The 144,179-nt window shown below is 33.0% G+C and overlaps 9 protein-coding genes, 3 long non-coding RNA genes and 6 pseudogenes across 21 annotated transcripts in view; 10 read left to right on the forward strand and 8 right to left on the reverse strand.

Moving 5' to 3' along the window:
- Window positions 1-1,666: 1,666 nt before the first annotated feature.
- Window positions 1,667-8,114, forward strand: ARC5 (P-loop containing nucleoside triphosphate hydrolases superfamily protein). The gene is made up of 15 exons (XM_085704437.1): window positions 1,667-2,072; window positions 2,284-2,796; window positions 3,495-3,628; window positions 3,736-3,828; window positions 3,971-4,034; window positions 4,299-4,347; window positions 4,499-4,581; window positions 4,844-5,001; window positions 5,089-5,149; window positions 5,419-5,481; window positions 5,884-5,984; window positions 6,212-6,269; window positions 6,449-6,781; window positions 7,573-7,737; window positions 7,841-8,114. Exons 1-15 carry the CDS (start codon window positions 1,722-1,724, stop codon window positions 7,904-7,906), a joined length of 2,292 nt encoding a protein of 763 aa, XP_085560563.1. The 5' UTR covers window positions 1,667-1,721; the 3' UTR covers window positions 7,907-8,114.
- Window positions 8,115-11,982: 3,868 nt separating this feature from the next.
- LOC146932708 (uncharacterized) lies at window positions 11,983-12,614 on the forward strand. The gene is made up of 2 exons (XR_015007218.1): window positions 11,983-12,126; window positions 12,234-12,614. It is a non-coding gene; the product is annotated as an uncharacterized LOC146932708 (long non-coding RNA).
- Window positions 12,615-19,238: 6,624 nt separating this feature from the next.
- XND1 (xylem NAC domain 1) lies at window positions 19,239-20,885 on the forward strand. Its single transcript, XM_085704438.1, has 3 exons — window positions 19,239-19,821; window positions 19,940-20,217; window positions 20,444-20,885. Exons 1-3 carry the CDS (start codon window positions 19,647-19,649, stop codon window positions 20,567-20,569), a joined length of 579 nt encoding a protein of 192 aa, XP_085560564.1. The 5' UTR covers window positions 19,239-19,646; the 3' UTR covers window positions 20,570-20,885.
- Window positions 20,886-28,555: 7,670 nt separating this feature from the next.
- LOC146932710 (Mitochondrial substrate carrier family protein) lies at window positions 28,556-33,824 on the reverse strand. The gene is made up of 7 exons (XM_085704439.1): window positions 33,667-33,824; window positions 33,405-33,532; window positions 33,244-33,319; window positions 32,408-32,503; window positions 31,774-32,290; window positions 30,884-31,019; window positions 28,556-29,108 (listed from the first exon to the last, which is right to left on the reverse strand). Exons 2-7 carry the CDS (start codon window positions 33,522-33,524, stop codon window positions 28,908-28,910), a joined length of 1,146 nt encoding a protein of 381 aa, XP_085560565.1. The 5' UTR covers window positions 33,525-33,532; window positions 33,667-33,824; the 3' UTR covers window positions 28,556-28,907.
- A 2,590-nt stretch (window positions 33,825-36,414) lies between these two features.
- LOC146932711 (large ribosomal subunit protein eL42) lies at window positions 36,415-37,215 on the forward strand. Its single transcript, XM_085704440.1, has 4 exons — window positions 36,415-36,455; window positions 36,568-36,747; window positions 36,851-36,925; window positions 37,015-37,215. Exons 1-4 carry the CDS (start codon window positions 36,453-36,455, stop codon window positions 37,072-37,074), a joined length of 318 nt encoding a protein of 105 aa, XP_085560566.1. The 5' UTR covers window positions 36,415-36,452; the 3' UTR covers window positions 37,075-37,215.
- A 2,017-nt stretch (window positions 37,216-39,232) lies between these two features.
- Window positions 39,233-43,439, forward strand: LOC146932712 (uncharacterized). The gene is made up of 2 exons (XR_015007219.1): window positions 39,233-39,328; window positions 43,122-43,439. It is a non-coding gene; the product is annotated as an uncharacterized LOC146932712 (long non-coding RNA).
- Window positions 43,440-49,099: 5,660 nt separating this feature from the next.
- Window positions 49,100-53,387, reverse strand: TRM11 (tRNA modification 11 protein). The gene is made up of 6 exons (XM_085704441.1): window positions 53,057-53,387; window positions 52,580-52,791; window positions 51,220-51,537; window positions 50,981-51,055; window positions 50,735-50,809; window positions 49,100-49,822 (listed from the first exon to the last, which is right to left on the reverse strand). Exons 1-6 carry the CDS (start codon window positions 53,271-53,273, stop codon window positions 49,271-49,273), a joined length of 1,449 nt encoding a protein of 482 aa, XP_085560567.1. The 5' UTR covers window positions 53,274-53,387; the 3' UTR covers window positions 49,100-49,270.
- A 3,599-nt stretch (window positions 53,388-56,986) lies between these two features.
- Window positions 56,987-59,052, forward strand: LOC146932714 (glycine-rich RNA-binding protein RZ1A-like). The gene is made up of 4 exons (XM_085704429.1): window positions 56,987-57,056; window positions 57,725-57,841; window positions 58,136-58,684; window positions 58,804-59,052. Exons 2-3 carry the CDS (start codon window positions 57,731-57,733, stop codon window positions 58,664-58,666), a joined length of 642 nt encoding a protein of 213 aa, XP_085560555.1. The 5' UTR covers window positions 56,987-57,056; window positions 57,725-57,730; the 3' UTR covers window positions 58,667-58,684; window positions 58,804-59,052.
- A 1,837-nt stretch (window positions 59,053-60,889) lies between these two features.
- LOC146932715 (uncharacterized) lies at window positions 60,890-61,768 on the reverse strand. The gene is made up of 2 exons (XR_015008399.1): window positions 61,579-61,768; window positions 60,890-61,338 (listed from the first exon to the last, which is right to left on the reverse strand). It is a non-coding gene; the product is annotated as an uncharacterized LOC146932715 (long non-coding RNA).
- A 3,241-nt stretch (window positions 61,769-65,009) lies between these two features.
- On the forward strand, window positions 65,010-65,729 carry LOC146932716 (NDR1/HIN1-like protein 3 pseudogene; annotated as a pseudogene).
- Window positions 65,730-67,252: 1,523 nt separating this feature from the next.
- LOC146932717 (vacuolar iron transporter homolog 4 pseudogene) lies at window positions 67,253-68,323 on the reverse strand (annotated as a pseudogene).
- Window positions 68,324-94,208: 25,885 nt separating this feature from the next.
- LOC146932718 (vacuolar iron transporter homolog 4 pseudogene) lies at window positions 94,209-95,219 on the forward strand (annotated as a pseudogene). Its single transcript, XR_015007217.1, has one exon. The product of XR_015007217.1 is annotated as a vacuolar iron transporter homolog 4 pseudogene (transcript).
- A 3,244-nt stretch (window positions 95,220-98,463) lies between these two features.
- On the forward strand, window positions 98,464-99,393 carry LOC146932719 (vacuolar iron transporter homolog 4 pseudogene; annotated as a pseudogene). Its single transcript, XR_015008400.1, has one exon. The product of XR_015008400.1 is annotated as a vacuolar iron transporter homolog 4 pseudogene (transcript).
- Window positions 99,394-101,311: 1,918 nt separating this feature from the next.
- LOC146932720 (vacuolar iron transporter homolog 4 pseudogene) lies at window positions 101,312-102,098 on the reverse strand (annotated as a pseudogene).
- An 11,143-nt stretch (window positions 102,099-113,241) lies between these two features.
- Window positions 113,242-114,584, reverse strand: LOC146932721 (VIT-like transporter 1b pseudogene; annotated as a pseudogene). The gene has a single exon (XR_015007220.1). The product of XR_015007220.1 is annotated as a VIT-like transporter 1b pseudogene (transcript).
- Window positions 114,585-121,160: 6,576 nt separating this feature from the next.
- On the reverse strand, window positions 121,161-124,504 carry LOC146932722 (uncharacterized). The gene is made up of 2 exons (XM_085704457.1): window positions 124,143-124,504; window positions 121,161-121,521 (listed from the first exon to the last, which is right to left on the reverse strand). Exons 1-2 carry the CDS (start codon window positions 124,299-124,301, stop codon window positions 121,375-121,377), a joined length of 306 nt encoding a protein of 101 aa, XP_085560583.1. The 5' UTR covers window positions 124,302-124,504; the 3' UTR covers window positions 121,161-121,374.
- A 3,698-nt stretch (window positions 124,505-128,202) lies between these two features.
- LOC146932723 (WAT1-related protein At1g25270-like) lies at window positions 128,203-133,135 on the reverse strand. 4 transcript variants are annotated; one of them, XM_085704453.1, is made up of 8 exons: window positions 132,465-133,135; window positions 130,276-130,473; window positions 129,984-130,043; window positions 129,752-129,868; window positions 129,396-129,645; window positions 129,150-129,308; window positions 128,882-129,033; window positions 128,203-128,668 (listed from the first exon to the last, which is right to left on the reverse strand). In XM_085704453.1, exons 2-8 carry the CDS (start codon window positions 130,458-130,460, stop codon window positions 128,524-128,526), a joined length of 1,068 nt encoding a protein of 355 aa, XP_085560579.1. In that variant the 5' UTR covers window positions 130,461-130,473; window positions 132,465-133,135; the 3' UTR covers window positions 128,203-128,523. The 4 variants fall into 4 exon arrangements, with proteins under 4 accessions (XP_085560579.1, XP_085560578.1, XP_085560581.1 ...); XM_085704452.1 differs by having other exon boundaries at window positions 130,276-130,569; window positions 132,465-132,872; XM_085704455.1 differs by lacking the exon at window positions 129,984-130,043 and having other exon boundaries at window positions 132,465-132,901.
- Window positions 133,136-142,611: 9,476 nt separating this feature from the next.
- The window catches only part of LOC146932724 (WAT1-related protein At1g25270-like), a 28,934-nt gene continuing 27,366 nt past the window's right edge, over window positions 142,612-144,179 (forward strand). Inside the window, exons 1-2 of one of the 4 annotated variants that reach the window (XM_085704447.1) lie at window positions 142,612-142,763; window positions 142,920-143,050. In XM_085704447.1, coding sequence (XP_085560573.1) covers window positions 142,662-142,763; window positions 142,920-143,050 — 233 coding nt within the window. In that variant the 5' untranslated portion in view covers window positions 142,612-142,661. The other 3 variants (XM_085704449.1, XM_085704448.1, XM_085704450.1) reach the window with 3 other exon arrangements.

A 144,179-nucleotide genomic window follows, 5' to 3' on the forward strand; every position in this document is an offset into this window, starting at 1 on the left:
TTTAGAGTCAATCAAACGCAAAACAATGATATCTGCACTCTCATGTGCTTAGGGTCCAAGTCCAACTTATTGATGTTTCCTCGTATTGTTTCTGTTTCTGTTTCTGGGTTTATAACCCATATCTTCTTTGATTTCTTTTTTCTTTTTATTTCATTTGTCTGCTTGTGGTTGTTATTTGTCACGTACATGATCATTGGAATGCAATGCAAGAGTGTACTTCCACACTTGTTGGAAATATTACTTTTTTTACTTTTAAATAACAAAAGTCGTATATTTTTGTTATTTCTCTCTTTATTATTTTGTTCTAAATAGTTCTAACTTCTAAATAGTTTATGTGTAGCACTATCTAAGTGGGATCAGGTTTGTATGCAATAAAGAACATAGAGTAACTGCATTTGCAATGACATCTAAAATCTAAATCGCAAGAATAAAGGCTTGGTGCATTAGGTTTTAAGCTCAAATTTTAAATTTAAACATAATTAAAATTTGAGTTTGAAATCTAAATCATCTAGATCGATCTTCGATTATGAAATGTTATTGCAGTGCAATCAACTGCACTCAATCCAAATATCTCTAAGTATCATCTCTTTTCAGAACGGGTTTATGAAAATTTATACAAAAATATAAAAATAATATCAGTAAACAAAAGAAAATATTGATTTGAATTTATATTTTCATCAGAAAAAATAAAGAAAAAGGAAGATATGGATGATGGATCCCGACTTGCGACTTGGATGTCTCCTGGAATTGACGAACAACCTATAATAGTACTCCCTCCGTTTTAAAATGAGTGTCGTTTTAGGTGTTTACACACATATTAAGAAATGGAATGATTAAAAGAAAGAGAATGGTTATTTTACCAAATTATCCTTAGTAACTATTGGTTAGTTTTAAAAGTAATACTTTGAAAGTAGTGTGCAGAGTATTAATTGGAGAGTACAATTGAAAAGAAAATGTTATTATTGCATTGGAAACTGAAAGTGACATTCATTTTGAAACAAATATTTTTGGCTAAAGCAACACTCATTTTGAAACGGAGAGAGTATTTATTAGTGTCGAATCCAAAATGGGGCGTGGCCAAGCGGTAAGGCAACGGGTTTTGGTCCCGATTTTGGAGGTTCGAATCCTTCTGTCCTATCTAGGTGTGGTTGTATCTTTCCATGGAATGGGACGGGACAGTCTCATTTGGTCTCTTTATCAGCACACCTGTCTGTTGATGACATGTCAGAATCAGGTGATAGGCAGTTTTGCAATTTAAGGTGATCGCTGCTGCACCTAGATTGCTAACCATTGATTTTTCATTAAAGACAAGCATGTCAATGGCCACACAAATCACAATATACACAAGGAATAAAATTAGTAAATCAGTGTATAATTAAAGACTAAAAACATTGAAATCCACAAAGACTTGGCCATTTCCTTTAGTTACACCCAAAATAGAACAAAAGTAAAATAATTATATGATTTTCTTTTTTGTTACCTAATGCATTGTTTAATTCTCACACAAATAAATAATTTATATTCAACTCGCATAAACTTTTATTTATAAAATAAAATAAACTTATTAAATGAAATTAAGCTAAACATACAATAGTTTTGTTTTGTGGTCACCAGCCAGCACAAGAATAATTGACATAATAAAGTGAGTGAGTGTGAGACAGAGAGTAACCAAAGTCCTTTCCTTATCTAAAATTCAAAAAACAGTAACACACCACACAACAATGGAGGAAGAAACAGAGCACCACCAACTCCAACTCCAACTCCAAGACAAAGAAGAAAACGAGTGGCGTCTCTACGAAGCTTACAATGAACTTCACGCGCTTGCTCAAGAACTTCACACGCCTTTCGACGCGCCAGCCGTGCTGGTTGTGGGCCACCAAACAGACGGGAAGAGCGCCTTAGTTGAGGCTCTTATGGGCTTCCAGTTCAACCACGTCGGTGGTGGCACCAAAACCCGCCGGCCCATTACTCTTCATATGAAATATGGCCCACATTGCGAGTCTCCTTCTTGCTATCTCCTCTCTGATGATGACCCTTCTCTTTCTCACCATATGTCCCTTTCCCAAATCCAGGTCCCTCTTTTATTATCAATTTCTTGTTACAATATTACTGCATATGTTTGGATTTGCAGTAGTGACTTTGACTGAATTATCATGAGTGATTGTGAATGTAAATGTAAATGTGAGGTACCAAATTGGGTTGCGAGAAAATTGTGAGGACTAAAATGGGTCTTTAATCCTTTTTTTTTAGAGGCTAACAAACTGATTAATTTTGACTAAACAGGGTTATATTGAAGCTGAGAATGCGAGGTTGGAGCGTGATTCATGTTGTCAATTTTCAGCTAAGGAAATAATAATAAAAGTGGAATACAAATACTGTCCTAATCTCACCATAATAGACACACCAGGACTAGTTGCTCCTGCACCTGGTCGTAAAAATAGGGCCATACAGGCACAGGCACGGGCGGTAGAGTCACTCGTTCGTGCAAAAATGCAGCACAAGGAGTTCATTATACTCTGTCTTGAAGATTGTAGTGATTGGAGCAACGCAACTACCAGGCGCGTTGTAATGCAAATTGATCCTGAATTGTCAAGGACTGTGATTGTTTCGACTAAGTTGGATACTAGGATACCACAATTTTCACGTCCTTCTGATGTTGAAGTTTTCCTTTCGCCACCTGCGTCTACACTTGATGGATGCATTCTTGGTGATTCTCCATTCTTTACTTCGGTGCCTTCTGGAAGAGTTGGTTCTGGAACTCATTGTTTATACTCCTCCAATGATGATTTCAAACAGGTTCATTACTTAAACCCTTTCATTTCATTTCAGATTCAAAGCTTCGTGCTTAGATAGTAGATACTAGAGATAATTATTCAATGGTTAAAAGTAAAACATCAGACCGTGTGATTGGCAAAGATAGACAAACAAAACAATTACGCGTGCCATTGCCAATACACGTTGTCTTGTTTTATTTTATGCTATAAATGAATTATTATGCTTTTTTAGTATATAGTATAGTTTAATTCAATTCTATCGGTTACTGCTGGTGGCATGCAAGGAATCCTAGAAAAGCAGAAAAAACTTTCTATGTGCTGCACTCAACTTGTTAGAGATTCTATTTTTTTTTTTTTTATTATTGCAAAATGTTAGTGGTTAATTTATCAAGGGTAGGGGCGAATGTTATTAGTAGAGGTTGAACCTCAAACCTCCTACACACAACTCCTTTAGTGTCTTAACCCATGCCACTGGGCTACTCCTTCGGTATCTTAGATATTCTATTTTTTTACTTATCCAATTCACCAATCAACGCTATGTGCTGAAAAGCTTTCATCCGTGAAAGAAAGCGACATAACTAGCCCTGGATCCTTGTGAGTTTAGGATTTATTGCAGTAGCAGTTGTATTCAGGGGGCTGGCAATTTTAATTTGTAGAATGTGAAATAACCAGAGTTTTTATTCTTCTTCTTGATCTATTTAGCTGTACGTATGGATGCAGGCAGTAAGCTTCAGAGAGATAGAAGATGTTGCATCCTTGGAGGAGAAATTGGGAAGGCCATTGTCAAAGCAAGAAAGAAGTAGGATAGGTGTGAGCAAACTTAGGTTGTTTCTTGAAGAAATACTACAAAAGAGGTTTACCTACAGTAGAATTTGTTGTTGTTTCTTGACAATAATTAGTAAATCCATCATTATTATTTTTTATATATTCTATAGCTAAATCCTAAGAATGAACTTGCTAGGTATATAAATAATGTACCGTTGATCATTCCACTTCTTGAGAAGGAGCATCGGAGCGTGACAAGGAAATTGAGTGATATAAATCAAGAATTGAGGTTTGTATTAAGTTAGAAATATTTTGTTATCTTCATAGGAAAGGGCAGGGTTGATACTTGATAATTTTATGTATTGATATTATTGTTATCTTTGAATGTATTTGTTTCATCACTTGTATATTCTTCTTCAAATTATATTCAGCACACTGGATGAAGCCAAGTTGAAGGAGAAAGGAAGAGCTTTTCATGATATGTTCTTGACCAAGGTTTTAATATCACAAATTCAATTTTCTTCTCAGTATCCGATTATGCTTTATTGGGTGAATTTCTTCTATTGATGGATATTAGAACTCCTACCAAGGAAGGGCTATTTAATCTGGTTGTTTAACGTGTGCCACTAGTATGCTTTTTTTTAAGAAAGTGCCACTAGTTTACTTATCTGTCCAATATTTGATTTGAACCCGCATATGTGTGCTTTTATACTTTATTATGTGTCTTCCTCCCTGACTCAAATATTTTCTATCTTTCAGCTGTCATTGCTGCTTAAAGGGACAGTTGTCGCGCCTCCTGATAAGTTTGGTAAGTTTCCTAGGCTCTCATTTGTGGATAAGCCTAACGAATAGTAGATAATGCTCAATGAAAAAAGAAATCTCACTGTCTCAGGATATCTCCTTTCTCTTGGTAAATGGTAACTGTTATATTCCTTAATATTCTGTTTGTTTCATTTCAGGTGAAACATTACCAGATGAGCGAATAAATGGAGGTGCATTTGTTGGTGCCGATGGTGTTCAGTTCCCTCACAAGCTAATACCTGTAAGTTATACAATTGTTTTCGGCTTGTTTTTCTCAGTACTTACATTCTACTCATTTTATTATATTGTCTCCCCTTTTAAAAAATTATTTATAATTTTTTTTTCTTTTCTTTTGGTTGATGACTCATTTAACTTATGCTTGTAATTACCACTTTCGTGTGGATTTTATATTTGTACGGAGGTTCATGCACTGAAAGCTTTTGAAGTATTTTCAGAATCTCATTAAGCAAATATTTGATAGGCTGGTTTATCCTTCTCTGTAGAATGCAGGGATGCGTCTTTATGGGGGTGCACAATATCATCGAGCAATGGCTGAATTTCGTTTTGTAGTTGGAGGAATCAAGTGCCCTCCAATTACCCGGGAAGAAATTGTAAATGCTTGTGGAGTTGAAGACATTCATGATGGAACAAACTACTCTAGGTAATTCTGTGTGCTCTACTTATTCATTCTTGTAATAATATTTACTCATTTTTTAACATTAAAATATTTTTAATTTTGACCAACCAGGACTGCTTGTGTAATTGCTGTTGCAAAGGCTCATGATACATTTGAACCTTTTCTTCATCAGGTGATTAATACCATAGAAGTGAAAATATTCCTTTCAATTAGTAATTTGTTAGGACTTAGGATTACAAGTCAACTTACACAATTACGTTAGGAGCTGATTAAGAATAAAGGGAATTTTGAGTAGTTAGGGTTGAATAGGTTAGGTAAATAGGTTAGCTGGTTAGTTAAAAGGAGTTACATGCATAGATAGGAAGGCACTATGTTTCATTTTTTTGAAGGTTTAATGTTTTGCTTCCCTAACTAATATATAATTCTTTGTTTTTGATACAGTTGGGGTCTAGATTGTTGCACATACTTAAGAGATTGCTCCCAATCTCTTTTTATCTTCTTCAGGTATTCTCGTTGTATTCTTTTGTGAGATATAAAACTATTTTTTATTTTTTACATCAGATAGTTTAAGATTTTGAGATAATTGGTTCTTGACATGCATCGAGATTCGAGAGAGCCTTTATGAACCAGTGGTTTAGGGTTTGATTCTTGTCCGTTGCCAATCTATTCTTCAAAATTAAAGTTGAATTTCTTTACAAATTAGTATGAACATGTGCGTTGTCTACCCTTCAAGCTCTTGTGTGAAGATTTGTACAATACAGTATTAGTAAAATAATTTCGTAGTTTGGCAGCTTAAGCTTTTAGAATAATTGTTTCTTGTAATTTTTTTTTTTTGCCAATGGTTTATTATGCATTTTTGTGGAAATCTTCTGACACTCCTGTATTTATGCATTTTGTTTCTGACAGAAAGATTGTGAGTATCTAAGTGGCCATCAGGTGTTCCTCAGGCGTGTTGCCTCTGCCTTCGACAACTTTGCAGAATCCACTGAAAAATCATGCCGTGAAAAGTTAATCATCACTTGCCCCCAATTGCTTGGTTTCCTTCCACACGTCGAATGAAATCATGAGTCTTTTGTTCTAAAAAAAACTGAAACTGAAATAACAAACAAAAACATCACAAGCTTCATTTTAGTTTTGGGCGAATTGTATTGACTTCGCTGTTAACAATATTAGTACTCCTGGTTGTCTGCTTACTATTTTCTAAATGCCATTTTTCCATGCTGCTTTGCTGCAGATGCATGGAGGACTTGGTAAGCACCACACGATATGTCTCATGGTCTCTACACAATAAGGTAATCTTTGAAATGCTGCATTTTAAATGATCTAACTTCCTAATTTGAATTTAACCTAGACTTGTATGACAGTCTGTTTATACTATAAGAACCTCTAGGTAAAATATTATTTGCAAAGCTACGTCTTTCTTTGCTCGTTTCTTTTCTTATATCTGATTCTGCCACTGCCAACTTTTTAGAGTCGGGCAGGATTACGCCAGTTCTTAGATTCATTTGGTGGAACAGAACATTCCAATGCTTGTAATGATCCCACTGCAACTGTTCTATCACAAACAAATGTGCAAGAGAAGGAAGACACAAAGCCACAACTAGAAGTAAAGCTCAGTCACGTGGCCTCTGGAACTGATTCAAGCACATCCACCCAGACAGCTGAAACAAAGCTTGCGGACCTTCTAGATAGTACACTTTGGAATCGGAGGCTTGCACCCTCTTCTGAAAGGATTGTTTATGGTTTGGTACAACAAATATTTCATGGCATACGAGAATATTTCTTGGTTTCTACAGAATTAAAGGTTTGAAATGTTTATTGTTTGTTTATGTATATGCATCTTTATGTGTTTGGTGACTCTGGTCTGCAAATTACCTCCTTTCTTGCCTGAAATTGAAGCTTGTTTGGGTTTAAGTACAGTATACAACCTAGAGTATATGGTGAAGTTTGATGGCTATTTAAAGAAGAATTTTTGTCCAAGAGGCTCTTTCTGCTTATGCGTTATGACAATGTCAATGATATCATAAGAGAAAAATATCTTCAAAATTAAAGCCATTGTAAATTTCAGACCTACTGTGAAATATCTTCAAGAGGCTCTCTACTTTTTTCTGTTCAATTCCTCAATCAAATCCAAAATTTATGAGAAAAAAATATAATTTGGTAGAAACATCAGAGCCTGGAAAACCTATGTTTTTTGTTCTATTTGAGAAAACTATGATATATTAACATAATAATTGATTTAAGGACGAGCAGTATGTGCTACATGCTAAAAGTTTCATGTACCACACATGCAACATAGCTTCAGGTTCAGCACAAGGTTTCAAGTTTATTAGCCCTTCTAGAGATTATTATCTATTAGATATCATACACTATCCTTGTATTATTATTATTATTATTATTATTATCATTCTTTTGAATTTTATGTTTATTGTTCAGTCTGATTACAGCTGCAACACTAGAAGACAATAAGTCAAAACACCGATAATTGATTGATTTGGGGTTATTATGATAAAGCCATGTCAATAATTGTGAATTATCACCCCTATTATTTTCCTTTCTATCTTTTATGCACTGCTTATACCTAATATTTTGCAGTTCAACTGTTTCCTCTTGATGCCCATTGTGGATAAGTTGCCTGCACGCCTTCGGGAGGACCTAGAATCTGCTTTTGAAGATGACCTGGAAAATGTTTTTGACATGACCAATCTGCAACTTTCACTGGGGCAACAGAAAAGAGATACAGAAATTGAACTGAAAAGGGTATTGCATAATTTATATGTCTTGGTTTCCCTTGTGAACAATTTACAAAGATGGTAATTTTCTCTTGTTTTCCATGATGTCTAACTCTTTGGTGGTTTTGCAGATCAAGAGGCTCAAAGATAAATTCAGAATGATACATGAGCAGCTAATTCTACGTCAAGCCGCTTGAATATATGAACCACTGCTGGATCTTCTGAGTGTAACATTACATGTAACTTGAAGGGGAGATGTACTATGATTTTTTCGTTTCTTTCCTAATTTAGTGCTTTCCCTATGGTTTATCATAGAAAGATTATTAGATGTTCATTATATCTGCAGTTACCTATAAATCTTCCTCTTTACCTCTATCTAAGCTTTGAGTATATTCATGTTCGAAACTTATAACATGTTTCTGTTCCTGTACCTGAGACATAATAGCAGACTAGTAGAGTTCACTGATTCAAATGACCGCTGAATCTTCACCTAACTTTCTCCTCATTTAAGAAGGCATTAATATACTATCTAGCAACAGTCGACTCAATAACAGTGGACTCGTTTGGTGCGCATGATATGATAGAGAAATGATATGATTAAAAAATGGATAAAGATAGGATATGATAGTGACATGATAGACATTTATTTTGCCATGCGTTTGGTGCACACATGATAAGAAAGATGATAAAATTATTTTATCATATCATGTGTTTGGTGCACACTGTTATTAGCATGATAAAAAAATTAACAACTCTTCATCATACTCACATCTGTCGTCTGTATCCTTCGTCATTCCATCAGACCAGATTCATTGTCTTTGAGCATGGAGCCTCATTCCCTTAAACTCCTGACTTCACCAACTACGAAGCCACTGTCGACGCTTGCATAACAATAAATAAGATGGAGAAATCGTTGGAGTATATAGATTGGAATTTGAATACAAATAAACTAAATCTGAAAGGAATTTAAGTACAAATAAACTTACTATTCAATTTAAACATTGATTGAAATTTGAACTGGAATATATAGCTAACATTCCATGCCTCGTATTGATTGGAATTGCTATAGATTGAAGAAACAAGAAGCGGAATATAATTGATTGCAGTGGGAGTTGAAGGAGGTTTGGGAAGAAACAGAGGTACGAGTTTGATAGCTATTCTATCAGGTTGCTAACCTACTAAAAACTAAGCATAAAAATAACAAAGGGTGAGCAGCATAGGATTAGATATAAGTTTAAGTTATCATTTTCTCTTGGTGCATCAAACAACGGATTGAATCGAGATATGATAATTTTATCATATCATGTCTTCCTATCATGTGCACCAAATAGACCCGTGAAAGTTGCCTAAGTTATTCTCTCTTTTAAATCTTAACAAATGCTTTAAAGACACTCTTTAACGTTTTTCATTTTTTATATGCATCCAATCGAACAATATGACTAAAAAAAGTCCAATCTAATTTAGTTGATGTTTCTATTACTTAGATCACCAAGTTTAATTAGAGAAAAATGCTAATAAATGTCCTTAGACTATTTAGTGCACTTGTTAAGAAGTTTAGAGATAAAATTATGTTTTGGAAATGATGCATTGCATGCAAGCGTCGTCTTCATACAATGGTGGTCTTCTGCTTAAAGATATGTCTCGTTTTACTTTTAGGGTTTGAAATTTGTTTGGAGTTTTAAGTATTGTGCTTTTGTGTTTGGAAAACATATCATCTTGTAAAATACTCACTCCGTTGATAATTATAAGCAAATTTGACTTTTTAAACCACACACATCATAATTGAATGAACCTAAAAAGTCAAATTTGTTTATAATTGGGAACAGAGGGAGTAGTGTATTTTGCTCTTCTGTCATGAAGGGAACCCAAAAGATCGTTCATATTGGATCAAGAGCAACTATACAAGTGAGTTGAACATCACAACTTAAATCAAAAACCCTTGTCCTATTTTTCCTCAATTTTTTGGCTTGGCTCACTACATGCTCACTTCTTACTTGCTGAGTGAATTAACTGCCACTCATATGCCTTTTTATTTGGTAATCCAAGCATTTCTTGATCTTTAAACCTACAAATCTAATAGAAACAAGTCATAGTAGCTCTGATGATACTCATAACCTAACTATATAATATACACAATGAATTCAGGGAATTTCATGAGATTTCTTGTTAAACAAGTTAATAAGTTCCTAAGTAATATAGGGGAATTCAGGTAAATTTGAAACTTATCAACTATCAATTCTAGGTGATACATCTTGCTTGTGCATAATCAACATGGCATGCCTAGCGCCATAACGCTAGGCCAGGTGGTGCAATTTCTTCTAGAATGCCCAGTTAAGCTAAAATTTCAGATTTTACAAGGGGTATGAAATTTGGGAGATAGATAAACACCTTTTTGTAATCTTGGGAGCTCAAGACTTGGTGATTCAATCTAGGAAACCAGAGTTGGATTCTACAATTTTTGTTCTTTATGTGTGATTCTTAACACTCTTATTTTGCTTTGTCAAACATTATGAGCATATCATTTTTCTTGATGTTAGGGACGAGTAGATCTGTATGACAATTCTTGTGGGATTTGAATTTTGTCTATTGAATGAGTTTGATGAATTATTTTTCATATTTGTGCTTAATTCTCTTTATCCGTTGATCACCTTTAAATTGATTTATGATTCATATTTTGAAATGGAAGTTGACTTTATGAATGCTTGACATAAGAAAGGCATGCCTTTGCAATCTAGGAATAGATAGATGAAGACACATGAAACCAACTTAGAAGTCTTAATCAATCATGCTTAGTCCTATTCTTATATTCACTAAGGAATTAGGTGTTACTTTAGGATTAATGGTTTTATCATTGTGGAATTATTTAGGATAAGAAGATTGTAGATAATTCGGTAATAATTCAATAGAGGATTTCAATAGCTCACTAAAAATAAGTACTCTTTTCATCCAGTTGAGTTAGTATGATGGTTTTGGCTTGAGGCCTTTGAGTCTGCTTCTTTTAAGCTCTCATATTCGATTCTCTCTAGTGTCAATTTTGATAAGTTAGTTTTTTTTTTAAAAAAAAAAGCACTCGTTTGTTCAATAAAGTAGTAATAATATAATTTAATGATTCAATACACTCGTGTTCGACACTCAGTCTTACCATTTTATGATTATTTCCAATGATTCAGTACACTTTTTGACATCACTGTCATATGTATCTCATAAGAATTGTGTATCTTGTGGTGAAAAAAAAAAGAATTGTGTATATCTTGACTATCTTCTGGATAAAATTTTGAAGAAAATTAAAATGCACTTATTGTAATTTATTGTGTAAATCATTCACCAGACAACTATTAGTCGGACTGCGATTGACTGCAGTTGGTGAAAGTACGCAGTCACCGCAGTTAAAAAGATGGTCTTTCAAACTAGTTAAAAAGAGAAATATATATTTGATTTGAATATCTTCTAAACGATAAAAAAATTTAAGAAAATTATACAGTTATTATTATAATTTACTATACAAACAATACAATGGAACAAAAGTTTTTACTTCTATCTTGGTTTTTGTTTTTTTTTTTAGAATACTTCTATCTTAAGATTGTATTTTGCAAATCATTTAGTATACTATTCATTCTCATATTGTGAAGCAAGAAACAATTGATTCATTCTATTTCAACACAACAATTCATTCTCTTATCGTGAAAACATGAATTTTTTTGTTTTGTTTTGATTTGAATGAGAGACTGATTTGTCCATTTAAATAATTCTTTTAATTATACGTTTGCACTTAATTGACACCGTTAACGCCGCATAGTTAAGCTAACGGTACACGTTATAGGTTCAATGATAAAAACTGATTCATGACTAAATCGTCTCGGTTTAATTTTATAAGGGACTAGATGGAGTCTTTTTATTTGTTGATGACTAGTTTGACCCCTATAGAATTTGTCAGAGATCAAAATGGGTCTTTACTCTAAATTCTAATGTCTATTTCTTAATAAAAAAAAAAAATTAATGCTACATATCTACTTTAAAACAACACGAAACCAGTGGAAATACACGGATATTTTTCTAGTTTTTAGAATATTATTTTATGAGAAAAAGACAAGTCAAATTCTTTTACTTGTTTTTTCATTTTTTTTTACCCCTGTGAACCATAAAAGGCTAGAAAAGAAAAGAATATAATTAATGGAAGTTTGCCCTTACTTATTGAGCAAGCCAAAAGGCAAACATGATAAATTGATTACATATGATACATTAAATAAAGACTCCAATTCTAACAAGTTTTCTTGAAGAACCATAAGTGAGAAAAAATAATTATTGAAAAACAATACATTTCTATATGTTGCAAGTTTAAGAGAAAAAGATATGACTGAAATTATTAAGTTTATTTACGTAATGATCATTTTTATTTCCTTATTTCATAATGTAACCGGCAAGTAAACCATTTTTGTATCCTTTTGAATTTTTGTGTATATCTTCTACAAAATATTTCATCCCTTTTAGTAATATTTGTTTTTTTTTTTCTTTCTTATATCACAGGAGGAGGGGGTAAAAAGTGCAGAGATAATTCAGATTGTTTACTATATTTTTTTTATCTCCTTATGTTCCAAAGTGCGATGGTTTTAAGTGTAGATGTCGTCCATTAAGCCTATCTTTAGATTGATGAGATATGATGGAATGAAATGACATATAATAAGATTCTATTGTATGCATTGATAAAATGTAAATGAAATGGAATGAAATACAATGGAACCAATTCCATTCAATATCACTCCATCTTTTAATTTCTCGTTCCATCCAATTTAAGGTGTATCCAATAGAATAAAACTTAAGTCTTGAAATATTACTATTCTACACTTATTTTATTTGTTTCTACACTTACTATTCTACTAAATACTTATCTCTCACGTTCTTTCTCCACTATCTTCCTACCGATTGCTCATTTCACTTTCTTGTTCTTCACACTCACAGTAGATCTTCCTTGCTTCTCCGGCCTTTGTTCTCATCGATTTGCAGTAGAGAATTACACTATTCTACCTCACCTCTGTTTGTTTGTAGCTTTCAATATCAATGCACAATAATTTTGATAAACTGCAACACGCATGCTTCTTTAGTTTTGTTGAATTACACTACTATTATTAATTATAAATGAAGAGAACTATTGTTGTTTTACACGTATAGAAAATATTTTTAAAAAAATTAATTTCAATTCAATTTTGATAAGGATTAATAAATTGTAATCTACCAAGTAAAAATGTAATTTATATATATTTGTGGTTACATTCATGTCATTTTTTTTTTAAGAAAGTTACATTTGTGTCATAATTATGTCTTAGAAAATAAAAAAATGTCATATTTGCTACTTGTCAAGCGGTTTGACTTGATTCATTGATGAAAGAATTGAAGTGTGAAGTAGAAAAAACCACTAAAACTGAAGATTGATAACAAACTAGACTTTTGACCCGTGCGTCGCACGGGTTTTCTCGACTATAATAGAGATCAATAAATAATCTTTAACCCGCAAGATCATTGATATGGTAGAAAATATTTTCTTCAAAGAAAAAAAGGCAAGCGGATAGGAATGAAATTGGTGTGCAATGCATTTTTTTAGATGGAATTTGTTAGGTTAAATAATTGCAAACCTAATAAAGCAAATGAGCGGGAAAAATTAGGTTAAGTTGCTGCAGACGTAACAAAATTAATAAATAAGGATTAGCTATCAATCCTATTGCACATTGTAAGAATCAAGCATATAGAGACAAGGTTCCACTTCATCATAGAGAAAGTGATCAAAGGAATGCTTGAAATCATTTATTATCCCACTAAATTCCAACTTGTTGATGGTTTCACAAAGACACTGAAGCTGGACAGATTCACTTACTTGAGGAACAAGCTTGGTCTCATAAGCTTGTAAGATTAAGGATTAAAGAGGGGTGTATTAGATGATTAATCTATAATTATAAGTGTAGTTAGTTACATTAGTTTGTTTTAAACTTTGATAGTTACTTACTAATTAACTAGCACTCCAAGTTATGTGTATATGAGTAGATGTATTGTTCTATTTTCATCGATCAATGAATAACAAACTTAAAACAAACATCCTCATCCTTCTTTAACCTCCTTATCATTCATTCATTCATTCATTCATGTGATTTCTTGAGAAAAAATAAATCACAAAATTGCGCTAATAAACTGTAAAAATGACTATTTACACATCAGATAACACATCAACAATAGCTCAAGTTGTCTATGTCATTGTGGATAAAAATGACTAATTTGCCCTAACTTGCATAAACTAAAGACCAAAATTATTAACACCGATATTATCTTATGAGACAAAAAAGTTAATTAAGACAAGAAGATAATGTTAACATGATCTTAGAAAAAAATTAGGGAAAATGATCATGCATGTCCCATCACCTTGAAGTGTTAGTGTCAATGGCATTGGATTGAAAGCGAAATGGAAGTATTATGTTTAGTTGATGATTAACTCCCCAATTCCATGATTGATGTATTCTTATCTCTTACCTATGTATGTATGCTACTGCTGAAACAATTGACTTGTTTTGACCGAGAATCATTCAATCAAAATTTATGATTGAATCCGCTCCCGATATATCTCTTGCTCATAGATGAGAATATGCCAAACCGGAAACGACCTACGACATAGCATATGACAGACCATGTCAGACCATTAAAAAACCTCTTAAGTTTGATAGGTCAGCCTACTTCAGTAAATACGAATAATAATATTTATTATTAAATTATATTTTGTACGTTAAATTAAAATATAAATTTGTTAATCTTTTCAGTAATTTAAGTTTACCAGTATACATTAATTTTTTGTATATTTAAATGCATGATTTTAAACTAGAATTAAAGTATGATATAATATATAGTCAAGTTTCCTAAAATCTCATGCTAAATATCAAATGAGAGTTTAATCTAATCGATCTATTAGTTCGCTATTCTATTTAAACTTAAATCACACGACTTATGTAAATATGTTCATATAAAATAGACTTTTAAACATGCCAACAAACCATATCAGACTTTCAGAATGTCAGACTCAGACCAAAATGGTAAGTCTATGACAGGCCGTAAATCAAGTTTCGGTCTTAAAAGATTTGACAGACCAAACTTAGGTCTTGCAAAGCCTAGCTCCACATGGTCTATTCCCCCTCCCTACTTGCTCACCGTAGTAAAAGTGTTTTACAAATTAATATAACACACTATTGATATAGTGCACATTGTATTATTGATTTATTTCATAAAAAATTGGAGGAAAAAAAAGTTATATTAATTAAAATGACATGAATGATACTTCACAACCGTCTTTTAGAAATTTTTTTTTTTTTTGACACAAGAAAATTTGAATTTTGTACCTTAAATGTTGTTATTGTTGATTTAAATTTGAAAGATCTCTATAAAACTGAGGATCCTTACTCCAAAAACAAATAGAGGTCACATTAGTGACATTACATTATTGCTATGTTATAAATAATTTAACTGATTGAAATTTTCTCAATACTGTTATGATGCCGATCAATAATAAGAAAAGGATAAATGAATAAGAAAATTTTAGGCCTAACATAAACATGGCTTACCCAGACCCACCACTCAATTACCGTAACATCATCATCTAAGTCAGGTAAACTTCCATGCTCATTCAATTAGGAGCATATTATAATTATGCTCTTTTAGTACACCTCCACTATTAAGCTTATTGACCTTTAATATATTATATTATATAAAGGTAAAAGGAAAAAAGAGGATACATATTTAGTATAAATATAATGGAGATTTTTTTGAATGTCTCGATCAGCTTAAAAGTGATTAATTACTTGAGAATATGGCAATGAAGTGGAAATATACCAAAATTTAAAACTATGAAAGAATCTGACTGTAACTCTTGATTGCCCCTGCACCTGCAACCATCCATTAATTTTGATGTGTACACCTCTATATAGTGACTCTATTTGGTTAAAACAAACGAATAAATGATAAACTAGTTGATGACACATAAACTCATAGGGAATGATGGATAAGCTAACAAATTGAATTTGAAGTGTTTAATAAAATTAGTAGATAAACTAAGTGATAAATATTAAATGAAAAGATATTTTTAACTAATATATAATTTTTCTTATAAGGGTAAGAAAATATTTAACATGGTAAACTTGAGGAAATAAAAGATAAATTATAAGTTTAAAACGTTAGTTGATGATATTTTTTTTTTTTTTGTTATCATGCTATTTGTGTGAAATTTTTACTGTCATTTAATAGTGACTAATTTTTTTTGGAGAACATATGAGACACACAAGGTGAATTCTCCTCTTATAACCGTGATGATGAGTGTTTGATCATATTTTTTTTAACTTAAAATTTTTTTTACTAGTATTAAATATTTACTCCACTTCCATAGATAAGGTTCAAAAAGACAATTAATAGTGCGCACGAGTAGAACCTTTGTGGAATATGCATTGGCAACTAATCTGATGACAAGGGTAGTACATAGTACTAGAGAAAAACGGGGATGAAGTACTTTCAAAAAGTTAGGAATGTTGTTCTCCGGGCTTGCTGAACGAAATTTTCCTTAGAAGTTGAAGTATGTTTGTTATCTATGGGTCCATTAGAGTCTAGAGTCCGGAATAGGGACCATAAATTTTAAGGTACAAAAGAAATGATATAGTACTCTCTCCGATCCTGTTTATAAGAGACATTTACATCGACAAAAGTTAATATTTCTAGTCCAAATTTTAAACTAATACATCAAGTTTTGTTTACCTAAATATCTTGTATAAATAAGATCAATGGAAGTACAACACTGCGTACATGTGACATATGTTGAGAACTCTCAAGTTAGATGAGACAAATGTTTAACAGGGTAACATGTTTATAAGTAGTAAACACTTCTAATTTTACTAACTAAATTGTAGAATTAAGCTAGGCTCAAATAGAATCAAATCCCTCTTCTTTTCTTTTTAGGCCTCTAGGAGGTGGGTGTATCATAAACAGTGCTCAAAATTGGTGGAAGTAAAGTTCTTAATTCAGGACCAAACGTTGAATCTACATGTGAAATTAAGTTAGATAAAATTAAGTTGTGTAAAGTCTGATCTCATTAAAAAATTCAAACCCGAGTTTGGCATATTACATGCTATAGGTTTATTTTCAAACATGAATCTGGCATTTTTTAATGTTTGATTTGGCCTATAAACCCGGTTAAATGTATATTTCATATAACATCTTTAAATAAGTCTATCACGCATTTAATTAAATAAACTAGGGAGCTAATAGGTTAATTAAATTAAGCGTTGTTTTGTGATTTAACGTGATAAGTAGAGAATAAGACTTTACATGACCACCTATTTTAATTGTATTTTATAATAATACATTTGAACATGTGAAAAATTAATTTAATGTAAGTTAATATAATAAGTACACTTGTAAAATAAATTATTCATATTTATTTAATTAGCTCGGTCTAGTAAGTCTAAACAAAATTCTTTTTCACTTGAAATTTGGCATTTTTTTTAAGTCTAAAAGGCTTTTTCGACTTATTTTCACCTTTACTTGGGACTTAGAAGTAATTATCACGACATGTCTTTTGAAACTGTTGCTTAATGTTTGTTTCTATTGTTGATGACTCTTTACTTATTTCGAGTTCTTGGGAGTTAGTTGGTACCAACTCAAAGGCAGACAATGATTTAAGAAAGACACCGTAAAAACCTTGTACTTCAAATAGTAACTCTTGTATATATACTAATTTATAATTACTCACTCTCGATATGGTTATAATTGGACATGAGATGGTACTATATAGAGTAACATATACAAATTTCGATTAGTCATCAGAAACAGAATAATGTTGTCTACTTCAATGGAAGAATTATATAATTGCTTACCTCGTAAAACCAAAGAGCTGCAAAATGTTATTCATGGTTGGAAAAGTTATAAGCAAAGTAGTTGATTCGAAGTGTGATTTTTTTAAGTTATTTTTTTCTTATGCAAGATTTAATAATTGATTAATTATATAAATAATGTGGGGGCTTCTTTGGACCCAATCAAATCAGTTAAACTCATGGGTCATTCCAAAAAATATATAGTTGATTCACTTGATTGCTTGGTTCCATGTGGAATGTATGTGCAGTTCCCACTGTGGTACTCCTACTAATCTGTTGATTACAAAGCAAGGCAAAAGCATATGGGTAGAGAGAAAACAAAAAGTTCTTGTATTTAAATCTAAAAATCCTATGATAATTGCTTATAATTATGATGAAGCATATGTAGGTATACTCCAAGAGGACGGTCACCACATTTTAATTGGCCTAAGACCAAAAATGCACTCTCTTGCCACGTGGATATTGTACCTGGATGATATCAGCATGAAGTGTGATGATGACCTAAAAGAAACAATATTGTTTTTTTTTATTACTTGTTTTTACGGTATATATTAGCTTATGCCAATACAAATGGTAAAATCCAAACATAAACAACCAAGATAGTATTTGTTTCGTCAACATAAATAAATAGTGGTATTTGTACAACATTAAACTCTTTATGGGTAGAGTATTACACTTGTGCAATTTTGGTATTTTATTAACGATGAGAGTTTATGTAACGCTTATTAATTACTTGCCCAACGCATGACCTAAGAAGAATTTATGTATAACCTATAAGTTGATTACATTACAACATTGATATTTGAATATTACTCCATATTTCCTAACTTTCATTTTACTTCTCATATATATCTCTCTTCCTAATTCCTGTCACATCAAAAATCTATCATATTTATCATATTATTTTCTTATACAGTTAATAGGGTGTCCACCAAACATTTTCTTTAAAATAATCATGACTGATTCAAGACAATGAAAACAATTTGTTCCTCTCACAGAATAGTTAGGAAGTATATCTCCAATGCAATTGATTGAAAGAAAAACATCGATATGGTGGTCATTTTTGGATTTTAACCATCTCGTTCTCAAGGAAGGAAATATGTCTTAGTAATTTGGAGTTCAAACAAAATACAGATAGAATTTGATGGGTTGAATTCATACACTTCTGAGCAATTTAATGTTTATTAAAACTATTTTTTTTTCCGACAAAGTTTATTAAAACTAATTAACCACTTGATTATCTATACCGCCCAATTTATACAATTGAAACTTGATCGAAATTGCACATCATAATACTACTTGATAGACTTAAAGTGTCAAATGAAAGATATGTAGCACAAAATAATGTATGTAAGTGTTCAATTAGCATCGTTTAATTTAAATGAATTTTAGAGTTGGTCAAAGGTCAAACAACTCAAGTTAAAGTTATAGACTTCAAAATTTTTAGCCAAAAAAACACCTCAGAGAAATTAAATTTAATTATAAATATGTTTTAGACCTCTAAACATATTGAACTGACATTAAAGAAATTGATTGCATATTCAAGTTACTACTATATATCTATAAATAATGAATTTGTTAGAATCCAAAATAAATAAATGAAGAATAAAAGAATGATGATATGGATCAATGTCTCTCTCACAAGCCCTCCTCCCACTAAGACGATTTTGGTTATCCCGTTTTATGCCCAAAGTATCTATCCATCACGTTCCGTTATCCGCCGCCTTACCCTTATTTGCTTGGTGGACTTCTGAAAGTGCCACTTATCAAAATTCAATTTCAAAACTATAGTATATTTCATGAAAATTAATATTCAAAATGCAATAATTTTATATATATGTGATGTGATGTGATAAACAACACCTTCAGTTTCACGTCACTCCTTTCACTACTCGATCCCTCCCAATATAATTCATTGATCAATTTCTATAAATACCAAACCTTGACACCCACCACACCTTCATCATATCATATCCATTCTACCTAGCTCCATTTCTCTTTCATTTAATTTCTTCTTATTACTCTATCTATCTATATTCTCTAAATAATAATGGTAGATAATAATACTAATAACAATGTTAATCTTCCACCCGGGTTTAGATTTTATCCGACAGATGAAGAGCTTGTGGTCCATTTTCTTCATAGAAAGGCTTCCCTTTTACCTTGTCATCCAGATGTTATCCCTGATCTTGACCTCTATCCATTTGATCCATGGCAACTTCAAGGTATCTTATTTTTTATTTTTATTTTACCAATTCATACTATGTTACATTAAATTTTAAATTTGGTGTGTCCATTATCTTATGTGTGTGAATAATTAATTAATTAATTAAATGTTTGTAGGTAGAGCTTTGGAAGAGGGAAATCAATGGTACTATTATAGTAGAAGGACACAAAATAGAATGACTAACAGTGGTTATTGGATGCCAATGGGAATGGAAGAACAAGTTGTAACAAGCTCAAGCAATAAGAGAGTTGGTATGAAGAAATATTATGTGTTCCATATTGGAGAAGCACCTAATGGTAACCAAACCAATTGGATAATGCAAGAATATCGTCTATCAGATTCTGCTTCTTCCTCTAGCAGATCATCATCCAAAAGAAAATCACAACCAAAATCAGTTAGTATATTCTTAATATATTATTTAGTACATGAAATTTTTTATGTCAAATAGTCCAATGACAAAACTCAGCACATTAAGTGCCGAGAAGAGGGGTATTGCAAGTTTGAACTTACGTCCCGACATTTTAAATATCTCTGTAAATGTTTATCATCTGAGTTGCGTATACATGATTAATTTTTTTTTTTTATTTAATATTGATTTTATTATTTTTCCTTTGATTTAGTGGGTGATATGTCGAGTTTATGAGCGTGATGAAGATGATCAAGATGGAGATGGGACAGAGCTATCTTGTTTGGATGAAGTTTTCTTGTCATTAGATGATCTTGATGAAGTAAGCTTGCCAAATTAGATGATGCAAATGCAAATGCAATGCAAGTGATCATAATATATAGTATATCTAGAGAGTTAAATTAGCTACATTTTCCAAATGGGAGATAAATATCTAAGCTAATTGTTGTCATTATCAATATCATTTACTACTTGTTTTTGTTGTAGTTATTTAAATTAAATTAAATCCATTAGCTACTTTAGCTTCCATTGTAATCAGTGAAGTTGCTATAGCTATAGATTTCTATGTAGCAGCCCTGCAAGTGGGGCACTTAGATATGAAATGAAATTCATGACCAAACAATATGCAATATGACGTTATGCTTTCAAAGATCCCATATTCTCTTCCACACCTCTCTTTGTAAATTTTGTGCTCTTTTTAGTTTATTAGTCTTTATGCTGACACGTGGATAATCACACACCCTGTATTTATCTTTTGCCACTAATAATAATATCACAGATACAATAACCCTGCAAATCCAGACAATTTAGGCAAAAAGTTCCATATCTCTTTTGGATTAGAAGTAGCGTATGGGACTTGTGCTTAGTAGGAATGCAAGAAAATCATCAACTCATATGATAGTTACTTTATAACATATTTCTAAATATTTTGATATAATAATCAATGTTGTGTGACCCGTGCGAATGTATGTGTATTTTACTGATAAATAAAAGATAGAACATGTACAAGCGTTGCAAGCTATGTATAATTAATAGTACAATATCGCCTATAAAAATTAATAGTACAATATGATTACGAAAAGTCAATAAAATCATATAAATTTGACAATTCGATGGCGAAAATAGAAAAATTCTAAAATAATCTCATGAATTAGAAATTCTTATCACATTAGTCTTCGATGACATATTCAGAAACTATAATGAGTAATTTTAAATGATTAATATACTAGAAGATTTTAAATTTAAATGACTATTTACTTAAACTATAAGCAACGTCACGCGATCCGTGTTAATGTACAAGTGTTTTATTATTAGTTTCATATACAAAATTATGTGACATACAATTTAATTTACGAAAAGAATGATTCTCTTCTTCATATGTAACACACACACACACATATATATATATATATATATATATATATATATATATATATAACCTACATATATATAAAAATCTGCACTCCACCAGTGTTGCATGAAAGTCTGGTGCACTTAAAGGAATGTTCTTAGCACAAGAAAAGGAAAAGATAGTGAAATTTCAGTGGGTTATACTAAGAGCAAGAGCAAGGATGATGAATAAAAGCCATATGTTTGAGTTGAGTTGGGAGTCTCACGTGCAAAGGAGTGTTGTTGAGAAAAATTATAAGATTTACATATTTATCAAACTTGAGGATTGTGGGGTCCATTATAATTGAGCACTGTATGAGGGAATGCTTGCAACTGAACATTTGGAGGCAATAGAGTCCTATTAGGCTTTTATAGCATTTGCTGCCTACTTTGATGGTATTTGTTAGCTAGTTGTCTTGTATCACAACAACAAGGGACAATTATTTATTTTTATATTTTTGGTATTTTCTTGCATATATAATAATAATAATAATAATAATGTTATGTGGGTTCCTGCTTAGGGAAGCATCAAGTCATGTGTGATGAAAGCATTCGCATGCTTTAAAGCACCAACACGAGCACTATATATTATATCCCAATATTGTCATCACAAAAGAGTGACAGACCAGTCCATGATGTTTACCTTATTCATTTGGTTCTTTCTCTTCTCATATGTACTCATATCCACTAGAACAGACAAGATAATTCTCAATCTTTGCAAAACAATTAATACACCTGCAATTATTATGAGTTAAAATGTATTTATCAAATCGATTTAGAAGAATCCAATAAGAACAGATGATGTTTATCTCGGTTATCTTTTGATTAATTTTGGCATCTACTATCTCAATAATAACACAGGATACTTTAATCAGTGATAGCTGAAGCTTGCGCAATATATACGTCATTGTCAATGGTACAAATATTTGGGACACCAGCCGAAATAACATCATATTGACTTTAAAGAGTTGACCAAATAAATTAATAATTGTGGTAATATTTTTGATAGAGTTTGAACTTTTTGACAATTCATAAAATTTACTTAGTTTATAGTTGTCAAAGAAAACCTTCAACTATTGATTAAAAGTAAAACATTGTTTATTGCAATGAGAATACCCAAACCTCCAGTTTTTTTGTCTCATAGGTTGCTTCTACCAGAAATCATCTTATTTGAGATGCAATAATGTACTATCAACTAAATGTGAATAGATTTTTCAACTAGGATCTAATATCATGTTATTCTGCTGGATCCAACTCTCATTAATCAATCAAACCTCAAGTTATTATGTACTACTATTTTGCATTTTTCAAGTTTGGTTACAAACTCTTATCTGTTGAATTTAATTGTGACTGGAACAATGTTGACTCGATGTTTATTTATCTTTTGATCGAACTCCGGATTATCATACCCCTCCAATTAAAATCGGATCGGGTGGTTAAGGATAAAAAACTTTGTAATGGCATTGCAGTTTTTTTTTTTTTTTTGTAGATGCTATCAGCTACGATGCATATAGTTATGAATGATTTTATTTGTGACATCAGACAACATCTATATAAGAATAACTTATAAAAATAATGTATCTTATTTTTGTAAGAAAATCATTTACATTGTCAATAGTGACTCTTAAACTCTTATTTATTACTATTTTCTTTCGGTGAATGAATAAAAAGTTAGTCAAAATAGTCATTGACATTAAAATACTTCGTTAATATTGTCATATTAGTCCTTCAATATATTTATTGTCATTTCAATCCCTATATGAAAAAAGTTATTGTGAGTATTGAGAGATTATTTCAGCGTTAGAGACTATTTCGACTAACAAAGTGTACAATCAAAAACTATTTTAGAATTTTGATACAGTGAGAAACTATTATGACTACTTCTTACACATTTAAGAACCAAAATAATTATTACCTCAATATTAATATACACTAGTGTGGTGTTGGTCAAGTGGAAAATACCGTGTCCCCATAAAAAAGAGAAGCTAGAGAATCAGGTTCAAATTCTTGTGGAGTTATCCATTGAGAGATTGAAAACCAACTAAAATAACTTAATCAATCAAATCAGTGATTAGTCACATAGTTGGTCCAAGGGGTCGGAGTTTTTTTTACTAGAATGATCCAAGGGGTCGGAGTTGTGGAGATATCTTGATGGATTCATTGGGGTGTCAAAAGACTCTAATTATATTGAGTTTTAAAATAAAACTAGTTACAAACCCGTGCTTCGCACGGGGTTCAGTAACATATTTGACAAAATATTATATTGGAAGGATAGATTGCAAAATGACAGATAATTATAAACCATAATATAATATTTAGAGTACTCTTGCATTACGGATTACAAAATTAAATCTTCAAAATGGCTTGATCACGAGTAACAAATGAAAACATATTTAGTCAGCGGTAGAAACACTTTTCCAGTAATAATTGATATCTATCTATAAACCAATGAAAACCCTATTACCAAAGCTACCTGATTATATCATTTTGACTTTCAGCTTCAACATATATAAATCCTTTCACATGATCTACAACAAAGGTAGATATTAACTGCAATTTAGTATCCAGTTCTTTCAGGTGAACAAACTTCTGCATCAGACAGATAGCTGAAAGTCTCTCTACCTACTTTATATCATTTTGTGTTTTAGCTTCAACGTATATAAATCTTTTCACATGATCTACAACAAATGTCAATTGATACCCATGGGTACGGATAATATGATACATGTCCCCGCCCCGTTGGATAAATATGATACTCGTACCCGCCCCGTATCCTCGTGGGTACCCACTATACGGATACCCGTGGGTATTGAGGTATCCATGGGTACCCATGGAGTTTTGAATTTATTTATTTTTTGGTACAAATAATAACTTTTTTAATTACCAAAAAACTTCAACTTTTAAACATCCATACATAATCCACTCAAAATTTCATAAATCATACATAATTCATAGAAAATTCATGATTCTTATATAATCTATATGTTTTATGATGTGAATGAAGTGGAAACGGTGAACTTAATAAGATGAATTAAAAAAAATTAAAATAAAAATAGGTTATTATTGAGGATTTTTAGGTGGGCGGTAAAATTTTCTTCAATAAGGTACCAACTTTAAGTAATTAGATATGATATATATTAGTAATTTACTTAATCTATTATCGGGTATGGGTACCCGTGGGTATGGATACAATCCAATCCGTGTCTGTGTCCATATAATAATGGGTAGTCAAATACCCATTTATTATACCCGTGGATACCTGTTTAGCTACCCGCTTCATGCCTGTGACGGATTTTACCCACGGGTACCCATGGGCATGAGTATTTTTGCCACCCCTAGCAAAGGCAGATATTAACTGCAATTTAGTACCACGTATATAAATCCTTTCACATGATCTACAACAAATGTAGATATTAACTGCAATTTAGTATTCAGTCCTTTCAGGTGAACAAACTTCTGAATCAGATAGATAGTTGAATGCCTCTCTACTTGATTTATATCATTTTGCCTTTCAGTTTCAACGTATATAAATCATTTCACATGATCTATAGCAAAGGCAGATAGTAACTGCAATTTAGTATCGAGTCCTTTCATGTGAATTATAGGCACTTTTAAAAAACTTATTTTAAAGGAGAGATGTTCAAATTACGGAATATTACCATTCTTCGTAAATTTGAGAATGAAGGTCGCATAATCCAAATATTTGTGATGCATGGTCTAAGGCATGGGGTTCAGTAACGTATTTTGTAAAAAAATTGTTCCGAAGGAAAAATGAACAATTAATGAATATTGCACACAAATTATAAATCTTTATTAAAATATTTATTAAAGCTTTATCAAGAGCGGGAAAACATCATAAATTACATATTAGTTAAAATTTTAAAAGTGAGCGCTACTGTCATAGAGTTAGTAAAAGGGGATTAACACCAATATTTACATGATACAAAATGAACGAAAGAAACACATTAAACTCTTTAGCGTCTTGTGTAGGAATTTGGTTATTAATAATTTGACCGTTAAAAAATAAAAAATCTATTTGACGTCAAAAAAGTAATATCAGCTGAGCAATATTCAGTCTCTTCACATATGCTTAGTAATATTCAGTCTGGAAGATTACATTGAAAGGATAGATGGTAAAAATATAAACCTTAAAAACTATGAACCATCAACTTAGTTTTAAATAGTTAAAAATAAAAAATTGTAAAATAGTTAAAAGTTTTTAAAAATATAAAAATTGGAAAATAGTTAAAAAAATTGGTGAGGTAGCACTCAACCAAGCAACACTAAAAAAATTATATGCATTAGCGTAACAAAAAAACAGACAGACGGACATAAAATATTACTCTAAATGTTAATGTGTGTATATATTCACGAGGTTGAAGAAAGGAGATAAAAATATTTGGGATCATTAAATGACAGCGTGAATAAAAATATTTGTGAGATTGTGATGATTAAACGATATTGAAATTAAATATATAAGTGATAAAAAGATAATAAAATTCCTTTAAAAAAATGTAATAAAATTAAATGGAACCTCCTTAAAAAATTAATGGAACGGTTAAAAAAAATAAAGTTAAATGAAAGAAAAAAAACATATTGAAATATAATATTAAAAAATAAAGAAAAGGTTCCCATCGTGAGTTGAAAAGAGGTGCTTGTGAAATAAATTATCGAGAAGTAGTTTTTTAAAGTAACATTCAACAACTTCTGGTCAAAGCTCATTCCATTCAATTTTATGCGTTCAAAAAAAGTACTTTTTTTGGTAAGTACTTAATTGATATTGTATTCGGCCTAACTTCTCCTTAAAAATGTAGAGAAGTTTGAAAAAAGTCGGGTCAAACGATACCTTAATCTCCCACAACGGCAATGTAGAAGCAACTGAATTTGGGAGGAAAAATTGAAAAATAGTTAAAAATATAAAAATTGGAAAATAATTAAAAGTTATTAAAAATATAAAAATTAGAAAATAATTAAAAAAATTTGGTTAGGGGCAAAAATGGAAATTCAAATGCCAACCCTAAAAAAAACCTTCCAATAATTAATTTACCAAAATGCCCCTCCTGGGGTAAAATGGTAAATTCAATGGACATTTATTTTCATATTAGTTATAGATAAAGTTAATACAGACATAGCCCTAAAGATTTCCTCTGCTTGACGAGATAAATAATGTTTTCCCTTTAGTATATTTATACAATCCAAACAAAGAAATATAAGGCAATAAATTTTATAATGCGTAGAATTTTCTCTATAATCGTGTTGCAATGATACTTTTGGAGTTTTGGTAAAGACCCTTCCCCTAATGTCTAAAGTTTACGCTTTCAAAATGCAAGAATTTTAAAAATAAAAAAAAATTAAGGGGAAGTTTTGTGTCTTAATGTGACCCTGCCCATTAGTCAAAAAAAAAAAAAAAATACTACTCAAATAAGAGTGGTTGCTCACTTGCCGCCATTTTTTATGAAAAAATGTTAAATGTGAAAGTGGGTAGTTTGACGAATACAAAATGAAAACTAGGTAATAACCATTTACAAAATGAGAATAAAAAGCTAGCAGTAAACAACGATGTTCATTAATAATTTGATTTTGATTAGAAAACGTTGTGGAAATTAAATTTCAAGATTCTAATAAAATGGATTCAAGCTTTTACCGTATAGTCTTAGTATTTTGCTTTATGCTAATTGATTAAAGAAGCATGATAATTGACATCTTGCCGTTATAAATTAAGAGTATGAAAATATCCTTACCTGTGTTTTATATCCACTAACAAGTGGAAATCAAAGACATATAGACATATCATCATTTTCATCCACTCTTCAATATAAAACTTTTCTACTTCCATCTTTATTACAAAACTTTACAATGAGCATAATAACACTCACAAGTCAAAACTCAAAAGCTGCAATTGAAGTAAACCTTGACTTCCAAGCCATTTCACAGAAGTGAGGTTTCAATTAAAATGGTAATTTCCTCTTTTTAATTAGTTTATAGTCACATGGCTCTTCTAGGATTGTAGTTTGAAACCTTAAGATAGAATCCAACTTCTGAAACTTCGTACACAATTGAATAAAAATAATATAAAATACAACATAGGTTTTGTCCTGTCTAAGTATGTTGCTCTTTGATCTTTGTGTCCACGAGTTCATCGCTTAACGAAACTACTACTGCATCCTTCATTGTTCTTATAAATTTATAATATACTATTTCATTGCTTAATCAGCTCGTAACCACTGAACTTCATAATCATCTCACAAGTGCATGCTTAATAACATACCACATGTGACTTGAGTGAGTGAATAAGTAGAGAGGTTGGTGTGATTTTCGGTGGCAACTTCAAAGAGACCAAAAACCCATTACTTAAAACACAAAATTATACTTTGTGGTGGCTCTCAATGTCACACAAAACAAAAGGACTCAGAAAGTCGAAAATGCCAAATCATATTGGAAGTCATTATGATTGTCTATGATGAAAACCATTCAAATGGGCCTCAAGTTTTTTTCATCTTATATACAAAGCTTTGGTTGTTTCCAACAAAATTTGTGTGTATGTAAAGACATAAAGGGGAAGGGGGAAGGCAAAGATGTTTGACATGTACCAATCTATCCTAACCCTCTTGGCCTTTTGCTTGCTTGGTTTTTAGGTATGATTATTATTCTTTTTATGGCAACGAGTGGAATTTGAGAGAATGATTGTGAGGCCAGGCCAATACCTAGGTAGCTTTTGAGTGAAGTTAATTTATACCAATCCATCCATGCAAGTGCAACCAACAAAGGTCAACAGAAAAGTTCAAAATAAGTCAACCCCACACAAAGGGATAATCCAATAGGAAAAAGGCGATCAAAGGACATGTCACCTAAGGGACAAGGTCTTAATATACAAATACAAAGAAAACAAAAGGACACACTTTTGGTGGTTTCACACCGTGGGGGGTTCAAGAGCCCATTAATCCAAACGGGTTAAAAGTTTGAAATTTACAACCAAATGGCATGTATAATAACAATTAATTCCTTTATTATTCAAACTAAAAAAGGGGGTCCACCAGTGTAGGTACCCCAACTCAGAAGGATGTCTTGAACAAATGCAGTCTTCTCTCTGTCTCTCTATACGTTACAATCTGAATATTGATTTCACCACAGTATGTAATTAAACTATGGTAAGAATCAAGTATTATCTCCTTTCTATATTTTCGTTACTGACTAGTACAAAGCAGCAAGCCAAAATTATGTGCTCTTCTCTAAGAGAAAATATAGTAAACACTAACGACTAACAAAAACTGTGTATCAACTTATGCCAATTAAGTCAAACTAGAGGCAAGATGATCAACAACAAATAAATAACTTCCTACAATCATGAATGATGCGATACCAGAACGAGCCATCCGTAATCCGAGACCACGGGACAAGACATTCCTATCAGAAGGATGGATCCCAGTAAATCTTTCAAACTTGTTTCCTGGTCGTTTCCATTGCAGTAACTTTCTCTCCATTGAGACATACTGGGAACCAGAGAATGTATAAATTACTATCAGATATTGGTCGGAATTTGGAAACACGTGAAATTAAAAAATTGTATTTTACTTAATTGAGATAATATTCAATATAAGAGATGACATCATTAAGAACTAAGCATCTAAAGTCTAAACTTTAAAAATGAATAATCCCTGGTCCTTTGTAAGTCTAAGCAGAAAGGGGAAAAAAACAGATAATCTAAATTAAGGGTTGATTATGGGAATATGAAGACACACTTTTGCCAAATTAGAAATGCTTCGCCTTTTGCTAAAATTGCATTCCATATATGTTGTCATGCTTCTACCCAGGCGAAATTCATACATGCGCTCTGCCCTCTCTCTCATCTAAGCCATTCATATTCGTTTCACCCCATTATTAATATTAACCGTTTGAACTACCCATTTTATTTATTATTTAGTAATAATGTGTTAAAAATTGTGATTTTTTTGTCCCTCTGAGTATAGCTCAGTTAGTAGGGACGTCACGGTATGCAAGGGCTGGGGTTTGAACCCCAGATTCCCCACTTATTCACCTTAAGGGGTGAATTTCTAGCCACTAGGCTACTTGATAAAAATCAATAAAAATGTGTTAAAAATTGTGTACAAAGCTTGGTTTTTGGTAGACAATGACTAGCAATTTTTATTCTATATTTATTAATGTTTAAGAGCTGTGTTTTTATTTTAATTTTCTTAAACTACAATAATACATTTATTATATTTTGTATTTTAATGTACATATCTTAAATGTATCATACCCTATATTTTTCAATGAACGACATATCACAGTATTGGACATGTATCTTATCTGATGTGCTTCATAGCTGGGCAGCAAAGAAATGATATCCTATAACTGTTTGTTGGGACTGCAGAGTATGATGGAGCCAATATGCAAGTATAAAGAAAAAAATCGGGGTGGAGGGAGCTGGAGGAATAGGAGAGATTAAATGGGCCCAAAAGACAAGCCTGCTGGTTTATAACAGGAAGAAATGTGGAAAAGCAGCTGAAGTTGAAGTAAAGGAGAGAAAAGGAAAGGCGTAACTCAATGGACAGCTGGCAGAAGGAGGATCGGGAGGAGAATACAGGAGTCACGGAGCAAGAGGAGAGAGAGAGAGAGAGAGAGAGAGAGAGAGAGAGAGAGAGAGAGAGTAGTGTATTGGAGGAATCGGTTCTTCCTCGGTAAAAGGGTGATTCTGTAGTCTATATTTAGGGAATGGATTCCCTCGTGTGTTCAATTTGGTCATCTTAAATCTCAACCTTGATGTAATATCTTGAATGAGAGAGTATGTTGAGAAATAGAGATGGAGGATTGGATGGTTGAGATTATATACGTGACCCCCTCATGTGTTGAGAAATAGAGATAGAGGATTGGATGGTTGAGGTTATATACGTGACCCCACTCCCCTATAACTTATTTTCTCCATTTCTACTAGGTGCATGTTCCATCATAGTCTAGTTTCTATTACAGCCATTATACTAGCTTGTAATAGGGATTTATCCCTCTGTCTACTCGTTGTTCAAATGCAAACCAGCATTTCTATTGGTAACTTTGGGTGCTATTAGAGTAGAAAGAAACATCTCTGGAAATAGAAAACGACTCCATCCTATTGGGTTAAACAGAATTTTTCTTTTTTATTTGGAGGTAAATAACATGCTTAGTTCTTGGAATTTAAATATTGAATTTAAATAACATGCTTTTTTTTAATTAAATATTGAAGTTATGGCACAAGGTTTTCAAACTTTTCATCAAGTAGCAAGGTTCATACCTTTGGCACCACGGTACATTGTGATCTACTTCTAGCAGTATCAAAACCATGAGAAGCAGCGGCAGCAACGGCACCAGAAAATCCAGCAGCAAGACTAACGGCCAAAGGAGACAACGGGCCAACTTCATCATTTAACCTGAATCAAGTCAAGCACTCTTAAACAAAAGAGAACAACTAAACTCACATGCAATTGAAGTAATTAGTCTGAAAGCACTACTACCTGACAAAATATATCATTGAATGCATCAAGTATAGTGAGAATCACATGAAACCCCGACTAATCAAATAATTTAGCTCATTTAAATCAGTATCAGAAGATTAATTTAATTGGAAGTGCAAGGTCGGAGGATACCTATCCACTTAAAAGATATCAAACGCAATTGAAAAAAAATAAAAGAGAGAAGCACGTCAACCTTATTCATAGTTTACTGAACAGGGCCTAAAAATAAACAACACGCATCATACTTTTAAGGCTCAAAGGTTATGACAACTCAATCTATGTACAAAGAAAACAACAGAGCAACTTGGTATATAATGCTACAATCATGGAGAGGTCCAAATAAGGGTTGGACCTATTATGAATGATTATAGGCAACCTTAAATATTCATTTTCAAGAGGCTGAATTCACAATTGAAATGTGACCTCCCAATCATATGACAGTAACTCTAACCGTTGTTCTAAGGCTCCACTTCATGTACAAAGAGGATAAAGATATGAGAATATTGACAAAATGTTGAAGAAGAATTTTTTTGGCTTCAGTTTTAGTTTGACCACTCCCCAATCAGAATTTTTTTCGCAAAGCTTTCCTAAAAATGTGCCTAACTATATACAATATAAAAATAAATGATACAAAAGAGATGTTCCTTTCGTTAAAGAATAAGAGCTGGACCTGGGTGGAGGATTCATCCCTACAGCCTTCCAATCAAGCATTGCTTGGTGCAAAAATTGCCAACTTGAAAAAAATACGCCACCAAACACAGAATCTCGAACAATTCCAGAACGCAGACCTCTCCACAATGTACTCCATCCTTCCAAAGATATAATGTTTGATGGCCTTCTCACATTGCAAACTGATGGAGGCAACCCAGATCCTGTCATTGCCCATGGATACTCAAGTAAAGCACCTGATATATTAGTATTCTTGGTTGTTAGGGTAGACAAGAGACCAACATATTGATTCAAAGACTTCTTGTCTGGATAGCAGCCATTGAGTAATCTTGCAATTAGCGGTTTGCGAGCCCCCTCTTCCAAAGAAAAGTTAGAATTTGGAACATATGAAGCAGAGGCAGCCTGCATACGAAGCTTGATGAGTTCAAATGGAGAGCTTATGAATGTCTCAGTGGCACCACCAGCCATGCCAGCCAAAAAAGCCTCAGAAGCAGTGACGTAGTTATTTTCCCGACCATCTGCCAAAAATGCACTCGTGAGCACCAAAGTCACTCACTCTCCACCCAAAAAAAAGCACCATAATCACAAATAACAAACTTCGGAAGGTATTGGGCAATAAAAACAAACGAGCTTACCTTTACAAAAAGCTGTCAGGATTTCGTAAACCCCAAATCGTGCTCCAAGACCAAAAATCCTTCCAAATGCCAACCAACCAAAACCACTGAACATGCCTGAAACACTCAAATGTAACAAGACACCAGAGTTAGCACTAAGCATACATAATATCTTTTTGTGCACTGATCCAATAGGAGCATAAAGTTTGTTTCGTAAAACCAATAACACAGAACCGAATCTAAAAATGCCAAACAAGATGACTTGTGTATTTCTCCTCTCTCTCTTTCTCATATTTCTCACTCCTTAGATTCACCTCAACCAATCACACCATTTGGGCCTATTAGTTTTCTTCCTCTTTTCCTCTGAACCAAACACATTGATGGAAGATACTAGAAGTGATCGATCAAAGTAACCATTTGAAATAAACTCTACTTATATTGTAACTGACTACAGTAAAGTTTTGCTAGGATTTCCAACAATCGCCTCCTAGCGGTCACGATCGTATCCGCATATAAATTAGGGATAGGATTGTCATTTAATTGACCACGAGCTAACAATTGCTAGAAACCCTATAGAATTTTACAGTAGTCAGATAATGGTTACTTCGATCAATCGCTTTCAGAATCTTCCATCAATGTGTTTGGTTCAAAGGAAAAAACGAAGGAAACCAATGCATAATATATACACACAACTAAACAACCACTGTATGCATGGAAGTAGCAATGGTGTTAGACTACAACAACAGCTCAACATTCCAATGAATATCTCTCATGCATATACACACACCTAAATTCAGTTCTATTCTCTTAGACAATTTATCAAACAGTTGGAAGGTCCCAAAATAAAAAGAACATACCTGCATTACCAGAGACAGCTAAAACTCTCGTAACAACCTGATTAGCATTCAATTCTTTACCAGCACTAGAACCAACCTATGAATTAACAAGCAAAAGATTCTTATGAGCATAATCACATTGTTATTAGTAGTTAATTAGAAGGAGTTGGGAAAGTTAGAACCTGAGTGAGGACTTTGATAGTGTCAAGAGGATATGTAAAAGTTGTGGCTAACGCTATTGACCCAGCAGCGGTAATCCCGTGAAGAGCGAAAATCTGATTCTTTGATAACTCCTTCTTCATTTTAACACCTGAACAAGAAAATGAAAATGATGAGAGATACTGTGATTTGTATCGTTTGGAATTGGAATGAATAAAAGCTTGGTTAAACCCTACTAGTTCTGAACAACCAAAAAAAAATTACTAATTCTCAAACGGGTGTTACCTATACGGTGGCTTAGCGCTGCTTGAAGAGGATGATATTGATGGCAACTGTGGTGTGTTTGACGGTGGGTGGGAGAAGATCGCTGGAACCTCAACAATGGTGCCTGCGTGAAGCTGGTTTGAGGTTATGTTTCATGTTTGGTTTGTCCATTAATTGAAGGGTTAATTATGTTTTTGGTCACTACAAAATTGCGACCATGTAAGTTTGGTCTTACTTAATTTTAATAGCATTTTTAATCCCTACAAAAAATTTCTGCACTCAATATTAGTCCTTACCCAATCCAAATTTGTTTAATTTATGCTTAAACTCTTAAATTTTTCAACAATTTTTTACAGGCGTGTTAAGAACGTTATTAAAAGGTCCTCCAAAAAAAATATCGCAAAAATTTGATTTCTACGTCCATATTTTTCTTACTTATATCTTAAACTTTTGTCATTTTAAAAAATTCATATTTAATTTATTTCATGTTAAAAAATTATAGATTTTAGTAAATGAACCTTTCATAGTGTTCTAAACTTGTATAAAAAGAATCATTAAAAAATTTAAGAGTTTAAGGATAATTAAACAAAATTTATTTTAGCAGGGACTAAAATTATAAGTAAATTTTTTTTTTTAGGGATTAAAAATGCTATTAAAATTAAGTAAGGACTAAACTTACAAGGTCGCAATTTTGTAGGGACCAAAAACATAATTAACCCTTAATTGAAAGTAAAGAAAAGTGAGACGAAAAAATGAAGAAGAAGAAGAAAGTTTAAGGTACAGAGTAAATCTTTTTTAAAATCACAAAAACTTTAAAATATTAAGTTTATAAATCCTCTCATTTACGGTATTTAAAAAAAAAATCTATTTTTCATTCCTTAAAAAAAAGAAAAAAAAACTATTTTTCATTCAATATGGAACTCTTATCCACTTGATACACCAACCGATTAGTAAAATATTTTTTTTTCTAATAACATCTCTAAAATTAGAGGTGGCAAAACGGGTCCAACCTATCGGTCGACTCGTTTAATCCGCTATCTTTTGCAAGTTAAATCAAAATTTAAACTCGCTTTCTATAGTTGTCTTGCCCTACTTGCTTTCAAAGTTGAGAGCAGGCTATGTTTGTTTGGGTCCATATAGAAATGGAGCTTAATATAATGGCGGATTGACATTTTGGCCAATCAAGATCAATATCATATTTACTATTTTTTTATGTTTAAATATCTAACATTTTATTTTTAACAAAATTTCATTAATCTTAGATCCTTTAAACTTTTTCCTTTGCTCTTCTATCATGTTCTAAAATCCAAACTACCATTGCACCCGTACCCGTTCCCATTCAAAAGATAATAGAAGGACAATCAATAACAAAAATGCATCGTAAAATAATGAAAATATGATCCAAAATAATATATATTAACGTTGTATCGTATCAGAAATTTTAAAAAATTTCTCATATCGTGCTTCCTAGCTTTGGAGTTTGGGTGTGGTTATGGTGCATAAGGAAATCATTATGCACCCTGCATAAATCCAGAAATGGTTTTGGAGTATAACATACTATAATTTTATGCAGGGTGCTGGAAACCATTAAGTACATATAATGGTTTTGGAGTACAACTCATAAAAACCATTTCTGGATTTATGCAGGGTGCATGAGGATTTTCCTTATGCACCATAACCGCAGCCGCTTTGGAGAGGTGTGTGTGTTTAATTCCTTACACAAATTTTTCAATTTTTTTTACATAATAAATAAAAAATATTTTTTCTTTAAAATTGAATGTTCACACCCTCCAGTGTTCTTCGACACTAGTTTGGAAGTTTTACCTTGTACCCAACGGTTATACCTTCACCCCTACATTTTGTACGAACTACCCATTTTACCCTCACATATAAACTAAAACCTTCACTTATCAATCATCATCACCCCCACCACTCAAGAACAACCAGCAACACCATATATGTGAATAGCAATCGACCTTCTCATCAATATAACCAACAACAGATCTGTTAATTCAAAGAGGAACCAATCTCCAATAAAACCATTAGAATACACCATATCTAAAAAAGCTTAAAACTAATTGCAAACTCAATTTCTAACCCTTATTCATTCACCCCGTATGGTTTGACAGAGGCTAACCCCTAAAACTTGGAACAAAAAATCAAGATGGATTCATAACTTATAAGAATAAAGCCACCGAACAGGAAATGAAATCACCGGTCGTAAGCAATATCAACATGGTGTATTAATTATGTTAAAATGATTGGATCCCTTGGTTTGGATATGCATTTGGAATTGGAAGTTCCCTTCCTCACTTTGGTCCCTTGTTAATATAAATTGGATGGATATTGTTGAGATGTTATTCGACACTTTTTATGTCCATTCAATGTTAATTTGATAGAAATTAAGCCATGAGCGATGAATCCATTTCACACCCCTTCTCCTTTCGTAACAGTAAAACTACGGTTCATTGCCATGATGTTTTGAAGCAAGTTCTCAGCAAAAAAAATCCAGAAAACCTAATGAAAGTATTACGGTAGAGTAGTAACTTGATGGGGTGAATAGATAGATGTGATTTGGAAAAAGGTTAAAATTGGTATTTTTTATAATTTGTAGGGGTAATGGTATAATTGATGGGGTACAGGGTAAAATGTTCCACTAGTTTATAGTAATTGGGCCACAAGTTGAAAAAGCCCAAAGACGAGCCGATAGAACATAAAACCCTAATTCACAGTCATATAAAGCCGACTCTGCTTCCTTCTTCACTCTTCGTTTGCCCCAGCCGATCTCAAACCATACCTCTAGAACAATGGTAAACTTCTCATTTCCCTCATCTAACCTTCCACAACACTTTCATCTAATATCAACAATTTCATTTATAGATCTCACTTTATGTCAAATTAATTCAATTTTTGTTGTTATAGGTGAACGTTCCAAAGACAAAGAAAACCTACTGCAAAAGCAAGGAGTGCAAGAAGCACACCTTACACAAAGTTACCCAATACAAAAAGGGTAAAGATTCCATCGCTGCTCAGGGAAAACGTCGTTATGACCGTAAACAATCTGGTTATGGTGGACAGACCAAACCCGTCTTTCACAAAAAGGTACAATTACAATTTACCCTAAATCTTTGCTTAATCTGATTAGTAATTAGGAATTTAGAGGTTAATTAAGTTATTTGTTTTTATTGTTGTGTGTTTGAATTAGGCAAAAACTACTAAGAAAATTGTGTTGAGGCTTCAGTGTCAAGGTTGCAAGCATGTTTCACAACACGCCATTAAGGTAAGCGTGTTTGTTTATGTTGTTTTTTGATGTGTAATTTGTTCTGTTTTTGGGTTCTGTGGGTAATGGGATGTTTTTTGTGTTTGCAGAGGTGCAAGCACTTTGAGATTGGTGGTGACAAGAAGGGAAAGGGAACATCTCTGTTTTAGGTGGAAAATTACAAGAATTTTGCAGTTTTACTGTGTTTTTCTTTTGTACCCATCTTTGGATTTTTAATTTTGCAGAAATACTTTTGTGTTTGAGAATATTGTTCTAATATTTCTAATGAATTGTTATATTACTTTTCTTAACTTTTTGCAATTCCATCATATTCTTACATTTTTATGCTATTTGCTTGATTGGCACCCTAGTTTAGCTAGAAATTGGCACCCTAGTTTTAGCTAGAAATGAATCAACATTAATTTTATTAGAAATGGTGTTACTCGGTGATCCTGTGATCTTGATTATAGTGGAACCAATTAATACTTTCATTTCTAGTAATGAAAAAAATGGTGAGATACCCTGTTCTTTTCATAGTAACTCAAGTTGTTGAGGACTGAGGAGTGGTGCAATAATTCTCAATAGTATCTCTTCTGATCCATTCTTATGTTAATCACACTTTTGTTAAGTGATTGTTTTAATTCTTCTATGGCTGTGAGTCGAATTAATGTTGAATCACGTGTTAATATCTTCATTTTTTTAAAAGAAAAATATTTTATGCAAATATTTTATGCAAATTAGATTTGTTGCATTATTATTATTTTTACTTGGGTCAAGTTAATCTTTTGTATTTTACAAACAATGTTGAGATGAATTTATTCATCATCCACTTCTATTACAAACATGCATAAATAATCGGTAGGTGATGAACTAGAAATTAAGAATATTTCACCAACCGTTGTTAGGTTTAGCGAAAGAGGTTAGTTTTTTAGTGGTGAATTAATGTTTGATTGAATTCAGCTGAGCAAGTTAGCTATGTGAAACGAATAAAGTAACTAAGATTATTTTAACACTGATAGACTGGAGTAGATAACAAGGTTCCTCAATATTAGATACATAAAGAAAATTTTCATGTTAAATTAGATTGTGACGTTGGTTTGATCCCACAATTTTTTAATGTTTCTTATTCGCCCCTAGACTTTGAAAAATGGCGAGTGAGTGGGATTTAATGCCGCTGACTTTTTTGTTTTACTTGATAGAACTTGACCTCCCTTAATTTGATAGGAAAAGAGTTAAATTGACCAAAAAAAAGGTAGATTTTCCCTTTAAATAAAGTTAGGATAGATTGCAGTTTTGGTTATTCTGTTAAATTTTTGTTGACCTATTTCTAATTTTTTAAGTTTGGTCCTCTAAAATTTCGGGAGATAATTTCTGGAGAACATTTTTTATTTATTTTAACATCTCTCTGATAAATAACTTTTCAAAAACATTTTTCAATCAAATAAGATATCGAAATGGCCTGAAAAGAAATCCTTAAATTTTCTTCATAATTTCTCGACCACAAAATAAAGGGCAAAAGATCTTGTGGTACAAACATGAAGAATGTTATGTTGCAATAATGCTACCATTCATTTTCCAAGTCCACATGAGGGAAGGGGTGATACCAATTTATTTATTTATTTTTCAAAAATGAGAAGTTGATGATGATGAAGGTTGTTATGAAAATTTCAACTACTAATAAAATATATAAATAACTACAACAAATTTATTAAACTAAAAAATTTCGAGTTATAATTTTTTTATTAATATATTCAATTAAAATGTTGATGTGTCATCTATATTAAACTTTTTTTATACATCACTGTTAATTTAAGTATATTTTAAAAAGTGTACAAATAGGAGGACCATTGCGAAATTAAATATATGGAGATCAAAATCCAAAAATTGATAAAATGTTGGGATTAAAATTACTAAATTAGAAACATAATGACCACAATCAAAAAAATTGACAAAGGACTAAAAAATACAATTAAACTAATAAGTTAAATGACTATATTAAATTTAATACAAAAAATTTCAGAGCCAATATCAATTTCGCCAACACAAAAATCCTAATAAAAAAACATGCGTTACTTTTTTTTATTTGATATAATATAATGGTGTTACTAATAGTAGGAGTTAATTTGTCAAAAAATAAAATAAAATAGTAGAGGAGTTAAATATTTCGAAATAAGAGTTAAAATTACTAGTGTAACTCCTTATTTATTTGATATAACTGCGTTAATCAATTTATGCATAACTTCCCCTACTCTAAGGAAACGATCACCTATCAAGCTGTGTATAAAAATGTTTCAATCCATCTTTTGACCAATCCACAACACCTTGCAACTTATTATTTGGAGATGGCTGGAGTGAGAAGATTTCTACCTTCCTCAAAAAGATTTCTACCTCTTGCATGCGTTGTTTTTATGATTGTGCTCTTAGGTAATAATTTCAATTTCGTTATCAATCATAATATTAATTTTTCTTTCTATAAGTCCGTGCGGCCTTTGTGTGTGTTTATATTTAAGTATGATTGGTTACATAACGGAAATTTCTACAAATTCAATAAGGTAGTATATCCCTTATAAGTCATCCACAAACTACTATAAGTTTATATGTGGTAAGCTAGTTTATTATCCATTCGTATTTTTTAATTCAAGAAATAACTTTTGCATCTGTTTTTCTGTTTTTTTATTGCGTTAACGTGGGTAAATTGTCTGCAAATTTTTTTGTATAATTTTGGATTTCATTTGAATTATTTAATTATTTATTTGCTTTAGATATAAGTATAAATGTTTGTGAGTTGTCACTTTCAAATTGTAACTTAAAATCTTTTTTATGGACTAACAAAAAAATATTATCTTAAAGTTACATAAAAAATAATATAATTTAATTTCCCAAAGGGAGAATTTTTTTAAGGGTATTTTTGACTATAGGAGAAAAGCCACCACAAATTAATATATCTCCTTTATATGATGTTATAGATTATCGAAAAGAGTAATGATATTTTGACATCCATTTGTTGACAACTTTGTTGACAACCTTGTTTTTCTCACTTCTTATTGGTCAAAAACAATGGAGAGAGAAAAAAGGAAGAGAGAGAATAACAATATCATGTGAGTATGAGAGAGAAAGTTGTCAAAAAGTTGTCAAAAAGTGGTTGTCAAAATATCATTTCTCTATCGAAAAATGCACTTTGAATTTTCTTGTCGATCAGCCGACTTGGTGAGCACACTTGCAAGGTCAATAAAAATAAGAAATTTCTTTCTATGATATTAATCTTCTGCTTAAAAGTACGATACATATTTCTTTTCATATTTATATTACATAATATAAAATAAATTCCTCGCTAGTTTTTAATTCAATGAAATAAGATCAACCTTGCTTGCCAGTAAAAAAAACTTTCAATTACATAATGTTTTTAGAAATAAATAAATTGCGATTGAAATGGTATTTGGCTTTTTTTAATATCTCAAATATATACAATTGTAAAGTACGTAGTACATTTCTCTCCCTTTATTTTGAAAGATCCTGTGTCTCTCTAGATAGTGACCTTTTTGCTTTACGAGATTTGTTTGATGTTCTTTTCCATGGGTTTCGATTTATCTCTATGATGTTTGCTTGTTTTTTTTGTTCAATAAAACTTTCTTGATGTGTGACATAGTTGGATAGTTAGGTTCTATAATGTCTACATGGTCAACTTTTTCAAAAGAATGTCAACATAGTTAAGATAAAAGAATCTTGCAAATCAATTTTGCTAAAATATAGAGCTTTTTTCTTTATGCATTTTGAACTATACATACCAATGGAGTTGAAAATCAAAAGAAAACATATTAGTTGTTTATTTTCTTATAAACTAGTCCTGTATAATATGAATCTAACTAAAGTTAAATCAGGATGCAACAAAACAATGGGTATTACTCCATTTATAGAAGAGTCAGATGCACTGAAGTGTTGTAAAGACAATCATATAGGTCGTTGTTTTGTAAGTAATAAGAATGATAACCAAAATTGTGATCAGAAGTGCAGAGATAGCCATTGCGGCAAAGGAGGTCAATGCAAAATTATAGGAAGGAAAGCACCAAAACATGTTTGTCATTGTAAATGTTAATCTAGCCATGTTTTTTTTAGAGGTAATCTAGACATGTTATGTTTTTAGAAATTGAATACTATTTTTAATTCTAGCACGTCAAATATTTTATTTCCCTCTTTTGAATTTTTTTTGTTAAGTAGTCTAGCGGTTGGTGAAATTCATCTCTAAGATGAATAAGTAGGGTGTCCGGGGTTCGAACCCCTGCTCTGCATATATTATGCATTATCTCTTACCAAGTGAGTTAAGCTCACGGGACCGACCCTGTTTTAAATTTATTATAAGCACTAATTGTTTTCTCATAAAAAGGAATACTCCCTTCGTCCCAAATTGTACGGAAAAAAAATCAAATCACATTTATTAAAAAAACTAAAACATAAGAATTTCAAGTATAGTTTTTTGTGTTTTCTTTAGAATAAGTTTCATGGGAAGATGTAAAAATAATTTTCATTAACTATTGATTATTGTGAAAATGAAAAAGAGAGAAAATGGAATGCAAACATACTTTTTTCTTCAATCCTATTCTCAATCGATATATTATATGCACACATATTAAACTAGCTAATTAATCTGACAATGGCCAAAGTTAGACTTCTACCTGTTGCTGCTACCGTTGATGGTGTTTTTTCTGATTTTAAATTTGCATAAATATATGATAATATTAAACATGTGATATATGAAGAAGTCCCATGCTAAATTTGTGTTCATTGCTCAATATATAGGCTTAAATATTACTAATTGATATAAAACATATTTCTAAATCATATCTTAAAAATAAGGAACAAATCCCAGAAATATTTTACATAGAAATATAAATTATAGATTCTAACGATATCTTAATGATATATATTTTTTTTTTTAAATCTAAAGTATATTTAAATTTAAAATCTTAAAAATATAAATTTTGACATATTATTCTCAACATAATTTTCTTCACTCTAGGGCATGGATATCAAAGGAAACTTGCCACCCTTTTGTCTATAAATATTCTTTTTTTTCTTCAATCCTGGTCACAATCGATATAAACACATAATACACTAGTTAACTTTTTTTTGAAGGATATTACACTAACTAACTAATTTGACGATGGCCAGAGTAAGATTTCTACTTCTTACTGCCACCATTGTTGTTCTCATAATGTTGCTTGGTGAGTATATTTTTTATATATAAGAAATTTTCCTTCTATGGTATTAGTTTGCTTGCTGCTCATGATATGTTATTTTTTTCATGTTTATAATCGATGATCTACGTTACGTATTAATTTTTTTTGGGTAGAATTTTATGATATTAGTTTGCTTGCTCATATTATTTTTTTCATGTTTATAATCGATGATTACGTAATACAATATAAATTCCTCACTAATTTTTTAAATCGGTGATGATAGCATTAATCTTATTATGCCCAAAACAAAGAGGGATTAATCTTAGAGTTACATAATGTTTATTAAAAATAAATAAAGTGTGATTGAATGAGTATAAGATCATTTTTCTGGTCATTCTTTCGGCTATTTTAATATCTCAAAGTGGCTTTTGAAACCTCGATCTAACTATACCCTTAATATACGATGATGGTCATTAACTCTAGCATACTAGCCTATATGATTACAAGTTTCCGTTTTTTTATTTGAGGCAAAAATTATAAGTTTCTTATCATACATTTTTTTTCTTCATGTTTATGATTTTTAATATTTGATATACAGTTAATGACATGCTATTAATTTTATTTTTACATATTAATTTTTTTTTTTTACATATTAATTTTGTTTTTGCAAAATAGGTGTAAATCTAAATTTGCATTTAAAATTACCTAATACATTTGTCTCGGTATATAGTGGCCTTTTTTTGTTTCTTTATGAGATTTGTTTGATGTTTTTTCCCATGAATTTTGATTTATGTCTCCAATGTTTTATTTGTTTGTATAATAAAATTTTTTCTTGTTGTACAACACATGATAGTCAGGTTCTTTGATGTAAACATAGTTAAAATAAGAGAATCTTGCAAATTAATTTTGCTTAAAAAAACTTTTTCTATTATGCATTTCAATCTACATACTAATGGAGAGGAAATTATATACAAAACATATTAGTTTTTTTTTATGTTCTTATAAATTACTCTGTACAAGTGAATCTAACTAAGTTGAATCAGGTTCCGACAAAACAATGGGTGAGGCTACGGAAATGGATTTTGCTGCACTTATGGATGACTCAAATGGACAGGATAACTTAAATGCAGTGAAGTGTTGCTATGACAATCATATAGGCAGATGCATTCCAAATCAAGACGACTATCATTGTAATCAAATTTGTGGAAAGCATTGCTACAAAGGAGGTCATTGCAAAACTATTGGAAAGAAAGCACCAAATCATTTTTGTCATTGTTATTGTTGATTATTTGTTACTATCAATCAAAATTATTTTTGATGGTACTAGGGTTGCACTAATCCAGCTATGTTATGTTTTGAAACTAGAATACTCTTTTTTTAATTTCCGAGGGTTGCATAAGTTGACTTATTTATACTATTTGGTAGATAAATATTTTATTTCTGAGGGTTGCATATTTGGTAGACAGATTTTTATTTTTGAGGATTGCATAAGTTCTACTTATTTAAAGTTCACAAAAAGTCCTTATTATAACCCCAAATAATTTACATGTCCTTATGTTAGTATGAAAAAACTATTAATACATATAAGAGTTTTTCTATTGTGTGCAACTTAAATTGCATGCATGAAAGAATACTGAAAAAAGTGTAAGGTTTTTCTCGCATATCAATAGTACAGTCATACTAGTGATGTAAAATAACCGAGCTAGCATTGCTAGCTTAAGAAGTTTGAGATGGCAATCACCACCAAGGTTTGTAATAACCTAAGCTAAGAATATATCAACTCCATCAAATTAAATAAAAGCGTACACCATGGTTTTTCACGCATATCAATATTACAGGGTATGTGGTCTCTACTAAACTGATGTTTGACTGTAATATTTGTCTCGTATTCAAAAATAATGAATAAAATTTCATTCACTCTTTTGCACTTCAAAGTTCAAACACAAATTATGCATCATTTAAGTTATATATATCATTTATAACTTACATAGATATGTTTCACTAGTTATATATATCATTTAAGTTACATCATTTATAACTTAAACTTATATATATAGATGATAAACCTAAACAGAAGAAGCTGCTTAATTTACTTCAGCAACTTCAAAATCACATAACCCTACAAAAAAAAAAAAAATCAAGTTTCAAACCATGCTCAATCAAAGGACTCAAACGTGAGAAAAAAAATCTTATTTTTGAACATCATCTAAAATAAAAATCAAAACTCTTCACTCATAACATAAAAAAAAAAAAAAAAACCATAATTTTCAACATGATCCAACTAAAAATTAAAATTTTAACTAAAAAAAATAAACAAGTCGTTTATTTAAATAAGAAACAAATCTTATAAATATTCTACACAGAAATATAAATTATAGATTTTAATAATATCTTAATGATATTTTGTTTTAAATTCTAAAATATATTTAAAACTAAAATCTTAAATAGATATTTAGCCATATTATTCCCTAACATCATTTTCTCTACTCTAGGTTGTGGTATCTAATTTTCTCTACTTTAGGTCTTGGATATCAAAGGAAACTTGTCCCTTTTTGTCTATAAACATACTTTTTTTCTTCAATCATAGTCTCAAACGATATATTGTATGCACACATATTAAACTAGTTAATTAATTTGACAATGGCCAAAGTTAGACTTCTACCAGTTGCTGCCACCTTTGATGGTGTTTTTTGTGTTTTTGAACAAAATAAAACCAGTTAGTTAATTTGACAATGTTAAACATTTGATATATGGAGAAGTCTCATGCTAAATTTGTATTCATCGATCAATATATAGATTTAAAGTGTACTAATTAATATGAAACTATAGACTTTACTTTTGACAGGAATAAAACTATAGACTTAATTTTACTAATTAATACAAAACATATTTCTAAATCATATCATAAAAATAAGGAACAAATCCTATAAATATTCTACATAGAAATATAAATTATATTGATATCTTAATGATATTTTATTTTAAATCTAAAGTATATTTAAATTTAAAATCTTAAAAAAGATATTTTGACATATTATTCTCAACATAATTTTCTTTACTTTAGGTCATGGATATCAAAGGAAACTTGCCACCCCTTTGCCTATAAATATTCTTTTTTTCTTCAATCCTGGTCTCAATCGATATAAACACATACATAATATTACACTAGTTAACTTTTTTTTAAGGATATTACACTAGTTAACTAATTTGACGATGGCCAGAGTAAGATTTCTACTTCTTGCTGCCACCATTGTTGCTCTCATATTGTTCCTTGGTGAGTATATTTTTAATATATAAAATTCTTTCCATCTATGGTATTAATTTTTTTTAGGTAGAATTCTATGGTATTAGTTTGCTTGCTGCTCATGATATGTTATTTTTTTCATGTTTATAATCGATGCTCTACGTTACGTATTAATTGTTTTTGGGTAGAATTTTATGATATTAGTTTGCTTGCTCCTTATGATATTATTTTTTCATGTTTATAATCGATGATTACGTAATACAATATAAATTCCTCACTAATTTTTTAATCAGTGATTATAACATTAATTTTATTATGCCCAAAACAAAGAGAGATTAATCTTAGTAATGTTCATTAAAAATAAATAAAGTGTGATTGAATGAGTATATGATCATTTTTCATGTCATTCTTTCGGTTATTTTAATATGGGTTAATTATGTTTTTAGTCCCTATAAAATAGCGACCTTGTAAGTTTAGTCCTTACTTAATTTTAATAGCATTTTTAGTCCCTATAAAAAAAATTTACTTATAATTTTAGTCCCTACTAAAACAAAGTTTGATTAATTATCCTTAAACTCTTAAATTTTTGAACGATTTTTTTGAGACAAGATTAGAACACTATGAAAGGTTCGTTTACTAAAATTTAGAATTTTCAGACATGAAATGAATTAAATATGAATTTTTTAAAACGACAAAAGTTAAAGATAAAAAGTAATAAAATTTGGATGTAGAAATCAAATTTTGCAATATTTTTTTGCGGAGGAACTTTTAGTAATGTTCTAAACATGTCTGCAAAAAATTGTTCAAAAATTTAAGAGTTTAAGCATAAATTAAACAAATTTGAATTGAGTAGGGACTAATACTCAGGGCAAAAAAATAAAATTAGGGACTAAAAATGCTATTAAAATTAAGTAAGGACTAAACTTACAAGGTTGCTATTTTATAGGGACTAAAAACATAATTAACCCTTTTAATATCTCAAATTGTCTTTTAAAACCTTGATCCAACTATGCTGTTAATATACGATGATGGTCATTCACTCTGGCATACATCTTACTATATGATTACAAGTTTCCTTTTTTTATTAGAGGCAAATATTATAAGTTTCTTATCATACATATTTTTTTTCTTGTTTATGATTATTGATATTTGATATTCATGATTCACCTTTTGTTCTATACAGTTAAATACATTTGTCTCAGTATATAGTGGCCTTTTTTCTTTCTTTATGAGATTTGTTTGATGTTTTTTTTTCCCATGAATTTTGATTTAGGTCTCCAATGTTTTATTTGTTTGTTTAATTAAATTTTCTTGTTGTACAACACATGATAGTTAGGTTCTTTGATGTCAACATTCAACATAATTAATATAAGAGAGTCTTGCAAATTAATTTTGCTTAAAAAAACTTTTTTCATTATGCATTTCAATCTACATACTAATGGAGAGGAAAATATATACAAAACATATTAGTTTTTTTATTTATTTTATGTTCTTATAAATTACTCATTTACAAGTGAATCTAATTGAAATTGAATCAGGTTCCGACACAACAATGGGTGAGGCTACGGAAATGGATTTTGCTGCACTGATGGATGACTCAAATGGGGTGGATAACTCAAATGCAGTGAAGTGTTGCTATGACAATCATATAGGCAGATGCAATCCAAATCAAGACGACTATTATTGTAATCAAATTTGCGGAAAGCATTGCTACAAAGGAGGTCATTGCAAAATTATTGGAAAGAAAGCACCAAATCATTTTTGTCATTGTTATTGTTGATTATTTGTTATTATCAATCAAAATTATTTTTTATGGTACTAGGATTGCACTAATCTAGCCATGTTATGTTTTGAAACTAGAATACTCTATTTTTTTTTTAATTTTGGCATGTGAGATATTTTACTGGGAAAATAGTCACTTTAGTCCTTGAATAAGGAACGAATAGTCACAATAATCCCTCAATGTATCGAAATTTCAAAATAGTCCTTGATTGTGTATTTTGTTAGTCAAAATAGTCCTTGATATTAAAATATTTCGTCAATATTGTCATATTAGTCCTTCAACATACTTACTTATTATTATATTAGTCCTTATACATACTTACTTATTGTCATTTTAGTCCCTATATAAAAATAGTTATTGTGAGTATTAAGAGATTATTTAAGCGTTAGGGACTATTTTGACTAATAAAGTGGACAATCAGAGACTATTTTAGAATTTTGATAAATTGAAGGACTATTATGACTACTTGCTACACATTCAGGGACCACAGTGACTATTACCCCTATTTTATTTCTAAGGGTTGCATAAGTTTGACTTATTTATATTTGGTAGGCAGATATTTTATTTGTGAGGATTGCATAAGTTCGACTTATTTATATTTGGTAGAAAATGACTATGTGTGAACCTCATTTAAAGTTCACAAAATGTCCTTATTATAACCCCAAATCATTTCAATGCAGTATTGGCTTTGACAGTTAGAGTGATACACTTCAACAACGTGTAGCACTTATGTACCATTGATCTCTTAATGTTATATAACATTAGCCAAATAGGATGTGCCACGTGACACACCTTTTTATTTAAAAATAAAAAAAAATCAAATAAAACTAGAATAAAATAACGAGAGAGAGAAAAGAAAGAACAGACTGCGCCAACCTTTTTCTTCTTGTTCCTTCCACTTCAAAACAAAACTCATCCACCATCTTCATCAGCTTTCTTGAGATTTTTTCAGCAATTCTCTACAGATTTTTTCATTGTAGCAGATTTTATTTTTCACTGCAGACTAATAACAACTATTTCATTATAACATTTTTTTTCATTATTTTGTCACAATTCAAAAATTCCCAAATCAACATACTGCTCAAGAGACAAGTAGATAACTGAAATTTTTTTTTTTTTGAACAAGCCAAAATGGAATTATATTACCACATCAATAGTAGTTCCCAAGTACAAGGTGTGCCTAGGAGACCACTACAAATATACAAAGGGGAACATAGTCAAAATGAGAAATAAACCACCGATGGTTAGCCAATGTCCAGACAAGCCAAAGGACTTGACCACCACCTATGGGTACCAAAAACAAATATGGCTTTTTTAGCTGAAAGAATATTGTTTATTGTTAGTCTACTGATCTCTACAATAACAACCTTCAATGAATCCCAAAATTCATTCCAAATCAAATTCATCAAATTTAAAAATAAAAAGATTGTGAAGGTAAGAGGAAGAATTGAAGGCGGCCTATGGCATAACCGTGGTCGATGGTGGAGAGGAGGACGGCGGCGGAGAAAAGTTGATGGTGGATGGTAGGTTCAGAAGTGAGGTTTCAGGGATTAGGAGATGATGAACACGATCTTTCTTGGTTACAAAGCAAATTAAAGAAACAGCGGAACACAAGAAAAGGAAAAAAAGAAAACACTAGCGCCTAATGAAAATAGATCCTATCTCATCCGTCCTTTTCTCTCTCTGTGTTGTTTTATTCTAGCTTTATTTGATTATTTTTTTTTAAAAAAAATGGTGTGCCACGTGGCACACCCTAATTGGCCAATGTTATATAACATTAAAATGCCAATTGTACACAAGTGCTGCCCTTCAACAACAGTGCCTAACTTAGAATGCAAGAAAGAATACTGATAAAAGCGTATGGTTTTTCTCGCATATCAATATTACAGTCATACTAGTGATGTAAAATAACCGAGCTACCATTGCTAGCTTAAGAAGTTTGAGATGGTAATCACCACCAGGTTTGAGATAACCTAAGCTAAGGAGAGTAAGAATGTATCAACTCCATTAAATTAAATAAATGAGAATAAAAAGATACATCCACAAAATTAGACAAAAATATCACAAAATTGAAAAAAGGGGCATATGGGTACACTGGCCTCTGTAGTGAAAAGTTTTCATCCCCTTGGACATAGAAACATACACCGGCATCTAACCCGTGAAGTCTAAACGTATTTTCCTCTATATTTCTTGTTTGAATCCTTAATCTTATAATCGCCATTCTCCTTTAACTGAGCATCCACTGGACTGAAAACTGCAGAATGAAGATTACCATCTTCTAGCCACTTTACATGGTTCTCCTTAAATTCAAGGTGTTGCATCCTAGCTGCCAAACTTATTTCCTCTGTGTAAGGACCTATCTTAACCATTGTCAGTAATACCCTGCAATATCGTGAACTAAGAATCTGCTCAGAAGAAGAAATCAGCTTAAAACATGGATGCTCCGGGAAATGATTATGTGGAGACTCTTCTTCTCTCAATACAGGATAGAAAAACACAAGTCTTCCGCCCAATACAAGCATCTTGGCAGCAAGATCAAGCAAATCATGTACACACTCAACTAAACTGTAAGGTGCAGTCGATGGTATGTGGTCTGTTCTTTTGTCGTCCGGAACAATGTAAGGCTCCACAGCCCCCTTTAGTAGCTTCCTACCACCAGATTTGCGTCCTCCGGCTCGCACTCCATAAGGAGGGTCACATATTATCGCATCAAATACCTTGTAAAAAACAAAGTTATCAGTAATTTTTTTTAAAAATAGTTCAAAAATAATGAATAAAATTTCATCCATTCAAGTTACTTTTGCATTTCAAAGTTCAAACACAAATTTTCGCTTATAAACAAGATTAGGAATAATGCGAGTTATATTCCCAAATCCAGACATATCAAAATTTGCCGGCAACTAAGATTTCTACCATTATATATATAATAACAACCAGTTGTGTCTTTTCCTAATATTAGTCCTACTCACCTCAGAGCTCATACTAATGTCCTCTCCCCTCAAATCTTTAAGAGGACTTGTCATTAAATCTGATGCCTATACAACCAGCTATTGACTTGAGTAATAGAAAATTATAAACAATAGGATTTGGTAACAATGCATTATGTTCTATGTCCATTGGACCTTATGTCTGTTCTAATTGCCAACTAGTGAGATATGGGAATAAGGCTTGGTTGTTGTCGTTAAGCAATCTCCTTAGACAGGATTCAGCACTCAAATACTATGCACCGAACAAAAGCGGATGCTTATAAAGTGCACAAGATAAAAGGTAGGGTTGGACTTGGTAGCATAGCCAGTCCATGATAAAGTCTATTACCTAACTGTAAAATTACTAGGTGCTACCAATATTATAATCAGTAAAGCCAATCTATCCCTTCCGCAATTAACTTGTAAAATGACAGAAAGCCAGAGTCAGCAACACAATTACCGAAAGGGAGGTAATAAACCACAAAACATGTTGATTATATTCGGTCACTTTTCAGTTAGATAAAAGGCAAAACCAATTGCTGAGATTGGAAAAATTCTTAATTTGTGTGTCCAAGACACAGCACATAGATGCTCTCCTTTAGGATCAGAAGAAAAATTTACAAAGAAATGTACAAGGACATGAATCTTTTTTCAAAAATTTACCTCTTTCAGCCCCGGACGCCAGGGAGGAAGGTTGTTGTCAGCCCTTAAAAGACCAACTGGCATTTCCAATCCATACTGCAACATATACAGCCAAATAAGTTTATCAGAAAGATATATACATCATAATGTGTGCTTTATTCAAGCAAATTCAGTCTACTACATCATATAAGTGGTGCTAAATTCAAACTAAACAAACAAATTTTTTACTAGCCATAAAACAAGTGTAAGAACATTTGCTACAGTTACCTGCTTAAAATTACTCCAAACATTACGGTCAGGACCGCGTCCATCACGTACTACCCTAATGTCAATGTCAGCACCCTGAACAATTTAGATTAAGTATCATTAAATAAAATAATCTACGTGCATATTGACATGAATTTTCCTAAACAGAATCCATTGCAATAGATCGTGAAAGGATAAGTTGGAAAGAAAGAGAGAAAAAAGAAAAAGAAAAGGTGAAGAATGAAGAAGGAGAAGCAGACCATGGTCATTGCTCCAAAATGAGCTGCTGCAACAAGAATACTTCCGGTTCCAACAAAAGGGTCATAAACTAGTTTCCCCGGAGTAGCCAGTGCTTGGTTGGCCATTAGAAAAGCTATCTCCGCATCCATGGCTGTTGGCCCAAGATAAGTACGGCTTTTCAACTCGTATGTCGGTAAAAGCTTCCTATCAGCAGCACCAACTTCACGACCAAAGAAAATTCTCTTTTGTTCAACTGGAGGAAGACCATTATTACCTTCACAATTATCAATTTCTATCAGCCAGAAGTTGTGCTCTGGTTTTCTCAAATTTACTTTTCCCTGCAAACAAAGTGACCAAACAATGATGGACAAAAGAAAGATACTTGTTGGAGTATGAGTTTTTCAAAAAGGCATCATAATAAATAATGAGAAATTTCATTCATTGTAATGCATCTGACTTCAAAAAGGAATTCTATGGCCATCTCAAATGAAAACATATGGGGAATAAGAGATGCACACAGGAAGAAAAAAAATAGTAGAACAGTGCTCGATAAAAAAGAAGCTTCAAAAAGCGTGATGAAAATTAACCTGCAAAATCCTGGATACTAACAAAAAAGTACAATCAAACAAAGGGATAGGAAACACATAATTCCGGCAACTCTCAATAGAAGCTATAGCCTCTGTTTAGCAAGACAAAATTTTGAGCTTATAGCATATAGATTATAGCTTATAAGCTCATACAAGCAAAATAGATCTGGTTACAATTTTTTTCTCACAAGCTTATATTTTTTTCTCATTAGCTTATAGCGTTTTTTGATAAGTTATTTCAAATAGCTTATAGCTTATCGTTTTTCCCTCTCAATTTTACCCCTGTTATCCTAATTGAAAAAATTAGATATTAATTAAACATATATTTTTTATGTCATTTCATATTTATAAGCTAGTTCAAAAACTAATTTTACCCAACATTACAAATTCAACTTGCTAACTTACTCACTATCATCTACAAGGTCATCCGCTATAAGCTAGTTTATCAACTATCTGCTGTTTTTTTTCACCGAACAGAACCATAATGTAGTTTTAATCATGCCAAACCCAAATCAGATGATACAGTTTCCAATGAAATGACAGTGAATAGAAATGACTCAAACTGCATTTTAAATAACTACACAAAAAAAGTCCCTTTGCACCACATAATATCAAAAGTAAGCATAAAGTCAATAGTTTGCTGCACTCAAGGAAGAATCTAAAATTTCACAACATTTTCTCAATCTATCAATTGCTATTTACATAGGACTGAAGTGACGATAACCTCGTGGTCATAATTTACCATGCAGAGAGCACCAATGCAATAAATAAATCAAATTAAAGGACACACAACCTTGAAAGGGATATAAGTAAACCCTTGAATGAGTTCCTTATGCTCCTGGAGACTAATAACCTTCCCAAAGGTATCAACAGTAATCCTGAAAGTGCTGTTAGATTCCAAGTATGGCAACTTTCTCTCATCTGGATAACTCAATATAGAATCCTTCAACTCCTCATAGCTACCCCCTTCACCCCATAGCTCATACATTCCCTTCACAAGTATACCTACATAATTGCCACCCCACATAAAAAAAATAAAATTTTTAACAAAACCCACTATAAAAAATTAAAAACTTCTACAAACCCACTATAAAAAATGATAAACTTAAACAAACCCATTATGAAAAATTGAAACTTTAAACAAACCCACATAAAAAAATCAAAAATTTAAACAAACCCACGAAATAAAAATGACAAATAATTAAAGGGCTAAGCTAAAATTAATTGTAGCAATAATCAGAATGAAGAACAAGTGAAAGTGAAAACTAACTTCGATTAGCAATGTTACGAGCAATTTCTTCTGAAGGGAGATTGACCAAATGGAAAGGAGAATCTGGGTGGTGATGAAGAGGGAGCTTCCATTGCAACTGGGGATGAACGTCGTCGTTTTGGTTGTCATCAAAAGCTCCAAACAATTTGGCTAAAGATTCGACTTCGGGTTTTCTGTAATCCAATAACCTGTGAAAGAAAACACATAGATACCACATGGTTTTGTTGTCTCTTCAGAAATCGAAGAAACAAGATTGAAGTTGATGAGCAGAGAGAAGAAAAATGGTTTTGGTGGTGTTCCTAAACCCTGTTTCAAAACCCTCGCCGGAACTGGACTTCAGTTTTCTTTTCCCTCTATCATAGTCTTCAAATTAACCTTCTAGCCGTTGGATTTACATGTAGGCTGCTAATATGGATGGTAGAGATTGAGAGTTTGGCTGGGATTAAGCTTTCATAGAAATCAATTTTAAGTGTCCTCTTTGCATATTTTCTACACTAAAATACATATTTATCTATTTTTATTTTGTTACTTTCAAAAATTTAAATGAGTTATTTATCTTATGTTTTTCGAAAGAATATAATCAAACAAAAACTTGTTAAAAAAAAAAATCAAACAAAAACTAATGTCCCAACAAAATAAATGGCATGTTAGCAAATGTCTTTCTGATATGTAACCCAAAAAAAAAAAAAAAGTCTTTCTGATACTTGTTAAAAAATAAAATATGATGGTATTACGTTCAAAATTGTGTAGTCAATTTCTCACTAGGACAATCTGGAGTTATGGTTCAAGGGATGTATTCTAGAGCATTTGACGAGGTAACAAAAGTCAAATATTTGGCATGTGTCAAAGAGATTCTAAAGCATCTCATTTCACATGTTGGATATCGAGACCATAATTCCTTCTTTGGACATGTTTTTTATTTGATAGAGATGGTAGGGCGACTCTGATCCAGGTGGAATCTTTGTACAAGTTTCCCATGGCCGAATTTAACTTTTTGATAAGCTATGTTGACTCTGGGATAATCCTCTCTGGTTCTTCTTTGATCTCTTGCTGCCTCTCTACTAGAAAGGTTGTTCTTCTCGACTTTTTGACTCTCTTGTATGCTATGAGTGTTCTTTTTTCTTCCTTCGAAAATTACCACAAGTTTTCTTGAAGGATTTTTTCTCGACTGCAATATTTGTATTTGAGTAAGGCCATTAGCAGTGATGTCGTGTTGATTCTTGAAACCCACAAAGCTCCTCAAAATATCTCTTATTTGGAGGGCTAGTTATTTGTAAACTTCTTGTTGGGAGACAGGCACCATAACGGAAGACCACATCCGACACAGTACGACTCATAAGGCCTCTACTTCATTTAAGTATGTGGCATTTCCCTTTGGATCAATTCACCTATTCGATGCAGATCTTCTTCAAAACTCACATGTGTTAGCGATCGATATTGACAGGTTGAGTGAATGTTAAAACAATTGAGTGAGGAAATTGATTCTTTCTCGAGCCCACTAGTTAAGTATATGGACGGTAACAATATCATATAAGGTCAAGATAAATTGGGACTATACAATGATGCACAAAACTCATGTTTCATGTTTGTGGTGCCACTAACCGTAAAGAGGAACATAGTGCAATCATAGTGGAGTTGTGTACCAGGGACCCTATCAACAGATCATGTCATGAAGGATGAGACTAACAAACGAATGTTGGGCTATATGATCCCCTTGATAATGGGAACTCGCGCGCTGTCCATGAAACTAGACGAGTAAAGGCTCCACACTATTGCCCATATCGTTTGGCTAATAAGCATAATTTTTGCAATAAATACCCAGTTTATACATTGTAATTAGTCACATCTGGTCAGTGAAATAAACTTATTTTGCATTTTATCCATTTTATCATTCTGCATTTATCTATTTTTTATGCATTTCTAATTAATTGTAAAAAAAAAAAAAACCAAAAACAATCGTACCTAACACTCTACTAGAGAAGTCATAAAACCCACATCCAAGGGACAAAGTTCTCTCATCGACGTTAATCTTTTGAAGAAAAGAGAATCACCATTGAGAACATCAACATGACCTCCACTAAATTCTTGCTCCATCAGTGATACCTTAGTGAAGAAATAATTATTCGAAATTCAATAGCATCTATGATTACTTCTTCTCTACCTTACCTCTCAAGTTTAAGACATGTTCCATATGACATGATTGCTCAATTACATTTCCATGCTTTGAATCAAGTAAGTTAATGACATGCTTACTTTGGTGCATCAATATGCCTCCTTTTATTAGTTTTGAATTATATGCCGAGGAAATATGACAACTCACATAGAATAGGCATCTCAAATTCTTCCATCATTTTCATCTTGAACCTTTTTTTATTTTAGCATCAGTACTACCATTCAGTGGTAAATCATTAACACATAGTCAAGCCAGCTAAAGTTCATAGATATGTGCATCATGTACTTCTATGCTTACAAGTGAATTTCATGACGCCAATTTGAATGATAAAACCAATAATTTTTTTGTTCTCGTCCCTTGGTATCTGCTTTAAACCATACACAAACTTTTCCTTCCTATATACCTCTGACTCTTGAAACCACACAAAGACTTTTACATCTTGTATGCCTTTGACTCACGCAACTTGCCTTCAAAACCAGGAGGCTTGCCTACACACGCTTTTTCTTCTAGTGGTCCATTTCAGAAAGCAAATTTGACATCTATTTGATGTGTTGACTAGTTTTCCACACTACCAAGTGTCATCACCATTATGAGAATTCTTATTCTTGCAATTGGAGAAAACGTCTCACCATAACCTATTTCCTCCATTTGGAAGCACCATCTCATCACCAATCTAAAGGTGTCCGTTGTAACTTATCTCCTCAGACCAAGCTTTACTTTGTATATTAATTTAACATGAACAAGCTACTTGTGCGATGACAAGTGGATTAACTCCTTCTCTCAAAAAAAAAAAGTGGATTAACTCCTAACTTTCATTATATTATATGGACTTCAATTTTTCCTTCATCATATCTATCCATTTACTCTTTCTTCAACCTTCACAATTTTTGACTTAAAGAACAATGGACACGGTGTACTAGGCCACCATATACATTAACTAATGAATTTGTTATCCTCTCACAATCTTTTAGTCTCACGGAAGGTCGTTTGACTCTGATTGATATTCTTGATTCACCGGTTGTAGGCTCATGATCACATTTTTACCAGTGGTTAGATCAAATAACACACGAGTAAGCTTTTCTTCCTTGTCCTAATTTCAATTTTCAACTCAACAACGATCACATATATGCTAATTACAACTTGTTTGGTCATTATACTGAACAATTTGTAGTCTCGTGTATCATGATATCCTACAATGTTTATTTGCCCTACCTTATCATCAAACTTCTTCATGAGTTTATCAAGAACATGTTTATAGCACGTAGAGCCAAACACACTAAGAGAACTTACACTTGCTTTACCGGTTAACCAAGCTTCTTTTAGCGGAAACCCTTTTAATATTTTAGTAAGGCGTCTATTTAACAAATAAGCCGCAGTTAAAACTGTACCTAATATGGAATGCATGTGGCGGAGACCGGAAAAAAGAAGTTAGCATTCCGCATCGCGCTAATAATAGAAAAAATATAACATAAAAAGGAAAAAATTAATGAAAAGACATACTTTTAGATTTGATAGACATGCAAGATCTAATAACGAATATTAAAAATAAAAAATACAGTCGAACATGAATAATCTATGGTGAATTTACACTCACATAATTTATAAATTTTGTACAACTAATATACTCTGAGTTTTTTTTTTATCAAAAAATAATATTAATAGGAGATCTGAAATAAAAAATAAAAAAAGAAAAAATATTGAAACGTGGAATTGGTAGCGTGACCTAATAAAAGAAGAATAAACAAAAGGCTTGTTTCAATTTTCAATTCAGTCTTGACCTAGAGAGAGAGAGCAGAGCAGGTTATCCAAGTTCCGCCCTAACTCACGGTACTCTTCCAAATTCTTCCACTTTTTTCTTCATTCTTCATATATTCTATGCAATTCTTTTCATAATTAACCTTTTCCTGATTTAAATCCGATTTTTAACCGTGACAATTCGCTCAGGAACATTAGGTTTTGTATAATTCGTGTTTGGGAAACATCGCTGGTTTACTTGAATTTAGGATCAGGATAGATATATGTTCTTCTGTTTGTGTGTATTGAGGATTGAGGAAGCATAAATTTTGTTTTTTTTTATTGATTTAGGATAATTTTGAATTTCTCTACAATAGATCATCTTCTATATGTGATAGCTGTTAAGTTTGGAATTCTATATTTAGTTGTGAAACACATGTTTATTCGTAGTTGTTGTTATCATTGTAGGTTATGTGTATTATTTGTGTTATTCCTTTGTAGAGATTTGGAAAGGTTTTACCTCATAAGTTTGAATTTTCAACATTAGCACAAAGTTTGATGGTTTTCTCCTGTTAGTTATTTTCTATCATAATATCGTACTATCATACTATTGTGCTGCTGTTTGGTTTACAAAGAATACTATTCTATTAGCTTATTGTTTGAGGTTATGTGTGTTAATTACCTTGGACTGATTAATTCAACACCGTGTAGTTGGACCGACTAATTCAACACCATGTACTAATTCTTATGTGTTATTGCAGTTTAAAATGTCGGACGAGGATGAGTATCGTTGTTTTGTTGGTGGCCTTGCTTGGTCAACATCCGATAGAAAGTTAAGGGATACATTTGAAAAGTTTGGCAAGCTTACAGAGGCCAAGGTGATCAATATCTCAAATTAATGTTGTCATTATCTTATTTCATGTTTGTACCTAGAAGTTGGTTTATGCTGTAATTTTAGCTTACACCTAGACAACAAACTTTATCTTTTGTTCATTTTTATTTGAGGAGAAAATTTGCAATCTATACTGAACCTTTTATTAGTAAATCAAGTAAACAAGATAAAAAGAAATCAATGTAATATGATAAAAAATGGATAACTGTTTTCTAAACATTATATTTGATTTGGAGAATGGAGATTGTTAATGTTCTCTTTCATTTTATTTTGTGAAAAGGTGGTTGTTGACAAATTCTCTGGACGCTCTCGTGGTTTTGGATTTGTCACATATGATGAAAAGAAAGCAATGGAAGATGCTATTGATGCTATGAATGGGATAGATTTAGATGGCCGAACTATTACTGTTGATAGAGCTCAGCCTCAACAAGGATCCTCTAGAGATGATGGTGATCGCTACCGAGAGCGTGGTCGCGATCGTGAACGTGATCGAGATTACCGAGGTGGTCGAGGATCTAATGATGGAGGATGCTTCAATTGTGGTAAACCTGGTCATTTTGCTAGGGAGTGCCCTAGTGGTGAAGGGGGAAGAGGGGGAGGGGGAAGGTATGGTGGTAGAGAAAGTAGATATGGTGGAAGTGGTGGTGGTGGTCACTATGGTCCAGATAGAAATGGAGATCGTTCTTCTGGCGGTCGCAGCAGGGATGGTGGTAGTCGTGGAGATTCTGGAAGTGATCGATACTATCGTGATCGTGATCGTGATCGTGCTGGACCATATGAACGACGTGGATCTGGAGGCGGCTATCGTTGATATACCTTTCTCATCGAGGTATTTAATGTGTATTTTTTATTTTATTTTGGACGAATGGTATTTAGTGTGTATTGATCTTTCTTCTTTACACTTTGTTTTCTTGATTCTAATGAAATTGTAATTTTGATATTTTGCAGCTTTGAAATCAAATGGGTTGCTGTTGATGCTTAAGCGTTCTTTTTCGTTCACAATGTTCTTCTTGGATTGTTGTTTGGATGGACCAATGATACTAGTGTTTTGATATGCAATACTTGGCACCTTTGTTAGACTAATTAACGTTCCTATGCTGGTCTTTTGGTTTGTTGAAATCTAATGACATACCGTTGAATTCAATGTTCTAATGTTCTGCTCTATGCTATCAATAATTGCTGCTGGTTATCTTGTGATTTGTGACTTTCATGCATGTCGAGTGCTGCTTGGTTATCTTGTGAATTCTGACTTTTATGCATGTCGAGTTGCATGGCATATTTTCCGCGGGATTACCTTGATTCTATTTAAAGAGGAATTGGAATGTTTTGTGGCTTTGGATGTTTGGGGTTTTTTCATGTACCAAGATGGAGGTCCAAATGTAGAGTTTTGCTTCTTCTCATTGGAAGAACGAGGTTTTAAAAGTATAATGCCGATTTGGCTATCCTGTTTCTGGATCTTTGGGAAAGTAGTCAAGCGGGTAAATTATTAAATATTCATACTATATGCATACTTCACCATCACTAGAGTTAGGTTTCAGTCTTTGTTTTATTGATGTTATTGAGCTTTTGGCAGGATTCTTGGCTAAATGTGGTCATTTTGGATTCATCAATGGGTCCCTTTATTGCTAACTGGACATGTACAGTTTTTTAAACTAAAACACAAAAATCTTTTCAGCTGCAAGAGGCAATCTGCATTTGCACTCAATATGCATACCGCTCTTGTTTTCTTCATGGGGAATATATGAAGGGGGTTCCGTTTTCTATGATTCTGGCACATTATGTGGAAGATCTTGATGAGTTGAGCAACTGCTACCATTGTTTTTATGCGTTATTGTTCTATTTGGGGGAAGATTGCTCTTATCGAACCTTTTAACTGCCGCATGTGATGTTTTGTTTGTTGAGATCCAGTTTGTTGTGCTATAAAACGGTAGTCAAACCTGAGCCTGGTCCTAAACTTCCATTCTCTTCCACGACATGGTTGAGTTCACTAGCATTGGATTTGAGATTGCAGCCTTACTAAATATTCGCACTATTTGTCTATCATGGTCTGTGTTTTAATACTTTTATGTTGTCATCATGATATGTGCGAAAGCTCCTTTCAAATTGTATTTTTTTCATTCTGTTTATCATGTCCAATGTTAGATTTGATCATTTTTGTATTTTCTTTGATAAATCAATGTTTGATTTGTTTTAAATCTTTTACTTCTAGAGCACAGAACAAACCACATTTCTATGTGGTGGAGTTCGTGTGCCAGAGCTTGCAGGAAAATTTTCACTAGTTCCCTCTTCTCTTCATCATATATACATGAACTCATGCTTGAGTTTTTTTTGTTTAACTTTTTTAATTGAATGACGACGAAAGTATTTCACACATATTTCAGTTTCTTTTTGTGAGGCAATGCTAAAAGGTGTATTTATCATTGTACTATTTGAGTACATGAAATTCACGAGGTGTTTTAAATTTGAAGTGGATGCACCTTTATCTTTGCACTTTAGAGGATTGCCCACTTAAACTTCAGAAGCTTCATCCGCATTAAGGGCCTCTTTGGATTAGCTTATTTTAGAGCTTATATAAAACAACTTAGGCAAATAAATAAGTTTTTATATATTATTTATAAGTTTTTAAGGTAGTTTATGAAAATACCGTTTATGAAGATATAATTTTCGTCAGTGAGAGCTTTAAAATAAAAGCTTATTTATTTATTTACGTAAGCTATTTTTTATAAGCTCAAAATAAGCTCAAACCAAACGGGCCTAAAGCTTCAAAACATATTTCTCAATTTGATGGCCGATGCATCTTTATTTATGCACTATAAAGTACATAAGCTTTGCATTTAGTATAAATTTTCTGGGTTGCGTTTATTTATTTGTTGGCTTTAGTTTGCTGAAGCTTCTCCTTTGTTAGAACACTTCGATGGTGTGAGTTTGAATTTTCTTATTTGAATAATCATTCAGCTCCAAACGTTTCTCCATTAATGTTGACAGTATTTTGGATCATCATTTTTTTAGTACTTTTTTGACAATACAAATGAACTTCCTGTTAATGGAAATAAGGTCCTTACAGGGACACATCCCAACCATCTTATATAACCAGTAGTTTTTGACAAACAAACAAGACTATGAGCTACTTCATTACATTCTCTTCTAACACTGCCAACATAAACATTAACAAGTTTAGACAAATAATCCAAAATGTCTACCATAACAAGTTCTATCTTAGCTATCATAGGTGCTCTATGTAAGCACTTGACCACACATTCAACATCAGATTCAAGGGATAGATTTGAGACATGATTCTCAACCCGCCCACTCTAGGCACCAACGCAACCCCAAACATTATGCCATTAGAGGAGATACTGTTATACCATCTAGTTTTGTTGCAGCAAAACTGGCCATTCCCGCTGAATTTTGCTGGTAAATAAGGTTGAATCTTGTTTGTTAAGGAAAAGAATCTCCATCCTGTTTTTCCGTCTGAAAAACACCCTGCATCAACAAAGGAAAAGAAGGGTTCACACTTCTGCTACTAATGCTGGTAATTAAGGTTAAATCTTGTTTGCACAAGTGACATAGGTTGTGTACTGCACACAACATTTTTCCACCACTAGATAAATAATCTTACCCTATTTGATGATACGAAGAGAAATTAGAATGTGTAAATTGTTCTAATGAAACCAAAATAAAATTTGTAGAAAATTATAAATTTTAGAACAAAATTAGAAGCACCTGTGGCCTAATGATCAACAAGCTCAAACCCCTGAAAAATTGAGCCCTTGCCCTCTCGTTCTTGCGAACCCAAAATCTTCTCTCAATTGCAATGCAAGTTACGTCCAAGGATGAGTGGTTGAGAGGAAGATGGGAAAATATTTGGTGGAGGGTGTATTATTATATCTGGGAATTATGTATCAAGTGGTAAAAAAATGGTGGTTTTGGTGTGCATGGTACACAAGATGACTATTTATAGGTAAAACTATTCCTACCCACCAAACAACATGGCCTACATCTTTAGCCTTGCACGACTATATATGCGTATAATGCATAAGTTATTCCTCGTTTAACGTGATATGTGGCACCCCAGGTTCGACTGACATTTTTCCACTTCACATTGTGATTCATTGATATAGTCCAATCTGTGCAACCTTCCTTAAAATGTGTTTTCTTGCCTATCGATCCTTACAGTTAGTGGCTCTATAAACATAGAGCATGGATGAAGTGCCTTCATTGTCCAATTCTATTGAGATTTGATTAAGTCTATTGTCTTTAAGACCCACATATTCTTCAATAGGATCGAGAAAGAATCGGATGATCGTCGTTCGGCTGCAATTGTGCTCACCTAACTTCCATCAATTGAGGGGAAACTCACAGACCCTTAAATCGTCTATCTGCCGATTTTGACTAACATTATAATTTTTTCTAAGTGTAAATAAATACCCCCTGCGTTGCATGATCAATTAGTACTGAGTGAAAGATGATGCAACATAAACTAAATCGGTTGTGCATGAACAATGTCATCATTGTGCTGTAAAAATAGAAAGCTAGTTGTTATAAATCCTTATCCGACTTACGAGTGGATTGGAGCTAATAACTCATGCTGCTTCACCTGCTTTGACGCTAATCTTAATTTCCCCAACTGATCAAAGCTATATTTTCTCCTAATCGTCAAATTAACCTTTCCTTATAAATATCTTCAGTCGAGATTCACGCTCTTCACTTTTGTATCAATTTCCTCTAAAATTCTCTCTAAGTTCATCTTTGAGTTGAACCTTCTTAATCCTTTTCTTTTCTTATGATAAACCCAAAAACCTAATTGACGAAAATGTCTTCCTCTATTCTCAAAGCCACGACCATAATTATGGAGGTATTGAGAGTTTTGATTCAGAATATTCAGTCTCTTCATGTTCATGTTTGTCAACCTTCACCTGACTATTCCTTGGTCTTGGTCCCTCTTTAGAACCACATATCCCTTCACCTTCAACCTCCATCGTGAAAGGTGGAACATTGTTTATGGGATCTTGTCTTTGTCCAATGTAGGCTTATATTCTGCCAATGATTGAAGAATAGTTTTCTATTGAGCCGATTGATTTTAGAACTTTCACATCCATCACTGACTTATATTTCTTGGTTAACTTAGATTGAAATTGCTCATGGTGAAGCCTGAAAACGATCACAAATATATGACATGGTCATGCTTTCTAAGGTTTACTTGAAGTTTGATATGGAACACTTCCTCATATTTTTCGACTATTGGTTTAGACCAAACCCTTCTTTCCACTCTTGGCTTGCCAACTGAAGGACTCTGTCCCAAAAGTGGTTAATTATTTCATAAGTAATAATTAACCTTTCATTATTGGTCATACATTAGGTATTCAATGAACCTAAAAAGTGGTTTTTTGCTTATAAATGTGACCGGATGGAGTATTATTTATCTTTGTATATTAGTAGAAAAATATTGTCAAAGTATGTACAGTTAAAAGTGCAAATTGTCAATCAGGTCATATAATATGGGACGGAAGGAGTAAAAAAAAAAGAACAAATAATTTCATGAAATAAAGTCTTGCCAATTAGTGTAATTAATTCTTGATTACTTTTTTTGGTAGTGATAATTCTTGATTACTAATCACTTTTAATGGATAATCATGTTCTTCCTTTTCCATTATTATTTTTTTTCCTTCTAAATAGATGATACTTGATCTATAAATATCCTTGTTTTGAGACTAAAAAGCAAGGAGGATTTGGAGAGAAAAACACGTTTACAAAATTGAGAGAAGCAGAAGTTGAAAAGTAAAAGGAAAAAAGTGCTGTTTTGTCAACTCCAAATCGATAGAGGTAAGCTTTTACCCGTTTTGTGGCTTTTCTTTGTTATGGCTTTCTTAACCTTGCTTCTTGTCTGTCCTGATTTGGTAATGATGTGCTTTGGGTGATATGTGTATTCATTATGATAATCGTGTCAATCAAATATCCTAGTTTAGTTTTTCTTTAAAACATGTTATTCGTTTTAGGATTTAGACTTTTCTTTCTTTAGATAAACGAAATGACAATAACAATTTGGGTTGATATGTGGTTTAGAACCTTTAATATACCGACGGTCGATTCTCGATCACGGTGTCCGACCAAACAATTTTGACATTGTCTTGACAATTAAACTAGGATTTATAGACTTGAAAAAAGCTATTTTAAAAAAAATAAAATAAATAGTTCCACAAAAGGAATCGTTACTCTATGTCTCTATAAAATTTTACTCATATTAGTCATTCAATTTTTTTTTTTTTTAACAATCTGAAAATTCTTTGATGACTAAATTAATAATATGTGTAGGAATGACAATGGATACCCTATGGGTAGGGTACTACAGTGCCCATTCCCCATACCCGCATTTGTAAAAAATATCCGCACCCGAGCCCGTACCCTTGTGTGTAACAACTTTAATGCCCTCCCCATACCCTATGGGAACCTAAGTGGCCATACCCGCACTCATTACCCACACTTTAATTATGAAAGACAACAAAAACATCACAATCAAAAAAACTTATGGTCCAATTTTTTTTTCAAATCAACTCAAAATAGTACAAATCGTGTAATTAGCCAAATAAAACACATTCAAAATATCCCTAAAAAATTGTACACTAGTGGAGTGTAGTTAGCCAAATAAAAAACATTCAAAATATCCCTAAAAAATTGTACACCAGTGGAGGAAGCAGTTATTGTATTAAGTAGTTTTTAGGTTTAAGTTTATGCTTAAATAGCTAAATAAATTAATTAATTATACACCAAAGATAAATAATTTACTTATCATATTGTATAAATTTACCCGCGTCCATACCCATTTAAATTTGCGGGTGATTACCCGGACCCAAGCTCAAACCCATGAAAACGGGGTTTTACCCTAGCCATTGCGAACATTTTTTAGGGTACCAATCAGACCTGGGTCTAATTGCCATCCTTAATTAATATGTGATTAAATAGAGACTATATTGTGTTTTTTTTTGAAGAAGAGACAATATTGTTAGTAAGTAGCTAGAATATAGTGAACTAATTGATAGCAAGCACTATTTTTTTTTTTAATAAAAGTATTTTTTTTTAATTTTCTTGAAATTGATAATAAACAGTTAAATATACTTGTTATCCATTAATATTTTTTATCTTCTCCATAGGAAATAATGGCAGATAATCAACTCCACAATGCTTACTACGGCCCTTCCATCCCCTCGCCGTCGAAATCTGACCGCCGACGCCACACCAACAATGGTTGCGGCTTCTGCAGTTGCTTCAGAGGATGTGGTGGTTGCATCTTCAGCTTCTTATGCAAAATCATTACCACAATCATTGTCATAGTAGCAATAATTGGTTTCCTCTTTTGGTTTATTGTGCGCCCCTACGTCCTCAAATTCAGCGTTAGTGAAGCATCACTTACACTATTCAATTTCACAAACAACAACACATTTAACTATGATCTTTCTGTCAACATATCGATCCAAAACCCTAATCGAAAAGTTGGTATCGATTATGAAGACATCGAAATGTTTGCATTTTATAAAGATCTTAAGTTTGTTTCTAAAACCTTAGGAAAATTCTTTCAACCCCATAAGAATACAAGTGTTTTGCGGGCTGCTTTTAAAGGTAAGCAAGGGATTCATTTGAGTTCAGGTCAAATGTCACAGTTCAATAAGGAGAAAAATGATGGCGTTTTTGGAATTGACTTGAAGGTTTTTCTAAATTTGAGGTGTACGCTGGGCTTGTTTAGGTCTAGGAATGTGAAACCTAAACTTCATTGCGATTTGAAGGTTCCGTTGACATCAAAGAATGGAACTTCTTCGTTGGGTAATGGATTTGAAGCCACAAATTGTGATTGGATTTACAAATGGAGGTTGTTCCATTAAATCTCATTTTCAAAATTTGTGTTTATTCATTGAAGTGATAATTTAGGAATTAAATTAATTGTTTATTTTTCTTTCATTGTACCATTGTTGTCACTCTCCTTAAGCATTTTATGTTAGGAAGAATTTATTGTTGTAAAAATTAGGAATAAATTATCTCTATAAAAGTAAGCATCATATAAATAAAAGTGTCAATTAAATATTAAAAAGAATAATCAAGGGAGATTTCAAGGAAACTTATCTGTTCTTGAAATTGCGGTGATTTGCAATCGACATAATCGAAGTAAACAAACACAAAACTATGGAAGGAGATAACCTGCCAAACAGTAATCCATTATATAACATGAGGCGTGACAAAGTCACTGTCCTTAAGGATTTATCCGCCTCATAAGCGCATATCCTCTCAGGATACAACATGTTCTTCCCTGATATGAATCACATCAGAGGCGACAGAACAGCTTGAATCTGATAAACACAGGAGGATGCAACCCAGAATTAAAATATTTGGGAGGAGAGTAAAACTATGTTTTTGAGAGAAGAGTTTTTATTGTTGCTACTCATCAAAGGCTAGTCAAAGAAAAGCTTAACGCCTGCTGCTTTTGTAAAGAGATTTTTTCCAAGCAAGTAATGGCTTTGTCATGCAAAAATAAAGCCTTAATAATAGCTATTAAATTGTGAATGTTGAGAAGAAAATGTAACTGCCTTTGACCCAGTAAACCGAGTAAATTTGCTTAAATAATAATAAGTTAATTTCATTAACTTTTGAAATAAAATAAAACCTTAAAATTACAACATTTATTTTGATATTAATATTAGTACTGTTGCTATTGAAAAAAAACGATATTTTCCTGATCTTATACTAGCTAGTTTGTTGAGTGTTACTCCAATGATATTATTGAGCTAAATTGTTTGTTGTTAGGTTCATGACTATATATCAAATTCAGCGTAGAATTTTCTTAACTATTTTTAACCATCTTAAGAAAATTGTTTAGTATGACTCATGCTCACTAATAAGCAATCAGACACTGAAGCATAGTGAAAGAGCCTTTCCTTTGGACAATTTGGAGGGTTGAAGCAAAATCCCCGTAGTACGGTTCAGTGGTAAACTTGTAGTCTCAACCTTGAGCATTAAATAATAAAAAAACACTACAACAACTTCTCAGTTATAGAAAAATATAAACACAATTGATTGAATTGCATGAACAATCATTGTGTTTATATATGTGTTTCATAATATGCTCTCTTTCTTTAGATCTGAGTTTACTATTCTAACAAAAATAAAGACTTATTTCAGTTTTCGTCATCTATTTTCACTTATGAAATTAGTCCCTATTATTTTAAAATTAAGTAGTTTTGGTTTATTTTTCATATTTTTCAACTCAGAATTGGTGATGTGAAATATTTTAAATGAGGTGTCATACAATCTAATGATGTAAAATTATCACCAGCTATGAAATTTACCGAAAATTCCTAAAAAACTTTAATTTAAATATGATATATCATCACTTTTAAGTTCAAAAATCCGATAGAGAAACCAAAACTGTGTTATCTTAAAATGGAGGAGACAGTTCGGTGAATGAGTAAAAATAGATGAACTAAAACTGTAAGTAAACAAAAGTAAATTTAAGCACTATTTTTGGGTAATCCATCCTTTTTCGAAGTTGGACAAAAAACGAAGGGATCAAACAAGTCGAGTTATTTAATTTGTAAGAGGACACATTACTAACCACATTCAAAGTGAACTATAGCCAACTAATTTGGTCAAGCCAAAAGTAATAGCCATAGCCATCCAACCTCCAACCACCACTCTAACACAAGACATTTTCACTGATGTTTTACCAAGTATTGCTCCAACTCCACCAAACACCAACAATGCAAAACTAGCCATACCAACAACAACAAACAACCTTATCTTATAGTCCCTTACCAATGCTGCTCCTAACAATGGAACAGTTGCACCAAATGAAAATGCAATTGCTGATGCAATAGCAGCTTGAAAAGGATTTGGTAGTAGCTTCTTTTCCTCTTCAACAAAAGTGCTGTTGATTTTGTTCTCTCTTTTCATTTGAGCTACCATTATGTCAAATTGAGTGTACACTGATACAAACTCTCCAATTCCCATACTACATGCTCCTGCAATTAGTCCTGCAAATCCAGCTAGAAGCATTGTTTTGATGTCTTCATGCATAGCTCCAACACCTAATATCAGTGATGTTATTGATACCAAACCATCATTTGCTCCTAACAAAGCAGCTCTTAGCCATTGTGCTCTCTGGGAATAGTCAATGTTGTTTTCTTCAGTTTCTTGAGTTTGGTTTTGCTTTGCTTCTATGTCATTAACTTCATTGTTGTTATTATGGTTACCAAGAGAAGCCATAAAGTACAAAAATCTTAAGATACCAAGATTAAAGGAAAACGAGGAAAGGGTTGCATGTAGAAAACACAGTCTCTTCATGGATTATTATATAGAAGTATGATCAAAGTTAGGTAATGTTGATGATGGTGTTGAGAGCATTATGAAGTTGGTCACCTCTTTAATAATACCTGAAAAATTCAACTCACAATGAATTAGCTTTTTTTGGCAAGTTTCCATAAACAACGTAAACGAATTAGCTTTTTTTGGCAAGTTTCCATAAACAACGTAATGAAGCACTTATAGCATAAGCGCTTATCAAAAAAGTACTTATATCAAGACATAAAATAAAGTCAAATTTTTTTTGAAAGCTATCCTAGACAACTTATGAAAATAATTTGAAAACAACTTATATACTTATAAATATATCATAAACTATTTTCATAAACTCTCCAAACAATTTCACAAATATTTATATCAGTAGATAAACTCAAATACGTCAATCTAGTCGGTAACAATTTCTCTAGTGTGGTTTACCCCGTTATCTAAGTATAGAATGGTGGCTGTTGCAATAAACTAGTTTGCTCTTTCTCATTTTTGGTGGTGAAAGTAGGTGCTGCATTGTAGCTAGTTTCTTAGTATGCTAAAACTCTCTGTTTGTTTAGTTAACATGAAATTAATCATAATCCTAGAGAAGTGAGATGCAAAGGAAATAGGATGAAAATAAATAAACTCTCCCTTGATTATAAAATAGAACCTCACAAAAAAACTAATAATAATTCCCTATAAAAAAGCTAATAATAAAAAGAGAGAATATAAATATAAATATGTCACTTGCATAGAGAGAATATTATCGACCGTTTCATTTTTAATGAGCCACTTGACAGATAATTATTCAAATAAAAAGTTTGTTTGACTTGGCTTGTGAGAACTATAAGAATCAAAATATAGTTCTCACCGATTTAGGCCCCAATTTCCAGCCACTTTGTTGACAGTGATAAATGACAATGCTTCTTAGTTCTTGCTCCTCCAATAAGAAAACCAAAGTTTACATCAATAATCAACTACTTAACCATTGTTTACAAAGGGTGGTTGTTTTTATTACTGTTTTTATTACTGTTTCACATTATAATAAGTAAATCTTATTCGGTTATTTCTCTTGCGCACATTAAAATCCTATTGCATAATTTTTTTATATTTATTTACTATTTTTGCATTATTATTTTCTTTTGTTGTTTATGCAAACTGTCATCTTCATTTTACTAATAGTTTAAAGGGTTAAATAAGTTCTTTTATGCCTATCCATATCTTAAATTTTGTTTTTAATCCTTCTAATTTTTTTAGCAAGTTTTAGTCCCTAAATGTTTTCCGTCACAATTTTGTCTTTGTTTTTAAGTCATCTCACCTATAAATTTCAAATTTTTTAACGAACTTTTTTAGAGATGTTTATAATATAATAACAATCCTTCCACAAAAATTTAGATTTTTTTTAACAAAATATGAATTAAATTTGAATTTTCAAGTGCCAAAAGCTTGAAAATTCATATTTAATTTATTTTTGTTAAAACAATTAAACTTTTGCAAGAAAGATTTCTATAATATACCACAGTTGTAAAAAATAATTCATAATTGTAAAGAATATACACGAGTTTACCTAAAAGCAAGAATCAAAAGTCGTGATAAAAAACATTTGAAGACAAAAACTTTCTGAAAAATATCAGAAGGACTAAAAATTAAATTTGAGATATTTATGAGGACGAAAAGTTATTTATATATAAGAATTGTTTAAAAGATATTTTTTATATATAAGTATTGTATCATCAATCATGTATGTGTTGAAGAGAGTGCTATAAGAACACTATTTTTTTCAACACGTTCTCTTATACTTATTCTCTTAATGGATGAAATAATTGTGAAGGTCGCACTTTTGAAATATATACTACATAAAGCAGTGCGATCCATATAAAATTAATCTAAAAAGATTAAATTAAAGAGAGTATCTAAAAGTGAGTGTTCTTGGTATTTCTCATGTGTTAAATTCTCACCCGAGTTTTTATTGGTCAAGTAGTCTAGTGACTAGAAAGTCACATTTCAAGTAAATAAGAGGGGCCGCGTGTTTTTAAGAGAACACCGAAAAAACCAAATTCAGCTCCTCCCTTTCTCCGGTATGGGGTTTGAACCCCAACTTTTGGATATACTCCATCCGTTTCAAATACATGTCGCAATTTTATAATGTGTACTATTCACATGATTTACTTTGACCATACTTTTTAACTAAGATATAAATATAAATATCAGCATGTATGATGTTGTTTGTTTGTCTCAATAGATATATTCATATCATTAAATTTTTATAATTTTTTACTTTAGACAATTAAAGATATTATCGGTCTAAATTGTGCATTGACATGTGTGAAGTGACGGACTGCGATATGTATTTTGAAACGGATGAAGTATTATACAACCTACCCGTCACTAAACTAAGCTACCTGTCGCTAAACTATGCTCACACAGCCACTGAATAAATAGTAACCGATCTAAATGACTAGACAGAAGAATAATCATCATATCATAATTTAACACCACTTCGAAGTTCATGACATCAATTCACCGGATGATCAAAAGTTCGGTGTCATTCCCCTAATTATATTGTTTTTTTTTTTAAATTATATATATATATATATATATATATATATATATATATATAAATCATGCTTTGCAGAATAATCATCATATCATAATTTAACACCACTTCGAAGTTCATGACATCAATTCACCGGATGATCAAAAGTTCGGTGTCATTCCCCTAATTATATTGTTTTTTTTAATTATATATATATATATATGGTCATGTTAACTTGTGCCCTTAAGGCACAAGATAAGAAACTTAATAAGAAGGCTAAGTGACGTAACACACAACAATTTACAGTGCAATTTTTTATTTTAAAATTAGAAGTTTAATAAGACGTAATGTAGGGGGATGGAGCCAATCAACAATTTACGGTGCAATTTTTTATTTTAAAATTTGAAATATGTAGTAGTTAGGAGTTTTTTTTTTTTTTTTTTAAAGATGTAGTTATGAGTTGTTTTATTTTTGCAATTTAGAAATATTTTGGATTTATTCCAAATAAAAAAAATGGGGATATCATTAATGATGTTATTCATTAAGAAATATTTCATTTTTTCTGTTGTCTAATTAAACTCTGTCACGTCTTTAATGAATAACAAGACAGTTCCTACGAATCCGGAGGCTCGGTTCTGTAGGTGAAAATAAGTCCGTAATAAAATAATTTTTTTTAAGAACAATGTTCTATTTAAATTTTTTAAAAGATAAATACAAGGTGTCATATATAAGTGGTACACCCAAAGGTGAAAATCACTACCGTACACATGAGCCTCAAACCACCCTCCCAAAAACACACCCACCTAACACTTAGCAGTACTATAGGACTATAATTTTTTTTCCGAGGACCATGCCTTGGGGAGACCCAGTTCCATTGAGCGGTTTGCACACTCTAAGGTCCGGCCCTGATGAATAATATCAATAAAAATGACCTTAAAATGGGATAAGAGTGATGGAAAATTCAGACAAATTATCATGAGGACAAAAAAAACGGTTTTTATGTACCAAAAAAAAAAGGTTTTTAAAATGGAGGCCAAAATTTCACTTTTTGTAAAATGTTAAGACAAAAAATGCATGTAAAATAAAAGAAATTATTGACATTAAAACAACTAACATTGCCGACATTACAATGGTTAGAGTGAAATTAGATTCAAATTCTTTAAACAATGTCTCATGTTTGAACATTATGAATGGAAAAAAAATATGGTTGAAGGAAGAGATCCCATTAAAGATAGCAAATCAAATTCCCAACCAGAGATTAATCATTGATAAAATTGGAGAGTTAGAAATAAAAATATATTGGTTAGGTGAATTGAATTCTACCTGCAGAGTATTCTAAATATGTATTTAGGAATTGTTATATCTTTGAATTTAGGAAAATTGGGGATAGAGCCAAGCGTCTTTAGATCCTTAATTTAACTAATATTAGGAAATTATGTATAATACACAATGTAGGGGTTCTCAAATATTTGCACTTAGTCTCCGCCGTAACCGTTTGAATAACGTAGTCTTGCATCAAAAGCCTATTCATTGGTAAGTTAGAATAAGATGGGGTCAAAAGATAGTAAAGATAAGGGAGTGGAAGAAGTAGAGAAATATGAGACACGAGACTTTGGACCCCTGATTCTAGTGGTAGAGTTTAACAAGGAGTAAGATAGGTCTCACAGTGAGATGAATTCTGCTCTTTACCCAAACGGTTCTGCTCATTTCCAAAATAATTGTCCAAATAGCCCCTGCGTGAGTTAACTTGCGCTGCGTGAGTTAAGTCACGCTGCGTGAGTTAACCCACGCGTGTTGTAAACCAACGTGACTTAACTCACGTTTTTCACTGCATTTTTTCCTTCTCTTCTTCTTCTCCCAATACGTCTTCTTCTTTTTCAGGGTTTTTATCTCAAAAACCATCTATCTCAACTAGTTTGTTCTTCTTTCTTTTGAATGAATGAATTAATGAATATTGGAATCCTAGAAACGTGGCCAACAAAGCAAACCCATTTCTAATTTCTTTATGTCATCGATTCTCTTCACTTCTTGTTGTTGAATTACGACTACCTTGGTATCATGCTGCAATTCCTTGCTGAAAAACTCTTGATCCTCAGAACTAACATAATATTTGAAGAAAAAATTGAAATTACGGAATCAGAAAATTGAAATTGAAACATACGAAACAAATCTGAGTTAGAAAGTTAATTTAAGAATGGAAACAACTACGATAGAGATGGGAATTAGAAGTGGGATGAGATGTTGGGCGGAAGCAGCTGGTGGTAAACATTAGAAAACTGCTCACGCTGCTTAAAGAAGAAAGAAGAAGAAAAGAAGGGAAATGGCAGTTAACTCACGTGAGTTCACTCATGTTGATTTTTTTGAAATTAACACTAGCGTGAGTTAACTCGCGTAGGGGCATTTTGGTCATTTACTTTAGGAATGAGCAAATCCATTTGGGTAAAGAGCAGAATTCCAGTGAGATGAGTGTGACACACTCTCTAGTAATGTTGCTCTCTCATACACTATTCCCGTGTTATTGATAAAAGTTCCCATACGAAACCAAATGCTACTACAAAAGCAACAAAGCAGTGGCATAGAAAGAAGGCGAGGAAGGAGAAGGATCATGACCAAGACAATTTACTGGAAGAGTTGGGCATGTGACAATTTCTGACGAGGATGGACCCGTGTGAAGGTGAATTGAAGAGGAGGAACAAGGGGGAGGAAGGAGTAGTAGCACAAATTGAGGGGGTGTTGGATGACCAACACGGCAACACCTCTTAAAACAACGAAAATTTTAAGTTGGAACTGCAAGGAGTTTGGAAACCCTCGATCAGTTAGGGCCTTGTTGAGGCTCATTCGTATTGAAAATCTCCACCCGATTTTTCTCATGAAATCTAGATTACAATCATATGAGATGGACTGCAAGACAACCTTAACACACAAATTGCAAATTTTAAAGTTCTTGGATGCTTGTCTCCATATGTTTTCCTTCATTGTGATGGAGTTTTGGTTTTAAGTGCGGCCATAGCTATCACCCAACCAAAAAACTTTGATGATGTCTTGAAATCTTCCGGTTGAGTATCAACATTACTAATTTCTTCAACATCTCCACATCCTCTCTATAAGCATACATCCCACGTTTGACTTCATAAGAAGCATTAAATTCAAGATTGTAATGTAGTTGAGAGTTGAGATGGTAGCCTGCAATTTCATCATACATCTCGTAGCTGACTTATTAGACAAACTCTAAACCTTAAACCCTAAACACGTTTCAAGCAAATCACAACATTTTTTTTCAAATTATCTTTTTTGAAAAAGTTTTTTTCAAATTATCTATACCCACGTCACGTCTTCAATTAGTTTCCCTTCCCCTGTCCTTGAAATCCGGCTTGATGGCCATTCATTAGATGTGAGTATTCTTAGCAATGTCCCCTTGTTGGCCATGAGACACCCCAAACTTAGATAATCATTTCCTTTGCTAACATGTTGTAATAAATAAAATAGAAAAGTCTTCAAATAAATATAGTGTACTATGGTGTCCTTTTTTCATAATGAACCGTTGTCCTTTTCTCAAGATCCTCTAAGATAAAATCAATACAACGTGCTGCATATGGTGTCCAATAAAACTTCTTCCTTAACATTGAACCAACAACTTTGTATAATTCATTGCATTGTCGATTGCAATCTGGCTGACATTTTCTTTCCCAACTTCTTCCACAATATGAACAATCATCTCACATTTGTTATCAATAATTTTCGATATGCGAGAAGCATCAATGGGCTTAAAAAAATAGCATCTAGGGAAGTTCAAAATTGTTCTCCTTCTTTTGTTAGTCCACCCACTCATGATAGTGCATCGTGGGGAATGCTCTTTCTTATGGAAATAGATAGCGAAGAAACGCTCGAATAAACTATGGCCGTAGATTAGCATAGTTAGCTGTCCATGAATTAAACATAATTTTCAAGGTGAATTGAATAAACTATATTGAGCATACTTTTACATGTGATTAACCATGTGTTGCAGATGCATAAAAAAGTAGGTGTCCATGAAACATTTTTGAATAAATATAATGTCTATCATTTTCCACAATTTTGGTAGAAAAAAGAGAAATTCAACGAGTTCGACTAGGAAAGTTTTACTCAAAATATTTATGACGTCCGATGACACCTAATTCTATTCAACCTCACAACTTGGACATTGTGTCTGTTTTGCAAAAACAAATATGATTGAAATTTTGAGTTACACATATCTATTTTCTCTTTTATCAAACTGACACGGACCATATCACGTCTCATATATTATAACAAGAAAAACCATAAACTCCTACTTCCACACACCACTCATCATTGTAGTTTCAATAACCTATAAACTAATATAAAAAAACAATTGTGTTTGGTACACGACAAGTAAATTTGTATTTGTATATTGAATAGTTCACAAATTAAAGTTTCCGAGAAAGCATAAATTAGGTCACCTTGAGGGATTTTTTAACTGAATTGTATAGTGCTATGTTGTGTTTCCTGGATGAAAGTGCGCAACCCGTGGCCTTCGTGTGGATACCACACTCCCTTCAATTTATTAATACTTACTTTGGTTGCCACTAGCATGTGGCGTGCACAATCCATCAAATATTATGTGCATACTCTTTCTCTCATTAGTTGACTCTATTATCAAATGCCAAATGCCTCGTGCTTATAATCGGAGGATTACACCAAAAAAAGAATCCCAAATGTCTCATGTTTGTATTCACTCGGATATACTCCCACCATATAAGTAAGATCAACTTCGGATTGAATTGGTTGGTGCAATCAAATTTTCATAATCATGTTTATGTTCCTCTTTCTAATATTCCAAATGCACACAGAAACTATATGTTGTTTTTGGATTTCCAAACTGTTGTATTTGGATTTCCAAATTCTATTATCTACCGAAGTTGTTACTAGGTTGAGTCACGACCAGGTCGCTCTCTTTAAGACGTTTCGTGGCACTACCCAAAATTGTGCAAGGTAGACTATCAACCACGCCGCCTCCAGGATAAAACAAGCCCATCTACAACTGTTCGATTAACTACTGCACTGTAGAAAATCGTTCGAGATTTACACCTTCGAATATGGTACTAAGACCACTCTTTAATACTGAAACCACTTTAATATGGTACCATTACCATTCTATTATGGTGCTAAGACCACTCAAATATGGTGTTTCCACCATTCTAACCTTTAAGTTCTCCAAACTATCAATATGGTACTATGACCACTCAAATATGGTGTTACCATCATTTCTCCTCAAAATAAAATTATTGAATAATTTTTATATACCGTTAAGATCATTCTTGATTCCGACGGGACATTATTATTTCAAATAGGGACTATGATCTTAAAAGTACTCTTTATTCCGAAGGGACATATATTACCGAAGGGACTATGAACTTAAGACCATTCTTAATTCCGAAGGGACATTAAACCGAAAAGGGACTATGGTCTTAAGAACACTCTTAATTCCGAAGGGACAGAAAGGAGTAGAAAAAGGAGAAAGACTTGTTAAACAAGTCGAAGGAGGGAGAAGAGATGAAAGATTCGTCAACACAAGTCAAAAAAGGGAGAAGAGAGAAAGAGTTCCCGACAACTCAATGAAACTCTTTGGTGTGTGGAATGCACTGTGTGAGCTCTCTATTTATAGAGAAAATTCACAACTAATAAGTGAGAAACTTTGGGAACAAGTAATATGAGAAACTTTGGGAATAAGTAACATATTACTTTGCGATTAAGTAATTCACATATTAGATCTAGTACAAAAATATTTTAATTGAGTACTAAAATATATTAAATTTAGTACAAAAATATATTATATTATGTACCAAAATATTTTAGCAAAACTTGGGGACTAAGAAAGCACTTTCTAATAATGATTAAATTAATTATTTAATTTATCATTTCCAAATAATAAAATATATATCAATATATATTTTTTCTCTAGTGCTTATGTACCCCCATTAATTAGAGGTACACCCCCACTATATAAACACTACTAATGTGTGTGTTCCATCCGATGTGGGACTTCCACTTTTTTCAATTCACACAACACTAGTTCTACCCAACATGGGAATTTGTGTTTAGTCTTTTTACTCAATTTCCACACATGTTCCAACAATCCCCCACTTGAATTTAAAAAATGGTTTCATAAATAACGTCAAAAACGTCTCCATAAGATTTGCTAGTAAGCAAAGGTGTCGCTTACGACTTGAACCTTTGCATAGCGAGTAAAATTCTGATTAACAAGAGTTGCTTACAGCATTGAACTCTATCTCAGACATAGAACCCACACACAAACCTTTTCATAAGGTGTATTCTAAAAGCCCGTGCGTTTATGGCCTTGCACGTGTATCCCGGTTTTAACGAACGCTCTAGGTATTCTGCCCCGAATTCCATAGGAACCGGCCCTTAGTTCCACATTCGTATAGGTGAGTCTATCAAGAGTACTCCTGTAGCTATGTACTCCACTCCAAATAGAGTATAGATCTCATTAAGAGTTTCTATTATCTCATCCTTCTATCGCTGCAGGAATCTGTTAGCCAATATATTTTACTAGCTGTAATAAATGTGGTCAAAGTATAGTTGACCTAGATTTAAAGAAGATTCGAACAGAGTGTTGTGTTGAAAGCAAATATGGGTTCGAAGATGCTAGAAGACTTCGATAAAGCAGTTTTCGAAGGTGGTTATCAACAGTTATTCTTTAAGTCAGTTTTTATTTTAAGTTTGTTTTCAAATAAGTAAAACTGTCGACTTGTGGCAGTTGTAGTTTGAATTTCAAAGAAGTGTAGTTATTTTTAGACTTAGTATAAATAGTAGTTTTTCATAGGAAAAACAGGTCACAATTCCGTCATACAAACTTATACTCAAAGTATCCGTATGGAAGCGAGAAACGAGTCACAAGTTGCAATGTATGAATCTGTGTACCAACCTTTGTTTAATCAATGCAATTTACCCTTTGTTCTTTAAGTGTTCTTGCACTTTACTTTATTAAGTTCGATTGAGTTCAAGTGGATTGAATTCGATTGTTTTTATCATATTTCTTATATTTTTGGCATCAAAAACGCAGAATTTCTAACAACAAGAACAAACACAATATGTCCTAAGATTTACTGGTTGATCTTGCAAGTTACCATTTGTAAACCAGCGGTTGTTTACGAAAATCCAACGTAAACAAATTGGCACGCCCAGTGGGACCGTTTGTGTTTTTGTTTATAGTTTTTGTTAGAGTTTCTTTTAATTCTGGTTTGTTTTGTTGTGTATGCAATTAAGAAACAAGAAATTGCTTCTTAATATGACACGCGCTAACAACCAAAAGAAAACAAATCCAACATCTTCAAATGAAGATGTGGATCAAGTGACGGTTGAAGATGATGTTTCATCCCCAGGGAATGTTAGAACATCCCAGGCTATTCCAACTAGTAATACAGTCGTTCAAACATCGTCTCAGGCCATGCCTTCGATGGCCACAGTAATTTCTCAAGCCATGCCTTCGATGGTTACCCAAACTTCACATGATTATCCAAATAATACTTCTATTCAAGGAGTTTGGGATCATAGATCAATGCCATATGGTATGCCATCATCATTGATGCAAGGCTTACAAACTAGTGGTAATATGTTTTCAGAGAATTTAAATGTTTCATTACCACCACTTTTTGGTCCTGGGGTATCTACAACATATAGAAGTCCCCAACAAAATTTAACCAACGCTTCTATGGCTGCCATTAGGCAAACTATGGAAGAAACTAATCATGATATGGTTAATATGATGACCCAACAAATTGGTACTGTCATAAATCCTTTAATTCGAGACACCAACACTAGTTATCAACGGTTGTCTGATCAAATGGAAAGAATTGCCAATTTCTTTGGCGCTCCACCAATCCAAAATAACCCATTGCCTCAAAATCGAAATGTGAGGGCAATTGAAATAATTGCTGATGAACCAGTGGTTCGAAATCATGAAAATATTGTCCAACCACAGGTAGTACAACCACAAATTCAGGCAGAACCTGAAAGGCAACCCATTTTGGTTAATAGAAACCAGGATGCCGATCAAGTGGTTTTACAAGCCCGTCGGAACAATTTCGATGGTCAGAATAATATAGCGGGTATTGTCGAGGCCTTGTTAGCCCAAAGTGGTTTTAATATGGGTTTACGTCGACCAAATTTTGTGTCTCCTTTGTCTGAGTATGTTTTAGATGCTGAATTGCCTAGAAATTGGAAAATTCCAAAGTTTACCAAATTTGCTGGAGAAACTGATGAGTCTACTGTCGAACACATTGCTAGGTTTCTCATGGAAGCAGGAAATATTGCAGAAAATGAAAATTTGAGAATGAAATATTTCCCAAGTTCTTTGACAAAAAATGCTTTTACTTGGTTTACAACTTTACCTCCTCATTCAATTTATAGTTGGAACCAATTAGAAAAAGCTTTTCATGAACAATTTTACATGGGTCAATCTAAGATTAGTTTGAAAGAATTGGCCAGTGTTCGACGTAAAAGTCATGAGTCAATCGATGATTATCTCAATAGGTTTCGTCTCCTTAAGGCTAGATGTTTTACTTCTGTTCCAGAATATGAATTAGTCGAAATGGCTGCTGGTGGCCTCGATTATTCTGTTCGAAAGAAATTAGATACCCAGTACTTAAGAGACATGGCCCAATTGGCAGACAGAGTTCGACAAGTTGAAAGACTTAAAGCTGAAAAAACTAGAACTCATAACAAATTTTCTAAAAAAGAAAAAATTGCCTATATAGAAACAGGAGATAGTGAACCCGAATTCGATTGGGGTTTAGATATCGTTGAAGACAATGATATAAACCTGGCAGAATTAAAAGATGGACCTCCATATGCTTGTAAATGTTGAGGCCATCCAATGGAAAAAATCCCGAAGATCCCAAGAGTGACAAATATCCTTCTAAAACTTATACCTTTGATATTACTAAAAGTGAAGAAATTTTTGATCTATTAGTTAATGATGGCATAATATTGGTGCCACCTAATATGAAGTTACCTCCTTTGGAACAAAGGAAGAAAAGAGGATTTTGTAAATTCCATGGTTTTTTAGGTCATAACCTATCTCGATGTACTCGTTTCAGGGATTCTGTACAAAAAGCTCTTGATGAAGGGAGGCTAAAATTCGGAGAAAAACCAAAACAACAAGTGGATGGAGATCCTATGAAAAAGGCAGAGTCCATGTTTGCTGATGTGTCTACCAATGTGGTAGAATCCATGTTTGCTGGTATTTCTATCAATATGGTGGAAATTTCAGATAATATTGATGTAGAAATGGTTACTGAGGACCATCGAATTGAAGAGCCAGTGGTTACTGAAGATCAATTGGCCAAGGAAATGGAGAAAGCATATCCAAAGGCTGAAGAAGATTTGGTTGATTTTTTAAACCGATGTAAAATATCTAACACCCATGCTATGCTTTGTCCTCGATGTAGTGCAGTGTTCGATAAAGAAGCTGCGAAATCAGTTGAAGGATATCAACCTCAAACAAAACGTAAAGGAGGGTGGTTCGAGAACCGTTCTAAGTTTGGCTTTAACAAAAGAGGTGTTCCTTACAAGATGAAAACTTCAGAGAAGTATCAAATGAAGAACCATAAGAAGACGTTCGTTCCTTCATCGAAGTCTCCTGTTGATACTTGGGTTTTCTCTGGAGGCAAGAAAACTGGTCATTCTGCGCCTCCAGCACCACCAACAAAATGGGTAAAAAGAGCTGTCAAAGTTCCAGACCAACCAGAGAGTTCTAATCCTAACAAGTATGCTTACAAAAATAACTATAAAGGTAAGAATCCTATGACTAGAACTCAATGGCGCCGTTTTCAACGCCAGAAAAAGGAAGGAGTTTTAAAAGATGTCACTAATGGTGACAAAAGTAAGGGAAAACAACCAATAGTTTTCGAAATGGTTAAAAAACCAGCTACTGAAAGAATTTTCCCTCCATTATCTTCTGCTTTAAACATCCCTAAAGGGGATGATGATATTCTAACTTCTACTTTTTCAGATTCTGAACCAAGTCTTGACATTATATGTGTGGTTTCTGTACTACCAATTGAATATGCACATGATGTATCTTCGAAGGCCAATCATGATGATGAATGTGATTTCACTGAGGAAATGGCTCGTCATAGACCTCTATGTTATTATGTTATGAATAATGGCTGCATCGAAGATCAACATGCAGTGTTCGAGAAACCTGATGATAGCATGAAGCTTCATTTAAAGCCTTTGTTTATTCAAGCTAAATTAAATGGTGTTGGAATTAACAAAGTGTTGGTAGATGGTGGTGCTACTGTTAATCTCTTACCACAATCTTTTCTAAGGAAACTTGGTATTTCTGAATGTGATTTGAAACCACATAATGTAGTGCTCACTAATTATGAGGGATCTACTGGACAATCTCTTGGTGCTATCGAACTAGAATTGGTAGTAGGAAGCATAACCAGAGCAACTGTGTTTTTGGTAGTTCCTTCTAAAGCCAATTTCAATGCATTATTAGGAAGGGAATGGATCCATGCTGTAGGTGCAGTTCCTTCTACAATGCATCAAAGGATTGTGATTTGGAGGAAAGATGGTTTGGTAGAGAATATTGAGGCTGATCAGAGTTATTATTTTAAAGCTGAAGTTGATAATCAAGATATCAACAAAAAGAACTTTGACAAACAGCTTCAATTTATTGCACCATTCATGGAAAATGATGCATCAAGTTCTATGACTAAAGAAGAAAAATTCTTTGTAAAACTTGCACCAGAATGGGGTTTTCGTTGGAAAACTGCATTCGACGATGACTTCGTAGTGGTGAACAACGAAGATTGCCATGAGAAGATACCTGTAAAGGAAAAAGATTTGCTGAAGACAATAAGTACTTCGTACAAGAGGGTCACTGATGACCAAGGATGTTCAGCAAATGGAATCTCACCAACTAGGTGGGATATCAATAAGTGATCAATGGTTGAGCCCAGCATATGGGAAAAGATTACGGCTTATGTAGCCGAGAAAAACTTCGATTTGGCTGAAACAGCCAAAGAAGAAGAGGTCTTCGATGCTTCAGTGGAAAATAATTCTGATGACCTCATTGATGATAAAAAATTAGATTGTATTTATGATGATGAACCTTTGGGTTTTGAAGAAGATCCAATGGGATCTACAATAAAAATGAAGGCCCAAGATCCTCTTGAAGAAGTGGATATAGGAGATGGTTCTGTAAAAAGACCAACATACATAAGTTCAAAGATTCCTAAGAGCTTCAAAGATCGAATTGTGGCGCTTTTGAAAAATTACAAGGATTGCTTTGCTTGGGATTATCATGAGATGCCTGGTTTGAGTAGAAAGGTAGTAGAGTTGCAATTGCCAATCAGGACAGACAAGAAACCAGTGAAGCAAATTCCAAGAAGGTTTGCACCAGAGATTCTACCAAAAATAAAAGAAGAAATCGAAAGACTCCTCAAATGTGGCTTCATCAGGCCTGCAAGGTATGTTGATTGGTTAGCTAATGTAGTTCCTGTTAAAAAGAAAAATGGTAGTATAAGAGTTTGTATTGATTTTAGAGATTTAAATCTCGCTACTCCCAAAGATGAATATCCTATGCCAGTAGCAGAAATGTTGGTAGATTCTGCAGCAGGTTTCGAATATTTGAGTATGCTTGATGGTTATTCAGGTTATAATCAAATATTTATTGCTGAAGAAGATGTTTCTAAAACAGCATTTCGATGCCCAGGGGCATTAGGATGTTATGAGTGGATAGTAATGCCATTTGGTCTTAAAAATGCTGGTGCTATATATCAAAGAGCAATGAATTCAATGTTTCATGATTTTATTGAAGATTTTATGCAAATTTACATTGATGATATTGTTGTGAAATCATCTTCTGAAAACAAACACTTAGAACATTTACGGTTATCATTCGAAAGGATGAGACAATATGGATTAAAAATGAATCCATTAAAATGTGCGTTTGGTGTTTGTGCAGGTGATTTTTTAGGATTTGTTGTCCATAAAAAGGGCATCGAAATCAATCAAAATAAGACTAAAGCTATAATGGAGGCTAAAGCACCCTCTACCAAAAAAGAGTTGCAGTCTTTATTAGGCAAAATAAATTTCCTCAGAAGATTTATCTCTAATCTCAGTGGCAGAGCGCAAGCATTCTCGTCATTACTTCGATTAAAGAAAGAGGAAACTTTTAGATGGGAGCCTGAACATCAAAAGGCATTTGAAGACATAAAGTCATATTTATCTAATCCTCCTATTCTTTCACCTTTGTTGAAAAACAAAAAGATGAAGTTATATATAGCATCATCTGAAAGAACTATAGGGAGTATGTTAGCACAGGAGGATGAAAATGGTATAGAAAGAGCCATTTATTATCTTAGTAGAGTTTTAAGTGATGTTGAAACAAGATATCATCCTAGTGAGAAACTATGTCTTTGTTTATATTTCTCATGTATGAAACTTAAACATTATATAAAGCCTTTTGATGTTTATGTTTATTCCCATTTCGATATTATTAAGCACATGTTATCTAAACCTATTCTGCATAGTAGAGTTGGTAAATGGGCTTTGGCACTCACAGAATATTCTTTAACTTATCAATCTTTGAAAACTGTGAAAGGCCAAATAGTGGCTGATTTTATTGCTGATCATTCCATTGAAGAACCTGTGACTGGGGGCATCGAAACATTTCCATGGACATTGTATTTCGATGGGTCTAGTCATAAAAATGGTTCTGGAATAGGTATAGTTATTGTTTCACCAACAAATGAAGTAACCAAATATAAATTTCGAATTAGTCAATATTGTTCGAATAATGAGGCAGAATATGAAGCCTTAATAAATGGTTTAGAGATTTTGCTCGGACTGGGGGCAAAATGTTTAATTATTAGAGGTGATTCTGAATTAGTAATAAAGCAAATAACAAAAGAGTATAAATGCCTCAAAGAAACTTTGATAATGTATTACACTATAGTTAATGCATTACTTAAACATTTTGTTCAAATTGAAGTTCAACATGTTCCTAGAGCAGAAAATCAAGAAGCTAATGATTTAGCTCAATTGGCTTCTGGGTACAAACTTTCGAAGGAACAAGAGCAAGAGGTTATTGAAATTAAAACAAAGCGTAATTCGATGGACATTGTGCCTAACAAATTGTTAAGACCAAAACTTGGGGGCATGGAAACATCTCAAGGATACCTTCAGAGTGCAAAATTTTCTGAAATTTTGGTCATTAACAATTTGGATGATGATGATTGGCGAAAACCCATAGTCAATTTTTTGGAAAATCCAGATGGCACAACTTGTAGAAAAGTCAAATATAGAGCCTTGAGTTATGTGATAATAGGCAATGAATTATTTAAAAAGACTCCAGAAGGAGTTTTACTTAAATGCCTTAGTGAAGCAGAAGCATATTTGGCTGTATCGAATACTCATAGTGGTGCTTGTGGTACACATCAAGCAGGCCATAAAATAAAATGGCTTTTGTTGCGACAAGGTGTTTATTGGCCAACCATGTTAAAAGATTGCATAAACTTTGCTAAAGGTTGTAAAGAATGTCAAGAACATGCTGGAATTCAAAAAGTACCAGCTAGTGAATTACATTCAATAGTAAAACCTTGGCCATTCAGAGGATGGGCTTTAGATGTAATTGGGGAAATTAAACCTAAGTCATCCAAAGGCTACAAATATATTTTGGTTGGAATAGATTATTTCACTAAATGGATAGAAGCTGTTCCACTAAAAGATGTTACTCAAGATGAAGTTATAAACTTCATTCAAAAATTTATTGTTTATAGATTTGGCATACCAGAAACTATTACTACAGATCAAGGATCTGTATTCACTGGTCGAAAGATGGTAAAATTTGCTGAAGAAATGGGATATAAATTGTTGACTTCAACACCATATTATGCTCAGGCAAATGGTCAGGTAGAAGCAGCAAATAAGAATTTGATTACTATAATCAAAAGAAAAGCTAGCCAAAAGAAAAAACCCAAAGAATGGCATGAGTTTCTTTATGAAGCTTTATGGGCAGTTCGAATTTCTCCTAAAGAATCTATAAATACTACTCCTTTTCGATTAACATATGGCCATGATGCTGTATTGCCAACAGAAATCTTACTTCAATCTACTCGAATTCAAAGACAAATCGAAATTCCAACAAATCAATATTTGGATATGATGTTGGATGAATTAGTAGATATTGATGAAGAAAGATTGATGGCTTTAGAAGTGCTTACAAAGCAAAAAGAAAGAATAGCAAAAGCCTATAACAAAAGAGTTAAATCGAAATTATTCCTGCAAGGAGACTTAGTTTGGAAAGTCATTTTGCCTATGGATAAAAAGGATCGATGTTTAGGAAAATGGTCTCCTAGTTGGGAAGGACCATGGAAAATTCTAAGAGTTTTTTTCGAATAATGCGTATGAGATCGAGGAACTACAAGAAGATCAGAGAATTCTACGCATAAACGGTAAATATTTGAAAAAATATAAACCGATGTTACAAGAAATTAAAATCACACAAGAGTAATTTGATTCGAAATAAAACTTGGCATTAATTTAAAAATGCCAACTGATGGGCAGGTTACATCGAAATGCTTAAAACGGAAAAACCATTACAAAAGAAAACACAAAGTACTTAAAGACAAAAAGCATTTAGAAATGGTTTTCACCATTCAGTTACAATCCCAAAGCGATCGAGAAACCAGCGAATTTCTGTATCGAGACGACACCTGAAGCAAGCATTGACCAGGTAGTAGTCATGATCTGGCCCAGGTAGAAGTGAATACCAGCCTCCAATTCTCCCATCTCCTGCACAGTTGTGGTAGTTGTTGCAAAAACGACGCCTAGTAAGCCAAATAGGCATGGGCCTATTCCACCAAGGACAGCGAAATCGATAACTCGAAGTTCCTCCCAAAATGTCGCTTCGAAATTCTGCCAATCGATGTGTCCATGCAAGATCTTTGAAGTCTTCGAGGATGTTTTCTGGCATAGGCATGGAGAGCGCATTGATGAGAAGAAGGTAGTACCTTGCACTCAGAGAGCCAGTGGCATTGATAGCAGTAGTAAGGAGGCGTTTCATTTCTTCAACGTTTGGATTAGCATCCAACATGTGTTGAGTGCTTCGAAGAATACAGAACATGGCGTTGCCATGATTCCAGAGTCTAAGTTTAAAAGCAAACTTAGAAATGTCTTGGAAATTGTTCCAATCTTATTTGGATTTAAATAAAATTTAAATTCGATACAAGAAAATAAGAAAGGAATTTCGATGATTGAAAAGAAATTGTCGTTCGAAATAGAAAATGGTCCACAAATTGTTATAAAAACATTATAGACCAAGATATTCGATAAGGCTGAAATAAAATAAAAGTCTTAGAGAATAAAATGGAAACAGAACTAAATCTCAAATGATGAGATGAGTTTCTCAATTTGGCTTTTGTATTCAGCCAATTGGGTATCGAGAGCATGGTTGTCATTTGCAAGTTGAGCAATGGTAGACTCTAGTTCCTTGGAGAGCTTGAATTTGTTAACAGCTTCATTGGCTTCTCGATTTCTGGCTTCATCCTTAGCCAAAATTTCAGCTTTCTGAGCTTCCAGTTCTTTAATCTTGGCATCGATGTCAACCACTTGCTGCTTCGCATTGTTTCTCTCTTGTTGAAGAATTCTAAATTTCTCTTGGAAGGATGACAGTTCGATCACAATTTGATCATGATGCGCTTTCTTCTCTGCCATTTGAGCTTGACCAGTTTTCCTCTTCTGGAAATTTTGATTAGCACTCTCCAACATTGGTTCAAGATAATTAAACAGGTTTCGAAACTTCCAACCAGTTGGGAGAGCACCAAGTTTTTCAAATAAACTCTTGATTTCAGCAAGAGCTCCAGCATCTTTTTCAATCAACTCTAGCAAGTTGGCTTCGATGATCTTCTTTTGAAATTCTGCTAGCAGGTTGTTCTTTGAAGTCTCAGAGGGATTTCCCTTGGATGAATCAGAAGTTTGGCCAGTGCTAGTTGAGAAAAGAGTATTACTCTTAGCTATCAAGGCAAAGGCATTGAAAGGATCATCTTTGGCCAATCGATCGATTTCTTCCAGATCGATCATAGGGGCATCTTGTTGAGCAATCATCTCTGCATCACCAGGAGCATCTTGTTGAGTAGTTATGTTTGTATCTTCAGTAGCAAAGTTCGATACATTATCTCCAAGGGTGGGTGCAGAATGAGATTGGTCATTGTTAAGTGATTCATCATTTACCAAGTCATCAGTGGGTGTTTCTGCCTGTTGTTGTTGAGGATGATCCACTTTAAGACCTTCTGGACTGCTAGCATCATCATGCTCATCCTCTTTGTCTTCAGCAATTGGTGAAGTGGTCTTCGAAGAAGGAAGAACTTGCCCATGTTGTGATGGATTAGTTTGGTCTTGTTCGATACCCTAAAAAGAATAAGATAAATGCTTAAAAAACAAGACATTTAGAGATATTTCGTATAAAATATGGTTTCGATAAAATACCTTCGAACCATTATCACCAACATGTGAATGAGCACTAGAATGAGAAGTCTTTCGACGACGTTTGAATGGTTTAGATGGTGAGATGGGGGGAGAACTTTCAGAAGCTTCCACTTCGACTTCCTTTTCTTGGACAAGTGATATTTGTTCTTGTTTTCTTTTCCTTCTTCCTTCAGTATGGACTTTGGGAAGTGTTACTTTGGAAGCTTCGATCTGTTCTTTAGTTATCTCCACCTCACTATCATCATCAGAGAGATCGACAGTTGCTTGTTCTTTCTTGCTCTTCGATCTAGAATGTCCTTTTGATGAAGTTGTTTTCACTTTGGATTCCTTTGATTTAGGAGGTTCCTTCGATGCAGCCTCAGATTTCTTCGATTCAACTTCTTTAGTTTGGGAAGCTTTCTTTTTCTTCTTGTCAGACTTGCTTTTCGAAGTGTTCTGGGCGCTGGCATCATCGAGCTTTGCTTCTCCTGGAGTTAAAGGCAAAGCTGAAATATGTGATTATACAGATAAGTACTATTTCTTTTAACAATAGTATTAATGTGTTTTAGCGAAAGAAAAAATCATACCCATGATACTGGGAGTTTCGATTCGAACTTGGGATAATTCATAGCCAAGTTCACCATTATATTGGTATAAATTGCATTTAGCATAGGTTACTAAATTATTTTGTGGGAATTTGAAATTATAAAGTAACCATTTTGGGTATGGTGGCCTGAAGGCCAAAGCAAGATTACAAGATGGAAGTCTTGCTAGTCTCATTTTCTTTTCTAAAACATAAAGATATTTATTGGGTGTTCCAGGGGGAAAAATTGTTTCTGAAATTTTCTCTCGAACTTTATCTCTCAGAGTTTGAGCAGCATAATATACTGTCCTCTTTGGATGTAAAGGGTCATATGTTGTTTGATAATATCTTTGAAATTGCTGAATTTCTTTAATGTGCGTACCTCTAGTCTTCTTGTCTTTGTTCTGCAAAGTGTGAAAAGTACTGGTCAGTTGAGGCAGCAATTCATCGGGATTCCCTCGATTGGATTGGCGCATGTAATAATTTTGCCACCATCGAAAGAATGCTTCAGAGCATGCAAATGATGTTGAGAAATATGTAGGCTCGAACACAGTTGTTCTCTTGGCTTGAATTATGGATTTCCACACAGGTTCGATCAGAGGAATTCTCCATTCACTTATACTTTTGAACAAGGAGCTGGGTTTTGATTGAACCATACCAAACTGTCTAGCTACATGGTTAGGTTGATAACCATATACTCCATAAGGGCTACCAGGTGTAAGTCTGCTAGATAGATAGGTAGGGGTCAAATAAGCTTCCCATATAGCATTGATTTCTGTTTTATTGGCTTTTTTCGAAGTAGTGGGAAAGTCCTCTTTGAACCAGTTAGGTCCATATTTCCTAGTGGTAAATGGTGCCATCATAGGGGTGAAAATGGGACAATCAAGCAGGGTTGTATAAGCATTTTCAAAAAGTTGTTGTGAAGACTTGTTCCCATCGGGGTGAAACATAGCTAAGCCTATACCTTCAGTGGTCTTGTCTGAGTATGCTGATGTGTAAGAGGAAGGTAGGATCGAAGCAAGTTTTGATCCAAAAATGGCTAAAAGCCATAGTTGAAACAACCATATGGGTCCTGATACAACTAAATTTCCACCAGTTTGGGGATAATCTCTAAGATTATTAGTTGTTTGGTTAAGGGTTTCATATAAAGAACCTAGAATCAGTTTGCTTAAACAGATATCTGTTCCTTCATGCAACTGACTAGCTAGACACATGAATTTCTTAGGGACTTGTACTGACCTCGAGCAAAAAACATGCATAGATAACCAGTAGGTCAAAAAAGCTACATGTTCATCTGCAGATACTTCAGCACATTCGGTATCATGGTTGTTAGCTATAAATAAACCATAGGCAGGGCTATCGAAATTTACTGAGTATTGAGAAGTGGTAACATCTGGATTAAAGGTGTATCCAGTTGGTTTTAAGCTAGTAAGACCAGCCACATCTAAAAGGGTAGGAGTGAGCATTCCACATTTCAAGTGAAGGCTGTTGTTCGATGGGTTCCAAAAATGTAAAGCAGCAAATATCAATTCATTATGGTATTTTGGACCATATCGAGATATTTGGATGAGATCAAAAATCCCTTTCTCCTTCCAGAACTGTCCCTTTTGTTTTTGAACTTTGTCTAACCAAGCAATATATTCTGGATAAGTTTTTGGTTCAGTCCTAATTTTGGATTTTACAAAACTTAGGTCAAAAGGACCTTTTGTGAAAATTAAAGGAGGTTGAGTTTCAATGCATGGGAAAAGAGAATTAATCTCTGGAGTTTCAGGTTCTAGAGAAATGGGGCCTAAAAATGCATGTGGAGTATCAGTACAAGGGATGATTACCTGGGTTTTCCAGATAGCTTTTTCAGCTTCATTGATCTCTGGTTCGTTCATAAAAGCAGGAGCAGCACTGGCGATTTCTTTAGTAAAATCAATGGGTTCTTCGCGATTCACATGAGAAGTTCCTGCTGCGTTCGTCATTGTTTAAGTATTTTTGTGAGAATTTGATGAATAGTTCGTGTGTAAAGATAGGAGTTGCAGAAAATTTAAAGTTTTTTCTTCGAGAGAACTTTTGGCGGAGAAGAGGAACAGTGAAAGTGAAAAGAGTAAAGGTGAGTTTGCTTTTATATGGACCTTTGATCATGACACATGTCAAGATCTTATTTTAACAGTTTTACCATTAAAGTGTTGTCTTTTCCAATGATAGAGAACGTGGCCCACTAACTAAGATTGTGGGGTCAGTATTTAAAGGAAATTTGAATTAGTTTTGAATTAAATACTGACATCATTCATTTCGATGGAGAATGTTAGTTTTTTTTCAAAAACGTCTTTTTCTCCTTCGGTGAAATCGAAAATGGCGTTTCTGGGGGGCAATTTGTTAGCCAATATATTTTACTAGCTGTAATAAATGTGGTCAAAGTATAGTTGACCTAGATTTAAAGAAGATTCGAACAGAGTGTTGTGTTGAAAGCAAATATGGGTTCGAAGATGCTAGAAGACTTCGATAAAGCAGTTTTCGAAGGTGGTTATCAACAGTTATTCTTTAAGTCAGTTTTTATTTTAAGTTTGTTTTCAAATAAGTAAAACTGTCGACTTGTGGCAGTTGTAGTTTGAATTTCAAAGAAGTGTAGTTATTTTTAGACTTAGTATAAATAGTAGTTTTTCATAGGAAAAACAGGTCACAATTCCGTCATACAAACTTATACTCAAAGTATCCGTATGGAAGCGAGAAACGAGTCACAAGTTGCAATGTATGAATCTGTGTACCAACCTTTGTTTAATCAATGCAATTTACCCTTTGTTCTTTAAGTGTTCTTGCACTTTACTTTATTAAGTTCGATTGAGTTCAAGTGGATTGAATTCGATTGTTTTTATCATATTTCTTATATTTTTGGCATCAAAAACGCAGAATTTCTAACAACAAGAACAAACACAATATGTCCTAAGATTTACTGGTTGATCTTGCAAGTTACCATTTGTAAACCAGCGGTTGTTTACGAAAATCCAACGTAAACAGAATCATGCTTTCTTACTTTTATCATAGCATGTTCTATCACTTGTGACTTGTTATTACCCATTGAACCTATTTCTTGGGATCTCCAGTCATGTAGGTCGGGTTACCATCACTTGTGACCTTTGGGCATTAGTCCCATCCTATTGGATGTGTTTAGGACTTTCTTTTTAGTAATTCCTTTCGTCAAAGGATTGACTAATTCTTTATCAGTACGTACATGATCTAGTTTAACCGTTCCTTTTGAGAGTAGCTAGCTCTCTATTTCTCTATGTGTTCGTGCCTTAATAATCGCCTCTTACCATTGTGGTAACGATTCTCAATTTTGTAATAGCTGCAGACTATCACAATAAATTAACACTTCTGGAAACGGTTTTATCCACTAAGGGAGTTCAACTAGCAAGTATCTTATCAACTTGCTTCTTCACTAGTTTTCTCTAGTGTTCTCATCTCAGATTCATTCCATAGTGGACTGAGTCAATATCATTTGTTTCAACAAATAACTCCTCTAGTGATGCTCAATATGCAAACACTAGTCGCTAAATATTCATCTGAAAGATGTTCTATTTTATATCTTGTATCATTTAAGTACAATAGGTTACTCCTCATGAAGTAATTCTAGAGTCATAGTCTTCTTAAGGCACCTCATGACTCTTTCTATAGCATGGCAATGCTTCTCATCCGTCTACTAGTAAACTTGCACAAGAGGTTTACGACATCGGCAATGTTGGGTCTAATACATTCAGTGACATACCTAAGTATTGCCAATGATGCTCGCATCAGTTTTTCTAACTCCATCTCAAGTGTTCTTACACTTGATCATAATATATGATTGCAAGTTTACGGTGAAATAATAATATTTCCTTAAGAACTTCTCAACTTTGTGAGATTTATCAAAAAAGTTCTCTTTTCTGATCTAGTAATCTTGAAACCAAGAATTACTTCAACTTTGTCTAGGTCTTTCGTATCAATTTTATTGATAAACAATGATTTCACATAATTCATAACATGAATCTTTAAATCAAATATGAGCAAGTCGTCTTTATAGAGACTTATGATCGTGCAAATATTATTTGTCACTTTCATTCACTTTATACTCATTCGATAGCATTAGAATGTCAAATATTTCATGTCATTCCTTAAGAGTTTATTTTAGACCATACAAATAATTATCTAACTTACAGACCTTGTTTTCTTGTCCATGAATCACAAAACTTTCAGGTTGTTTCATATAGATTTCTTCTTCTAGTTCAGCATAAAAAGAGGCAACTTTCACATCCATTTGGAGTACTATCGAGTTATGAACGGCGGCTAAAGGGACTAGTACTCTTATGGATATGATTTTCGTGACTGGTGAATGAATGTCGAAGAAGTCTATATTTTTCTCTCTGTCTAAAACCTTTGAGTACAAGGAGAGCCTTGTATTCATCAACCGTTCCATCAGGTTTTAGTTCCTTTTTCCAAAATCCAAATACAACCGATTGATTTTGCAACTATGAGACAAGTCAACCAAGTGTCATGTTTTGTTAGACTCTAGAAGATTCATTTCATCGTTTATTGCTTTTTTGCCATAATTCAGCATCCAATGAGGATATAACTTCTTTAAGGCTTAATGAATCTTCTTCCAATGTATAAACCAAGTTCATACTCTTTAGCATTTTTAGCTTTCCTACCTCCTTGAGGTTCTATAACATCTCGTATAAATATGATGAAAATATCATTTTATCATTTCTAATTTATGTGTCATCAAATTCACACATATCATAATTTATTATGTTTAGAGATTCAAATTCTCTAAATTCTGATTTATATGAACTTTTGGTTCATATATCTTGACTGCAATAAATAAAATTGTTCAATCATATAACTTTGGAATTAAATCCAAGTTACTCAAATTTAAAATTAAAAGCTTGTTCACGTGATAAATTTTGACATGTCAAATATTAAAATCACACATCTAATAAAATAGAAGGAGAATTTAATTTTTAACATACCATCAAAGTGCAGTCTTTTCCCACAAGAATGCATGGTGCACAAGTCTCTTTTTAAGTCTGAGTCAACTCAGTCTTATTCAATAGAAATCTGAAGTCCACTTTAATATGGTACCATTACCATTCTATTATGGTGCTAAGACCACTCAAATATGGTGTTTCCACCATTCTAACCTTTAAGTTCTCCAAACTATCAATATGGTACTATGACCACTCAAATATGGTGTTACCATCATTTCTCCTCAAATAAAATTATTGAATAATTTTTATATACCGTTAAGATCATTCTTGATTCCGACGGGACATTATTATTTCAAATAGGGACTATGATCTTAAAAGTACTCTTTATTCCGAAGGGACATATATTACCGAAGGGACTATGAACTTAAGACCATTCTTAATTCCGAAGGGACATTAAACCGAAAAGGGACTATGGTCTTAAGAACACTCTTAATTCCGAAGGGACAGAAAGGAGTAGAAAAAGGAGAAAGACTTGTTAAACAAGTCGAAGGAGGGAGAAGAGATGAAAGACTCGTCAACACAAGTCAAAAAAGGGAGAAGAGAGAAAGAGTTCCCGACAACTCAATGAAACTTTTTGGTGTGTGGAATGCACTGTGTGAGCTCTCTATTTATAGAGAAAATTCACAACTAATAAGTGAGAAACTTTGGGAACAAGTAATATGAGAAACTTTGGGAATAAGTAACATATTACTTTGCGATTAAGTAATTCACATATTAGATCTAGTACAAAAATATCTTAGTTGAGTACTAAAATATATTAAATTTAGTACAAAAATATATTATATTATGTACCAAAATATTTTAGCAAAACTTGGGGACTAAGAAAGCACTTTCTAATAATGATTAAATTAATTATTTATAAATTAATTATTTAATTTATCATTTCCAAATAATAAAATATATATCAATATATATTTTTTTCTTTAGTGCTTATGTACCCCGATTAATTAGAGGTACACCCCCACTATATAAACACTACTAATGTGTGTGTTCCATCCGATGTGGGACTTCCACTTTTTTCAATTCACACAACACTAGTTCTACCCAACATGGGAATTTGTGTTTAGTCTTTTTACTCAATTTCCACACATGTTCCAACACTATAGAATGTACATTTCTGAACTAAACCAAAAAAAAAGTTGAATGATATATATGTAACATTAATTAAGGTGGAATATGTGAGACCTAGATCCACTGTTAGGTAATGAATTTTTAATCGCGTGCCAAAATTATTAGAACTTAATTAAGAAAATTGTCACCAAGTTGTAGATAGTGCCCTCCTCACTACCTTCTCTCCTTTATCAATATTAATTTATGTGACAATATACACCGGTCACTAAACCTAAAGTTGAATAATCATATCCCCTCTAGCTATAAATACAGTTTATTAGAAGCATGAGTTCTCCACAAGCTCTTAATATCTTATTCCAATTTCCTCTTTCTTTCTATTTCAACACTTGATTTATAATTGTACCCTAATTTGTCCTTCATGGCCTCACAACTTGGAGCAAAAACTAATGGAACCTCACCAAACAATTTTGAGGTTGAGATCCCTATCCATGCCAATAGTACTCTCAAAGTTGAAAAAGAGAGCAACAGCATTGATTACTTTCAAAGGGCACAATGGCTTAGAGCAGCAATGTTAGGAGCCAATGATGGACTAATCACTGTTGCCTCATTGATGATCGGCGTTGGAGCTATTAAAGAAGACATCAAAGTAATGCTCCTTGCTGGTTTCGCTGGTTTAGTAGCCGGTGCTTGTAGCATGGCAATTGGTGAGTTTGTTTCTGTTTATACTCAATATGACATTGAGATAGCTCAGATAAAAAGAGAAAGAGAAGCTAATAATAATAACAATGATGATGAAAGTACTGAAAAGGAGAAATTGCCAAATCCATTTCAAGCAGCCCTAGCATCAGCACTGGCATTTTCGGTCGGTGCAGTGATGCCATTGCTAGCAGCTGCATTTATAAAGAATCACAAAATCAGAATGGGAGTTGTTGCTGCTGTGGTTAGCTTTGCATTGTTGGTGTTTGGAGGAGTTGGAGCATTGGTTGGAAAAACTCCTTTGATGAGGTCTTGTGTTAGAGTTCTTATTGGAGGTTGGATGGCTATGGCCATTACTTTTGGTTTCACCAAATTGATTGGCACTACTGGACTTTGATCACTTTTTTTTTTTGGTCCAATGGACTTTGATCACTTTAATAGTGTTATCGTTTTATTTCATGATAAATGTTAGTCCTTAGTTGTTATTGTTGTTTGTCGGAAAATTGAACTTGTAATATTACTCCTTCAAACCACCAAATAACCTTATTCTGGCACTTGTAATATTATTGATTAGTACGGTTTTTGTTTTTCTTTACTGAGTTTATAATTTATGTTTGTCGTGGCTACTTTGTGCTATATTATATCCAAGGTTTTTATGTTATCTTTATCTCTTCATGTCTGTTTGTTTATACCTTATCTCTTTCATGTTCCGAGTAAAACTGTAAAGAAATGTTCTATTTACTTTATTATCAAGTAAAAAAAAGTAGTGTTTGTGCATGAGAATTAAAATTTGAACCGGTATGAACCATCCTGTATATATGTACGCAACCTATAACAAGCTTGAGAACTAGATTAATTAAGTAAGTCACCAGACATGAGGCTTAAAGGGATATAAATAACACCCTTGGGATCCTTTCCATGTCATGACCTAATCAGATGTTAAACCTTAATTATCGATATTGTACTCCCTCCAAATACAACTATGGATCACATAAACGTGGATATGCCCTAAAAATTGCACAAAACACATATGACTACTATGCACCCTCTAGAAATAGAAGCTCACAATCTTTGTCATTGGGACTGAAACTGTTTGTTTGTTGGAGAAAAACAAGTATGAGGGATTATTATTTTTTGATAAAATGTATGAGGAAATTTTGAGGTAGACATATCTATTTTTATTTTTGTCAATCACACTATCACATATTTCACTATCTCAAACTTCACAACAAGAAAGACAATAGAATTTTACTTCAATATTGATCATCATTCGAGTTTTAAATAACAGCTTTGCTATAGTACGAAAACAAAAAGACAAGAAATGCAAGAATTACGCTTATTTTTTCAAAAAAAAAAAAAAGAATTACACTTGTAAAAATCATAAAGATATCCTTCAAAATTTTTCAAAAAAAAAAAAAGAATTACACTTGTAAAAATCATAAAGATATCCTTCAAAAAAAAAATTCATAAAGATAAAATAGTGAGACGTGGTAGCATACATGCAACCCTTCAAAATAAGATATACGGCTAAGATTCTATTATTCTCTTTTGTCTTGCAATGACCCGTAAAGTTAAGTATTTCCGTTCAAATAATTGTCATAATCAACCATTATTAAAAGGTTTACAAAATAAAGAGTATTGCTATTTATCTAGAGAGTTTTTATCAAAAATTTTATCAAGAAGATGTCTCAATCAATTAAACTTGTCATTTGGCGGAAATCAAGGGAGGTAATGATGTGTAATTAAGGAAAGATGTTACTCCCTCCGTTTCAAAATGAGTGTCGTTTTAGGTGTTTACACACATATTAAGAAATGCAATGATTAAGAGAAAGAGAATGGTTATTTTACCAAATTATCCTTATTAACCATTGGTTAGTTTTAAAAGTAATACTTTGGAAGTAGTGTGCAGAGTATTAATTAGAGGGTACAATTGAAAAGAAAAAGTTATTATTGCATTGGAAACTGAAAGCGACACTCATTTTGAAACAATTTTTTTTGGCTAAAGCGACACTCATTTTGAAACGGAGGGAGTAGTAAATACACTGTCTTGACATTTCTTAATACATTTTGTCACTGTATCTATCATTTCCCCAAAATTAATGGTCTTCAACAAATTTTCCATCTTGCGAATATACTCATCTGAAATGAATTATAAGTAAATATCATCACATTTTCCTTCAAACAAAAAAAAAAAGTAAATATCATCACATTTAATCTATACAAATTCGGTATAAATTAAGTCTATTGCCTAAATTATTCTCCATTAATTTTTTTTTGAGAGAATTATTCTCCACTATTAGTAAATTGAGTCATTAGAAATATTTTAAAGATATAAACTTTCATCTTTCCAAACAAAGAAAGATATAAACTATCATTAAATAGAAGAAAAGTTGTCAAAATTTGCATTTCATTTTAAAAAATATGTACTATACTTTTGCTTATATTTTGTTATGGATAGAGTAGTTTGTATTAAGCAGTGCACTAACTGTGGCTTTCGTGTGGATACCACACTCCCTTCAATTTATTAATACCAGCTTTAATTTGGTTGCCACTATCCTATGGCGTGCACACTCTATCAAATATTTTTTATCCATTCTCTCAACATTTTTCCAAATATTTGACTCTGTTATCAAATTCCAAATGCCTCATGAGTCATGTTTCATGTTTGTACTCTGATATACTCCCACTATCTCGCATTCTTTTTTAGTGCTACCTCGGATTACTTTTTTCATATTAATCTTTTTTCATGTTTGTTCATAAAAAAAAGTGTACTTGGTCGATAGGGTCCAATTTTATTTATGGTTCAAGGTAATGCGTGAGTCATAAGAATATTACTAATTACATTCATTTCAGAGATAAAAATTTGAGTAATTTTTTTTTTTTTTAATTTTAATATACTAAAAGTAAACAAAAACTGAGACGAGGAATATGAAAATCCGAATTCGAACCGAAGATTTCCATAAAATGTCTTCACAAGCAAACCATATACGGTAACAACTGGGACAATATAAAATACACTCTTATTGAAGCAAGAGTAATGTCCTTAGAGCATCTTTAATGAGGGTCCTTACTTAACAAGGACCACTCCCCGTTAAGGATCCTTCATTGGAGGAAGAATAAATGAGTCCCCGTTAAGGAACGGACAACTATATAAGAACCCACTCTCCTGAGTAACTATCGGGTCCCACGTTTAAAAAAGTAATAAAATGTGTACTACTTGGTCCCACTTGCATAAATGAGTAATAAAATGTGGACTATTTGGTCCCACTTGTAAAAAGGAGTAATATGTAAATTTTTTTTTTAATGAAGTAAAGATAGTGGGACATATTTAAGTATTTTTCATTGGAGTCCTTATTAGTGTATTACCATTGGAGTCATTGAGTCCTTAATAGATACTTTTATTAAAAAATTATAAATAAATGATGTGTCACGTGGAGTCCATTTAAGGAGTCATTGTTAGGGAACTACCATTGTAGATGCTCTTAGGAGTTCTACTATCATTCTAATGTTATATCACATGCCGCATTGCGGCTTTACTAAATATTTGGTTTGAGTTTATTTCGAAGCTTATACTACCAATTTCTGCTCTATTCATAATTATGTTTTTGTCCCTCTCGTTCCAATATTTCAAATATGCACGGAAACTATAAAACGTACGCTGAACATAAAAAGTTGACTTGAATAGATTACATTATGGTGGAATATATGATATTTGGATCCACTTTAGGGTTATGAATTTTTAAATGAAAACTCAAAACTATTAAATTGTCACCAACTTGTAGAGCTATTGCCATCCGCACTACCTCCTCTCCCTCCTTTATCAATAATAATTTATTTATGTGACAATACACACTATACCTAAAGTTGAATGATCATATCCCCTCTCTAGCTATAAATACAGTACATTATAAGCATGAGTTCTCCACAAGCACTTAATATCATATTCCAATTTCCTCTTTTTGTATTTCAACACTTAGGTTTATAATTGTACATTAATTTATCCTTCAATATGGCCTCCCACCTTGGAGCAAGAACTAATGGAATCTCACCCAGCAATTTTGAGATTGAGATTCCAATTCATGTCAATACTAGTACTCTCAGAATTGAAAAAGAGAGCAACAACATTGATTACTTTCAAAGGGCACAATGGCTTAGAGCAGCCATGTTAGGAGCCAATGATGGACTAATCACTGTTGCGTCGTTGATGATTGGTGTTGGAGCTATAAAAGAAGACATCAAAGTAATGCTCCTAGCTGGTTTTGCTGGCTTAGTAGCAGGAGCTTGTAGCATGGCAATTGGTGAGTTTGTTTCTGTTTATACTCAATATGACATTGAGATAGCTCAGATAAAAAGAGAAAGAGAAGCTAATAATAATGACAATGACGATGAAAGTACTGAAAAGGAGAAATTGCCAAATCCATTTCAAGCAGCCCTAGCATCAGCACTGGCATTTTCTGTCGGTGCTGTGATGCCATTGCTAGCAGCTGCATTTATAAAGAATCACAAAACCAGAATGGGAGTTGTTGCTGCTGTGGTTAGCTTTGCATTGTTGGTGTTTGGAGGAGTGGGTGCATTGGTTGGAAAAACTCCTATGATGAAGTCTTGTGTTAGAGTGCTTATTGGAGGTTGGATGGCTATGGTCATTACTTTTGGTTTCACCAAATTGATTGGCACTACTGGACTTTGACTTTAATTAATTAATTTTATCATTTTACTACTTTTGTTATGAAGTTATATGATCATTCTGTTTCAGGCATATATGCTTTCACAGCCGAAATTGTTCTATGTCAACCATAGATATTAAAAAATGATTTAGGATTACAATTTTCACGAAATTAAGAGTAACCTTAATTTTTATCATTTTCCCAATCTTTTGTCATGAACAAAATAGTTATAAAAGTGAACAAGAAATTGTTCTCGATTACTCACGAAGAGCAACCCAAATTTTAATCGAGTGAATAGGCAAAAACAAAAAAAACCCCTCAAATTTTAATCGAGTGACATGGCATAAGGTTCATTTCATGTGGAGGTGCCATGTGTGCAGTTAACTGTCACGTCATATGGTTTAACAACCAAAACAAACAGAGGGGGGTAATTGACTAAAGTTTGACAATTTTAGTTTTTTTTTTTTTTTTTGCTTATTCACTCAATTTTAATCATTTCCTCTCTCAACCTCACTCAATGATGATCACTACGACGATGTGTTTACGATATAGGTCCGGACTAGAGGTGAACCCCCTTATTTTTAGTAAATTTTTATAAAATATTATTTTTATTCTCCATTTCTTACAATTATGTAATTTTTTCTTTTTAAAAATGATAAATGTCTACATTTAAAAAATTTAAAAGATGTTCATATTTGATACATCCATTAATTTTTTTTCCGGTTATTGAAGAAATCTAGTGTACATTTGGTTCTGCGATATCATAATTTTTTTTTTTTGAAGAAGTTAAAATGGAATACATTACCACAATTAATTAATTTTTTTTACCTAGCACAAGGTACAAGGTGTGCCAAGGTATCATAAATTGGCTTTGAGTGACATGATTTTGTAAAGGAAAATTCTGTTTAGAACGACAATAAACACGCACGAGAAGCAAGAAATCATTCACCACCCTTGGTTTTTTATTCTTTCCCTTAACCAATTGAATTGTCTCTCCCATGTTTTGCTCTCCACACATGATTTCCTCTATTTCCGCTCGTTGACTTTCGTCTTGTGCTATATAGCACCCAATTTTGTAAAATTAATTATGACTAAACATGAGTTGAGGGTACTCACCAAAAAAAAAAACATGAGTTGAGGGTGAAGTAATTCATATTTGGATACATTCATGTTAAAGTGAGTTGAAATTTAAATTTATAATTGTGTAAAAATCAATTCTAGCAATCAAAAGTTAGCTTCAAGTAGAATCAATACTTGAGGCAAAGTCAATTCAACTCAAAAGCAGCCAAACATATAAAAATTAATTCACACACCTCCACAATTAATTTTGACCAATCTAAAAGTGGAACCAAACAGACACCTAGAATTTTTTTAGATTATGTTGTATTTAATTTAACCTAAATTATTTTTATTTTATTGTTGGAGTAATAATTTATTTTTATGATATTGTTTAGTTGGAGCTGTTGTTAATCTGTGGTTAGTTGTCTGCTTTTATTGTTTTCGTGAGATGAGAATAACGGTTTTTTATTGACGGTAAAACTTGCCGAAGATAGGTGGATGTTTCAAGTTTCAACCCACTAATTAAGTTGTGTTGGCCCGTTTTGTCATTCTAATTCTTGTATGGGAAAAAACTCCATGCAGAAACATCATATTATGGCATATAAAGCTCAATTTCTACAGCAAAGAATCTTTATCAACATACATATATGCTGAAGGTAATTTCAAGCATACATGCATGAAAGACAAAATCTAATTCTCAAGATGTATAGGTTGCGTACACGATGGTTTATACCGGTTCATATAGTAATTCTTATGCACAAACACTACTTTTTTTACTCGATAAATACCACTCTTTAGACCTAGATATAAAATTTTGTATATGAAACTAATTGCATACCACGAACTAAAATATTGTTAAGTAAATAGTACATTTCTTTACAGTTTTACTAGTAACATGAAAGAGATAAGTATAAACAAACAAACATGAAGAGATAAAGATAACATAAAAACCTTCTTCTTCTTCAAATAAAAAAGTTAACATAAAAACCTTGGATATAATATTGCACAAAGTAACCACGACAAACACAAATTAAATCCAGTAAAGATAAACAAACACAGTACTAATCAATAATATTACAGGGGCCGGTGTAACTAGGCTTTTTGGTGGTTTGAGTCATAAGAAGGTCGCGAGTTCAATTTTCCCACAAACAAAAATAGCAACTAAGGACTAACATTTATCACGAAATAAAACGATAACATTATTAAAGTGATCAAAGTCCAGTAGTGCCAATCAATTTGGTGAAACCAAAAGTAATGGCCATAGCCATCCAACCTCCAATAAGAACTCTAACACAAGACCTCATCAAAGGAGTTTTTCCAACCAATGCTCCAACTCCTCCAAACACCAACAATGCAAAGCTAACCACAGCAGCAACAACTCCCATTCTGGTTTTGTGATTCTTTATAAATGCAGCTGCTAGCAATGGCATCACTGGACCGACCGAAAATGCCAGTGCTGATGCTAGGGCTGCTTGAAATGGATTTGGCAATTTCTCCCTTTCACTACTTTCATCATCATTGTTATTATTATTAGCTTCTCTTTCTCTTTTTATCTGAGCTATCTCAATGTCATATTGAGTATAAACAGAGACAAATTCTCCAATTGCCATGCTACAAGCACCAGCAATCAAACCAGCAAAACCAGCAAGGAGCATTACTTTGATGTCTTCTTTAATAGCTCCAACCCCGATCATCAATGAGGCAACAGTGATTAGTCCATCATTGGCTCCTAACATGGCTGCTCTAAGCCATTGTGCCCTTTGAAAGTAATCAATATTGTTGCTCTCTTCTTCAACTTTGAGGAGTACTATTGGCATGTATAGGGATCTCAACCTCAAAATTATTTGGTGAGATTCCATTAGTTTTTGTTCCAAGTTGTGAGGCCATGAAGGACAAATTAGAGTACAATTATAAATCAAGTGTTGAAATAGAAAGAAGAAGAAATTAGGATAAGATATTAAGAGCTTGTGGAGAACTCATGCTTCTAATGAACTGTATTTATAGCTAGAGAGGGGTATGATTAATCAACTTTGGTTATAGTGTATATTAATTGTCACTTAAATTAATATTGATATAAAGGAGAGGAGGTGGTGAGGAGAGCACTATCTACAAGTTGGTGACAATTTTCTTAATTAACAGCTTTGGTTTATCATTTAAAAATTCATAACCCAAAAGTAGATCGAAATATCATATGTTCCTCTTAATGGAGTATAATCTATATCATCTAACTTTTTATGTTCAGGGTACGTTTAATAGTTTATGTGCATATTTGAATGATGGAAAAAAAATGAATATGAAAAGAGCACAAATAGGGGGCGTTTGTTTCAGTGACACACAAATTACTCCCTGGTATAACTTATCCGAGAATGAAAATATGATAATTTGATTCTTAGGTATTTTTTTATAAGTTACAAACTACAAAAAATAATAAAAACCATTGTACTCTTAGGCAAAATAATAATAACAATGTTACTTTAGAATCAGATCGACTTGCCATATTGTAACAATCTTCATTTGAAGATGCGCAACATGAAGTGGTAAACATTTGAGTGGTGGTATGGCAGCAGTGTTGTGAAAGTGACTCAAAATTGGAGTTTGGAGGCCAAAAATTGATGTTTGCTGAAAGTACAAATCGGGGCCCGAATGGCAAAAATCGGGGCCCGATTTTGGCTGTCTTTGGAAGCAGTTTGGTACTGGAAAAATCGGCGCCCGAATGGTAAAAATCGGGGCCCGATTTTGCGTGCTGTTATTTTTCAGAAACGTATTTTTTGGGCCAGATTTGGTACAATTTTGTGGGAGTTTCTTTTACTATAAATATAGGCATTGTATCAGTGTAAACCTTGAGATAGAGGGGGCTGAAACAAGGGTTTAGAAAGGCAACAACAAAACTAGGGTTTGTATAGAGTTTGTCTCTTTGGAACAAACACTAGGTTTTGAGGGTTGATTCACCTTGGGAAACACTATTAGGATTGAGTCTCTTGGTTACCGGAAGAGGCTGGGATTTGGGTAGAATTAGGCGGGAGACTTATTCTTGTAATCCATCTCTTTTGTAACGTTACTCATCATATAGTGGAACGGAGGGCTGTTCTCTCCCCCAGACTAGGTCAATTTGGACCGAACTGGGTAAACAGATTCTTTGTGTTCTCTCTTCTTCTTTTCTCTTGCTGTGTTGTTTTCTACTTTTGGCTTGTGATTATAACTGTTCTATTCACTTTGATTATTGGTTGTTTTATTATCCCTTGCTCCACACATCAAGTTGTTATTGGTGTGAGTTTTCTCATCGAAATCCGCAACAATTGGCGCCCACCGTGGGGCAAGGGTCAAAGGATAATCTAGTACCATGGGTTCGAAGTGGGATATTGAGAAGTTTACCGGAGATAACGATTTTGGGTTATGGAAGGTAAAGATGGAAGCGGTGTTAATACAGCAAAAGTGTGAGAAAGCTTTGAAGGGTGAAGGTGCGTTACCGGTAACCATGTCACGTGCGGAGAAGACCGAGATGGTGGACAAGGCCAGGAGTGCCATTGTCTTGTGCCTCGGAGATAAAGTTTTGAGAGAAGTAGCAAAGGAACCAACCGCGACATCAATGTGGGCAAAGTTGGAATCTTTGTATATGACAAAGTCTTTGGCTCATCGGCAATTCCTAAAGCAACAACTCTACTCATTCAAGATGGTGGAGTTAAAGGCCGTCATGGAGCTACTTGTGGAGTTCAACAAAATCATTGGTGATTTTGAGAACATTAAGGTGCGTCTTGAGGATGCGAGTGCTCTGATGGTGTGGTGTTGTTTGGAGGATGAAGGTGATGTTGGTCACCTTGGGATTGATGCCTAGTGGAGCGGTGTTCGTCTGGAGAGACGTTAAACACTCAACATCAGCCTGGAGAGGCGGTGGTAAGAATACTCATGATCAGTCTGGAGAGGCGGAGGCAACAATACTCATGATCTACCTATTGAGGTGGAGTTTCAAGGTTGAAGACATAATGGGATGTACGCATTTGCTAGTTGAGGTAAAGTACGCTCAGCTTGAGGTGGAGTTGAACACACCGGTAATGGTACGGCTATGGAGGACCTTGGGTGCTATGCTCTATGGTGAGCAAGGGATTTCTTCATAAGGTTGAAGAATGTACTGCACAGCTTGCGGGATTACCCTAAAAAAAGGCCAAGGGTGATTGGATGCAAGGAGACCTTCAAGGAAGCGGGAGATGTCCTGTGTTGAAGATGTCATGGTGAATGCTTGTGGGACTACCTAAAATACCTAGCGTAGTTAGACTGCAAGGACCTTCGAGAAGGCGGAAGACATTCCGAGGGCTGAAGGGATGGGAGGTGTATACTTGTGGATTACTCTAAAAGCCAAGGGTGATTGGGAACAAGTAGATCTTCAAGGAAGCGGGAAATGTCTCGTGTTGAAGAGGTTATGGTAAAGGCTTGTGGAACTACCTAAAATTCCTGGCGTAGTTAGACTGCAAGTATCTTTGAGAAGGCGGAAGACATTCCGATGGCTGAAGAGGTTAGGGTGTAAACTTGTGGAGCTACTTGGTGTAGTGGGAACAAGGGAAAGAGCAGTAAGGTGTTGATGTTAAATGGGCATCATCACTAATTTGGAGTCAAGGTGGAGATTGTTGTGAAAGTGACTCAAAATTGGAGTTTGGAGGCCAAAAATTGATGTTTGCTGAAAGTACAAATCGGGGCCCGAATGGCAAAAATCGGGGCCCGATTTTGGCTGTCTTTGGAAGCAGTTTGGTACTGGAAAAATCGGCGCCCGAATGGTAAAAATCGGGGCCCGATTTTGCGTGCTGTTATTTTTCAGAAACGTATTTTTTGGGCCAGATTTGGTACAATTTTATGGGAGTTTCTTTTACTATAAATATAGGCATTGTATCAGTGTAAACCTTGAGATAGAGGGGACTGAAACAAGGGTTTAGAAAGACAACAACAAAACTAGGGTTTGTATAGAGTTTGTCTCTTTGGAACAAACACTAGGTTTTGAGGGTTGATTCACCTTGGGAAACACTATTAGGATTTAGTCTCTTGGTTACGGGAAGAGGCTGGGATTTGGGTAGAATTAGGCGGGAGACTTATTCTTGTAATCCATCTCTTTTGCAACGTTACTCATCATATAGTGGAACTGAGGGCTGCTCTCTCCCCCAGACTAGGTCAATTTGGACCAAACTGGGTAAACAGATTCTTTGTGTTCTCTCTTCTTCTTTTCTCTTGCTGTGTTGTTTTCTACTTTTGGCTTGTGATTATAACTGTTCTATTCACTTTGATTATTGGTTGCTTTATTATCCCTTGCTCCACACATCAAGTTGTTATTGGTGTGAGTTTTCTCATCGAAATCCGCAACAAGCAGCATTGGCCATTGACATCTATATATATATATATATATATATATATATATATATATATATATATATATATAGAAGGGATCCATTGACTCCAAGAGTAAGTTTAATGAGTTACTCCAAATCTTATCCCTTCATTTAGTTTTAATCTAATGATTCAAATTAATTATTAATCATCTAAAGTGGACCTTAAATTATGTTCTCCCACACTATTTCTCTTCCATACCTTTGTTTGTTTTCTGCATTTGACAGAAAAATCCAATTCCTCCCATGCATTGATTCACTCCATTTCCATTCATGAGTTCTAGCAATGACCTTTAGTTTTCATTTGTTTTTTCTTCTAATTTCCCTGGAATTATTTAGAAACAAAAAAGGGGATCTTGAATTTAGACAAAATTCATGCTTCAGATTGTTTAACCTCCAATTCATGATTAAACCTCCATTTTCAAGAATAAATAAACTGATCATGGTGTTGTTCTTGTCTCTAATTTGATTGCACGTGTGTGATCTTTCTATCAAATTTTATACACCAAAGTTGAACGTTAAATTTGTAAACAGATCATCAAATAATTGTAGGGAAATAATGTTTGTGAGATTTAACTATTTTATTTTTCTTGATTGTTTTTTTGTCAAAAAAAAACACACACACACACACAAAATCTATAATCTAGAAATTCATAGAAGAAAATGGAACCCTGATTGTGGAAATTGGATAAGCAATTAATCCAATTTATGGGAAATAAAGAGAAGAATCGTTTAGGAAGGATATATAAAAAAGGGCCACATGGTTAGTAATTAAAACTATATTAACACCCGTAATTTTCACTTTTTAGTTATAACTTTGTTAAACGACACCTTCATAAAAGTAAGTTGGTGTCTTTTCGCAAATGCTCATAGAGTAACTTGATAAAAGACACCTTCATAAAATGTGTCTTCTATCATAACCCTATATATATATATATATATATATATATATATATATATATATATATGTTGGATAGTGGCAGTGCAGTGTTTTGGTTTCTTCCATGACAATTAGACAAGGATTTTTGCTCTCCACCCAACAATTTTTACTCGCACCCTGCAGCCATGCCGAAAATGCCCATGCGCTAGTTAACTTGCGCAAGTGTAAGTTTCTGCGCTAGTTAACTTCTGCAACGCAAGTTAAGTGGCGCAAGGAAACTTTTTCAAATTATTTTTATTAACTTATTTGAAATTATTTTGTTTATTTTAACTTTATTCAAATTATGTTATTTTCTTAACTTTATTAACTTTATTCAAAATTATTTTATTAACTTTATTTTGAAATTATTTTGTTTACATTAATCTAAATTATTTTCTTAATTTTATTCTAAATTATTGATTCAATATTATTCTTTAAATTAATACAAATATAAATAAAGGTAAATACAATACAAATATAAATAAAGGTAAATACAACAAATATAAAACAAAGGAACAAAATTGAGGCATAAATAATCTCTCATTTTATTAATAATTCATAAATTACATTACAATAATTCATATGATAAAAAGTAATCTACTTATTTACTAAATCTACTTATTTTATCCTTCTTGGGGTAAAAAGTGAACAATCTTCGTGGGGTAAAATAGTGAGCAGCCTTCTTGGGGAAAATACATCATCAACCCTTGGGCTAAATTTAAAGCTGTTTTTTTTACCACACGAAGTTCGTTTTACCCACGGTAAAAAGTTTCTGCGGTTAAAAAAACAGGTTTAAAATTATCCCAAGGGTCGATCATTTCCCCAAGTCGGCTACTCACTATTTTAGCCCGACGAAAATTGATCACCTTTTACCCCAAAGAGAATATTGAAAAGAAAAAGAAGAAAGAAGAGAAATAGAGGGAGAGAGTGATGAGGGGGGAGAAAGTGAGATGGTGTGAGGAATTAGGGAAATATGTAGATGTATTTATAGGTAGAAATGGTAGTATATGTGGTAAATACCATTAATGTGGTCAAAAAACGTGTAAAATTTGGTAGAAAACGTGTGGATTGAATGTTGAAACATTGACCACAGACCAAAAAAACGTTTGTTCTTCAGTTCTGACCACCGGCCAACGTGCGTGACTTAACTCACGCATGACTTACAACGTGCGTGACTTAAGTCACGCATTGCTTACAACGCGCGTTAGTTAAGTCACGCTGCGTGACTTAACTAACGCAAGGGTATATTTGGAAGCAGTGCAGGGTGCGAGTAAAAGTTGCTGGGTGGAGAGCAAAATTCTTAGACAAGAGGGTGTCTTGAAATGTTTTGAAACTTCGATCACATCATGAATGTAATGGGAACAGAATCAACTTGGCATAAAGCAGCTGAGTGACTCTCTATACTGTATTTAGGAAGTAGGAACTCCTAGCTCCTGAGCATACAACATTATTTATTATTTAGTCTTTATATGTAATTCCTCCTGCAATATAAGAGTGCTTTAGTAAAAAAAAAAAAAAAACATAATGTTTTATCTTGAAAATGATTGTATTGTAACTAACGGTTGTTGTTTGGACACATGAATCACCTTGAAGACTTGAACCATAAATAAAATTAGACTGACCAAGTACATTTTTTTTACAACAATTAATGATTTTCTAAATTAAATTTTCACACAGTAACAAATCAAAAATTGAAACATAAATATGAAAAAAGAAATCATATAGACGACAATGCAAGATAGTGGGAGTATATCCTAATCCAAGTACAAACATGAGGCATTTGGCATTTGGCATTTGATAATCAAGTCTAATTAAATATTTAGAAAAAAGTTGAAAACCAAAGTGAGCATGCCACATGCTAGTGGGAACTAAAGTGAGTATTAGTAAATTGAAGGGAGTGTGGTATCCACACGAAAGCCACGGGTTGCGCACTTTTATTAAGCAAAAAAAACCAAAACTTAGCACTTATGTCTTTTTACAATTTTGTTAAATCACCTTCCAAGTGACCTAATTATTGCTTTCTCCAAAACTTTTAAAGTGTGCTTGGATGGAGGAATGTTTTGAGGTAATGTAATGTTTTGAGAAAATTCAAATACTTTTAGGTGAATTCTATTGTTTGGATGATAATTTATTATTTAATAATTTTGTTGAAATTGAAAGTTAGGAGAGGTATGAACTAATACATTTCAACAATGATTTCTTACTACGAGCGATTATGCTGAGGAAGAAACTTTGTTACAGAAATAGAGGAAATATGTCCAATGAAAAAAGAAGATTTCCCATGAAAATCTTGATTCTGACAAATCTTCTTTAAGATCGTCGTGAATTCGGACTCACAACTACACCAATAAATTTAGATGTGTGGAGTAAAAGGGAAGTATTGACCAATATCAAATTAACCTCAAGTAACAACAACAATAACATACCTAGATCTAATCTACGAACCAAGTATAAAACACAAAACCACAAACATAAGATAAAGAGAGAAGAAAAACAAACACACCAAGAAATATTTATCCAATTTGGTCTAACAATCACCTACTATGGGGGAGAGATTGATCTCTCCAATCCATTATCAATGAGTTTTTCAGAAAGAGATAAAAAAGGTCACGAGATTATCTTCAACAAACTCTCAAAGAACAAACGTAGTTTCTAGCCATTTCTCAATCTCTTCCCATAAACAAGAGACTCAATAATTTCACTCACTCAAAGTGTTTACAAATGTTTCCCAACCCAAGAGAACCTCTCACCAAAGACTATCAACCTTAAAGTTACTTCCTTTGATTTCTCAAGTTTCTCTCTCTTGAAGCCCTTCTCAAAACATGAAGAATGAACTATCTAAAAATAAAAATAAAGGGTTAATATGTGTTTACCCCCCTGTAATTTGGGCGAGTTCCGGTTTTCCCCCCTGTAATAAATTTTGTTAAAATTCAGCCCCTGTAATTTGAAGATTCCGTCAAAAACCCCCCTGGTCAAACCTGGCACACGCCAGGTGCTGATGTGGCGTGCCACGTCACCTTTTTCTGATGACGTGGCACGCTGACTGTATAATTATTTTATTTTTTATTTTTTTATATTGTACACGTGGCATTTTTATATTTTTTTATTAAAAATAATTTTTTTAATTAAAAAAATATTAATTTTTTTAAAAAAATTTAAATTTTTATTTTAAAAAAACGCAAAAAATTCTTAAAAAATAAAAAAAATAAAAAAATACCGAAAAAATTAATAAAAATGAATACAAAAATCTGGTAAATTTTAAAAATAAAAAATAAAATCTGGAAAAATTAAAAAAAAATGAAAACATTAGGGAAAAAATTAATAAATTTCGAAAAATTCATATTTCCATATTTTTTTCAATACTGGAAAAATGAAAAAAATTCTTTTTTTCTAGAAAGTACTTTTCAAAAATGTCCTCAATTTTCAATACAAATAATTTCCAGATTGTTTTTATCCTCAATTTTTAAATATTAGAAAATATTCTCAAATTTGTAACACATCGTAAAAAAAAATTGAAAAAAAAATCTGAATTTTCCTAAATTTTTAAATAAATTTGTACACAGATTTTTAAAAATAAAAATATTTTCAAGATTTTTTTTTGTTGAGAAAATTTGAAAAACTTCTTTTTCGAAAAATAAAAACAATCTGGAATTTTTTTTAATATTTACGATGTGTTACATGTTTTATTTGTATTGAAAATTGAGGACATTTTTTAAAAGAAACAACCAGTCCCAAAGAGCTAATTAATCTTTTTTCAAAAATTTCAAGATTGATCATTTTCAAAATTTTCAAGATTAATCATATTTATAAAAATCATGTCCTAATAACAGGATACAATGTATATTGATTGACTCCGGTATATAAATCATGTTATACGGTTGAAAGACAAGTACTTTCCGTAAAAAAAAGAATTTTTTTCATTTTTCCGGTATTGAAAAAAAATCTGGAAATATGAATTTTTCGAAATTTATTATTTTTTTCCCTAATGTTTTCATTTTTTTTAATTTTTCCAGATTTTATTTTTTATTTTTAAAATTTACCAGATTTTTGTATTCATTTTTATTAATTTTTTCGGTATTTTTTTTATTTTTTTCAGAATTTTTTTTCATTTTTTTATTTTTTAAGAATTTTTTTCGTTTTTTTAAAAAAAAAAATTAAAATTTTTTTAAAAAAATAATATTTTTTTTAATTAAAAAAATTATTTTTTAATAAAAAAATAAAAAATGCCACGTGTACAATATAAAAAAATAAAAATAAAATAATTATACAGTCAGCGTGCCACGTCATCAGAAAAAGGTGACGTGGCACGCCACATCAGCACCTGGCACGCCACATCAGCACCTGGCGTGTGCCAGGTTTGACCAGGGGGGTTTTTGACGGAATCTTCAAATTACAGGGGCTGAATTTTAACAAAATTTATTACAGGGGGGAAAACCGGAACTCGCCCAAATTACAGGGGGGTAAACACATATTAACCCTAAAAATAAATAGGTAAACTGTCGATAGTTTTTTTTTTTGTTTTGTTATGGTTTTGTCATTGGTTGTGGATACTTTTGTTTTCTATCTTTGCACTTCTTGCATTGGGTTAATATTATATTATTTTGGCTTAAAAAAAATCTTGTAAAAAACTACTAATATTTATAGATCACATGATAGTTTTACTTTTCATATATTTTCAATAATAATAATAATAATAATAATAATAATAATAATAATAATAATAATAATAATAATAATAATAATAATAATAATAATGTACTATTAAGTCGGTTTATTGATGTTTCCATCTATTTAGAAGACGGAAAATGTTTAGCATGCACTCATTAAGTGTACACACCTTGAGGGAGAAACAAATAAAAGAGAATGATATGATAAATGTGATAGGTTAATGATGTGATAGCAAGACAAATATAAATGTAAAATAAAGTGTTGAATGAGTATAGGAAAATATGAGGTGTACAAATATCATTGTTGTTAGAAGTTTAACAAACTTTTTTTTTTTTTTGAACAAGGCAAAATGAATTATATATACCATCAAAATAGCTCCCCCAACACAAGGAGTGCAATGGAAGAAACAAGAAAACATCAAGTGTTTTACTATAGAAATAACGAAGAAAAGAAAAAACTACTCAACAATTTAACTCACCATCAAGAAAGGATTAACCCATCAATGATGAAAATCAAAAGTTAGACATTGGTGCTTAGCTTTCAAGCACCAGATAATAATTTAACTTTGTCAAACAATTGACAAAATGACTCTTCATTCTGCTTAAAAAAAAAAAAAAAAACAGTTATTTCTCTCTTTTCAAATTACCCAAACATAGCAAGCCACACCACATAAAAATAGTTCCTTGATGATTTTGAAAACTAGCTCAATGCGCTTAAATGAATGCATTGATCAATCAAACTTGGAGGATTAACTAACACGATACCAATCCATTTTTTTGAAATCTTAATAATATACAAACATGAAGCAACAAATAGCAACTTTTTTTACACCAATCCAATGTGGCACATCTTCAATCCAATGTGTCACATCCTCAAGCCACTACATGTCACATCATCATTAAAATATAATTTTACTTTTGCCATTTTAAGCAATTACACAATACAATAAAATATCATTATCACACATTTTCCCTCTCCAATTCAAAATTCAAATTTCAAAATTTTTCAAATCATTCTTTCCCTCCTACTTTTTCTCTTATCCCAACAAACATCACTCTCAAATTTCAACTCACTTTTCTCCCATTCTATTTTATTCTTTCCTCTCATCCCAATCTGACCCAATTTCTCTCCAATCTCTCTCTTCAAACACAATCTCATTCCCATTTATCGGTTCCTCTCTCTTAATTTTGAATCTCATCTTCTCTCACACTTCATTACTTCCATAATCTATTTTCCATTCATTCTCTGTCTCGCGACCACACTTCCTCTCCTATGTCACCGCCGTCGGTTTGACGGAAAAGAATACAGAAGCAACGTGCAGAAGAAGAAGAGGTAAGAACTCCAAAACTATTTCCGTTTTTGGATTCCAGATCCATGTTCATCTTCAGATTCTAGAACCACTTTATTTTGTTCCTTAAATCTGACATGAGATTGCTTCTTACTCTACTAAAGTTTTTTTTTTTTTTTTTTTGCATATTCAATCAGAGATTGTTGCGCATGAATTTGAGGATGAATTTGTCATATTAATTAAGTCTACAATTTCATATTCCTCAAAAAGCATGAGAGGCTATAAGTATTTGATTTAAGCCACAATAAATCTTTTCTAGCCCGTGCGTTGCACGGGTGGAAATGCTAGTAATGGACATTTCTCACTCTTTCCGGTCCTTGGCTGCCAGTCCACATAGGGCCTACGAGATTGATTTGCTAAAGAGTTCTAAATAGTCTAACTTTACAATTGTATATTAGTATGCTAGTTATTATGTTAGTATTTTTGAACTTTAGTTCTTTCATTTCTTCAACTTATTTAACCTTCAGTTCAAACGAATGGAACTACTTAACCCCTCCCTCATCTAGTTTTGCAAACATCAATTACTTGAACTTTACTTGGATAGCAAGTTGCTTCATATGGATACCCGTTCTTCTATATACTATTTCATTTTTCAAATTTTTATGAAATGTGAGGCCCACAAATGAAAATAATAGTAGGCAGATTCCTTGGAAAATAAATTGGAATAATTGCAAATGACTTTATTTTTATTGGTCCAACATGAATCAAATGACAAATTGGTTCATCATAGCGTTTGCCCGCCAAAGCTCACAATGAACATAAATGAGGAGTTATTCGAATGACATAACGCAAGAGTAAAGATCTAAGTAAATTGGTCTTTGAGAGAAAAACAGACCCATTTCTCATATGGGAAATGAAAAATATCAATTTGATCATCAAAAAGTTTCAAATGACAGTCAAATTAGTGATTAATTAAGACAATGTTTAACAACATTTTAGTCTCAATTAAAACTAATTCAACCGACATTTAATATATTTGAGGACGAAATTAATACTTTTCATTTCTAAAAAATAAATAGATCTTTGTATTTTTTTTCTTTTCTCAATGACCCTTTTAGACTTTTACTCATAAAACAATTAACTAAAATGAGAGACAACATTCAAATTTCCAAATCCAAACCACTACAATGTGCAAGTAATTTGGTTAACCCAAAAGTGATAGCCATAGCCATCCATCCACCAAGAAGGAACCTAATAGAAGATTTCACCTTCGGTGTCTTACCAAGCATAGCACCAACACCTCCAAACACAACCAAAGCCAAACTAGCTATTGCCATAATCGCAATAATCCTAATCTTATAAACTCTTATAAATGAACCACTAAGTAAAGGAACCAAACCACCAATCGAAAATGAGAATGCAGAAGCTGCAGCTGCTTGCAATGGATTAGGCAATGATCTCCTTTTCTCCAACTCAATCTCCAATTCTTTCTCTTTTCTATCACTTGTTCCTAAATCTCTCATCATTTGACCAATTTCAACTTCATATTGAGTGTACACAGAAACAAATTCTCCTATTGCCATACCACATGCTCCTGCGATTAATCCCGCAAAACCCGCCACTAACATTGTTGCACTGTCTGTTTTAACAGCTCCTACACCCATCATTAGTGAAGCAACAGAAACTAATCCATCATTAGCTCCTAATACGGCCGCGCGAAGCCATTGAGCCCTTTGCCAATAATCAATATCTGAAGTGTTACAATTTTCTTTGATTTTTATTTGATTTTCTTCCATTTCCTTTGTAGGATTTGGAATTGTGATTACTTTGTTTAGTGACTCAGAATCACATATTGCACCAACAGCCATTGGTACTAAAAAAAAAATTTAAGAAAAAGAAGAAAACAAGGTAAAGCTTGAAAAAAAGAGAGAGTAAAAGTAGCTTCTTAATAAGGAAAGATTGGAGATTCTTAGGGATAAATCATGAATGCGTGATTGGTCTGTTTATTTATACAAATTATGCATTTGGGAAAAATGAAAATATATGGTTTGGATATTTCGAAGGGGCAAAGGAAAAAAATTAATAACCAGGCGTCACGTATAAAATGCCAATCACTAGATACATTTTTTGTATCAAGGAATATTTTTTTTATTAATTTTCATTGTATAAAATGGAATTATGTATATATAATGCGACCTTAATAAAAAATTTATTCAATAATAAAATGTAACAGTATATTAAAAAATTATAGATCAATCTTCATGTAGTATATTTTAAGGACGAATTAAACCCCAGGTAGTGCAATCTGTACATAAAAGAAAATAAATAATTTCGTCAATGACCTTTCATCATTGTTAAAATATTTATACAGTATACATAGGCCAACGTGAATGGGCAAAAAAGATGGTAAACTATGTAATATTTATTTTGTGAGGGGGTAAACTATGTAGTTGTAGAGTATGGAATTGTGAATGGGCCAAAAAAAAGTTTAGATTGTGCAGCTTAATTAATTAAATTTATTGATACACAAGGCATCATGTATTTTAGATTAGAATATGTTTTTGGAAGGATTTAGATTAGAATATTATATATTCTTTAAGTCATTAGAGTTGGACTTAGATTTAAACGAAATCTCCTAATTGAAGGGTTCGTAAAGGTTCAAAAGATCAATTTCAGTTGGTTTATGCGGTCGCACCGGAGGATTAGTCCAAAGAGACGAAAGGGTGAGTATATCCCAATGGAGGGCAGAAAAGTCCAGCTCACTATATGTTCGTTTTTCCTCAAAAAGAAAATAGTGGGTTTCCAATTAATTAAAAAAAAGCACACCACTCCATTTCACAATATTTTTATAACGCAATACAACTGGACAGTGAGGCACGTAAGTCATATTTCATGTTTATAGCGCAAATAACTACAAGGAGTGATAGGCAAGAACACACGTTTCAAGAGAGGATATGTACATTGGACTTTGTCAACGAATTATGTTGTAAAGTGGAAATATGTCGGCTGAACATGGAGTGCTACGCACCCCCTCAATGAGGCAATACTTACGCAAATAGCCGAGTAAGACGAAACACTATATGTCATGTCGTTTTGCAAGGAAGAATACGTTTTCCCATAAATACTAATCATGTACAATGCAGTTAACACATACATGCAATCAAACTCGAGTTATTTACGCAATCTTATTGGTTTATGTTCCTGCCTTTATCTTTAGTTCAGTAGCTAAAGTCCAAAGAGACATGTCAACGGGGCGGGGCGGGGGTGGGTTTTAACATACCCAGCCCCGGTCCCGTTTGACTGTACCCATCCCCGCCCCCAAACCCGTCGGGGATAGAAGCTTTACACCCAGGCCTGCCCCCAACGGGGACGGGTTTCCCCGCCCCGCCCCACCCCCACCCGCGAAAACTGCAGTGTACAATTTTTTTTTTCTTTTAGCAATGACCATAGATTTGCAATCTGCCATTGTTTAAGTATGAAGCAGAAATGTTGAAACAATATCTAATGCCTTTAGTTTATGATGAATTCAATATTCCAACGTGAATAATAATGAAAATGAATGGTTTTAGTTTGTGATCAATTCAATATTCATAGTTTAAGTTTATGCTGAAACAGTACCAAAAGTAAAAGGGATTAACATCCAATATAACAATAGAATTCAATATTCCAACAAGAATGCTTAAAAGTTAAAACAAAACCCTTTCAGACAAAACCCTTTAAGCTAAAATAAAACATCATTATCATTCAGAAAAGAAGAGAGGATTGAGCAAAAACAAAGAAAGAGGAACGTCCTGGAAGAAGAAAAACTTGCAGCAGGCCAGCAGCCAAAGCAATAGAGAAACAGAAACACGCACTGGAAGCAAGAAGATGAAAGGTGCAGCAACCAAAGCATAATGAAACACGGCTGACTGAAGAGGGAAATTAGGGTTTTCTGTTTCCTTCTCCTTATACACTTGCTAATTTAAGTAGGGTAAATGGGAATAAATTAAGTAATATAAGGGCAATCAGGTAAATATGCTTATACGGGTGCTAGGCGGGGGTGGGTTCGGGGCGGGTGTCACTATCCCCCGTCCCCGCCCCCGCATTAAAACCACGGGTTTTCCCCGCACCCGCGCCCAGTTAATTCGGCTTTTCCCCGTTAAAATCGAGGCGGGGGCGGGGGAGACCCGGCGGGGACGGGTTGTGTTGCCATGTCTAAAGAGAGGATATGTACATTGGACTTTGTCAACGAATTATGTTGTAAAGTGGAAATATGTCGGCTGAACATTGAGTGCTACGCACCCCCTCAATGCAAAATCTCTAGTTCAACAACAAATTTGGCATGCCTAGTGGGACAATAAGCCATTTACCTCTGAAAAATCTGGTTCTCTAGGTCTAGAGTAAGTTTGGCATATGAACCCGAGGTCTAGAAAGAGTCATGACAATGTATATGGATAAACCGTCATCGTCAACATCAAGATGGCCAGACCAACAAAGACCGATTGTACCTTCACAAATGTTATGAATGCCAGCATACATGGATCCTCCTTGTGTACCTAAAGCACCACCAGTTGATCCACTTACGACATGAGAGTGAAGTATGTAAAGAGAGTGAACTTTTCCTGGTTTGGGAGAGAGATGAAGATGAGTGAAAAAAGAGCGAGATCTCCTTCAAAACAAGAAAGAAATGCTATTCTTTCTGTCTCACAACGTCGTTTTGGAGAATAATTTTGTTTCATTTTACTTGTCACTTTCAAGCTTCAATGTAACTTTTTTAAAAAAAATAAGTTTCAATGCAACATTGATTATTAGTTTGTCAATAATATTCTTACGGTCTTACATATTTATTGTAAAGAAATAAATAATAGAATGAAATAATAAATGGTTAATGGTTAAAGGTTTCTTATAACAAAGTTTATTTAATTTATAAATTCCTGAAAAATTACAAGTATTCTGAAAAGGATAGAGTATGTTCTTGTTGACTTTATATTTATGCTTCAATTTGCTCTTAATTCAATGTTAGTTTTAGGGATATTCGTGTGCTTTAAAAATAATTAACATTTCTATCATTTCAACTTGTCTTCATTTTCCCCAAGGAAAAACAATTATTGAGTTCCTCTTTATTTCTCACATCATTTTCTATTTTTTTTTTATGACAAAATACATCATTTTCTATTATTACACTCTTTCTTACCTGCACTCTCTCTTCAAAGCCAATCATTCTCATTGTCTTACATTACATGTTCGAATTTTTCAATTAAAAACAGCTCTATTTTTCATATGAAGATCCAGGTGTTTTAATTAATTTGAGAACAATTACATATAATTATTGAAAGAAAAAGTATAGAATAGAGAAAAATCATAAAGTATAAAATACAAAGGGTGCGTTTGTTTCAGCTTTAAAAAAAAAATAGATTTTGAGTTAAAAGAATCTAGAGATTTATTTTTAGAGATTTTTAAAAAAATCTAAAGCTATTTCTGTTTGTCTACTATCATAAAAATCATTTTTTTGAGATTTGAAACACTTACACTTGAGTTCCTTGCATTAAGAAAAAAATAGATTTTGGAAAAGCTACTTGAAATAGATTTTCATTTTGAGGCTAAAAATGATTTTTTTAGCAAAATGGATTTTTTAAAAATCTCAAACAAACACAACAAAAACTAAAAAAGTGATTTTTTACTCAAAAAAATAGATTTTTTTTCAAAAAAAATGCAAAACAAACAGGCCCAAAAATACAAAATTACATATAAAACCTCATCTTGGTAAACAATAAAATTATTGCATGTATATAAAAAATATTTCAATAGTTACATTAATGATCATTTATTTCTTTACTTTATTTAGAAAGAACGTACCCTTGTCTTTAAGTAACAAAGCAGCAGTGCATCAAGAAAAAAAAAAGTAAATTGTTTGCCGAATTTGAATTCGATTTTTAGATAAAATAATTCTTAGTCAGATTATACCTACCAGGTTATAACTGTACTCCAAATTTTCAAGTCCCGGAAACGTAACACCAAAAGAAAGAAAGAAAACAGAGTAACAAAGAATCAAAAGAAAAATAAGAAACCTTGGTCAACAAATATTTTCTTCTTGTTGAATGAACTTGAATGTAGATGAGGAAAAAAAAAAAAAAAACAAGAACTAGCCCAATCCAACTAGTCAGCCCGATGGTCCGAAATATTGTGTAGGTTGAGTTAGTAAAGTACGGTTGAAGTTATTTTTTCAACCAAAAATATAAGGGAATTTCTTTTTATCACACACTTCTCAATCGTGTCCTTCAATTTTACCATTTTGCTCTGTTGAATTATATAATCCAAAAAGGTTTTAGGATATTTCAAATTATATAATTTGAACGCGTTTAGAACACAAAAAGATAAAAATTTGTCAAGAAATCACAAAAGCTTCAACAATACAATACAACAACGTAAAACAACAATGATAATAATTCACATATCACATATCAACCAAACTAAATTATTCATCAAATCTAACCATGTAAGCTCTGATTTCTTCGTAGGTCATGGAACAAATCAAACTTTCTTGAATATCATTAAAGGATCACACCAAGAAAGCGTCTAACTTGATCTTGATCGGTCATTTCGAACTATACTAATCAAATATAGAGAATACAGATTTCAAACAATCGTAGTTGCGGAGCTTCGTCTGGGTGAACTGAATACTTTCATCTGAATCGATTGATAAACCACGACATTTAACACTACCCATCATTTTTGTGTCTCCGTGGTTGAGACGTCCATTAATTTCGTACATCGGATCCTTCAAGGCAGACAATGTAACATCAACATGGACCCAGATATATTGGTTTCCCCATGTTGTAGCACGTTACAATTATAACTTAGTATTTATATCTATTTTTTGTGGTGGCCGGGGTTCGAACCCTGAATTTTGCATATATTATGCATTGTCCTACCAACTCAGCTAAGCTCACGAAGACAATATTTATATCTAGTAAATAAGCATTCATGGTTATGTGATGTGGTTTGTAAGTGAACCGAACACAACAATTTATAAAAGGTTTTGTGGCTTGTGGACCACAAAAACTGTTAGTTCAATGTGGACCACATAATAATCTTCTATTTGAATCTTTCGAATTATATAATTTGAATCGTGTTACACCCCCAAATACACAAGATTTTACACAGTTTTGACACATTTAAGATTTTATAATATGAACCAATCAAATACTATTTTGAGGTATGCTAGCGTCAAACGCTCATGCACTCTCTCTTAGACACTTTCTCATTTATTGGACCACGTCACCCACTTTCTTAATAAGTGCAATTGGCTACCTGTTCTACCTGTTCATCCCTTTTCCCCTTTTACGTCATCTCTTTATCTCTCTTAAACTGAAGATTAACACCGCCGCTAGTATCCCTCAACCTCACCCATCAATTGCCTCGTACACCACCGCCCCTTTCCCCTTCCTTAAAGGATTGCTCAATAAAAATTGGTCCTTTTCATTCTAACTTTTTTTTTTCATGTAGCATTTATATTGAATTTTACAGATGTAGATGATGGCATAATATATGTTTGCTATTTTCAGAAACAATCTTGAAACAATTACATGAATTGAACGTTGCTGCAACATTCTCTATGGTTTCTTAAACCAATGTTTTTGAAGATTACATGAATTCATGAATAATATATCCCTTCTTTGGCCAGTTGGGTGTAGGGATAGTTACTGTTGATTCATGAGATAAGGTGAAGAAAGCAAAAAAAAAAAAAAAAAGACTGTGTAATACGTGAAGCAGAGCAACATGTTTCCTTTTAGTTGTTGTCTTCTTGAGATCTGGTGTTGTGCTTGAAAAACCCAGCGAAGAACCCATTCAGTTATATTGGAAATCAATTTTCTTTCCTGTTTTTTCTTTTAATTAAGAGGATGGACTTTTCTAAACCAGCATAGCCGGTTAACCGGTTTGTAGAAAGTTTTTTTTTTAATTTTTTAAGTGACGTAGCCCAATGGGTTGGCAAGTACTCAAAAGAGACTGTTTGAGCAATTGTCATTAGCATTTCTCCCATAAATATAGAAAAACAATCATTCTCCCATATTATATCATATACCAAAACAATTTATTCTCATATCTTTTTGTGACTCAAAACCTCACTTACCCAATCAACTATGACGATTCAACAAATTAGTGCCATGACACAGTTTAAATCAGTTCAGCGACAAAAACTCAAGGGATTAATTTTTGTAGGGAAAAATTTGAAGGATTAGTAAATTTAATGACCAAAACTCAAGTGACCACTGTTTACGGGACTAAATATATAAATAAGCCTTCTTATTTTTCTAATTCTGGGTTATTTATTCTTGTTGTTCTTTCATAAACATAGTATCAAATCTAATTGTACCGACACTTATCAAGGTACTTATAAGCTCAAAAATAAATATATTTAAATTATGAGCCTCTTAAGTTATCCATGAGCGTCTTAAGAAATACATGTAAAGGAATCTAAATGTAGCAATTTTGCATTGAAAAAGAATAAACTTTTGACTCTAAAATAGTTAAATGCACAACCTTTAACACAAAATTTATATTATAAGCTTCTTAACATGTGCCCTTCGGACACATTTTAGCAACTTAAGAAGCACTTCATAGTGTACAATTATTAATTTCTTGATAAAATGAACATAAATTAGGAGCTCAAAATTATTTTGTTTTAATAACCAAAAGTTTTAAGAAAAGAACTCACATAAATGGATACTTAAATTAACAATCCTAAATCCAATTTGTCGATCACATACATAACGATCTAAATCAAATTCTTGGATTACTAATTAAACAGAAAAGCAACAAATTTGTCTATTTGAAGTATACTAGCCCTCTCTTGGAAAAAGAAAAAAAAAACTCTAGGCCTCAGTCCTTGTTTCTTCTGTTTTTGGCTTATCTTCTTGACCCTTTACTTCCTTAGTCTTAGGTTCTTCTTCCTTGGGTTCAGCCTTCACTTCCTCAGCGTCAGCCTTGACTTCTTCTGGCTTTTTTGCCTCCTCCACATTCTACAATATAGAAGTGCTATTATTAGGAGAATGCGATGGTTTATGGGCATTATTGAAATTAGACAAGCCATGCACGAATTAAATAAAAATAAAGGAAATGTTAACAAAATATCTTTAGAACACTTATTAGAAGTTTTTTTTTTGTTGACAAAAACACTTATTAGAAGTTTAAAGTGACAATTTTATCTCAGAAATAATATGTTCAATACATTGAAACTTTAAAATGTAATTGTTTTTACGTTAAACTTATCAATTATTTCTTTTTTAAATCATTATCAAGTACCTTAAGACATTTGTTAGCATGATCTATAATATAAATAAGGATATTATCCTATTAGTTATTTAAAAGATAATTTTTTTTTAGTTCATAACTAAAATTCAGGCTGCCCAAACATAAGGCATGTCAAGCCCTTACTTTAAAACCAAAAAAAAAAAAAGAATTATGCTCTTTACCTAACAGGAAATTGCTAGCTCCCAACTGAAATGACTATAATGTCTCTGCGTGAGTTAACTCACACTAGTGTAAATTTCTGCGTGAGTTAACTCACGCTAGTGTTAATCTCTATATTTGCGTGAGTTAACTCACACATGAGCAATTTTGGAAATTCAGTTGGGAATGAACAAAATGTATTGGGTAAAGAGCAGAATTCCAAAAAAAAAAAAAAACATCTTCAAACGTTTTAGATCTTCAAACAATAAATGTTAAATAATATTTAAGGCCTTTAAACAAAGACATTTTAGTAACTTAGCTCAGTTGGTACGCGTCGCACTTATTTTTGAAGGGTTATAGGATTGAAGTAGCCCTTTTTCCTCTTTTATTTTTTCTTCCATAATCGAATGATATGTTAGCCTATTGATGGTTTTTTTTTTATTTTTATAAAGGCTCTTTTCTTTTTAGGTTGAACAAAACAATAATGTTCTATGTGGTAAGAAATCATTATTTATTTCAAACAAAAATAATTATACACTACCAAAAAAAAAAACAAAAATAATTATACATACTATAAAATAAAAAATACAAAAATAAATATCAATTTTGGTTGGACCTTTCTTTTATGAATTAATAAATATCAATTTTGGTTGGACCTTTTATGAATTTGTTCTTAACAATTCTTCAAAAAAAAAAAAGAATTTGTTCTTAACAAAAATATTTTCGCCAATTTAGATAAGTTTAAATTATATAAAGAATTTGAGAGTGAAAAAAGTGAAATAAATTAAAATGAAAAGATGAATGTACAGTAAAATTCATGTCTGTCTTTTTGTTAATATGTTTTATTTTGTAAAAGTAATAAATTATAATTACAGTACATATATAATCGATACATTTTTAACTTTCTTACCAAAAAATTCTTAGTTTATTTTTGTAAAATATAATTTTTATGGCATTATTTCTTACATTTGTTCTAGAAAAAAGGACACATTCGTTTTGTTAGATCTCGTTTTAATGTTCGCTTTAGACTTACATTGTGTTAGGCCGGCTCTACTAAAACAGATCCTAATGTTTTCATCAACCTAGTTCTATCAACCTAGTTCTAAACTAACCCTAAACTAATCCTAATGTTATCAACCTAGTTCTATATGTTTTCATTGATCTAAACTAATCCTAATGTTATTTTTAACGAATCTTAAACCATATATTAATCAATCGAGTCTCGTGCGACACTAATCCTCGAGTTGGTATTGTGATACCTACTTATTATTTTACGGATAAACTATCTTCTAAATGAGTGACTCTGAGTTTAACCTAGAATTATGTTATCAACTCTCCCAATATTATATTGGTTTGTTATCTAAGGCAACTAAAAAGAAAAAGCAGAAGAGTTTTCAAGTTCATAATACTCGATCTAAGAGTAGGTTACCGGATTGATTCATGAACTTTTTGTTAAGTCTTTTTATTTTCCCTTTTGTTTGTTTTGTTTTTAATTTCTTGGTATTTCTCTGGGTTTGACGTTTGTCCCCCAGTTTGTTTCATCATTACCGCTTGAGAAGGTTTTGGTCTGGTTCCCCTTCTCCTTTTGTACTTGCTTCCTTTTTAATATATCTAGGGTGTTGCAAATGGTTCTCAATCTGCACCCCATTTGCTTAAAAAAAATATTGGTATGTTATGTGTTTTCTTTTTTAGGGAATATTGGTAGGTTATTTGTTATTAATTAAATTAAATAAAATACACGTGAGAATTATTTGCTTATTGTTACCAATTATTTAAAAGAACTCGAGTTCGATTTATCACAAATACCAATGGGTGAATACGAGGGTTACCACACAAAGAAAAAACTCATCACAAATACCAATGGGTGGAGAACCTAACTACTATCATTTTACAATTTCAATGATCATTTTATGATATACACCCTCCGGTCACTATTATAAGCAAAAAACTATATTTGAGATTCATTCATTAAATGATGTATGTGGTATATAATAAAGACTACATACATCATTTAATGAATGAATCTAAAATGTGATTTTTTGCTTATAATAATGACTGGAGGGTGTAGATGATATGGGGAGCTAAACTGATACGGTCCAACAATTTTTAAAGATAAAATTGAATATTTACACTTTTTAAAACATTAAACTAGTATTTCAAACAAATTAATTTTCGAAGAAACAGATATTACCTCATTGAGCAAGGTGTTTAGAGATTTGTTATCTTCAACAGGGGTCTCCTCTGTTGCACCAACCTTAACCTCCCCGGTTACAGGTAGAGGCGCTGGCTCAGGTAGAGACGCTGGCTCAGGTCCCTCATTAGTCTTGGGGTTGCTGCCACAGTTTCCCATGTTGAATATGGATTAATATTGAAAAAAAATTAAGAAGTTAAAGAAATAAGAACCGTTCTTCCTCTAAGTTAACAAAGAGAAAGAACGAAAAATAAAAAGGCAAAGAAAGAAGGCTCAAGAGAGAAAATGGTATGTTAATTAATTGTTGAAAGGGTTTATAAAGAGTCGTTACAAGTTTGTTTTTGGATACTATTAAAAAAGACAGTTTGTTTTTGGATTATTGTGTTCCTAAATCTTAATGGCTAACAAAATTTTGAGGAGGCCAAAAGTTGATATTGCCGTAAAAAATCATTGCTTAATTTAGCAATGGATTATAAACCATTTTTTTATTGTATGGAAATTTTTTACAGGCTCTGATTGGAGTCAATAAACCGATCTTTTGTTTTTTAAGGATTAAAATAAAATAAAATAACCACATGTTGTTTTTATTAATAGATAATAGACAAAAACAGATTCTATGGTTTGTGTCCTCTTTGGCGTTTTGTGTGTTCTGTAGTTATAAATAAAAAATATACTAATGTAGTGATTATTACTATTATTTTTGCAATTAAATACACATGAAGTCACTTGCACGCAAGTAACACGAGCTTTTGGTTTTGCACAAGGGGTAAAATTCTTATCGAACTTCTGGTGCATTGCAAAGCTAATTTAGCCCCATCCCCATGTGGTAACATTACGATACTTAGAATTAATTTGTTAATTTAAATATATTCTACAAGAATTAAAATACTTCTTATAGTAAACCCTGATGGCTAATTAAGTACTTCATGAGAATTAGCATACAGAGATATTTTTGTTACAAAGTAAAAGACATATCACTCATTGAGATTTGACCCTTTTTTCCTTTTTGTTGAGAGTATGAGATTTGACCCATTGTAAAACAATAAATTTCCTTCATTGATTACTTGTTATTAAAACAGATTAATGTTTGTATACTTTTATTTTTTTGACAAAATGTTTGTATACTTTTATTTTAAGGATAATGATTGCACACCGATGACCGATAATGTGACTTGATAATTTGGGAGAGAACATCAACTATGTAGAGACCTATATCACCGGTTCAATACAAAGAGGTCCATTAACTTATAATCCTCGCGCTCGGAGCAACATAAGACACCACATGTATGCTTAACCACACATGAGCGCTCCTCGTCATATTATGACCGTTAAATCAATCTCTAATGATTTCCCGCATTTTGCGCCAGATTTCTAAGAGACACAATTACAACGACCCATCTATGTAAGCGTGACTCTACATCACACTCAATATACAATCACACTTTACCATATTTTCACACACCTTTCTTCTATTAGTCTCATGTTGACTTGATCGTGGAGTGCTATAATCTTTTGCGGATTTCTTCCCTTCCACCACCGCAAAGGAGAACGATATCGTCCGCATTGAAGCTCTCTCTCTCTCTCTCTCTCTCTCTCTCTCTCTCTCTCTCTCTCTCTCTCTCTCTCGATCCTCTTCGATACATTGGCACTGTATACGGGAACAATTAATCTTGTATCTCGGTTTTCTTCAAATACACCACTGTAATTGTTTTCAGTTCCGCTGTAACTATCTTCTGTTACGTCCTCAACGATCGATTTCCATCCTTCTCGTGCCAATAAAAACATTGTGGACAACTTCAGCGGCGTCGTGGATATTCAATATGTGATCCAAACTCTCCATAATTGCGTTGACGTCATTCTCTCTCCCGTTGTTGGAAACAATTTCAACACTATTATCCCATATTCAACACACAAGGAATGTGTCGCATCAATCGTTGTTCTCTCCCATATACTCATGATAACGCCTCTCCTTCTCCCATTCGACAAGAGAATCCTCAGGTTTCAACAGATGATGAACTACAAGTATGACCAGTGGAAACTTTTAAGTCAAAAGTTTCGCCACCGCTCCTTCAAAGAAACAAGCAGTCTCAGGTTCGTCCACCTCTCCTTCCTATGTTGTTTTGTTCCAAGAAACAAAGAGCTTTAACTTTGTCTTCCTCCCGTTCAATCGCCTTTTGTGCCTGCCTCCGAGCATCATTAGATGCGCCCAATGATGGTTCTATCTTCTTTCACGCCCTAAAGCACCCACCCTTAGAATCACCAGGCAAATATCCTTCAACATACGTTATTTGGAGAACCAAACCCAAGCAATATGTTGAGACTTACTCCAAACTAAAATGTGAGACTTACTCCAACAATAAAATGTGAGACTTGTCTGCACCGAAGAAAACCAATAAAAAATTGTCGTTGAGATAACAAAGCGGATTAAGGTCACTTAGAGAAGCCAATATGTTGCCACTCTAAAGAATGGAGAAGCTGACACTACCTCGGGATGAATAGTAGCGCAAGTCCTAGGTAACATTTCACTTTCTCGAAGACATCTGGGAGAATACCCCCCCACACCCCCACCAACGGTTCAGACGGGGTCGGTAGCAACCATTGACCGTCCTTGCGTAGTCGTCGAAGGAAATCTTCCTCTCCCCGTGGTCTTATCAGGCGCAAAGACTCCACAAAAGTCTCGTTCTCATCGACGTCGAGGATCATTTGTAAAGAGAATTACTGCCTGCACCATGCCGAAATCTTTGTAGAAGACCTTAAAACTGGAGTCTTATGATGGCATCAGGGATCCGCGCGAACACATCGAACATGTGGACACCATCAACCTAGGGAGGTGTTAAATGTAAGTTGTCTGTTCTCACTTTGAAGATTGTGATGATGACCTAGTTCAAGGGCCTCAAGAATAAATCCATCGATTCATGGAAGGCAATGTGTGAAGAGTTCACTTCGCACTTTACCACCCGAAAGTCAACCAAAGACTAAGGTTGCCTTCAACGCTGCAGTGAATCTCTAAGGAGGAAAAAAGCCTATCAACGTGAGTACACTATGCCAAGAAAAATAATTGACGTTATCGGATGCAACGACATAGATTAAGAAGACAACGAAGGTGAACAAGAAAAGGGAAATCTCTCATACATCAGAAATGCTTTATGTGGACCTGAGTAGGAAACCCACACAAGGCCATAAACCTAGATCTTCCCTTTGGTAGTCAAAGCTACAATGGCTAATCATGACGTCTTAAGGATTCAAATAGACGAATCAAGCTCTTGCCACATCATGTATGAGGAACGACTTACAAAGTTAGGACTGAGGAAATATAATATACATGAACAAACTTGTAAAGATTCAACGGTTTCACAACCCATCCCTAGGGTTCGTTGAACTTCTGGTCGCGTTTGGTGAAGAAACTAAAGAGAGGACTGTGAGTATCTAATTCTTAGTCGTCCTATGCAAATCCTTTTCTACAACTGTATTTTGGGGAGACCTACTTTGTCGTCCTTAGGAGCAGTACCTTTTACTGTTCATCTTAAAATGAAGTATCATAATGCTAAGGAAGAAGTGGTAACGCTATGTGCATACCTTATTGGAGCAAGGAGGTACCACAAACCAGTGCAAAGAAACTTGAATGTTGTGACCATCTAGAAGAAGGGAACTTCAAAAGGGAAAGCTTCTTGGCCCACAGACTAATGAACGTTAACGTGAGGAACCTTGACACTCCACCAGTTAAAAATTAGTACGACGAAGAGAAAAGCCTGGGAAAGGCCACTACATTCAAAACAAAACTGAAGCCTCAAAGGCCAATGCATTCATCATGAGGCTTTTCCTTCATATTCTCTTGTTTGAGTCTACGAAGAGAAAAACCCAGAAAAGGCCACCGCATTCAAAACAAAAATGAAGGCGACCTTAGGAAAAGCCACTGCATTCAAAACGAAAGTGAAACCTCAAAGGTCACTGCATTCAACGTGAGAGTTTTCCTTCATAATTGTCTCGTTTGAGTATGATGAAGAGAAAATCCTAAAAATGGCCACTGCATTAAAAAAAAAAAAAAATGAAGTCCACTTACTGCGTCGAAATCAAGTCTTTAATTTTTCTCCTCTTTACAATGTGTAATAATGCAAAATGTAATACTGTCTGTAACCATATACATTGAATAGTATATAGATCTCTAAAATGGATTTTATCATTTTGTTGTACATCACAATAACCATGTGTAGTAAGAGTGAGAGTCATGCGTACATAATAGCTGGAGAAATCAGTACTATAATATAACAACTTCAAATGGACATAGACTCATACATACATACATACATACATACATACACACACACACAAAATTCCTCGACTCTTGAGTGAAAATTTTACTATTTTAAATGACCATCGATGCTCATGGACTCAACAATGGCCTTGCAGCTTCGGAATCATCACCAATGATTTCTGAGGGCTGTAATTCAATATTCTTTTGTGTTTCTCTGCCTTTACCCCATAGCACCGAGTATAGGCCACAAACAATCAACACTCCTCCTAGTATACTATATACACACAAAAAAAAAAAACTATTAAATCAAATTATGAATACAAATGCTAGCAAAACAAAAAGAAAAACATCATAAATTTGTATATTCATCACGAGCAGACCAACTATATATCATCAGATCCAATAACAACATTCAAATTGGTTCAATCTCTGCAAGGATCCATGCATACTCATTTAAATGAACTAAGATTTAGTATATAATATATACCTTCCGAGGTTTAACTTCTCATCCAAGAGCATGGATGCGACGAATGCTACAATCAAAAGCATTAGAGGATTGAAAGCAGACGCATATAAAGGTCCTTTCTTCTGTACGACCCATGCCATGACAAGAATCATTATTCCAGATGCAAAAACTCCCTTCAAATAATTAACACATTAAACAAAACATCAATTCCTTTATGAGTCAACAATTTCACAAATCATATGATATGGCCATAATTCTAGTTGTGAATTAGCATTAAGATGAATCATACCGAAAAAACAACGGTGAGGAGCCTGATATCCCAACCAAGCTTCCACTGGTTCAAATCCCTCTCAACAATGAAACCAAAAATAACACATTGTATTGCTCCTATTACAGACATCAAAGCTATGCTTGATTGAGGGCATGGATATACTTCACTGATCTTAGCCTATGCCATGTAAATTAAAACAATTAACAGACAATAATTAATTAAGTTGATCATAATGTTGTGTTTAATTAGTAACTAATTAATTACCTGAATGATGAGCCAGATTGAGAAACAGAAGCAACTAAGTAAGACACATAGAACACCTAACAATTCAGTGGTAGCATCAGTGACACGTTCCGTGTGGTCGTTCTTTGGATCCAAAAGATTGATTGCAAAAGGCCAAATATCAAATTCTACTCCTTTGTAAAATGTCAACACCAATGCCCCAGCAAATCCAAGTATAGTTCCTACAACCTTTGCCTTTCCCGTTACTGCTCGCCAATTTAATTCCTCGAAACTACATAGACGATCACGAAAATATAAATGCGTTGTGTATATTAACATTAGATTTAAATCATAGCGTGAAAAAAAATTATACAGTAAATTAAAGTAATTAAACATACCCGAAAGACACGGCCAAGACAAAAGTGACGGAGGGAATAAGGTTGTAGATAGCTGATACAAGAGTTGCTGATGTCAAAACAAGAGCTCCGTAGAATAGGTTTTGAAATAAAAGTCCACTGTTTCATTGCATTGCATTGCATCACATATATAGGCATTTTCATCACTTTTGTTGATTAATGAATCAAAATGTAACATTGATAGAATGAATTATTAATTAAGAATGATACATACGCAAATAATCCACTTAGAAGTGAAAGGTAAAACACTCTCCAAGTCATCTTCGGTCTCTTCCTGTATATATATATAAGTCATTATCAGTTGTGAATAGTTGGAATTTGAATCGAGAAAGTATAGTGTGTGTTTCTTTCTTGTCCTATATAGTTTGATTTTTTTGCAAGAAAATTTATATGATGAGAGGAAATTCAATATAAAGAATATGGCGTGCAACATATATGAGCTTTTTAAATTACGTTTAAGTATAAAAAATGTTGTCAAGATATTCCTATTGTTTCAAATTAATTACCTTTCGAAAATAAGAGCAAGAGGAATAGTGGTAACCGCTGCAAAGGCGAGACGATAGGCTGCAATGACTATGATACTCATTCCATCATATATGGCAAGCTTGTAGATAATATTGCAAGCAGAAAATACTATTTGCACCCCAACCATTAGCAAGGCTGGTTTCAAGGAATTTGACATGCTTCCCATCTTCAAGATCAGACTGCAATAGACCCCAGCCATTAAGGAAGGGAAGTATGGTTCAAACTCTTCACATGACAGTTGTGTTCATAATTGTTTTCATAATGAAAATGAAAATCTAAGGGAAATTAAATTATAATAAGTTTCACACGTCCCACAATAATAAATAAAACTAAAAGGATGAAAATTTTATAATGGACTGATCATTTTAATTTTTTATTTTATTTTAACAAGATATAAATGTTAAACATAAAACAAATGAACGTTGGTTCGGTTGATAACGAGTTGATTCATATATCACGAACGTAAGTTTGACTCGGACTATCAATGGTGTGATGACATTTGGTGAATGATAATAATGATCACATAATAATTCAAAAAAATTAGGCCATTACTTTTCCCACCCTATGAGCTTCTCGACGTCCTATTTGGATTCTAAAATTCAAAATATTTCAACGTGTTTTTGGAAGTTTTAAGGGGTTTTATGCAATTCGGATTCTAAAATCCGAACTGCATAGAGCCTGTGAGAAGCTCATAGGGTGGGAAAAGAAATAGTCAAAAAATTATGTTTGAAGCTAGCTTGCTTTTTTGATATCCAATGTTTCCTACAAACATGTGAGAATGACCAAAAACCCAACGGTAGTTAACTACAGTCGGTTTTCTAGTTATAAGTTAGTGATAGTTAACTACCTGGGGGTATTTAAGTATTTTACACGTGTTTTTAGGAAGTTTTTGATGTTAGAAAAGCAACTTTCATTGTGTTTTGGTAAAGACATGGCCCATCTAGATTTATGCCTGGCCCAACACTTAATGCATGAATGTTTTAAAATTATTTAATGCAAGTATATTAATATGGTTCAAAAAAAATTTGTCAAAAAAAAAATGGTTCAAAATTTAATCCGGTTGGTTGGATAGTAAAAGAAAATGGTTTGGTCCCAAAAAACTAGTTTCTTAAAATAAAATAAAAACATGAGTATAATTATAGACTTTTGTTATTTTTAAAATAAATTGTGGATTTAAAAATATTTAAATACGGATGATAATAAAAATGGTTATAAAAGAATTGACGATGGAAAAATTATTATCCATAGTGGTGAGATTAATAACCATGTGAATGAGATTTGAACTATATTCTTCAATGTTACGGTGTTAAGTTTTTACCACTAAACTAACAATTCATAAACTTGATTTAAATTGCTGGTGTAAAGACTATCTATCTGCAAGATATTAAAAATATGGGTCATGCGATAGTATCTCGTGCACTAGTTAAAAAGGTAAGATATAGAAATTATTTATTGTAAACAACAAATTTTTTTACATTTAAATAGTTAAATGTACCACTTTTCACAATTTTCTAATATAATATTTTTATATTAATTGCCTTAATTAGTACCACACAGACACTCTTTAGTATTTTCTTGAAAATATTTGACGCTAATTATAACGTCTAAAACATAAAATTAATTCAAATTCAAAATTTAAATTTATTTTAAAGTAAATATAACGTCTAAAAAAGTCATTGTAAGTTTAGCTTAGTTGGTATGAACATTGCATAATATATTTAGGGATCAGAGTTCAAACACCACACTTATTCATCTTATAAAGGTGAATTTCTAGTCATTATACTACTTGAAAAAAAAATTAAAAATGTTAAAGAGTACTCTTGTGACATTTATTAAAAAAATAAATAATTGATATCAACTTTTTAAAATAAATAAATCGTTGACTTCAATATTGTGTTGGAGAATGGTAATTGGAGTATTTTTTTATTTCTTTAACAAATGTCATAAAGACACCGATTACCATGACCTAAAAATTATACTCCCTCCGGTCCTATTTACAAGAGAAAGTTGACTTTTTAGATACATTGAATAATGTATGTATCTAGTCAAGAACCTAAACCAAATACATAAATTATTTAATGCATCTAAAAAGTAAATTGTTTCTTGTAAATAGGACCGGAGGGAGTAACCTCTAACAAAACAAGACATCTAATGATTCAATGTTACGTACCGGTAAGTGGATTGGGTCCGGCTCTTCGAGGAGTTGCTATCTTTTTCTTGGCCTTGTTCCTTGGTTGTGTTTTTAGTTGTTGTTGTTGTAGTTTTGTTGTATCTATTTTCTTGGAGTACCTCTGGTACACTAAGCCTGGCGTGTGTTTGTCCTCAGTACCTCTGGTGCTTTGTGTTTACTGACCTTTTCTCTATACTCTTTGGGACTTGGTTCCTCCTATATATAAAGTAATTGGATTGGGTGATGAAGTTCCTTGCTAATTGATTTGTTGGCAACGATCACAATTGTTCATATGATAGAAGCTCTGAAGATATTAAGGGTGTGGGGATTTAAGAGAAGTTGAAGGATTGTATGGGTAATGTTTTATAAAGAGTGGGTAAAACTAAAAGTGGTAGATATGTGGCTATGGAGAGACCAATGAATACTATTTTGGGTATATTATTGGTGGTTTTGTTTTTTTGTAACAAGGTATATTATTGTTGTCTTCTAAAAAAAAGTGCATTTTTGATGTGATTGAAGGGCTGCCGTTGCCGAAATTGAAATTTTAGGGAGATAGTCAGAAAGTGATGGTATGCAACTGTAACGTGATGCATGCAGGCATTTAGAACGAAAACGTTGCATCAACGAGTGGCGGAGCCAAAAAAAAATATATCAGGATGAGTGGTGGAGCCAGAAAAAATATATCAGGTGAGCCATATAAATAAACTATAAACAGTAATACATAAACATAAAGTTTATAAAATTGGGCATTTGCCCTCTTTTGTACCCAAAAAAAAAAGAAGTTTATATTGTAATTATCATTAAACATAAAGTTAATCATCAAAATATTAAACTACATACCTCCAAAATTTAAAGTAATGATCAATTTTTTTTTTGAACTGTGTCACATTTGGATGTAGAAGTTATCTCTTATTCATCTTTCCCTCTCACAAGCTTTCCCCTTAAAAATCCTGATCAATGTTCTTCAAGAAATCTACATAATTACATAAGTCAACAAGTATAGAGACAAGGACAAGAACAAATAGGATTAAACAAGCACAAATAAGAAAGGGTTTCTGAGAGACGCATAAAGTGATATCTGGAGAACAAAAAGCGTGAGTCATAAGGGAATTACATTTATGTGATAACTGGAGAGTGAGGAGAAGCGTTTTAGCGTGCCGTTCTAATGACAACAAATTAATGGGAAGTGTGAAAAATGTTGGACTGTTGGAATTCAAGGAAAGCCAATGTTAAATCAGTTAAACAAGGAACTGGTCTAAAGAGTGGTGATTGGGAGTTATCTTCTAATCACTAGTGAACGGGAATTAAGATATTGTGGTATTTTTTTTGGTTTTTAGAGGTGTATGTGAGTAATTGAAGGTGCCTAAGAGCAATTTTTACTACTTTTTATCTACAAACAATTTGTAAAATCGTTGAAAACTTAAGGTGCCAAAAGTGTATGCTATGAATCCTGCTCTTTACCCAAACAGTTTCGCTCATTCCCAAAGTAAAAGTCGAAAATGCCCCTACGCAACTTAGCTTGCGCTAGTGCATTTGTTACGTATGTTAAGTCACGTTACGTGACTCAACATGCGTAAGTGTTATATGAACGTGACTTAAGTCACGCCAAACTACAACACTAGCGCAAGTTAACTTGCGCTAGTTGGCCGGTGAAGAACAAATGTTTTTCCAACTTTGGTCAGCTTTTCAACATTCAATGTACACGTTTTTTACCACTTCACACGTTTTTTTTTGACCACATTTATGTTAGATATAACCTAGGTTCACATTTCTACCTATAAATACCCCTCCATACTTACCTAATTCCTCACACCATATCACTTTCTCCCCCTCCTCACTCTCTCCCTCTATTTCTCTTCTTTCTTTTCTTTTTTTCAATATTCTCTTTTGGGGTAAAAGGTGATCAAACTTCGTCAGGGTAAAATAGTGAGTAGCCGACTTGGGGAAGTGATCGACCCTTGGGATAATTTTAAACCTGTTTTTTTAACCGCAGAAACTTTTTACCGCGGGTAAAAAGAACTTCTTGTGGTAAAAAAAACAGATTTAAATTTAGCCCAAGGGTTGATGATGTATTTTCCCCAAGAAGGCTGCTCACTATTTTACCCCACGAAGATTGTTCACTTTTTACCCCAAAAAGGAGAAAATAAGTAGAAAATAAGTAGATTTAGTGAATAACTTCAACATTATTGTATGACAATTGTTGTAATGTGAGAATTATTAATAAAATAAGATATTGTTATATTTACTTTTATTTATATTTAGTCCATTTACTTTTATTTATATTTAGTCCATTTGCTTTTATTTTTATTAATTTAGTCCATTTACTTTTATTTATATTTAGTCCATTTGTTTTTATCAATAATTTAGAATAATGTTAACAAAATAATTTCGGAATAATGTTAATAAAATAATTTAGAATAAAGTTAAGAAAATCATTTAGAGTAATGTAAACAAAATAATTTAGAATAAAGTTAATAAATTAATTTAGATTAATGTGCACAAACTAATTTACAATAATGTTAATAAAATAATTTAGTATAAAGTTAAGAAAATAATTTAGATTAATGTAAACAAAACAATTTAGAATAATAAATTAATTTAGAATATAGGCCTTAAATGTAACAAAAAAAAAACCAAGGCATAATTGAAAATTATTTAAGGATTGGTTTAATTAATGTTAGCAATGTTAACAAATTTCAAATGTCTAAAATATCCTCATCTCTTAAAAAAATTAGAAATGATAAATATTACAAGAGAGCTCAACATGAAACATAAGTGTCTAATTTGTCTTGGTTTTTTTTCTCTTTTTATGTCAATTTGCTCGTGTATGGTTTTTATCTGACCCCCTTCCCTGCAACAAGGAACATGGGAAGGGGTAGATTTATCCTGACGGAGAAAAAAATGCATTTTACTAAGAAGAAAGCATCTCACAAAAAGTTAATCGATCGACCAATTTGACAAACACTATTTTCCTTATGTTGTCCTCCTTTACGGGGTTTTATCGCCTATAGCTAGGTTTTCAAGTGTATAGTGATACGTTTAACCCTTTCATTGGTGTACTTTTTGTTGCAAAATTACTATTCCCATAATTTTTTCACCTTCCCCAATATCTACACAATTTTTGGATTCCTTCATATTGTTCTATAACACGAGATGTCATCTTTTCCTCTGTTATCCTTTTTTCGTATCCTCCCTACCATGCCACCAAATCACCAACTCTTCCCCAACCACAACAAACCCGCACCGTTACAAGCCTCTATCCAGCTAATCACCAACCACCTCATCCACCACCTCTAAAACTGCCCTCCTAAAAAGCCACCCTAACAACTTTGTGTTTTGGTTACTCTATCATATTCCGGTTTGAGATTTAATAATTGTTTTGGAGTTTTTATGATTTTCTTGTTTTGTTTATTTGCTTGTGTCATATTGTTTGTTTTAATTTGCTTCAGGTTTGTACTTCATGCATTTGTGAAATGCTCGAGAGTTACTTGTTTGTCAGTACCGTATTTTAAGTGAGAGGCTTAATGTGGTTATCATTAAATTCAACATGCTCTCAACCTTACAAATAAATTGTCAATAGTGATTGAATTGGTCATTTCAAAGACCACTTACGGTCAAAATGAGCGAACATCAACAATAATTTTTCTTTGAGGATGAATTCAATGTAAGACAGAGGATCTTTCATTTTTCATGATTATTAGCTATACTATATGTAGAAGAATTTAGTTTTCCCGTTAGATTTAAGAGTTTTGTTTGTTAAAAATACTTTTGGCTTCTCAAATCTCATGTATTGGTATCATGTATTTATCTTTCAAAATATATATGAGAAATAGCTCAACTTATAATCAATTTTATGGTACACTCGTTATTTTAGTATTTGAGTGAAGCTTATTTAATTTTCTGAAGAAAAAAAAAGTATATCTCACAAAAAGAGACCACAGTCCGTTTATTCAAAAATTGTCATTTTTCATTTTCACACCAACTAATAAAATAAGAGAGATTCTCTACCAAATAATGATAATAATAAAATAAGAGAGGGTTGATTCAATATATTGTTCACCATTTTCTTTTACAATATTAAAAAAAAAATATAACATTTTCATAAATTTTGAACATGTCAACATCATTTTCACCCTTTCTACATTCTTTCAATTTTATCTTTCATATTGATAGAGAGTTGCTAGGCTAACAAGAGATCTAAGTTGCAAAGGAAACTAAAACACAAGAACAATGCATTCAATTCATTCTCTGCCTTTCAAAGGAACAATCTTACACTTTTATACCTAGGGTTACTCTAGTACTGGACCATGGGCCTAAGGAAGATAACATTTACTTTATTACATATTTTAAAATAAGTTAGATTGTTCCTACTTGCATCCCTCAGTAGCGTTGGTAATTGCTCAACCAAGTAGGATGTTTCTTTTCCCTTGATGCCTTGCTAACATTATTGTCGGTCCCAATGAGAACCTTGTCCTCAAGGTTCGGCATGCCACGTGGATGGCTGGGATTGGAGATGGGAATGGATGGTGGAGATTGTTTGTGGTGTGGGTTAGGTGGATAAGGGTGGCACATGGCACCTTGGAGAGTTGTCTGATTGATTGCTTGTGAAGAGATAAGGTGAGTGGGGAACGACGCAGGCACGTGAGATTGGGTCTTGGGGAAAGTGTTTCTGACCATGGCTTTTGACTAGTAGTGGACACGTATGGTGCAGATTGCATTGGGTATGGGGTTGCAAGCTCATCCAACAGTTGGCAATTCATTAAGGGAAGAGAAACAGATTGGTTAAGTGTAGAAGGGAAAGGAAGGGCTTCAATACGTTTCATTTGTACTTCAAGTTTTTTTCTTGCTTCTTTTTCTCCTGAGATATCCTTCTCTTCCAAAATCTTGGTCTTTCTTCCTTTGTTTTCCGGTTGCTCAGCCGTACTAACTCTTGTGTCAGGCGGCACGATGGTGGCGTCAGTGAGTGTTTGTGACAATTGTACGTCGATTTCCAGTGGGAGTGGTTTGAAATGGGCTTGAGGGTTTCCACCGTGATAAGGACGTAAGAGGGAGATGTGAATGACAGGATGGATGCGCGAAAAAGGTGGTAGATCTAGCTCGTAGGCCACTTTTTCGATCCATTTGATCACTTTGAAAGGCTCAAAAAATGTTTAGAGAGCTTCTCTGAGATGCGGCGGTTGATGATTTGTTGTCGGTAAGGTTGCAAACGAAGGAGTACCAGATCACCAACATCAAAGGTAAACCCTTTTCTGTGTTTATTGGCCTCAGATGTCATTTGTTGTCTGGTAAGGTGTAGGTTTTGTTTGAGTTGTCTAAGTACTATTTGTCTTTGATGCAGAGATTCATCAAGGGTTTTGATAAAACATAGTCAATGATGGTGGAAGGATGTCGGCCATAGAGCGCTTGGAAAAGACGCATCTAGATGGAGGAGGGAAAGGTGGAGTTGTACCACAGCTCTGCCAGATGTAGGAATTTGAACCTGCGGCGGGGAAAATCACTGACAAAACAACATAAATATGACTCAAGAGTTCTGTTGTCGACCTCGGTTTGGCTGTTGGTCTCCTAGTGGTAAGCCGTACTATACTTCAATGTTGTCCCTTGTATTTTGAATAATTCTTCCATAACTTACTGAGAAACAGGGGATCTCTGTCTGTTATGATTGTTTTAGGGATGCCATTGAGACGACAAATGTCAACTGAAAAACGATGAGCCAGATCCTCTACGGAAAATTTGGTTGGTAGTGCCATGAAGTGGACCGATTTTGTGAGCCGGTCGCATACAACCCAGATTACGGTGTGGCCAAATGAATTTGGAAGATGTGTGATGAAATCCATGGTGAGTTCCCCCCACACTCGAGCAGGAATAGGGAGAGGTTGTAAGAGCCTCATTTTCTTTTGTGAGATTTTTATTGTGTTGACATGTAGTGCAATGTTTAATAAAAGCTTTAACATCTGTGTAGAGACCAGGCCAATAAAATGAGACAGTAATACGGGCAACAGTGGGTTGTACGCCAGAGTGGCTTGACATGGGTGTGATATGATATTTGGTCAGCAGTGTTTGGCGCAAGTTTTGAAAATCCGGCACAAATAGACGTTCTTCATAGAACAAAAGGTGATGTAAAAATCTGAAATTGTTGTTATTGGTTGTTGTGGACAGCATTTTGGTGACTAATTCTTTTCCTTGGTGGTTTGTGGTGTAGTACTGTTTGAGTTGGTCAACGATTTTTGGCATTGGGGAGTATACCGCAAGAAAAAGGGAATCTAGGCTTGGGAACTTTCTACTCAATGCGTCAGCGGCTTGGTTGTGTTTTCCAGGTCAGTAATGAATTTCAAAGTTGAATCCCTACAGTTTTGATGCCCATTTATGCTGTTTTAGTGTCTGAATCTGTTGCAAAAGAAGATTTCTTAAGCTCTTTTGATCTGTGATAATGTGAAAATTTTGCCAAATCAAATACTGACGCCATTTCTTCACTGCTTCTGTCACATCATACATTTCACGCACATAGACTGAGGTTGCCTGCATTTTGGGGCTGAGCTTCTTGCTGAAAAAGGCCAACGAATGGTGCTTTTGAGATAGGACTGCTCTGATGGCAACATCTGAAGCATCCGTTTCAACTACAGAGGGCTTGGAAAAATCTAGAAGATGCAGAAGTGGCAAAGTTGTCATTTGTAATTTTAATTTTGTAAAAGCCGTCTCGGCATTTGTATTCCAAGCAAACCATGTAGCACTTAATAAATCAGTGAGGGGGGCCACTAGGGTAGCCTACTGGCGCACGAATCGACGGTAAAAACCTATTAAGCCTAAAAAACCACGAAGTTCAGTGAAGGAACGTGGGGCCGACCAATCCAAAATGGCTGTAACTTTTTTCGGATCGGGGGCCACTCCCTCAGCTGAAATTATGTGGCCAAGGTAGTTGACAGTTGTCACTGCAAAAACACACTCAAAGAGCTTCGCAACAAATTGGTGAGTAGATAATAAATCTAAAATCAACCTTAAATGTAACAAGTGGTCAGTTAGGCGTTTGGTATAGATTAAAATATCATAAAAAAAAACCAAAACAAACCGGCGTAAATAAGGACGTAAGAGATCATTTATAGCTGATTGAAAAGTAGATGGGGCGTTAGTGAGCCCAAAGGGTATGACTAAAAACTCATAATGCCTGTCGAATGTCCTGAATGAAGTTTTATGTGTATATCTTCCGATGCAATTCGAATCTGATGGTAACCTGAGCGCAAATCTATCTTAGAGAAAATAGATGCTGCCCCCAATTCATCAAGTAATTCATCAATGGTAGGTATAGGGAAGTGATCTTTGACTGTCACGGTGTTGAGTGCGCGATAGTCCACACAAAATCTCCCTGTTCCATCTTTTAGGAATATGGGAGGGGAAAAGGGGCTAGTAGTAGGAATAATTGTGCCTTCGCGAAGCATGTCATGGATTATGCTAGTCATAGGAATGTGGGTAACAGTAAGGTTTGACGTTGACGAGGGTGGTGTTGGGTAAGAGAGGAATATGGTGGTCATGAGGTCTAGATGGTGGAAGGCCATGAAGTTGTGGGGAATGGTTGAAATTGTGGGATTCGATCACCGGGGTTGTGTCTTGGATAAGGTGAAAAGCTAGTAGGTGGAAAGACGCAACCACATTAGTATGAACCATTTGACAAAGCTGTTGAAATGTGGATTGGGTGGGCTGGAATTTTGGGTCACCCTGAAGAGTAATTGGACCCTCTTAGTGTTGAAAAGTAATGGATGGTATCGAAAAATCTGTTTGAATGGGTCCCAAGGTGCGAAGCCATGCCATTCCCAAAACTACGTCGGCTACTTCGATTGGAAAAAGGTAAAATGGCAAGTGGAAATGTTTTTGATGGAGTGTGATGGGGAAGCTAGGACAAATGCCTTGACAATTGAGATGGGAGCCATTGCCAACCATGACGGAAAATTGGGGGAATGGGTTGTGTTGGAAGGTTGTGGTGTGAGGCAATACGGGGTTGTAAAATGTTGTGTGTGCTTCCAGTATCAATTAACACCATAACCGAGAGTCCACCGATTAAACCTTTGAATTTAAAAGTTTGTGGGGAAAATTGACTGGTGAGAGCTTGGGTAGATAGGCGAAAATAGGTTTCATCCAGTTCGGGAGAAGCGGGATCAGGTTCGGGTGGGTTTTCGTCGTTAGGTTCAACCGGTGCAGCTTCCTCATCATCTAGTAATAAAAGGAAACGTCCAGCGGCGCACTTGTGACCAGCGATGAATTTCTCATCTCGATCACAATTGTTCCTACATAAATCTTTCTACTCCTTGTGTGAAATTCAAATAAACATAAATTTAAAAGTATGAAAACTAAAATTGATTTCAGAAATTAAACGGGATATAACTTTTGAAATTTTTCTGTGTGCACTTCTCTTGCATGTCTCACTGACTTAAGCTTCACATTGTTCTTGAGGCTCACCTTTAGATTTGATTCTCGCAATTTTTTCAATAAGTTAGTAGGGAAAATATGGACCCCACCACTTAAGCAGAAGGTCCTACCTTTGTTCTTAATTTTGATTGAACAACTAATAATGTCGGTATCGATTTTATTGTGCCGTATATGTCTTCCACTTCTGGTATTAAATAAAGTTATATACTGATCCACTGAAAATAAGCATTATAGTGCACTAAAAAGAAGAATTTCATTGAACTAACTTTAATTTGATATATACTTATGTACTCCGAAGCAGATTCCAAACTCTTTCAGAACTAAATATATATTAGTAGTGTGCAATCTAAAATCTAAACACCGACGGGGCATAAAAAAAAGTGTCCCAAATTAGCATGTGCTCAGATTGAAGTGTGTTTCTAAGGCATATATACAAATAAAAATTAGCTACTTATGACTGATTTAGTAGCTAAATAATTTAAATTGATATAGAGACTAATGGTGACCGAATTTTGTAATCAGTCTTTAAATCGGTCTCTATATTTGTCGTTAAATGAGATAGTGACGGATGTAGTGAACGATATGATAATTGTCGCCAAACCACACGGTTAATAATGTTAATAACTGATTTAGCGACAGATTTGAAATATTGTGTATCTAAATTGCATAGAAGGGATAGAATTCTAATTAACCATTTAAATTTTCTGTGATGATAGAAAGTTGTTGTTAATTAGTGTGATATCTGAAGGACTTGTTCTCAAGAATTTGGTGGTCAAGTTGTAAGAGGATTTGGCTGATTAAAGTGGATTTGGATGAAGGAAAAGAGATTCAACTGGGTCAAGCTATTTGTTATGTAGAATTTGTTATAAGATACGACCACTTGGTCAAGTTATAAGAAGATCTTGTTAGCGATCAAATGTCTAGGCTTCTCTTGAATGACATATTTGAAGATTTTATAATGCTGTTCACGACTTAGAAATATTGTAGTAAATTTTGAAGGATAGTGATTGTAGAGAAACTAAACCTAAGTTATATACAAATAAAAAACAGAAAGCGTAGCTATTAGGTTTTGAATAATCTTTATATTGCAAGTAAATAGCCTATAGACGTGGTTATAAAACAAGGAAAAGGATATGCTTATATGCAGAAGGAAACTCATTTACATAGTCTCCTCTCAATGGTAGAAAATCAACTTAATTTGTTAAGCATTTTATTTTATTTTATTTTATTTTTTTCCTAGCTAGTTAGGTTCATGTTCCCTAACTTTTTTGTTTTTCTTTAATAATTTTTTCTTATAGAATTTTAACATGTTTCACGTTCTCCAATATATATCTATATTTAATTTTCAATTCGGGTAATTTTCGAAACTAATCGTCAAATAGTTGTAATTGCAGTCTTTAAATAGCTCCTATGTGAATGAATTAAGAAATTTATTATTTAATTGTAGTACTTAGCTCTTATCTAATGCTAGTCATGCATTAGCTTATATTAAAATACAAATTAATAGAGTCGCTCATAACCTTACTAGAACGTCTTTATTACATACTAGTATCAATACTTTATTTCATCTTCCATTTTGTATTGACTCTATTCTTTTGAATCAAAAAAGTTATCTTTCCTTGAAATATTTATATTTTATTCTATATACATAAAACAAATAGGAGTAGGAGCAGTGGAGTACCCCTTTTATATATAACTAATCATCTCAAAATACAACTAAAACAAGTGGAGCACCCCATTACTCTTTTCAAATATATGCTTCCATTAAAATAATAAAAATAAATGATTCTGTCATCTATTTGCTCCTCTAAATTGCTACATGGTGATCAAGCAGTTGGAATCCCAAAATACTCCCTGCGTGTGTGTGTGTATAAATACTTCAATGTTGTGCTACACTTTAATTTCTTCTCTTCATCTTCTCTCTATTTTCTTGAATACTTTCAAAACCTAATAACATAACAAATATATATCATTATGAAGAGGATAATTTGCAATTCATTGCAAGGACTAAAACCAGTGGTGTTAATGGTGGTTTGCCAGATTGCTTTTGCTGCTGTGAATATCATGTACAAGCTCGTCATAAACGATGGAATGAGCATGAGGGTGGCCACTGCTTACCGCCTCAGTTTTGCAGCAGCTTTCACTGTTCCCCTTGCTGTTTACTTTGATAGGTCCATTTTGCTTCTTTTCTTCTTACTCTTTGTGAACTGTAATTATTTTTTTCATTCATTCATGCTTCTTTAAACAATAATGTTAAATTTAGTGTCTGTTTTGATTGGTATATATTTTATTTTAAAATATTTCTTATAATTATTGGGGGAATTTTCAGGAAAAAAATGTTTACTTCTTAAAAAAGCATTTCAATATCTTTGTATAAATAAAAATTGTTAGAAAAATAATCTCAAGACATTTTGTGAAATTCTTTTAAAAAGGAAATTCCAATCATTTATTCAAATTTTTTTTTTTGAAGGAAGCATTTATTCAAATTTTATTGGGACAGTAGGGAATTTATTAATATTTCTTAAGTTTTTTGTTTATGGTTACCAAAAGCTTAATCTGAAAATAATAAATTTGGGAGATAATTGGTAGTGGTACAGTTTCATGTTATAAATGATTTTGGTATTAGAGATTCACAAATATGTGTCGATAAATTAATATATTTGCAAGGGCATGAAGAGATAATCTGTAAACATGCTCCATAATTTAATAAAAATGAAAGCATTCGTCTATTTAGATTATGAAGATATAAGAAAGAGGAAAGAATGAATAAACTGAAGGCACATTGTTTTCTATTATTTTTTATTTTGTTAATACTTAGAAAAATGGTTGGTGAGAAAAAGAAGACGATTAGATAGAGAAAGAGATAATTGCAACCAGATAGGTAAAAGTTATGGTTTAAATTTAGTGTGATAGACCATAATAAGATTGGGTGGGATAGTTCTAATCTAATGGTGAAAAAAATAGTCTAAGTTGGACCAATATATTTGATGGTGCAAATTAAATGCACCCTTTCTTTATTTATATTTAGTTAGGTTGGTTGAGTGACTTTCGTCGTTAAACTCTTTGACACTAACAAAAACAACGGGTTATTCATTGGCTGAAATATAATAACATTATTTTTTTTTTAGTAAAAAATATAATAACATTATTATTTACTCTCTCATTAGTTTCAATGGTTTTTTTTTAAAATAAAAAATAATTTTTCTCTAAGGTCACTATCTTGAAACTATCCAGGTAGAAAGAAAAAAAAAGATCGGCAATATAGCCAGTCAAGAAAAATATTAAGATAGCTCCTCTAAA

Source organism: Medicago sativa, chromosome 4 (genome assembly GCF_051527215.1).
Source record: "Medicago sativa cultivar Bolivia chromosome 4, Bolivia_mono, whole genome shotgun sequence".
Lineage (NCBI taxonomy): Eukaryota > Viridiplantae > Streptophyta > Magnoliopsida > Fabales > Fabaceae > Medicago > Medicago sativa.

What these genes read in the sequence shown, in the direction of transcription:
- ARC5 (XM_085704437.1), top strand. Translation starts at nt 1,722, where the DNA reads ATGGAGGAAGAAACAGAGCACCACCAACTCCAACTCCAACTCCAAGAC. An exon ending in GATATAAATCAAGAATTGAG is followed by an intron (nt 3,829 to 3,970) that starts GTTTGTATTAAG and finishes AATTATATTCAG; the next exon opens with CACACTGGATGAAGCCAAGT. An exon ending in TTGAACCTTTTCTTCATCAG is followed by an intron (nt 5,150 to 5,418) that starts GTGATTAATACC and finishes TTTTTGATACAG; the next exon opens with TTGGGGTCTAGATTGTTGCA.
- XND1 (XM_085704438.1), top strand. Translation starts at nt 19,647, where the DNA reads ATGGTAGATAATAATACTAATAACAATGTTAATCTTCCACCCGGGTTT. An exon ending in TGATCCATGGCAACTTCAAG is followed by an intron (nt 19,822 to 19,939) that starts GTATCTTATTTT and finishes AAATGTTTGTAG; the next exon opens with GTAGAGCTTTGGAAGAGGGA. An exon ending in GAAAATCACAACCAAAATCA is followed by an intron (nt 20,218 to 20,443) that starts GTTAGTATATTC and finishes CCTTTGATTTAG; the next exon opens with TGGGTGATATGTCGAGTTTA.
- LOC146932710 (XM_085704439.1), bottom strand. Translation starts at nt 33,524, where the DNA reads ATGAAGAAGGAGTTATCAAAGAATCAGATTTTCGCTCTTCACGGGATT. An exon ending in CTATCAAAGTCCTCACTCAG is followed by an intron (nt 33,320 to 33,404) that starts GTTCTAACTTTC and finishes GTTAATTCATAG; the next exon opens with GTTGGTTCTAGTGCTGGTAA. An exon ending in AGCTGTCTCTGGTAATGCAG is followed by an intron (nt 32,504 to 33,243) that starts GTATGTTCTTTT and finishes TGAGTGTTTCAG; the next exon opens with GCATGTTCAGTGGTTTTGGT.
- LOC146932711 (XM_085704440.1), top strand. An exon ending in AACCCGTCTTTCACAAAAAG is followed by an intron (nt 36,748 to 36,850) that starts GTACAATTACAA and finishes TGTTTGAATTAG; the next exon opens with GCAAAAACTACTAAGAAAAT. An exon ending in TTTCACAACACGCCATTAAG is followed by an intron (nt 36,926 to 37,014) that starts GTAAGCGTGTTT and finishes TTGTGTTTGCAG; the next exon opens with AGGTGCAAGCACTTTGAGAT.
- TRM11 (XM_085704441.1), bottom strand. Translation starts at nt 53,273, where the DNA reads ATGTGGTATCTATGTGTTTTCTTTCACAGGTTATTGGATTACAGAAAA. An exon ending in ATTTTGGAGCAATGACCATG is followed by an intron (nt 51,056 to 51,219) that starts GTCTGCTTCTCC and finishes TAAATTGTTCAG; the next exon opens with GGTGCTGACATTGACATTAG. An exon ending in GGCGTCCGGGGCTGAAAGAG is followed by an intron (nt 49,823 to 50,734) that starts GTAAATTTTTGA and finishes GTTTTTTACAAG; the next exon opens with GTATTTGATGCGATAATATG.
- LOC146932714 (XM_085704429.1), top strand. Translation starts at nt 57,731, where the DNA reads ATGTCGGACGAGGATGAGTATCGTTGTTTTGTTGGTGGCCTTGCTTGG. An exon ending in GCAAGCTTACAGAGGCCAAG is followed by an intron (nt 57,842 to 58,135) that starts GTGATCAATATC and finishes TTTTGTGAAAAG; the next exon opens with GTGGTTGTTGACAAATTCTC.
- LOC146932722 (XM_085704457.1), bottom strand. Translation starts at nt 124,301, where the DNA reads ATGGGAAACTGTGGCAGCAACCCCAAGACTAATGAGGGACCTGAGCCA. An exon ending in TAAACACCTTGCTCAATGAG is followed by an intron (nt 121,522 to 124,142) that starts GTAATATCTGTT and finishes TCTATATTGTAG; the next exon opens with AATGTGGAGGAGGCAAAAAA.
- LOC146932723 (XM_085704452.1), bottom strand. Translation starts at nt 130,493, where the DNA reads ATGGCTGGGGTCTATTGCAGTCTGATCTTGAAGATGGGAAGCATGTCA. An exon ending in CTTCTAAGTGGATTATTTGC is followed by an intron (nt 129,869 to 129,983) that starts GTATGTATCATT and finishes GCAATGAAACAG; the next exon opens with TGGACTTTTATTTCAAAACC. An exon ending in GAGAAGTTAAACCTCGGAAG is followed by an intron (nt 128,669 to 128,881) that starts GTATATATTATA and finishes GTGTGTATATAG; the next exon opens with TATACTAGGAGGAGTGTTGA.